This window comes from Podarcis melisellensis (genome assembly GCF_964234715.1).
Source record: "Podarcis melisellensis genome assembly, chromosome: 2".
NCBI classification, from domain to species: domain Eukaryota; kingdom Metazoa; phylum Chordata; class Lepidosauria; order Squamata; family Lacertidae; genus Podarcis; species Podarcis melisellensis.
The window spans coordinates 82,298,900-82,441,125 of record NC_138529.1 but is presented as its reverse complement, the minus strand read 5'-3'; the positions used below and the strand labels follow the sequence as shown (position 1 = coordinate 82,441,125).

At 46.0% G+C, this 142,226-nt stretch overlaps 3 protein-coding genes and 2 long non-coding RNA genes across 10 annotated transcripts in view; 2 read left to right on the top strand and 3 right to left on the bottom strand.

Moving 5' to 3' along the window:
- COL7A1 (collagen type VII alpha 1 chain) overlaps positions 1-39,514 on the bottom strand; it is a 103,140-nt gene extending 63,626 nt beyond the window's left edge. For 3 of the 5 annotated variants that reach the window (XM_081900925.1, XM_081900928.1, XM_081900926.1), the window contains exons 1-32: positions 39,424-39,514; positions 36,619-36,799; positions 35,238-35,397; positions 34,723-34,816; positions 33,443-33,601; positions 32,816-32,979; positions 31,169-31,298; positions 29,317-29,436; positions 26,829-26,978; positions 25,476-25,595; positions 22,696-22,842; positions 21,891-22,007; positions 18,957-19,106; positions 16,303-16,431; positions 15,292-15,438; positions 14,244-14,369; positions 13,205-13,348; positions 12,982-13,107; positions 12,183-12,329; positions 11,507-11,632; positions 11,005-11,151; positions 9,908-10,027; positions 9,132-9,278; positions 7,977-8,113; positions 7,093-7,219; positions 6,275-6,418; positions 5,600-5,772; positions 4,660-4,695; positions 2,626-2,652; positions 2,464-2,508; positions 2,097-2,189; positions 1,427-1,498 (exon numbers count right to left, since the gene is read on the bottom strand). In XM_081900925.1, coding sequence (XP_081757051.1) covers positions 1,427-1,498; positions 2,097-2,189; positions 2,464-2,508; positions 2,626-2,652; positions 4,660-4,695; positions 5,600-5,772; positions 6,275-6,418; positions 7,093-7,219; positions 7,977-8,113; positions 9,132-9,278; positions 9,908-10,027; positions 11,005-11,151; positions 11,507-11,632; positions 12,183-12,329; positions 12,982-13,107; positions 13,205-13,348; positions 14,244-14,369; positions 15,292-15,438; positions 16,303-16,431; positions 18,957-19,106; positions 21,891-22,007; positions 22,696-22,842; positions 25,476-25,595; positions 26,829-26,978; positions 29,317-29,436; positions 31,169-31,298; positions 32,816-32,979; positions 33,443-33,601; positions 34,723-34,816; positions 35,238-35,397; positions 36,619-36,799; positions 39,424-39,508 — 3,990 coding nt within the window. In that variant the 5' untranslated portion in view covers positions 39,509-39,514. Of the gene's footprint in view, positions 1-1,426; positions 1,499-2,096; positions 2,190-2,463; positions 2,509-2,625; positions 2,653-4,659; positions 4,696-5,599; positions 5,773-6,274; positions 6,419-7,092; positions 7,220-7,976; positions 8,114-9,131; positions 9,279-9,907; positions 10,028-11,004; positions 11,152-11,506; positions 11,633-12,182; positions 12,330-12,981; positions 13,108-13,204; positions 13,349-14,243; positions 14,370-15,291; positions 15,439-16,302; positions 16,432-18,956; positions 19,107-21,890; positions 22,008-22,695; positions 22,843-25,475; positions 25,596-26,828; positions 26,979-29,316; positions 29,437-31,168; positions 31,299-32,815; positions 32,980-33,213; positions 33,339-33,442; positions 33,602-34,722; positions 34,817-35,237; positions 35,398-36,618; positions 36,800-39,423 lie in introns of those variants that run through there. The other 2 variants (XM_081900927.1, XM_081900929.1) reach the window with 2 other exon arrangements.
- LOC309364157 lies at positions 39,424-53,582 on the top strand. Of its 2 annotated transcripts, none has more exons than XR_014165758.1 (3): positions 39,424-39,509; positions 45,620-51,382; positions 51,635-53,582. It is a non-coding gene; the product is annotated as an uncharacterized lncRNA (long non-coding RNA). The 2 variants fall into 2 exon arrangements; XR_014165759.1 differs by having other exon boundaries at positions 39,424-39,519; positions 45,627-51,382.
- Positions 53,583-69,870: 16,288 nt separating this feature from the next.
- Positions 69,871-78,561, top strand: LOC309364158. The gene is made up of 3 exons (XR_014165760.1): positions 69,871-69,959; positions 75,273-75,553; positions 78,285-78,561. It is a non-coding gene; the product is annotated as an uncharacterized lncRNA (long non-coding RNA).
- Positions 78,562-84,912: 6,351 nt separating this feature from the next.
- Positions 84,913-100,377, bottom strand: UQCRC1 (ubiquinol-cytochrome c reductase core protein 1). Its single transcript, XM_081900559.1, has 13 exons — positions 100,222-100,377; positions 97,819-97,959; positions 94,095-94,181; positions 92,804-92,933; positions 91,039-91,237; positions 90,068-90,147; positions 89,373-89,488; positions 88,784-88,927; positions 88,309-88,469; positions 87,746-87,831; positions 86,815-86,903; positions 86,019-86,094; positions 84,913-85,166 (listed from the first exon to the last, which is right to left on the bottom strand). The coding sequence occupies exons 1-13, from the start codon at positions 100,294-100,296 to the stop codon at positions 85,102-85,104; spliced, it is 1,449 nt and encodes a 482-aa protein (XP_081756685.1). The 5' UTR covers positions 100,297-100,377; the 3' UTR covers positions 84,913-85,101.
- Positions 100,378-107,784: 7,407 nt separating this feature from the next.
- On the bottom strand, positions 107,785-141,526 carry SLC26A6 (solute carrier family 26 member 6). The gene is made up of 21 exons (XM_081900930.1): positions 141,431-141,526; positions 135,047-135,221; positions 132,960-133,099; positions 132,027-132,137; positions 130,866-131,041; positions 129,889-130,053; positions 126,907-127,059; positions 125,264-125,346; positions 124,178-124,325; positions 122,404-122,517; positions 121,310-121,387; positions 120,823-120,918; positions 119,217-119,323; positions 118,575-118,644; positions 117,484-117,576; positions 116,038-116,130; positions 115,181-115,267; positions 113,325-113,525; positions 112,412-112,466; positions 110,560-110,696; positions 107,785-109,383 (listed from the first exon to the last, which is right to left on the bottom strand). Exons 2-21 carry the CDS (start codon positions 135,175-135,177, stop codon positions 109,360-109,362), a joined length of 2,262 nt encoding a protein of 753 aa, XP_081757056.1. The 5' UTR covers positions 135,178-135,221; positions 141,431-141,526; the 3' UTR covers positions 107,785-109,359.
- Positions 141,527-142,226: the final 700 nt, after the last annotated feature.

Here is a 142,226-nt window from a genome sequence, read left to right as displayed (position 1 = left end):
TCGCCCCAGGGTAGGAATCATAAATTGAGCAGGGGGGATGGGAAGATGACACATGTACAGCCACATAGTGCTGCAGTGAGATTTGCGCTGGGCTGAATGGGCCCTTCGGGTACCTGCCGACTTAGCGTTCTTTTAGAGCTGGGTTTTCTATTAGTGAAGGTTGCATGAGGCACAATCTGGCTAGAGATTTGCACTTGTAAGTAGTCCTAGCATAAGATCCCTAGGACTGGGGTCCTGCTTTTGGTCCTGTTTTTCAGAGTGGCCAACCAGTGGCCAGTCTGTGGGAAACCCACAAAGTGGATTTGACCACAAGAGCACTCTCCCTTCCTGTAGTTTGCAGCAACTGGTATTCAGCAAAATAGCTCAGTTTCATCTTTTTTATGAGGAAATTAAAAGACCTTAAGAGTGGCCAATGTCTGTTTTGGAAGGAGGACATTTCTTGCTTCCCCCATCTACTGCCCCCTTCCTTGGCTGGGGGTGATGTCCTCAAGCTATGTGTGGGTGTGAATGGATTTAAGAGCTGTTCAACAGGGGAACGGACTCCCTCGGGAGGTGGTGAACTCTCCTTCCTTAGAGGTTGTTGTTGGATCTGCCATGTATGATTTAGATGAGCTTCCAGCATTGGAGAGGGTTGGACTCGATGACCCTTGGGGTCCCTTCCAGCTCTTCAATTTTATTATTCTAAGATCAGGGATGGGGAAGATTTTGGCCCTCCCAGATGTTGTTGGACTCCATCATCCAGTTAGGAATAATAGGAACTGCAGTCCAGCAACATCTGGAAAGTCATAGGTTCCTCACTTATGGTATAAATGGACAGCACAGGCTGGGGCAGATTGAATTTGCAGGTAGCTAAGTTGGAGCTCTGGGTGATTAGTGGGTAACTGTTGGGAGCACTAAGCTGTGAACTCCCACCTATGTTCAACCTGTATTTCTGTAAATAAAAGCAGTGCTTTTTTTCTAAAAAGAATGTTTAGGGGTACTCTCATTTTCCTACTCATATTGAAATACTGCCCCTCAGTGAGGCCAAACAAAATGTTTAGGGGTATGCATACCCCTGCATCCCCCCACAGAAAAAAACCACTGAATAAAAGCAAATATTAGAAAATGCCAGTAAGTCCCAAAGTGACCTCATTCCAAAGGAACTCAGGCTAAGTACTGGAATCCCTGAAGCCTCTCATAGTTCAGATAACTAGGTGAGCACATTTGCAATTAGTCAGGTCAGGTTAACATCAGTCATGGCAATACTACAAACTTAGTGCAAGGAGAAGATAGCTCTCTTTGCTCAAGGGGGACGCATCATTCCTAAGTTCAAACTGATGGATGAAGACAAATAAATGTCTCAGTACAGCAAGGCATCATGGGAAATGGGAATGCCCCAGTGCGCAATGACAGATGGCAAGATGTTAAAAAGAAAAAAGCTGTTTACTGGTTGGCCAGAAGAACCAGGGTCACCAGGGCGGCCAGGATTCCCTGGCAATCCATCAGCTCCCGGGAATCCCTGGAAGAAAACAGAGCGATTAAGAACATGCCATTTTGAAAATGCCTTTTACGCTTAAGAATAAGAAGCACGTGCACGAGAACATACACACAGGCATAAGTCGTTCTTTACCATGGGCATCTGCTTGTTAGGGTTTCAATCTTAATTATATTACTCAGAGGTAAATCCCACTTATTCCAGTAGGAAGCATGTCTAGGATTTCAGTCCTAGAAGACTAGAAATGAAAGGGATCACAGATCATCTAATTTGTTCTTTACTTGAAAGGAAGGGCCTGTTACTCGCCAGGCCCTCAGTGAGATCCAAATAACAAAAGCAAAAGGACTGCAGAGCAGATAGCTCCAGGTATCCCAAGCAGGCAATTTATTGCAACAAGCTCCCATAGTCTATTCATCTTGCAGGAAAGGGAGTTCATCAGTAGAGGCACCATAAAGCTAAATTCTCTAATTTAAGATGAACCCAGAGGGATTCTCTGATCTTGAGCAGATTGATGAGGAGGAACAAGGAAGGCTTCCTGCCCATAAAAGCTCCATCATTCTTTGTGTTCTGCTCCCTCCTGAGTAAAATATTCAAGACTACATGAGATGCTGTGAGTACCTACCCTGTCTCCTTTCTCACCCCGCCGCTCAGTGACATCACCTGGAGGACCCCGAGGTCCTACTGGGCCTGGAGGACCTGGGATCCCATTGCGCCCCTGAAAAAAACCGAAGACAAATAATAGGATTTGTTTTATTTACAAACTGCCTGGTTGCTGTTGTGGCTTTCTCCCCCAAATGCTTTTAGTGGTGGGAGCTATAACCTGCCTGAAATACAGGCTGGGAGGCTGCCAAGGTGTCCCCCCCCCCGCCTCGCCCCCAATAGTCTGAAAAGGAAAGGGCTCTAGTCAAACCAACAGCACCCTAACAAACAAGATGAGCTCTACTCCATGCCATACAGCCCAGGGACCCACACAAAAGAGCAGACATTACCGGATCTCCAGAAGGCCCAGGAAGTCCCATGCGTCCTTTCCGTCCCTGCAAAAATGATCAGAGAGATTAACTGCAGTTTCCACCCCCAGGGACCAACCCTCTTTAGGCCCTAAAAGGACTTCAGTGTGAGATCACCTTCCTTGGGAAATCTCAGATACTCACAATCTCACCAGGCTCGCCCTTCTCACCCTGCAGGAAAAGAAAAGAGAAGCCCCAGTTTGCACGCAAGAAGAAACACCTCAAAACATTTCCCTGCTTCTCTCTGGGCAACTTCTAAGGAAAAAACTCTTGGGAAGTGGTCAAATGGTGCGGAGATCTCAAAGTATAGGGTGGTATATAAATTCAATAAATAATAATAGCTTTGGGATTGGCCTACAGCTACAGTGGGAAACAGTGCAGAGCCATTTCCATGCCTGCCAAAGTCCCTCCGATTCTCCACCTGCCTTAGTCACCTAGAAAACCACATGGCATCACTGGTCTGACTCCACCATTGCCGACTCCCTCCATCCTGTCTCTGAGGAGAACTGAACACACTTCCACATGCTGTGCCAGCCTAGCACAGAGCTGGCTAAAGCATGGCACTGCAAATACTGCTGGACTACTCTTTCTTTCTGTCTTTCTTACCTGCCCTTCACACTAAGGTCCAAGGCCAGGTTACATTGAGATCCAGTGCCGAGGGCGTTCTGGCGGCTCCCTCATTGCGAGAAGTGAGGTTACAGAGAACCAGAGGGCCTTCTCAGTAGTGGCACCTGCCCTATGGAATGCCCTCCCATCAGATGTCAAGGAAATAAGCAGCTATCTTATCTTTAAAAGACATCTGAAGGCAGCCCTGTTTAGGGAAGTTTTTGATATTTAATGCTGTATTGTTTTTAACACTTGATTGCGAGCCGCCCAGAGTGGCTGGGGAAACTCAGCCAGATGGGTGGGGTATAAATATATTATTATTATTAGTAGTAGTAGTAGTAGTAGTAGTAGTATTACAGCATTGGAACACAATAGAAAAACAATTTAAAATAACTTGCAAACATATAAATAAGGTGGGCCCTAAAAATGTGCCCTTCAAGTGTCAAAAGCTGACCACGGGCCACCCTGGCTGTGGCTGATGGAGCTGGAGTACAATAATATCTGGAAGGCCACAGGTTCCTCCCAGCCTTGGCCTATAAATTGTAGAACCCAGAGGCAAAGGAATGACCCCCAATATTTTTGGGGGGCAGGGGGTCGCAGGCAACACCACGCACATGTGTGACACTGTGCACACATGGCAGGAGACAGAGAGCTCTGGAGGAGCTGACCCCTGGGCCTGTGGTGCACAGGACCACCTAAAGATTGAGGGGGCCTGGTCCCCTTGAAAAAAATATTAAGGGGGCTGAGGTTGCCTTTGGCCCCCTAGAGTCGGCACACCTGGTAGAGTCCCTATCCAAGATCTGAAAGTCTTCTGGTGGCTCTCACCACATCTCTCACTTACTCCAGCTGATACTCCCACCCCCTCAAGCCATGGAAGGACACTCTGCCCTGTGTCCCCCGCCATTCCATCCACATATTTGACTGGTGGGAGAAATACTGATATGCACATCTAGAGTTCATTCCACGCAAGGAGAAGCTCTGATTAGGCCTAGCCTGGCCTGGCCCAGAGAAGCTCTTCTCATACAGCAGAGCATGCCCTAGAGCCCTTCCCCACCCTGCCCAAGCACATGGGTGGTTGTGGACACAGCACCCATTTCTCGCATGTGCAGAACTAGTCCCACAGTTCCCCCTCAGATATTCTATTAATGTGGGAGTGTGGGTGTGAATCTCCCCCCAGGCTCAGAAGCCCTTTTTTGGTGTCTGAAATACAGGTTGGAAATACTAATCTACAGCTTCACTGCCAATTCAATTTCTGACCAAGTCTCTATCTGCCAATGCCCAGTAAGGAACATAGGGAGTCAGGTCACTGGGTCAACCTAGCTCCATGCTGACTACACTAACTGGTTGCAGCTCTCCAAGGTTCGTGATCAGGGTCCTTTTCCCAGCTCTACCTGAAGACCTGGAGTCCTTCTGCATGCAGAGCATGTGTTCTACTGTGGAGGTACGGCCCTCGCCTCAAAAAAGCCACACCCCTGGTATCCATTTCCTGCTCTTATCTGGCCTGCTACAGGAAAGAACATCGGCTCCTTGTCCTGGTTTAGTCCTGCTGAACATGAGCTTCCTGTGACTTACCTTAGGACACTGCACCGTACAGGGCTCTGGTCTAGGCTGAGGGAGGGAGAAAGTGAGAAAACACAAAGGATAAAAAGACCAGTGTTAGAATAGTTATAATGCTGCTGCCGGAGCATGAAAACATTTTGTGCTGGACGTTGGATGAAATTTACCACAGTGCGCTTGTAACCAATCGGCACAACCAGTAGCCTGTGATGTCCTGCCAAGATGCAAAACATTTTAGCATGTAAAATCAGAGGTGAATTTCCTCCACCACTTGGCAGAGTGCTCCAGGGGATGGTCTTTACCAAGTGGTTATTTTTATTATTGATAATGATGGTGGTGATAATGATGTTATTTATACTCCCATTTTCCCCCTGACAGGGATTAAAGGTGGCTTACAGATAAAGTGAGAACAGCTAAAAAATTGGAGGTAATTAAAAAACAGTTAAACATTAATATGTGATTATATGCACGCCACAAGGCATTTCTACTTAAGACAGGGGTCAGCAAACATTTTCAGCAGGGTGCCGGTCCACTGTCCCTCAGACCTTGTGGGGCGGGTAGACTATATTTTTTGGGGCGAGGGAAATGAATGAATTCCTATGCCCCACAAATAACCCAGAGATGCATTTTAAATAAAAGCACAAATTCTACTCATGTAAAAAAAAGTTGATTCCTGGACCACCCACAGGCCGGATTTAGAAGGCGACTGGGCCGGATCCGGCCCTCGGGCCTTAGTTTATCTACCCATGACTTAAGACAAGGCCCTCGTGTGTGAGGAATCCAGGCCACATACAAACAGGAGGCACAGCTGTCCTTCTACGCTTCAAGACGTCTTGTGTTGCATGGGTGCTACCTGAACAGGCAGAGCAAACACTCTTCCATTCACCTCCCTCCATTCAGTGGCTTAGAAAACTGCAGGTAATCCCTCTCCTGCATTTTGTGAGTAATGTCTTACCCCTTCAGTGTCGGCTGCCCTGCAGAGGGCATTGGCAAGCCCCTCTTCCGCCTCTGGCAGAGTGCTCAAATCCCTCCTCACATAGAAAACATTGCGCCGGTCCTCATTGGTCACCAGGCGGCGCAGCTGCTCCCGGTCAGCCCCGTTCATGCCAACAGCCAGCACCTGGATTCCTGCAAGGTACAGAAAGAGAAAGTAAGCCCATCGAGGGGTTCTGTGGGCTGGCAATTCCCTGGGCAGGGCACATGAACAGTTCAGAAGAAGAGACTGGCAGCTTGACTAATTCTTTCCAAGAAAACCTTCAGTCAGGCCTGGAGGGATAGGGTTTTTTCTGGAAAAGTTTTTTTTCTAACTGCAAAGGAAAGGGGAAGCGAAACAATCAAGGGTCTGGAGCAACTTCCTTATGAGGAAAGGTTACAATATCTGGAGCTATCTTGTTCAGAAAATAGGTGACAGTGGTGGGGACACATACAACAGAGGTATATAAAATTAGGCAAGATGTGGGGGAAGTGAACAGAGATAAGTGTATTCTCCCTCTCTGATAGAACCCAGGCCACCCAATGAAGCTGAATGTTGGAAGATTCAGGACAGGCAAAAGATGCAAGGAACGTTTCCTGTGCTCCTGTGCTCTTATATTCCTGCCCCCCTCCACACTTTAAGGGCTGTGTGCCTTACCTGCGGCCTTGAGATCCCTGGCTGGCCCAATGGCATCATCGCTGGAGGGACCATCTGCCAGGATCACCAGGGTCCCAGGCACACCAGGTCTGCGCCCTGCAGCGAGGCTCAGCATGTCGCTCTTGGCAAAATTGATGGCAGCTCCTGCAGTGAAGAAAGCAAAGGACCCAAGATACATATACCCACAGAAAGCAAGCATGTGCGGGAGAGTTCATTGTCAAGAGAGATTTACAGGAGTGGAAGTGGCCACCTCTTATTTGGGATCTGGCCCACTACTTTGTTCAGGCTTTACAGCAGTAACTGGCCAACCCCATGGACAGATTTATTATCATCATTATTATTTAGAACATTTATACCCTGCCCTTTAGCTGAAAAGACTCACACAGCGGCTTGCAAAAATCAGTTTTAAGATTGTCCTCGTCCTTAGGGCTTACAAAGACATGGCACACAAGGGAAAAAAGGAATGTGAGGGAGGAGGGAGAAACAAGCTCAAACACATGTGCTTTAAGTTACAGTTTTTAAAGTTGCAGTCAACACCAGTGGCAGTTCTGGCTATCTTTCCCTTGATAAAGACCAGTCCCACACTGGAAGCAGCCCCACATTGCTCCAGATCAAATCCTGCAGAAGAGCAGGTGACAAGGTTCAGGCCCAGGGGACAGAGCAGCTCCTGACATGCAGCTCTGGATTTCAACAGGAATAAAGCCCTGTGTGTGTGTGTGTGTGTGTGTGTGTGTTTTGTCCTTACAGTGATGCCCTCCCCAGTCTCTGAACCGATGAAACTTGCACCACACGGCTCAGTCCCCCAGCCCTGCACTTACCAATGGCATTGCCACTGGGTTCATCATAGCGCAGCGAGCGGATAAACTGCAGGACTGTTGGCAAGTCACTAGAGCGGTTGAGCCGGAGTAAAGGGAGGCCTCGGTAGCTATAAAGCACGATGCCCACCTGGGGGAGAAAGGGAAAAAACAAAGTCAGAGCAGAGATAGGGAATCTCAAACCCAGGGTTGGATGTGGCCCTCCAGGCCTCTCCACCTGGCCCTTGGGACTCTCCCCAGGCCACACCCCCTCCTCAGCTTACTTCACATCCTCCTTGAGTATTTTTGCCAGGCTTGAATATGTGCTTGGACTTGGATATGGCCAAAGGCATGCACTGTATGTGTGTGAGAGAGAGTTTGTGTAGAAACAGGCATACTGCGCAAAGCTAAAAATTTACATCTATTGCTCCACCCTCTTTTGTTTCTGGTCCCGCCCACTACCACCAATAAGGGGTTGCAATGCTCAGGCTGAATGGGGTTCCCCACCCTTGAGGTAGAGCAAGAGAGTTGTATGGAAGAGGGCACTGCAGCCAAGACACTCCACAGCCAAGACAGGAAATGTCTAAGGGAAATGTACTTGATGACCAACTTTAGGGTACACGAAGGCCAGCAAGGCAGCCACTTGAAACACTGTGTGGCTAGCCACTCACGCCAGCCGCTTCCCATGCTGCTCCATCCACTTTTGCCTTACAGACACAAATGAGCAAATGAGGTTTCGCACTGAGAGAGGTGAAAGTCACCAGGACCGCAGTGGGAGCCTTGGCACCAGAATGGCTTGCCACACAGCAGAGGCTTGGCATGGGCGTTTTACCAAGTGGCCCAACACCCACAGCACATGCAAACTGAGCCAAAAGGAAGAGCTGCAGCCCCTTTATGTCAGTCATTACCTGGGTGGCACCAGGACCCAACGGGCCTAGTGCAGATACAGTGTTGGAGAGGATGTTCTGCACGGCCTCTGCGTTGTAGGCGTTGTCTCGAGTGGCATGCACGAGAAAAACGACGTCTCTGCGGGCGTCTCGGCAGACTGTAGAGGGGAACGTTTCAAAATGAGTAGGGTTGGCATCCAAGCAGAGGTCAGGGCACATAAAAACAGAGAGACTTTTCTCCACCCACCCACGTGAGAAGCTGCCCTTGTGCACAGCCAAATGGCTTTTGATTCAGAGCACAGAAGGGATCCAGGTGGCATGTCAAGGCCTGGCAGAAACAGCACAAGCACAAACGATCCAACCTAGCTCCACCTGTTTTCCTTGGGAGCATAACACATAACAGGGAGTGAGGACCTTGGGCACAACATGAGAACATGAGAAGATCTCTGCTGGATCAGGCCACTGGCCCATCGAGTCCGGCATCCTTGTTCTCACAGTGGCCAACCAGATAATAATAATAATAATAATAATAATAATAATAATAATAATAATAATAATAAATTTTATTTATATCCCGCCCTCCCCAGCCGAAGCCGGGCTCAGAGTGGCTAACAACAATAAAACGATAAAACATTCTAAAATCATTTCATTATAAAATTAATTCCAATCAAATTAATGGCAACCATTGGTCTAGAGTTCTGTGAGGATTGCCAGAGGAGGGTGTTAGGCTGTGCCTTGGCCAAAGGCCTGGTGGAACAGCTCTGTCTTGCAGGCCCTGTGGAAAGATGTCAAGTCCCTCAGGGCCCTAGTCTCTTGTGACAGAGCGTTCCACCAGATCGGGGCCACAGCTGAAAAAGCCCTGGCTCTGGTTGAGGCCAGCCTAACCTCCCTGTGGCCTGGGACCTCCAAAATGTTTTTGTTTGAAGACCGTAAGGTCCTCCTTGGGACATATCAGGAGATGCCTGTGGGAAACCTGCAAGCAGGATTCGAGCACAAGAGCGCTCTCCCCCCTTTGATTTCCAGAAACTGCCTCATGACTACTGAAGCAGAGGCAGAGCCATCATGGCTAATAGCTGTTAATGACAGCAACCTCCCTGGATTTGTCCAGTTCTCTTTGAAAGCCCTCCAACATAGGAGAGGTCCTGCATTTCCCTCCCAGGTGAAAGGAAACCTCACCTGTGCGGTCAGTCACAGAAGTCTCAGGACCTGTGACGCTCCCAAACAGTGGGCGGATGGTGAAGGTGTAGCTCCTGCCCAGGCGGAGGCCAGACACTTGGTGCGATGTGGCAGACCCAGGCAACGTTCTCTGTGCTTCCACTTCGTCTGGAAGAAAGCAAGAGCACGAAGGAGGTTAACAAGGGCAATTCCACAAGGGGATGACCCAGTATGGATGCCGTGGCCCCTCCTATGTAACAGGTCTCAAGCCTGCAGTGGGTCTTAGTGGCAGAAGGTATGCCATGGGGAGATTCAGCCTGTGCATGACCTCTGGACAAAGGAGAAAAGTGAGGGGTGGGGAGGGTGGGGGAACCAGCGACATCTGCCAAGGAAGGAATTCTCTTCCAGTCATTTTCACGCTTCCTAGGAGCCAGTGTGGGGGAGTACTTAAAAAGTATTGGATTATGGATTCCAGTTCAAATCTCAACTCAGCCACGAAGTTCCCTGGGTGGCCTTGATCCAATCAATGTTTTTCAGCCTCAGTCTACCTCACAAGATTGTTGGGGGGATAAAACGGGGGCGGAGAATTATGCACGCTGCCCTGAGGTCACTGGAGGAAGGCCAAGATATAACGAGATCTGTTCTTGCTAGCTAGCTGCAAGCTGCCTTTCCTCACCCAGTCTTCAGCTGTGCAAGAGCTGGAGGAGGTGATGGCACTAGGACACACTGCCCGTATTTCCTCTTTCATACCCACCCCTCAATGGCCCAGCAGTTTGGTCCTCAACCTCTGCCATTACCTCGTGGAGATTTCCAAGTGAGGAGATAGCCAGTGGCCCCAGGAACAGGAGTCCAGCTCAAAATCGCAGCATCCCTTTGAATCTCTGCCACCCGGAAGTTGGTCACACGACCCATTGCTGCTGGAAAAAGCAGAGGAAAAAAGGTGAGGCAGTTGTTTGGGGCCTTCAGACAATCTTTGCCTCCACCAAGAGAAGCAACTGAGCCTCCATAATCATGATCAATTACAGTAGTTACCACACTAGTGAAACATTCTCCCCAGTGCCATTGGCTCCTCATGGAAGCACTTACATCCCTGAGCTTTGCAGAAGTCCTTTGCAGTAGTTATAACTACCATGCACAAGCGAGAGTGTTTTCATCACAAAGATGTTTTCACAGCACAGCAGATGTGAGAACAGCGCCATATACACAACTAGCCACCAGTGGTTTGTTACAGTGATTCATTCAGCATTTTCAATGGAAAGGCAATACAAAAATATAATACATAAACACCACTGTAGATGTAAAAACAAAACAAAAAAACTCTTTCTTTAGAAGTTGAGGAAAAAACAGCAAGACGAGTTTAAAACATTTAACAGGGCAGAAACAGAAGAACCTATACATCACATTATTTTGGGGGACAACATACAAACACCTTAATACTGTCTGAAGTTATAAACCCTCCAATCCACTCCTCTGGCAGGGTATACACACCCAATAAATTTACTGTGAAATCACTTTGACATAGTTCATGGGAAAGGGTCCATAAATGGAATCAAATAAGTAAATAAATATCAAGACACACAACTCCCAACCACCATCGTTTATCAGGACACATATGTGAGACCTAGGAAAGAAGGGAGAGCACAGCGAACGAAGCCTTTTAGCTCTGATGAAATGCAATTTGAAGATGCCGCCATGAGATGGCTACCTTACTCCAAGCAGAGCCAGGCCTGAGGCAAAGCCCCACAGGGGACAAGAGGCAACCTAAGGGCACCTGCGAGAGTGAGGTACGTTTTGACTATCTCCCAAATTCATAAATAGGCAGAATGTGTCTTCTAGCTGATCTCTGTGCCTGCAGAAGCTGGCCAACTTAGTAGAGGACGGAAGGTGGATTTACCAGTGTTGGCAACAACAGCCACAGCTCTGCTCTCCTGGTTGCCCACCAGGCTGGTGATGCGGATTTCGTAACGCCCTCCTGGCTGCAGGTCTCTGATGTCATAGGTGTTGACATTGGCTGGAAGCAGCTGGCTCCTCTCTGGTCCACCTGCCCCGGGTGAGAGAGGGAGTTAATTTCTTGAGTGCTGGGCGGACGTAAGAGAGGTGTAGGTAGCACAACAGGGCTGGGTAACCTTTTCTGGGCCAAGGGCCACATTCCCTCCTAGGCAACCTTACAAGGGCCACATGCCAAAGGTGGGTGGGTCCAGAAACGAAAGTAGGTGGAGCAACAAATGTAAATTCACACACACCTTTCTACCCAGGCAGAGTTCTAGATAGGGAGGAAGGAAACATTTAAGAGGGTGCAAAGCAGGGGTGGCTGAGGAGAGTCCTAAGGGCAAGGAGGCCAGAGAGAGAGGCCCCCAGACCTGAGGTTCCCCATCTCTGGTGCAGACAATACTCACCATCTGCCGGCTGCCAGACAAGCCGATAGCCTGTGCTTCCTGGTGCTGGACTCCATTCGACCCGGATGTGCTTTTCAGAGGAGTCGGTCACACGCAGATTCCCAACTGGCTGAACTGAGACTGTCGCTGAGAGGAAAGGTTGGGAGGATTAGCAAAGGAAGAGGATCTAGGGAGGTCGATTGCTGCCATGGATAGGAGAAGGCACTGTAGTAGGAACTATTTGTCCTGGATGAAGGGAGTGAACCTTGCTGAGGGGAACTGAAGAATGCACCTGGACTCATCCAGGAGTCCATTTGGGTATTTAATGTGGGATGAATACAAGGCCTTTCACCTTTTGTTTAGGAACTGCAGCTGGCACCCTCCATAGATGCGCATTCCAAAGAGCTGGAAAACCCCTGTCCACACCCTGTTTCACAGCCTCTGCTTCCAGGGAGCTTCTGGGATGACAGCTACAAATGCAGCCGCTGCCTAATCCAGGGTGCCAAACCCCACCTAAAAGGAGTCAGTTGATGCTCACACCCCTCACTCACTTGCCCATGAAGCTCACCAGCAACCTTGGGCAAATCTCCATCTCCAGACCCACAGCCTAACTCTCAGAGTGGCCAGAGTAGTGCCCAAACCTCCTTGAAATGAGAAGTAGACAGAGATGTGGCACACAAATCCACTGAAATCTTACGTGTGGTGACAATGAGAGACACGGGGTCTCCTTCGCGGTTGCCAATCAGTGCAGTGACCTTCACAGTGTAGCTGACTCCGCCTTCCAGGTTCTGGATGTCAAAGGAATTGGTGCTTCCCGAGACCAGCTTGCTGTTTTCAGGGCCACCTTCGAAGCAGAGCAGAGTTTAAAAAGATGGGCAAAATCATTCCAGTCTATCCCAGTTCACAAGTGCAAATCTTTTCTTTTTTTAATCATTTTTATTGATTTTCCAATAAAAACAGCCAATCAACATATCCGCATCATAATCCAATTAAAAACAATAAACTAAAATAAAAAACCAACCAAATTGTAGTCCAAACTGTAATTATTAATTTTTCCAGGCTCCCCATGGTCTGGACCTCTGAAGCATATCTCCAAATCTTCATTCCTGCCTCTTCTCGTTGTTTTCATATTTTCCGCCTTCTGATCTTAACACTTTAATGCAAGTGCAAATCTTGATGCTATTCGCAGACAAAAGGTTATCCTTGTCCTACAACCAGGATGGGCAACCTGTAGCCATCCAAAGGTTGTTGGACTCCATCAGCCCCCAGTCAGCATGGCCAATGGTCGGAAAGATGAGAGTTGCAGTCTGGCAACATCTGGAAGGCTAGAGGTTTCTAAACCCTGTCTTAACCTGTTTCATACTTGGGAAAAACAAATGGGGCTTTGGATTCTGGGACTTGCAAAGGTTCTGCTATCTCACTTTCTGGGAGAAACATCAGCATCAGAAACAGCATCAATGCAGGCAGACAACTGATAAACTGAGCAGCTACTGTACCATCACTGCGGCCCCACACAATTCTGTAGGCTGTAACTCCGGGCACACCAACCCATGTGACTCGCACATCTGTGCTCCGAGACTCCAGGACCTGTAAGCTAGTGACCATTCCCACTTGATCAGGGGCTGCAAAACAAAAGAACAGGAAAGGATGATTGAGAGCAGTGCCATTGAGAGGGACTTGCTGTGGGCATCCCTGTTCTACAGCCAGAGTTGACCTCACCTGTTGTAGCTGTGGCGGTAACTGGACTCCCTTCTCTGTTGCCAACCAAGGCCGAGACCCCAATGAGGTAGAAAGACCCAGGCCTCAGGCCCTCAATAGTGTAGGAGTTTCTATTAGCTGGAAGGACTTGAGAGAACTCTTGACCTGGGGGAGAAGACGACATCAAGCTGGAGGAAGCGTATTCCATAAAGCAGGGTTGAAAACAGGGTGGACTATTACGGCAAGAAATCCCTCAGCTGAGAGCTACCAGACAGCAGCTCTGGGAATCTTTTTCTGCCACAATTGCCAAGTAAGAGTCCAGACAGAAATTTCCAACAGAAACAGCATATCTTAGCCCAAACAAGGTATCCTTCAACAGAACAGCTTCCAGGCATACCACAAAACCAGTCTACATCCTTCTGAGACAAATATTTCATAACAGCAACACTGAGTGTGTGTGTTTTAAAAAAGGAGAGACCAATTGAGAGAGATTTTGCTGCCCAAAGGAATACAAATTCCAACTGGAGTGGGGGTTTTTTATAAGCTGAACCCAAGCTAAGAATTCCTGGCTATTGTATTTCACCTTTGAAATACAAAACTGTTTCCCTGCTTGGTTATAAAAAACGAACTCAGAGATCTCTAGATTGCTGATTAAGCTAGACTCCTGTTGGTTGATTGTTTATTTATTTTCCACTTTTCACCCTAAGGTCCCAGGGCAGGTTACAACAATAAAATACGATTATAAAAAATGGTTCAAAACAGCTTCATTAAACTACCCTGTCCGAAATGGCATTGCATTTTAGAATTAACCTATGTGGACACTTTCCCTGAGTTAATCAGGCTAATTGAGTCTACAGAGTTCCAGTGGGCTGTCACTTTTGTAACTGGGCAGCAGTCCCAAACCAGTTCTCCTTCCTGCCCTATCCCACCCCTGATATATTTCATCTCTCTAGTTTTGACACTACACTTTAGTCCTTAAATACAGCAGACCCCCAAGTTCCAATTAAGCCTAATTCTGAAGCCAGAATATATTATTTTTGTCACACACAGAGCAACTCACCATCTCTCTGCCGCCACGTCACCTTATATCCGGTAACCCCGGCAACTGGATTCCACGTCACCCGCAATTGGCTGGGTCCAAGGGCAGCCACTTGTAGGTTGGTGATGCTGCCCACAGATGGGCGTTCTGCAAGTCCAAAGACAGAATTGAGCGTGTTGGCTGGGAAAAACTGGTCACGCACAAACACTTACATGCCACTTTGGAGCAGGGGTGGAGAACTTCAGGCCCAGAGGGTGTCTATATTGCCCCCAGACCATGCCCCTCCTCAGGTCACCCCTCCCCTCCTTAGGCCATGTCCCTCACCAGCCCTACTCCACACCTTCCTGAAGTGCTATTACCTGGTTGGAATGTGCCCTTGACATGTGATGATGCCCTTGGTTTGTCTGAATGGGATATGGGAGTGAGTGCATGTATGAAGAAACCCGACTTTTGCATGGCTGTGATGCAGCCTATGGTACCAAAGATTCACATCGAATGCTCCACCCATATTTCCCTCTGGCCCCATCCACCACTGATATGTGGCCCTCAGAAAGCTACCCATAAAGGCATGTGGTCCTCTGGCTGGAAAATGTTCTCCCCTCTTGCCTTGGGAGTTTTTGAAGTGCTTCCTGTCTCAGGGAGGAATTATTATCACCATACTGCAGATGGGGAGTGACCTGTTAAATCTTCTCACAAGAAGACCTGCTGGATCAGGCCAATGACCCATCTACTCCAGCATCCTTTTCTTACAGTGGGCAACCAGGAAACTCTCAAGAAGGACCCAAGCACAAGAGCACCCTCTCCTCCTGTGGTTTCCAGCAACTGATATTTAGAAGCATTATTGCCTCTGGCTATGGAAGCAGTGCATGGCTCTCAAGGCTAGGAGCTGGAGACCCACCTGAGTTCTACCTAATTGGCACAGGCTCTCCCTCCCATTGCACCAAGGTCTCAGGGTGGAGCTGGTGGCAATGGTGCTAGCATATGTGGCCCTACTCCCACTTCCATGCACATGGAGGCTAATTTCTGAAAAGGGCCTAGGACTAACTGGGATGAGTCGGTTGACACTTACGGAGTCGGATGTTGAGAGGAACAGCACTACCCTCACGGTTGCCAATAACTGCTGACACGCGTACCACATATACGACGTCCTCTTTCAGATCAGTCAGGTCCTCGGTGGTCTGGGTGCCTGGGATACGCCGTGTCTTCTCCGTGCCATCTGTAGCAGAGACCAAAGCAACCACGTGCTACACATTCACAATTTTCACTTGCAAATGAGGCACTCACATTGGTTTTCTAAGGCAGAAAAGTTCCTAGCCCTCTTGGTTGTGAAGTAAAACTGTGAGACATTTAAGACAGAATCGGGAGTTGGCTGAGGAACAATTTCTGGGCAGGGCATCCATCTGTCAACAAATGTTGTTGCATTGCACTGCACAACTCTGCCTCCTCTCCTATGGCTGCCTTTTGGGACTGGTAGGGTGGAAGGCAGAGAGGCTGACAGTAAGTGGGGCCAGGACAGGCCATGACAGGCAGAGCTATCTAATTTGGGTGGGTTTCACTGCCCTTCTCCGCTCTTCTGACTCTGACAGTGGCAACACTCACATTAAGAAGGAGTTACAGATAGGTAGCCATGTTGGTCTGCCATAGTCAAAACAAAAAAAATTCCTTCCAGTAGCACCTTAAAGACCAACTAAGTTAGTTCTTGGTATGAGCTTTCGTGTGCATGCACACTTCTTCAGATACCTGAAGTGTGCATGCACACGAAAGCTCATACCAAGAACTAACTTAGTTGGTCTTTAAGGTGCTACTGGAAGGAATTTTTTTTGTTTTGATTAAGAAGGAGGAAGATGACAGACAGTCCTCCTGGACTGAATGCAAGTAAGAAGGCAGGCAGGTGGGTGCTGGCTGAGCTCTGGCTGAGGCTGATGTGATATTGCCCCATTTTCCCCAAATGGACCAAATTCTTCTGCTTCCCCCCACATCCCTGCTCCTATTAGCTGAGAATGCAAACTGGATCTTCAATAGCACCAGGACCACCGTGAAGCAATCCCACCCCACAATTCAGCTTCTCCTAGATACTCACCCTGGGTATTGCGTAGCACAACTTTATAGGCTGTGGCCCCAGGGACACCCGTCCAGGCCAGTCTGACTCTGTTCCCCAAAGTCTCAATGACCCTCAAGTCAGAGATGCTGCCCACGGGTTGTGCCACCCCTGCAAGACAAATCACAGCTCAAATGCAAGGAAGCCAGTGAGGGGAGCCAAGGTGCCAGCATGACAAGCAGCGGACCAGCCATAGCAGATAGAGTGGTTGCACCAGGTCCTCATTACAGGGAAAGCCATAATTTATTTGCAGCAGAAGAGATGGGGAGGAGGATCCCCATATTGAACTTTGAACATCAGCAAAAACAAAAAAGCAGCATACAGCTTATTGCGTGGCGAGTTCCCGACCCCCCTCCCAGGTAGAAATAATGACACATGACACAGTTATAAGGTTAATGGGCTAGAAAAAGCCACAACTTTATTGGTACAGGTGGTGAGCGGTATTGGCTTAGGCATTGGACCTAACCGACTATATCTGACTCCAGCCCGTCTGCTTGAAGTCCAGGAAGGGCTAACCACCAGTAGGGGGAGTCCTGCTGATGCACATCAACTAGGAGCACCCTCAGGGTCACCAATAGGAGGCATGCCTTAGGCCCTAACCTCCCTAGGCTTCAGACAGGGCCATGCCCCCCGGAATCCTTTACTGGACTACCCTTCAAAATGTGGAGCAGGTGATGGCGTTACCTTCCCATTTTCCATCTACAGAACTATTCCAATGCCTAACCAGAAAGTTGTGACGATTTGATACGAGGTAGGCGAAAACCAAGTGGCTGGTGCCAATTTGCCAAGTGGAAAAATTCCTACCAGGCCCCTAAACGGCTACCAACCAAGGTCCATAGCAAGGTCAGAGAAAGCAAACCTTAGAGGGCGGGTGGGTGGGAAAAACAGGAGCAGCTGGGGGGCGGACAAGGAGATCCCCTGCTGTGTCCTGCTTTTAAGGGGCAGGCCACACCCCCTGCGCAACCCGACTGGCCGGCCAGGGGGTGATGCAGCCGGGAATCCCCCAATCGTGCGGAGGCTGGTCTCCCACCCCCTGGGCACATGGAGGGGCTGTGAAGCCCGCAACCCCACCTCCTGCTTAGGTTGGAAGTGGCTATAACATACAGATCTGATCAACATGGAAGAGATGCATGTAGGAGGCCAACCAGGGGCCTAGAGCTGTGCCACAGAAAAATAGGGATTTTTCAGAACGTTATGCAACCAACTTGGCTTATGAGCTGTGGCTGCTGGTGTGGAAGGTTCAAGTCCACAATTCTAGTACTTGGTTGGCTGGAGGAAACCATGGGGATTAGTTCTCAAAGAGAAAGGGAAACAAAGGCAGGACATGTGAACACCCCAAACCTGCAGAGATCTTCCCTGCCCACCTGCAGGTCTCCTGCCCCTGCTTGAAATAAACATGTATTGCAGTCAAAGGAACAGGTTGGCGGCCCAGTGCAAAGAGGACTCCTGCCACTTGCATCGTCCCTGGCTTTCCAAGCTACAGCCATTCAGCATTTGGAAGCCTAGTAGAGGAAGGCTTGGGCTCTTCCAAGGACCTTAAGCTCCCTGCTCTCTCTCACACCTGACACCCATGGCGAATGAAAGAAACACCCATAAAACATGCTCAGAAGCTTTCCTCCAGCATTCCTTAATGTGGTGCCCTCCTCTGGGTGTTGTTAGACTACAACTCCCATTCATCCCTGACCACTGGCAATGTTGGATGGGGCTGATGGGAGATTTAGTCCAAAACATATGGAGGGCACCAGGTTGAGGAAGGCATCTTTAATGTTTATATTCATTCACATCCAGTTCGCTAAAGGTATGTTGAAAGCAAAAGCATTGCAACACATCTGGGGTAGAAATGCCTACATAAATTTTTGAAAAATTACATTACAGGGGAGAACTGTTGATTTAAGATTGGTTTTCTGCAATGTTTGATTTCTAATCTTAATTGCAAAGTAACCTCCTGTGAGCAAAGGTTTTTGGTGACAAAAATGAGGGTTTGGTTTCCCAAAGATTCCCCAGGATTTTATTGTACTTTGCATTATTTTATTCCCATTCAATACCCCTCTGCATCGGTATATTCTTAAAGGGGGATCTCGCCCTCTTTTTAAAAAAGAGGTGGGGACATATTTTCAATGTTTTGTGGTCCAGCCAGTCAGGGGTCATGCAGCCACCAAAATAACATTTTGGCAGCACAGGGCCATTCTGTTTTGTTTACATGACACCACCACACACAGAGCAAATGAATTCATTTCCCCTGCTTTTGAAGCCTTGCCCCCTCATATCTAAAGTGGGAGGTGCATTTTGGCTTAGTTCTACTTAATTTAAATTAACTTGCATATTCAGAATTCCACCATCTAACCACCCAGCTTCTGAAAGGACATTTTCCTTATTTTGATCATAAAAAACAGCTTCTTCTTCTTCTGTATAAAGGTATAAACACTTCCCGGCACTTTAAACAAAACTGACCCAAAGACAAACATCTCATCAATATGTAGAGCAAGGTTCAGAAGAGGCAGCTTTATCCTAATATCAGCCTACTGCTCAGAGAGATAAACTTGGCAGCTCTACTGCAAGGGCCCTTCCTTCTCTCCAGATGTGAAAGCAAGGTGGCAAGGGCTAAACATGCTGCAAGTCATAAATCACTTACTCACCAGTCTGCAAGATGGTAACTGGGGTGGCCACTTCCTTGCCGTCATACAAGGTGAAGAGAGTGATTTGGTATTCAGTGCCTGGCTGCAACCCTGTCAGAGTGTAGCTGTTTTCATTGGTGGGCAGTGTCACAGTCCTGGGGGGCTCCAAACCTGGAGATCAGCACAAAATCACATTTAAGGATGCTAGGGAATTTATGAGCTCTGGTCTGGCTGACCTGATCTGCACCTCCTGGACTAATGTCTGGATTGAAACTTTGTTCTCTACAAGCACTTGCATTTCCCTGACACAGGTTTTCCTTCCTTAATGTAGTCAAATGCATTTTTAAAACACACATATGGGGGGGGGAGTTTATGACCTCCCCGCCATGACCTCCCTGCCAATTTGGATACAATAAAGGAACTGGAGGCCCCTCGACTGTCCTCGGGTCCAGTATTGGACCACTTTGACCGGATATCCCCAGCCGATGTGGACAGACTCCTCCAAGCTGGAAAGCCCACCACCTGTCCCCTTGACCCGTGCCCGTCTTGGCTGATTAGAGCGTGTCCAGACGAGGTGCGGGCCCCCCTGGGGGATATCATCAATTTGTCCCTTGGCACCGGGATATTCCCAGGGGAACTGAAGGAGGCAGTGGTGCGTCCGCTCTTAAAGAAAACATCATTAGACCCTTTAGATCTATCCAATTACCGCCCGGTTTCGAATCTCCCATTCCTGGGTAAGGTGATTGAGAGAGCGGTTGCTGAACAGCTTGGTAGGTTTCTGGATGAAACATCGGCTCTCGATCCATTCCAGTCCGGCTTCCGTGCTGGTCATGGGACCGAGACGGCTCTGGTCGCCCTAACAGACGATCTCCGCAGGCAGCTGGATCGAGGCGGGTCGGGGCTGCTGATTCTTCTGGACCTGTCAGCAGCCTTCAACATGGTCGATCATGAACTCCTGGACCACCGCCTTGCCGACGTGGGAATCCAGGGCACAGTCCTTCAATGGCTGCGCTCGTTTCTCTCTGGTCGGGGACAGAGGGTGGCACTTGGGGGGGAATTGTCATCGCGCCACTCCTTGGTGTGTGGAGTGCCTCAGGGTGCGATTCTCTCCCCGATGCTTTTTAACATCTTTATGCGCCCCCTCGCCCAGCTTGTCCGGAGTTTTGGGCTGGGTTGCCATCAGTATGCCGATGACACCCAACTCTATCTGTTGATGGACGGCCATCCTGACTCGGCCCCAGATACACTGACCAGATGTCTGGAAGCTGTGGCTGGATGGTTACGTGGGAGCCGGTTGAAGTTAAATCCTTCTAAGACAGAGGTCCTCTGGCTGGGACGGAGCGATATGGGACTGAGGGGGCAACTCCCATCTCTTGCGGGGTGCAATTAGTGCCAACATCGTCCGTTAAGAGTTTGGGTGTAATCTTCGATACCTCCCTCTCTATGGAGGCGCAGATTACAGCTATAACAAAGGCGGCATTTTTCCATCTCCGCCAAGCTAAGCAGTTGGCTCCTTATCTCTCTCGCCCTGACCTAGCCACTGTGATCCACGCGACGGTCACCTCCAGACTGGATTATTGTAACTCGCTCTACGTGGGGCTGCCCTTGAGACTGACCCAGAAACTCCAGCGGGTGCAGAATGCCGCGGCGAGACTCCTTACGGGGTCTTCGCTGCGAGATCATATCCATCCGGTATTATACCAGCTGCACTGGCTCCCGGTGGAGTACAGGATCAGGTTTAAGGTGCTGGTTCTCACCTTTAAAGCCCTATACGGCCTAGGACCCTCGTACCTACGGGACCGCCTCTCCTGGTATGTCCCACAGAGAAATTTACGGTCTGCAAATAAAAACATCCTAAAGATCCCAGGCCACAGAGAGGTTAGGCTGGCCTCAACCAGAGCCAGGGCCTTCTCGGCCGCGGCTCCAATCTGGTGGAACGCTCTGTCACAAGAGACTAGGGCCCTGCAGGACCTGACATCCTTCCGCAGGGCCTGCAAGACAGAGCTGTTCCACCAGGCCTTCGGTCAGGGCGCAGCCTGACCCCCCTCCTCTGGCAATCGGCAATCTACACAGAATTTGCTTGATGGTTGCCATTAATTTGATTTTAATTTGATTTAATTAATTTTTATAATGAATGTTTTTAGAATGTCGGATTATTTTGATTGTTAGCCGCCCTGAGCCCAGCTCCGGCTGGGGAGGGCGGGATATAAATAAAATTTATTATTATTTATTATTATTATTATAAGTGTGTTTTTTGATAAAAAATATACAGTGGTACCTCGGGTTAAGTACTTAATTCATTTCGGAGGTCCGTACTTAACCTGAAACTGTTCTTAACCTGAAGCACCACTTTAGCTAATGGGGCCTCCCGCTGCTGCCGTGCCGCCGGAGCACAATTTCTGTTCTCATCCTGAAGCAAAGTTCTTAACCCAATGTACTATTTCTGGTTTAGCGGAGTCTGTAACCTGAAGCGTATGTAACCTGAAGCATATGTAACCCGAGGTACCACTGTATACATAAAAGTGTGTACATAAATATTTACATGTGAATTTTCATGTAGCTTTAACAAAATAAATAAATTAGAGATTAATGCAAAGATGGAATGGAACAGATTTATAAGACAACACTTGCGGAAATGGCATGGAGCAGAAATAAATTTGTCAATTCTTAGCCACAGCAATTGTTTGCACATCCAGCCCACCAACTTCATCAGATCTTCCCGTTTTGTCCAGGCTTTGCAGCAACAACCCTATACTCTTTCTCTTAAGCCTTGTTCGATAGAGAGGAGCCTCATGCCTATGGAGGACCCTCAGAGATCACGTCTTAGGAAAATCTGGAAGTGGCTGGAAAAGAATCAGCTTTCACACTCCTTCCCATAAGGAGTGTGTGAGAGACAGCCTCCCCAGTTTACCCACAACCTCCCTTCCACTCATTGTTGAAATCAGGCTGGGTTACCTGTTGCTTTTCTCCATTCCAGCCGATAACCTCGGGCGTTAGGGATGATGTTCCAGGCCAACTGGATAGACGTTGGATCAATAGTGACAATTCTCAGAGTCTGGAGTATAATGGCTTCTAAACATAGCAAAGAGAAACTGGACTCAGTAGGATTGAGACTCTTAGAATGGCTTGAGAACCACTCAGTAGCCAGTACTTCACTTCCCACATATGCCTGTGACTATGGGAGAAGTTCATTTGTGGAGGTGGGTAGGGAGCCAATCTGAATCAAAACACCCACTATGACAAGATCTGTCACTCTTTAAAAAGGAGGGGCCCAGCTGGGCTTTGCCTTTGAGATAAACAATGGGATCATTGCCGTACACACACACAAACCAATCTTCACTGCAGTGTCTCACTCTCAGAGTTGCAACACTGCACTGTATTTTGCATTCCCCTCCCCCTTTTGAATACAGTCGTACATTTCCAAAAAATGTTTGCAGACTGGAACACTGACTTTGGCGTTCGGAAGCCAAAATGGATGAGTACCAAGGTGTTCAACAACCAAGATATGACTGGATTGGGGTGAGGGGATGGGGTGAGCTGGTAATCAAACTTGTACCACAGAACTGTGCCCTGAACAATTCTGGTACCTCTGTGTAAAGCTAGTTTAAACTTGAGTCATCGCATTATAAACGGAATGCTGAACAGACCAATAATGATTAAACCACAGGCCTCACTTTGCCTGGCCAATACTAGCATGATTTACTGCTAATAACAACAATAAAACAAACCACAAATACTCCCTCGGGCACACAACACACACCAGTTCTTCTCCTGATGGAGGCTTTTGGCCCTTCCACCTGCCCAAAGACTGGAGCAACAGTCACCAGGTAATCACTATCAGGCTGCAGTCCAGTCAACAAGAAGGAGTTTTTGCTGGGATCCACATCAGCTCTCTGCACATCCTGACCTGAGAAAGCACAGAACAAACAAACAAAAGTTGACAGCAGAGTATTTAATGCATGTGGAGATTTTCACTGCGTGCAGAGATGAACTTTAGAGTGGTCTGCATTCAAAAGACCTGCAGACTTCTCACACTTGGCTTAATTGGGAGGAGGGAGAAGACTATCTACTAAGTTAATCTTCACAGGGACATAGAAAACTCTAAGAAAACAGAAATGAGAGGATGGTCCCTAGCAGAGAGGATTTCATTAGCGGTCTCCCTGAAAGTGACCAATGTCCCACCTAAACAAATACAGCTGTCTTCATGGACACACATCAATACTGAGTATCGACAATAACAAGGAAAAAAGTTCCCCTGGAACAAACTGATTATTTTACAATATATATCATGTCTGGATCCTGTTAAGTGTGGTGGCAGATAAAAAAAGAAGAAACTTAAAAATATTTTACACAGAAGTACAAAGGACTAACCTGCTTGCTAAACGAACTCAGAGGCTGTTAAAAATAAATGAAGGATGAACATCGGAAATGTTTTATTGGGACTACTGGGACTAATTAAGAAATGCAGCATAATATTAGATCATCACTCCCTGAACTTCAGGGCATGGGAAGATTTATAAATTGGCATAAAATTTGGCTTTTTTATTGTATTAATTTGGAATGTTTTAATGTGGTTTTTATTGGATTGTTAAAATGGAAAACTTAATAATTTTTTTTTTAAGTGTGGTGGCCTAGGTGAGCAGTGGAGCAGAGCTCTGGACTCCGGCCTCTTTGGTCCAAGTGCAACACTCTCCATCAACTATCTCACAAGGGCTCCCAGCAATGCATGGAATGGCTACAGTCAATAGGTGGAATGAGTTAACAATAGAACTGGAACCCAACAGTGATGCAACAGATCCTGCGAATTGGTTCTGGGTTATCAACTTTACTAAGTATGACCACACAGGCAGATGTGGTACCATATTTCATGATAAAGTTTCAGATAAAAACAGCATTTGAATGCTGCTTTAAATGGAAGATAATTATATAAAGATGAAGTTATGAATTATGTAATTCATTATATAATATAGCCATGATGTAATTAAGATATTAATTATATAATTTATTAGAAGGGATGTAATGTAATACTTTTGATAGCTGGCATTCTTTTTTAAAAGCAGAGATTTTGACAGCTTGTTGGAACAGTTAACACTGCCGGTTATCGTTTTCAAGTTCTACAGCTGTGGAGAATGAGACCCTTCATTTCAGGGTTGTGGATGAAAGATCCCCACATTGCAGGGGGTTGAACTAAATGACCCTTGTGGCCTTTTCCAACTCTACAATTCTATGATTCCACGATCCAGAGTAATTTCTGGTTCCTCATGGGATTTTCTTAACACACATGAAAATTTACCCGTTAAAAGAGTTGAGGAGACTGGCTTCCAATAAAGGCAAGATCAGCTGCTAATAAGCTAAAAAAAACCCCAGACTAAAACACATGTGAAAGACAACTTGGTTAACGTTTATCTGACTGTTTTAATTTAAATTTTATGTAATTGTTGCATCCCATATGCTCTTTTGTAAACAAAGATATATATCAATGCAACCATGTTAAACAGTTTAAAGATGAACATGAATAAAACTATGTTACCAAAACACACACACCACATGTCTGCATTTTATATGTCTGAATAGGCTTGACTAAACTAAAATGTTTTTAATAGGCACCAAAAACAGTACAGTGAAGGTGCATGCCTGATGCCAATAGGCAGGGAATTCCAAAGTATAGGTGCTGCCACACTGTGCAAGGAAAGTCCCACATAGTCTTATTATGCAAGTGCATTCTATCACATATCTAGAATAAATTTTATAGTCATATATCCTACACTGAGTGAGTCTTCATGCACAGTTTAAGCTCGCAACTTAAACGGGGGTCACGTTCCGGGGATCGTGCCTTAAGCCAAAATTGCATATAGTCAAAACAAACTAGGTGCGACGATTGGTGAGAATGTTAAAGTCTTTTTCCCCCCTGGATGTCTACCCGCTTTAAATTTTTTATTTATTTTTTGCCATGCACATAAAACTGAATGTGCACAAGTTGAATGAGCTTAAGTTGTGGGCTTAATGTTTATGTTTAGTATCATATTAGTTTTTGATAAATGATAGACATACTTTTTACACGGACAGTGATGCTTCTTTTTGTGTGTGTATAAGGAGTTGTTTGGAGCAGTCACTTGCTTCTTTTTTAGCCAGCCATCTGATTAGGCCCTAGGCCAAGCCACTTTGAAGTCTTGTTCTGAACAACTACAATCAACACGTTTGCTACCCAAAACACCACCTCCCGCACTTTCTATATTCATCCACAAAAACCTTCAAATATACCTATTGAATTAAATAATTGCATCCCTCTTTTCTGGCAGCTGAAACACCATCATCTCACAAATAGTGCTATTTGCAAAGTGAAAACACCCCTGTATTTTCATAAGGAATCATTTCAGTTGATTAGGTCCCACTGGGCATGTAAAAAAGTGTATTTTCGTAGCATTCTGGGACAGTCAATTCATCTGTGGAGTCACAGTGACAGATCTGACTGATCATGCTGTGCTCTAGCATCCTGATATTGGAGCACAGGAAGAAAATGGATCAGCTGAACAGACATACCTGAGAGGAGGCCCCAGGTAACACGGTATCCCGTTGCTCCACTCACGCCCCGCCAGGTCACCAGCATGCCCTGGGAGGAGATGTTCAGGGCAGACAGTTGTTGCACTCCTGACAAACCCACTGAGGATAGAGAAGGGGTAAAAAAACAACAACTTTGAAAAATGTGAAGACATGCCATGTCCATTAAAGGTAAAGGACCCCTGACAGTTAAGTCCAATCGCAGACGACTCTGGGGTTGCGGCGCTCATCTCGCTTTACAGGCCGAGGGAGCCGGCGTTTGTTCAAAGACAGTTTTTCTGGGTCATGTGGCCAGCATGACTAAGCCGCTTCTGGCACAATGGAACACCGAAACCAGAGCAGTGCACGGAAACGCCGTTTACCTTCCTACCAGAGCAGTACCTACTTATCTACTTGCACTTTTTGACATGCTTTCAAACTGCTAGGTTGGCAGGAGCTGGGACCGTGCAACAGGAGCTCACCTCATCGCGGGGAATTGAACTGCCAACCTTCTGATCGGCAAGCACAAGAGGCTCAGTGGTTTAGACCACAGTGCCTCCCGCATCCTGTTACCATGTCCATTAGATGTGCCATTTACCAGTATCCTACAGTCTAGATGCTGGTGCACCACAACCTCACAGAATAAATTCTTAATTAACTGCAGCACAAACTGTATGAAGGGAATGGTTCCCAATATTTACAACTGTATTTTAAACATGGTGCATGAATATTGATGTTTCAAGCATGCACCAAATACTATCTAAAATGGGATGCCTCCTCTGAACTAAAATATCTATTTAAAACCCTCAGCTAAAGATAAATAGGCAGTCAATTGAAAAGTGCTACAGCACTGCCAGCCTACATCTCTCAAAATCTACAAACGCGTGCAAAACATGGGAGAGACTGCAATTCCTTAGGAACTCATTGGGGCTAGGTTTACGGACAAGCAACTTTGGTGATTGTCTGGGACAACTCGGGGTTGCCTGTCCATGCACTGGCCACTCAACTGTTTAAATAAATAACGCAAACAATTCATATAGCACAAATAAGTACAGGTTTACAGATCCCAACATGCAGATTTATCATCTTAGGAAACAAGGATGAATCATGGCTGTGGGTCATGCATCCAAAATCATGAAATGGGCAACAGGTGCAATAAAAATTAAAGTGTTTCATAAGTACAATAAGAATATTAACGTATTAAAAACACAGCGATTGTCAGAATCACTGGCCGAGGAAATTATTTCTACCTGAAGGGGGGAAATGTAAAAATCAAAGCATGAATACAATCTTCGTTTGCCATCTCTCTCTTCCCAGTTCTCCAAGTCTGATGGTCTTAACTGAGATGGGACTTACACGTTCGGCCATTGATCACGGCAGGTGCCACTGTCTGACGGGGGTAGATCGGGTAGAGTGTGATCATATAGTCAGTGTTGGGGCGAAGATTGCTGAGCAAGGCTGAAGTAGCACTGGGCCCAAGACTGATCTCCTCGGGCTGAGTTTCACCTTTGATTGGAAATGAACAAGGAGAACTTCAGGGACACAAATAACAGAAGTTTGAAGGCACACAGCACTACCAGAGATCCCACACATAAATGACATCATTGGTTATGTGAGCTGCTTCTTATTTCAAAACACTGCTGGCAAACAAGTCCTCACTGGTTCTTTTATTTTTGAAATTTTAAGCTAATGGCCTGCATATAGTCAAGAACATGACCAAGTCTAATGACTGAAAGGTGAGGAGATTCACAGCTCTAAGTCAAAGCACCCACATTGACCTGAGGGGCACATACATACTGAAGCCACCGCAGGGTGCAAGCACTTCTCCTTCTTTCAGAATATTCCTCCATCTTCAATACATAATAGAATATGCATCACAGTTTCATTATGTAACCCCAACTTTTAATTTGGTGGCCATGTCAGCTTCTGTGTGATATTATGGAGGTTAAGGCTATACATGGTTATGTTTCACCTCCGCATACCCATGTGAATTACAAGTAGGGAGTATGCTGCAGCACTTGGGTCCTGAGGGCTGGACTAGATGGGTTCCTGGTCTGATCCAGCAATACTGCTCCTATTCTCTTATGATCTTCCTTCCATTTCCTGGAGGAATCTATAGCCTATTTGAGAATCCAATCAATCCACATGTGGACAACCAAGGAGACACACTGGAGGGCTGTGCAGGTTCAGAGAGGGTCTTTGCCTATGGTAAATACTCCCTAGTCTTACAGGTTCATGGTGGAGGGTCAAACTGTCCCCTCCAAGTCTCACCTAGGCAGCACTTCCTGAGCAACAGAAGGTATGCACATGAGAGAGAAAATGTCTGTGTGCATGGCTGATGGCAGCAGGTAGAGGGGGTCCATCTACTTGGGGTCCATCCCTGCCCCACCATGAATTCTTGTATGTCCCCACTTGTTTATGTAGGCATCTCTCAAATTAGCAGCAGATACACACATCTTTGAGTTTCTGGATCACTGCAGCCAACTGCAGGAGTCTACACCACTGGCCAGGGACCTGAGCATGGGGGCTGAAAATGGGTGCCAGGGGTGACCTCTCCAACAATGATAGACAAAGGACTTGGGGAGGGACATGGGTAAACATGGTTTGGTTCCACTGTTGCTGACACGGCAGCCATTTGGCTCCTGCATGCAGAGCCAAACAGCAGCCCAAGCGGTGGCTGCTTTTGCTGAGCTCAGCAGCATGTTGGTGCCCACAGGGGCAGCATTCTCTGCATTGCCATGGCAACAGGTGTGGCCACCCAGTGGGTGAGGCTCTGGGAGATCTGCCAGGGCTCTGAGGACTGGGATGGCTGCAGGCTGGGGAGGAGCAGCTCCAGGTGCAGCTTCCAACAGGCACAAAACACAGGAAATGGTAGAGGGAATCTTCCAAACAGCCTCTACTCCCCCAAGCCTGGACTCTCTCTCGCAGCACAACCTAAAGTGTGGCAACAACGCGCATGTATTGCGACACTCAGGCACACGAGGAGATGCTCAGGCAGCACGTTCACAGCTGCACAGAGGGACTCCACGCACTGGCACAAGCTGTTCCTCCACCCCACGCTGTCTCAAGGCTTTGTTTTCAAACTGTGCTATTACACAGAGCGTAAGCCTCGTCAACAAGAACTCCTGCCACAAGAGTGGGGCTGAGCTGTGCTTCTGCAAACTCCAGTGTGGCTGAGCTTCTCTCTTGCGCTCAACAGCCTGCCTTCTACCAAAGAGCACCGCTTGCTGCAGCTGGAGCCTTGAAAGGCACGGAAAACATGACAACAGCACCCAACCAACAGCCACAATGGCTATGTTCTATCTCCACTGTCAGAGGCAAGATGTCTTTGAACTCTAGTTTCTGGGAATCACAGGTGGGCAGAGCGCTACTGCACTCGGGTCCTGCTTGCAAGATTTCTGCAGCCATCTGGTTGGCCATTGTGAGAACTGCACTAGATGGGCCATGGGCCTAATCCAGCAGACTCTTCTTACATTCTTATCCCAGATATAAAACCAGGAGGCATTCTAAAGATTATCCAGAGTTGCTTCTCAGTATCCTCTTAGGACCAAATTAGCTTATAACCTATGACCGCTGCCCAGAGCCCATGTTGCCTCCTTGTACTTCTTGGCAACAATTTCAGGCACAACATTTACTCTGCTTAAGGGGTGGGAGCTGCTTAAGGGGTGGGTGGAAAATGCTGTGTCCAATGATGGTTTACAATGCAGGTGAAAGCAGCAGCCTTTCAGCTCTTGAAAGAGTTCAGAGTCAGTCTTACAGTTGTTCTGCAGTGCTTCCACCTAACAACAGGACTGATTGGTATTTCTGATCCGTAAGTGCCAACCCTGCCCTGATCTTCACTCACCTCTGCCCAGATACGTGAGCCTGTAGCCCTGTAGGGTACCCAGACCAGGGGCCCATGACAGCCTAAGGAAGGTGGGTCCTGCATCCAACACTTGGAAATTTGCCACTCCAGACACAGCCTCTGTAAGAGAAAGAAGATATGTCTGTGTGCCCTTCATGTGGGACTGAGGCACACAGTGGGTGGGAGATGAAACGAAGGCAGTTGCCTCAGTTACCAGCAGGTGTCGAGAGGAGAAAAACAATAGGAGTTTGCTAAGTTAAGAGTAAGAGTGAGCAACTGAGTAACACCAAAAGCCAACATACAACTGTTGTCATAAGCTAACTTAGGTGAGTTCTGCTCCCTGCATTTAAGATCGTCTCAATCTGTGCTGCTATATCCACCACAACCTGGAGTTAAGAGCTATGTGTGATGCACAAATGAGGATATAACATATTCTGCCAATAGCCTCCCCATTGCTACCATCAGTTACAAGATCCAAGATGGCAGCAGCAATATATAATATACAGTGGGACCTTGGTTTAAGAACAGCTTAGTTTATGAACAACTTGGATTAAGAATGCTGCCAACCCAAAAGTAGGTGTTTTGGTTTATGAACTTTGCCTTGGAAGTAGAACATGTTTCACTTCCTGTTGAGCGTGTTCCACTTGTAAATTGAGTCCCCCCCCCCGCTGCTATGGGAAATCATGCCTTGGTTTAAGAACGCTTTGGTTTAAGAACACACTTCTGGAAGGGATTAAGTTCGTAAAACAAGGTACCACTGCACGCACGCACACACACATGACAACATTCAGTAATAGACCCTGAGCACAGTCAAGTCAATAGAAACAAATGATAGAATCATAGAACTGTAGAGTTGGGAGGGACCGCAAGGTTCATCTAGTCCAACCCCCTGCACTACAGGAATCTGTACTTTATAACCTGTCCTTCCTTCCCAAAGCAAGTCCTAACAGCAATAAAACTACTGTACATAAAAACCATTTAAGACATCACTGGTAATGACACAGCTGGTATCTGCAGTGTAAATATAACACAACAATGGCAACTTGCTTTTAATAGCAGCAGTTAAAAGAACAACTCATAAGCATCACAAAAGCAGTGCAAAACCAGATTCAACTAGTATTTAAGGAGGCCCAGGTAAATACAAAGGTCTTTGCCAAAGGGACATGTAAGCAGGAGCTAGGTAAGTCTATCTGGGGAGAATATTCTAAGCATGGGGTGCCACAGCCAAAAAGACACAGCCATCAGCTGCCAAGTACCTAACTTCAGAAGGTGCGGGCACCCATAGAAAGGTCTCCAATGATGAACTCAGCGTACATACAAGGTGCATGTGAGCTCTAAAAAGGAGGGAAGCAGCAGGTGGATCTGGAGCCTGACACCAAAGACCCAAGGTTTCTGTATTAATGGTGATGCCAAGATCAAAAGTCATGTCAGCCTCAATAACTGTGGGTTGCATACACATATAGTCCAACTCAGAGTAGGCCCATTAAAATAAATGGACACTTAATGGGTTTCCTCTGAGTGAAATTTAGTTGGATACAACTCCTTACATTTTTCCTCCCTGAGCCTCCTCAAAAATAGGCTACAACTGCACAGACTAAGCACCATTCATTGAACCTCCTACTGCTGCAATTGTCCCAACTGTGGCCACTTCACACACTAACTCACATACCAACTACCATGTTCCTACACAGAAAGCAATCCTCACATAGGAAAATGCACAAAGCCCACATGCACACAAGGAAACCCAAACGAATCACACTCTTGTGAAGAGTCACCACAAAGAGGCATAAACAGAAAGTCTCCAAGTAGTTGTGGAAATGTGGGACTATCGGAGGCAGAAGTCGTTACTCACGAGTACGTCCTTTGCCGGACACGGATTCTCCAATGCTGTTGGCATATTGAGCAATCACAGTCACCAGGTAATCTGTGCCTCCCCTCAAACCACGTAGCACGGTACTCGTCTCACCAGGTCCCAAACTAACCTGTCCAACAGCATGAATGAATGGAAAAAAACAGCTTCAGATAGTATGACGAATGCATCAGTCCCTAGTCATGTGTGACAAAAACACTTGTATCCATTTTAACTCCGAGCACATGAGGGAGGAAGCCATTACTTCCAGTGGCCTCCCATAACATGGTGAACTATGTGTGGGACTTCTTAAACTAAATTAGCCCCTGGACAGTTAAGCCTGGGTGAAGCAGCCAAAGGGCTACAACAGAAGACAGGTAGAGGGAGAACCTTGAGTTTCAACTGAGCAACGGCGCTGAGGGAGGAGTGTCTAACCCAGCCTTTGCCAACCTGGTGCCCTCCAGGTCTTTCAGACCCAAACTCCCACTGGCTAGCCCCAAACATCTGGAAGGCACCAAGCCCAGGTTAACCCATTCCTCTTTGCTGGTTTCCTTATCTCTATCCAATCACACAAACTCCCCAAAGTTGTGGGGGGAAACACAGGCAAGATCCATGGGCCTCTCTATTTTCTCTCTCTGTGGAGTTAAGAAGAGGAGGAGTTTGGATTTGATATCCTGCTTTATCACCACCCGAAGGAGTCTCAAAGCGGCTAACATTCTCCTTTCCCTTCCTCCCCCACAACAAACACTCTGTGAGGTGAGAGGGACTGAGAGACTTCAGAGAAGTGTGACAGGCCCAAGGTCACCCAGCAGCTGCATGTGGAGGAGCGGAGACGCGAACCCGGTTCCCCAGATTACGAGACTACCACTCTTAACCACTACACCAAACTGCAGCTTGTAAGGGAAGGCATCTAAACTGGGTAAATAGTGCAAAAGTAAAATGTAAACGAACACACACAGCTCTGGTCAAGTTTATTCCTGGGTGCTTAAAAAAGTAAATTTTCTGAAGCCATTTCACCCCCCCCCCAAGGAAAGATGGCAATATGTAGGGATGGCTGGACTAAAATATCTGCAATATTTACTTCCTTATCAACCCTAAGTTTAAACCTCCGGAGGGCAGGGGTAACAACATAAAATGCATCGTTTATGTTTTAAGCTACAATCTAAGCCTTCCTTACACTGGGCTTGGGGAGGGCGGCTAGGACTGAGCAGAGATGTTGTTCGGCTCGCTTCTGCCAGCTGAGCTGGCCTCTTTCTGGTTGCTGCCGGTGGGCTGACTGACACCAGTGTCACTCTGCCAGTGCAGATTTCCCCGCTTCTGCCTGCCAAGCATGCAGCCAGGCGGAAAAACTTGCTGGCAGTATCCAGAAAGCGCTAAAACAGGGTGTTCCAAGAGAAGGGCCGACCTGGTCCAGGATCTGCTGGCTCCCAAGCTGCTCTCAAAGCACTGGGTTGAAGTTGAGCCCATTCCCTGCATCCACTCCAGGCTTTCCCCGCCCCTTCCCCGCCATGAGTGGCCAGGCTGTGGATACGGTGCTGGTTTCCACCACTCCACAGGGTCCCCATCAGTGGGGAGTTAGGATTAGCCTGCCTTTTGTGACTTACAGCTAGGTAAAGACACCTAGGACTGCACTGAAAGGGGAAGCCTCACCTCCTGCCTCTCAGCTGTTATTTGCTGCCCCAAGCCTGTGAGAGGCACATACTGGACTTTGTAGCCTATTACAGGACCACCAGCTGCCGTCCAGCGGATCCTCAGCATATCTGTTCCCTGCTCCAGGAAGACCAAATTCGAGGGGCCACCGTATGTCTCTGTACCTTAAAGTGGAGGGGAGGAAACAGAGAGAATAAATCAAGATCCTTGCTGGCACATGCAGCTCACCACAGGCCCAGAAGGTAAGGTGAGCAAAGGCCAAGAATTTCAGAAAAGCAGTTCCTCCCCACCCCCCAACCTCCCCACACACAAAAAAGCTGGAAGGATTTCTAGAATGATGAGCAACTTATGTTGACACCAGCAAGCACTGGAGGGTAAGAAGATTGAATGCTACCCACCCGCAGGGTGAGGTTAAACCAACACTGAGCTTAGGTCAGGGTTCCTGGTGGAGTATCACATTGATTAGATCAGGAGCTTCCTCCAGGATTTGCTGATGCATTTCCATGGAAACAGGGCAGGCTGGGAATTAACCCCTTGCAACCCTTGCCAGAGAAAGAGAGAGAGAATCAGGACCGAAGCAGCACTTCAAAGCTGAGCGGCACCTGCACCCCACCCCGAACCTTTTACCTGCTGGCTGTAGGATGCCCCCGGTGCTGGTGCACACCCTCCGCGACACCAGCGGCAAGAGAGTTGAGAGGATTTTAAAGTCAGTGACAAAGAAGAAGTAATCCTCCGTGGGGGTGGAAGCCACTTTGGTCAGCTCGCTGCTGTCCGCGTTCTTGATGCCTGAGTGGGAAACAGAGGACTCTGGTAACAATCGTCTTCAACCACCTTCAGACCCACATTTCCCCCTTCTTTGGGGTTTCCTAATCTTCTGTCAATCCTCTAACACTCCCAACTGGAGTGTTGGGTCCTCTCTGTGCATAGTCCTGGATACATAATGGCCCTTGATTACAGGCTAAGGCAAGAACATAGGAAATCTGACCATTGGTCACTCTAGCTTAGTATTGTTTACAGTGAAGGGCAGATGCCTATTGCCTACAATGAGCAGTCAGCTACTATCTAGTCTGAGACAGAGGAGATTCTCATTCCTCAATTCCTCACATTCCAGGAGTTAAAACTTGGACCTTCTGCATTCAAAGCAGATGTTCTACCACCAAGCTACAGCCCTCCCCTTGCCACCATGTGAGCACTTTAAGTAGAGGGCTGCTGTAAGTGACAGGTACAGGCAGTGCCTGCAACCCACACAAGGACTGTGCCCATTTCTCTCCTAATTGTAACGGACCCAAACAGGCTAGCATTGTACCCTCATGCGATGCTGCAGCCAACACTGCAACACAAGATATTTCATGGCTTGTTGAAGAAGGGACAATTGCATGTGTTCAACATTCAAAATCATATGTTAGTTATTAATTCACCACCGTGGAGATATAACATTTGGGGTTTATAAAAAAAAGGGCTTCTTATTAGGTTTTTTAAAAAATGTTAAAAGCATAATATGAGCCCTGATGGATCAGACCAATGGCCCATCTAATCCAGCATCCTGCTCTCACAATAGCCAACCACTTCCACATGTTCACCCCAGGTACATGTGCCATCTGTGAGAGGGAAGATTGCCAGGGATAACAAAACTAGGAGGCTCATCACCTGCTTGCAAAGTCCTTGTTCCCTGCCTAGGCCTCCTCATGTGGCAAGTAGGAACTGGTATAGATGTTAACCAGCATCACCCACCGAGTTCTACTTTTTCATACAGAGAACCAGCGGCAGGGTGAGGGAGCAGATGGCAGGAGCCAGAGATTACAGGAAGATACGACTGTATGGGGGGTGGAGGAAGGGAGAAGTTCTCGCAAATGTTGACCTTCCTGGATCCCGATCTCTCACGGGACCTGAATGCAGTAGCCACTCACCCACAGCAAAGACTTTAATGCCTTGATCCTTCAGCTTTGCAGATGCCCCCTCAACTTCATCCTGAGACTTTCCATCTGTGATGAGGATGCAGATCTGATGCAGAGAAGGGAAAGCTATAAGCCATGGAGGTACCCTCAACAAGGGGTTGTAGCAAAGTGCCTCTTTCTGAATTTACATTGGTGCAAACTTTTTGAATCCTTCACCTAAGCTGGGTAGCTCAGATGCAGGGGGAATGGTGAGGGGTTGCCGCATGCAACCTATTTTAAAGGAATGTGCATCATCACAGCCTGGGGGTAGCCCACCCTTCTGTCTCTCTCAACCTTCCCAAAGAGAGTGATAGCTAATTATTCAGCTTCATAACACGCATGCTCCAACACTGCCAGAACCCAAAAGAGAGGCCACCAGGAGGCTAAGAAGTCCCATCAGCATATTACCCTGCTGCTTTGGCTACTGACTTCCCACCCATCCAGCCACCCTTCTCTCTGATCTAGCAGAAGACATTCTCCCGTGGTACCTTTGGAACATTAGGCCGGATCTGACTGGCTCCAAAGAAGTTATCTGCCACATGGCGAAAGCCTGCCCCTGTCCGCGTGTTCCCAGACTTGTAGGCCATCTCTCGGACAGCTCTCATCACCGCTGTCCCATTGCGGTATGTGGAGAACGTGAACTCGGTCCTGGGATCAAAACAAAAGGAAAGGTCAGGGGAGGAGGCAGGAGGCAGGAGCAGAAGTCACAGGACCTGCCAGCCCATCTCTTGAGTGGAGTCCGCCGTATGAGCCACCATTTCTTTATGGGCAGCCTTGTGCATCACCAAAAAGTTTTTCAGAAATTCCCAGTGGTGCTCTTAAGGAGTTTCTCCCGGTGTAAGTGGAGTGGTTGGCTCTTCAGAAAAGGAAAATGAGACCATGCTGTGAATCCAGGTGTCTTTTATATTTGAAAAAAGAGCTAAAGTCTCAAGTTGAAAGTAAAAAAAAAAAAAAAGACACCCTAGCCATTTTTATAGCCAGCTTAAGCTATTACTATTATCATCATTAGTTACTGAATTTGTACAACGCCTTTCATCCAAAAACCACAAGGCAGTTCACAACATAAACATGCAAAATGAAAACACAAAATGCATAATAAAACAAAGGCAAAACAAACAAATATCCCACAGACACATTTAAAAGGCCATATAATGTTAATCAGCCAAATGCCTATTTGAAAAGAAGCTCTGTACAGAAGTTCTATTAAATTAGTCAGCTCTGTGAATAAGAAGCACCTTCTCTCCCTTGGGCATTGTGAGGATAATACTGCAGGAATGCAGAGATCTTTGAGCACAAATTTACATTACGACAATGGAAAGCTCTAGAACACTTCCCCCAACATGGTGGACTCAAGATGTTGTTGGTCTGAAACTCCCATCATCCTCAACAATTGGCCATTGGCTGGCTAGGTCTGAGGTGAGCTGGAGTCCAACAACATCCAACAGGTTGGAGGAAGGCTATTGTATAGTAGCCTATAAGACAGGGGTGCCAGATGTTGATGGACTCAACTTCCATCATCCCAGACTATTGGGCCATATAGATTAGGGCTGGTAGGAGTCCAACTACAAGGACCTGAAGGGTCACAAGTTAGCCACCTACACTATGAGAAAGGCCCTGCTGGATCAGGCTGAGGGCCAGTCTAGTCCAGCTCACACACTCTTTTTAACAGTCATCCATCAGGCACCTCTGGAAAGCCTATGGGCAGGGCACAAAGGCAAAGATCCTCCCTTGTTGTTTTTCCTCCTCAGCACCTGGTATTCAGCGATACACTGCCTCTGATCAGACAGCTGCAGCCATTGGATAGACCCATCTACCATGAATTTGCAGCTCCTGCAAATACTGCTGGAGGACAGAGAGACTGGGACTCACCTGGGTTCGTCACTGTACTGCACAGCTCCAAAGCGCACCCCTCTCTCACCCACCACATTGACAAAAGGGGCAACCAGCCCCTCCATGAAGTTCCGGACCATTTGGAAGTTGGCTCTTCCAATGCTAGAGGATCCGTCCACCAGGAACACAATGTCGGCCGTGTAGACGTTGGAGCAGACCACTGTAAAACAACAACCCATGGCTCAGATGGTTCACTATCACATGAAATACAGAAACATGATAGGCATCCCATTTTGGGGTCAGAGGCTGGCTATGGCCAGCCTTGCACCCTGCTTCTATACAGGCCGAAAGCCCGTACCAGAAGCCTTTTGGAGAAAGGGCTGTGTATTCTCAGGTTGGCGTTGCATTCACTGCTGCCATTCACAGCCACTCACAAAGCAGGCAGAAACATATCTGCACACCAATCAGGTGTCCTTTACACTGGGAGTTACTTCAGTGCCTCATACACACCACATTCCTTTAGAGTTAAGTCATCAGAAAGAGATAGCTTGGGGCTCCAGCTCCCACAGGGGCAGACAGAACCATTCCTATTCCAAGAGGGTGACAGACTCGTTCCCTCTTTGTGCATCAAGTCCATAACTGGCCCTCTAAATTCCCAAGTCCCCATCCTATGGAAGGATTGGAGGGGAAAGAGGAGACAGCAAGTCCTGGCTTAATAACTGGCACACCTGAAATGGGGAAATAAATACTATCTAGAATCATGATTTTTGATTTAGGAGGTGAATAGAGAAGGAGTGTCTTTTTCTGTAACAAAGGGACCATGGTAAATTCCTTTGCTTCATCCCAGACACACAGTTAGGGAGTGGAGCCCAACATTTTTGAAGATGATTTTTTTTCTCCTGCTGCCAGGTGCTATGGGAAAGTGCAAGCCTATCTGCAAACACTTGCAGAGAAGCCAGTCCTTGACACCTCAGTGGAGCTATAAGATGCTCAGTTTCCACTCAACAGAGCCACAATATGCTCCTCAAAGGGAAAATCAGTTTTTAAAATTATGAACTCCTTCTCCTTGGATATCAAGAGGAAGTGAGTGTATTGGTACCAATGGGACACTGAATGGAACATGAATGAGAACAGAGAAACTTTAGATAGGTAGCCAAGAACATTTGCATGTTTATCTTTGATCTGGAAGCTCTCAGGTAAGAGAGAAGGATGAGAAAAGGTGGAAGTGGAAAGGTCACTAAGTGCAATAGACCTTTCTCAGCAAAATAAACACTCCAACATGAATCAAAACCTTTGGCAAACTATCTCGAAGCAAAGCCAGAGCAATTATCAGTGTTAAGTTGTGGTTAGGGTAGGTGGAACCATCAAACCGCTTGTCATGCTGTAGCATGGGTGGGAAACCTCTGGACCAGAGATTTTGATGTTTAAAATGGGAGTGAAGGGAGACTTGCAAAGTCACGCATTTGACAGGTGGGTAGCTCTGGGTAGTGCAAGCAGTGTGCACCCTGCATGACAGGTTCATGACATGAACATATCTTTCTGTTACACATGAGCTGGTAACTATGGTTGAATGCTTCTAAAGAAGTGAGAGCCAGAAGCCAGCATTAAACCATGGTTTAAAGTTGCCTAACAAATCCCAGCTTATTTCAAAGCCAGGGTGTTAAATGCCTGGAGACTGTAAGTAGGTCAGGAAGGGGTCAGGAGAGATGGGTGAGAAGGAACACCTTTGCACCCAACTTCCTGCCAACGGCCTCACTGCTGCTTACACCAGGTATCCTGGTTCACCCTAGCTAAAGTCCACAAACTCAGGTGCTGATTCTTTCCAAAAGTTTTAATGCTCAAATCAGTATGATACATATGCAAATGATACAAAGGCAGAGGCACAGCAGGCAATACACAGCTCCCCTCAAGGCATAAATAAATGAAGGCACAGCAGGCAGTACGGTTACCCTGTCCCTTGCATTCCCATGATAAAGGAATGGGGAAGGCACAACTTAGCATGGCAAGCAGTTCTATTCTGTTCACAGCTTCCCTGGTGTCTAAGGGACCTATTGCATTGCAAGTAGCCATCTTTGTCATCTTCCAAAGGTTGCAATGCAGAGATAATGCTTCACCAGGAAAAAGAAATCAGAAAACAGGGACTGTCTCTGGTAAACAGAGAGAGTCAGAGCTATGCATACACCACCTCCATCTTCATTCCAGCAGGGCAATGCAGCCAGACCAAGTTCACCCTTAGCATGAGTCTCCGAGTGGCGCTGGAAGCATCACCTCTCCTCTTCCATTCCTTCACCCTCCCCCCCTTTTTTTGCTATCCTCTCCTCTCCCTTCACTCTCTCTTGCTGGTATGCAGACTAAGGTCCTTGGGACAGGACTCTGGCAGGTGTTGTATTCAAAGTAGTGCTAAGGAGAACATTCCATCAGAACAAAAAATTCTCTTTGCACAACAGAACATTCTCCTACTTTTCCCTCTCTCAAATCTATTCTGAGGGTTCCTCCAACCTTCTGCAGTAGATTTGGGTATGGGGCACAGTGCACAGGGTTGGAGGAGAGGTGGGGGAACCATTGTGCTACTGCTAACCCTTGTGCTTGTGCAACCATTTAGTTGCATAGCACCTGTGCGGTTTTTTTTTTAAATGTTCTTAGCATGCACAGATGAAGACACAAAGCTGCCTTACATTGAGGTAGACCAGCCCTGGTCTTCTGACTGACAGTGGCCCTAAAGGTCTCCACTGGAGGATTCCCACCCCCACCCCCCCGGCCCAGCCCCAGCTCTTTCAGATGCTGAGCACGTACTCTGAGCTATGGAACCATTCCATAGTGTTACACATGTCACAATCCACCTACCTCTCTCCCTTTTCTGAGCCATAACTTGCGCTGAAGCAAAGAGCGTGGCATGGAGCGCAGTGAGGAACAGCATCTCCCCTCTCATTGTGGGAGTCTGTAAAAGAGAACAAGAGAAAAGATGATGGCTCAGGAGGCAGGAACGTAACATGAGCAGTTGCAAGTTGCTTCAAAATCACGGCAACACCTCACAGTCCTAGTTCTAGTCATCCACACTGGTATTGGCGACTGCAAGCATGATAAAGACATGAACAGTGCTCAGGGATGATGGGAGCTATAGTACAGCAACACCTAGAGCAGTAGTTCTCAACCTGTAGTTCCCCAGATGCTGTTGGACTACAACTCCCATCATCCCTGAGCTCTGTCCTTGCTAGCTGGGGGTGATGGGAGTTCAACATCTGGGGACCCTCAGGTTGAGAAAGGCTGACCTAGAGGAAGTATGTAGTACCTCAACAAGAGATGACCAAAGAACAGAATGAAAATCCTGGTAAGACATAAAGTGGTACCTCGGGTTACAGACGCTTCAGGTTACAGACTCAGCTAACCCAGAAATAGTACCTCAGGTTAAGAACTTTGCTTCAGGATGAGAACAGAAATCGGGGGGCGGCGGCGCTACAGCAGCAAGAGGCCCCATTAGCTAAAGTGGTAACTCAGGTTAAGAGCAGTTTCAGGTTAAGAACGGACCTCCAGAATGAATTAAGTTCTTAACCCGAGGTACCACTGTATAAATAGGAAAGGGCTGGCACTCTGGAGGTGTCAGTTGCACAGAGAATTATCATAACACTGCATTCAGCTCCTGCAGTACAATTGCAGCTTGGAAATCCCTAGAAGATTTTGGATTTGATATCCCGCTTTATCACTACCCGAAGGAGTCTCAAAGTGGCTAACATTCTCCTTTCCCTTCCTCCCCAACAACAAACACACTGTGAGGTGAGTGGGGCTGAGAGAGGTGAGTGGGGCTGAGAGAGTGTGACTAGCCCATGGTCACCCAGCAGCTGCATGTGGAGGAGCGGAGACGCGAACCCGGTTCCCCAGATTACGAGACTACCGCTCTTAACCACTACACCACACTGGCCCCCTACCACCCTACCTCCCGGAAGCCTGTCTCAATTCCAAGACCATCAATTTCCTGGCCAGCCATGTGCTACTTTGCAGCAATCAAGTACTCCTGGAAGAGTCAGACAAGAGACCTCCTTGTACTTTGTTTTTGCATAGCTAATATTATTAATTGTAAGTGGGATGCCTATGGCAATCCAAGCTCTGCAGCTGAGCTATAACAGGCATAAGACCAATGAATTAAGATGCCTATTGACATTCTTCAGTGTTGTGGATTATGTCCCATAAACCCTGTCTGCACTATAAATTGATGTAGCATCATACCACTTTCAACTGTGATGGCTTCCCCCAAAGAATCCTGGGAAGTGTAGTTCATTAAGGGTGCTGAGAGTCATTAGGAGACTCCCCATTCCTGCCGCAGAGTTACAATTCCCAGGGTTCCATGGGAAAAGGGACTAACTGCAAAACCACTCCGGCAATTGTAGTCCTATGAGGGGAACAGGGAATCTCCTAAGAACTCTCAGCACTGTTAATGAACCACTCTTCCCAGGATTCGGGGGGCTGTTTAAAGTGGCATAATGCTGCTTTAACTGTACTGTGCAGATGAGGCCACAGTCGTCATCAGCCTTCAGGCCCAAGATCTGCAAACACACACCTACTATACTGGATTGGATCATTCAAAGAATGTTGCACAAAAGATATCAATCCTCTCTTTTTTTGCAACAGGGTCAATGCATCATAGCTGTTCAGCTGGTTTGGAGCACACCTTGATAGGTCTTCCCTGTCAAAAAAGAAAGGTAAGCAGCAGAGTCGAATACTTTTCCCTCTCTGAACTACCCTAAGTCTCCTATGTGCCAAGGCAGAACCACGCCTGCTGCTGAGAGCTTTACTCAGTGCTGTGCCTACTCTGTGGTTTTACAAGACTGCAGAAAAATGTAACTTTGGCTGAACGTGCTGACAGTCTTAGCTTTCCTTTTAAAAACTGCAAGTTCCCAGCCCTTTTGACTGTAAAGATGCTCAAGGGAATGTGGGAAACGCTTACTGAAATATCAAAAGGTGGCTGGACAAAAGCTGCAGTGCTCAGAGGTCAGGGCTTCCATCAAAACCATATTTTTTTTTCGCAAGAGGGGAAAAAACAACAGAACAAATTAAGGAGAATAGGATAGATTATGAAAATGTTCATAATTCATACTAGTCACAGAATTCAGCTTTTCTTAACACAGAATTTGGTTGCTCAGAATTTAGATGGTCTAATTTTTTTTTAAGCCCTGGCTTTACTGCTCTCGTCCTACAGAAGCACCAGAAGGCTAAACTAGTGTCAACGTGAGAGATTCAGGCTGCAATCCTGTACACATATTCCTGAAAATAAATCTTCCTGAACTCAATAGAACTTACTTCTGCATAGGATTACACTGTCAGTCACAGAAGTCCCAATGCAATTTTCCTCTTCTAAAAAACAGCCATGCCCAAATTTGGAATGGAGCTGTGGCAGGAGGAGGAGAGGGAAAGAGATACAGGTACAGTTTGTGTGTCTGTATGTTTTTCCCCTCTGATGCTAACAGCAGCTTTAGGAAGGCGATACATTTGCATTGCATGGTTGGTGCAGGGGCAAAGAGTTAAAACTCCCTCTGCCCCATAGTCCTACTCCAAACTACATGCATCCCAAGCCACTTTTTTTGGGGGGGGGGGAAGGGAAGGAAATAACGCCCGGTGATCCATTCATGTAACTGCTCGCTCTCGTGCCAAGGGATTAAGCTCCCAAGTATCACACATTTACACATTTGGGGATTCTTTCCATTTTAATACCAGGCATACTCATCAAAGAGGAAGCACCGTTGTACACAATGACATATGCATGACTCAAGTAGAGTGCCAGGACTATGTTGTTCTCCTGAGTAATTTTGGGGCCAGCCTCACAGCAAGTTGCACACACATCACTGTCCACATGCAATTCTAACTGTGACGGAGATCGCAGTGCCTGCAGTGTCAGGAGATTCACTGCATGCAAACGGCGTATATTACTATCTAAGATGCTTCATGCGCACACAGAACAGACTGAGCACATACATCTGTGTAGGTGTGACAGAACAGACACAGGCATAAGTGTAAAAACTGTGCTTTTCTATGTCTCCCACCCCTTTCATGTCCTGCTCATCCAGAGGAGTCTGTGTTCACCACACATCTTCAGACTAATCCCCTGCAGCCCTTGTGAAAGGCAAACAAAGCTCACAAATGAGTGTCTTTGAATAGCTTTGCAGGAGCTGAGAAAAGATCTTAGCCTTGGGGCAAAAGGTGTGTACAGTACAGACAGTAAAACCTGCCACCCTAGGCACAGCTGCCCAGCCCTTCACAGCACCTCTCTCCTCCAGCTGCTTTTTGCTCCCTGTTTTGTGCTTCTACTCCTAAGTTCCCGGGTTTTCTAGTGCCTTGGATTTTCCTTTCCTTTTGCCTCCAAGCTCCCCCTGGGCACATATTTCATCTGACACTTTACTGTTAAAACAGGTGCCAAGGTATACTTCACTGGAGCAGCTCTGGGTTTTGTGCAAGTCTTTCTGGACCTTGAAAGATGCAAGATCAGTAACCGAAGTGAGCAGAGACTCAGGAATGGGACCCATCCTCTAGATGGAATATGGGGATTCCCCTTTCCACATTGAGCAAAACCATGCCAGAAAGTTATTTCAAATCATCAGTGTCACTCTGGAGTCCTTCCACTTTCTTTGCCTAACTAACTGCTACTTACTCCAGTCTTCCACTGGAGTCCTGAAAGCAATATGCATGAACAGGTGGGTCACCTTGGCCTAATATCCATAGCCTCAGGAAACCACTTTTGACTTGGTAAGAGCAAGTGCATTCAGTGGACAGCATTACCATATGATGTCGGACTGAAGTTCCAGCTCAGCCACAAACCACAAGATAAGTCTTGGAAAGTTGCTAACTTTCAGGGTCCTTTCCACAGTAAATGCAAGATTGTTTCTGCATGATTGTTCCTTATGTGTTGCAGAGTTATTGCATTTCTGCAGCTTGGATTCTGTTGTTTTTGTTTTTGGTCACACCACAGGAAAAAATGTAATTTCCATACCACCACCTAAAAAAGTTATTGCCTTCATTCTAATTATAGTGAACAAAGCTTCCCTCTACCCTGCAGCATTGGTGTATGGGATGGAGGGTGGAGCCACAGCTCACGGGTGGAGCATGTGGTTGGCATGCAGAAGGTCCCAGGCTCAACCCCTGGCATCTCCAGCTGGTATTACACGATGGGGAAAGACCTCTGCATGCAGAGGTGAAGCAACCTGCTCCAGTACCCGGAGTGGCACGCGTCCCAGGGGGCATGGCACGCGTCCCGGGGGTGCCACCAATTGGGGGTCAGCATTTCGTCACCCCCCCGGAATGGTAACCGGGGTGCCCCCCCTCTGAACGCCCTTGTCTGCATGAGACCCTGTGCCTGTAGACAGTACCGGACAACAAATAATCTGGCCTAGCAGAAGTCAGCCTCCTGTGTTCCTCTTTCACTTCATGTACTTTTTGCTTTAAAAATGAGGATTTCCTTAGTTCTTTGAAGGCTGTTCCCTCTGTTTCCATAGCCAGATGGTACATCTGCACAGATGTTAAAATATGGCTCCCACACCTCTACATCTTATTCATGGATTGGCTATCACTTCATTGCCTTTAATGTGAGGCTTGTAGCAGGAGAATCCCACAAAGGCTGAAATGTGGGTAGCATGTGTTTTGATTGGCCAGCTGGGTAAGGCCTCAGCCTCAGCCTCAGTTTCCAATCTGTAAAAGGAGAATAAATGGTGACAGTGAGCCTCAAGCCTTAAAAGGTGTTATACAAATTATGGGCCATAATACAATTATAGAATTGGAAGGGACCCCCAAGGGTCATCTAGGACAACCCCCTGCAATCATCGCACAAAGTACAGCAGCTAGAATGTTGGATCAGGGGGACCTGATGCGAATCCATGTTCAGCTCAGTAAATCTCCCTAGATTACCAATCTAATCTACTTTGTAGGGTTGCTGTGATGATATCCCCAATCCGAAGATGCCACCCTGACACGATATTATTTGGGATTCCAGTGCAAAGATTCCATCCTTTTCCATTTACTCTGCCCTTCCTGCTCCATGGGGGCGAGCTGTCAAAAGGACAGGCCCAGGGGGCTGAACAGCTGGTTGACAATGCAACGTATTATAGAATTCAGAAGGGACTCCCTGCCTGGAGTGGCCTGAGGGCTGACATTCCTTTGACTGCATGAGAACATCTGCGAGAAGAACAATTATTATTATTATTATTATTATTATTAAAAAACTATTAACAGCTGGTGTACAGGTGAGGACAAAAACCAGATGAGAAGTAGAAGCAGACTGGAAAGAAAATGGATGAAGAGAGGGCTTCTTCTGAGCTGCCACCACTTATCCTGGGAAGCATTTCAGCCAGAATGCAGAGGGTGAAGTGCCTCTGAACACATGCAGAGTGCCTTTTCCTTCCTACTAAATAACTACCATCAAACCAGCTCCAAACATGTAGGATTTCAGAGAAGTTGCAAAGATGCCAGTCTCTTCAGACCCAGCACCTCCTATTATAGACAGTGGACGTCACTCACTAGCAAAACTGAACCTTTCCGTTCAAGGGGACGCACTTTCCAGTAAGTGCAATTAGGCTGCAATCGTAAACACTCTTACCGAACTCCGCGGGACTTACTGCCCAGTAAACGCGCTGAGCAAGGAACCTGCGGCCCTCCAGATGTTGACAGACGTCACCTCAGCTCCCATCGGCACCGCCAACGCTCAGGCAAGTGATGGGAGTTTGCAGTCCAGCCACCATCTGGAGGGCCGCGGGATCCTCAGCGCGGGAAGACGGAGGAGGAGGAGGAGGCCCGGCTGGCGCAACACGTGGGAGGAGGAGCGCGCGGACGAAGCCCAGGCAACGCGCGCGCGCACCCCCTAACCAAACCCCGGCGGAGAGGGGCAGCAGGACACCCCGCCGGCACGAGGCAGGGAGAGCGCCCGCACGCGGCGGCATCACTTCGCTCCGGAGCCAAAGCTGCACCGGCCACCACCTGGCTTGCAGAAAGGAAGGAAGAAAAAGCAGCAGCAGCGGCTGCTCTCCCTGCACCGCTTGCTGGGGAATCCGCTCCCCCTCGAAAGGCGGGAGTTACCTGCTGCTGGTGGTGGTGCCGCCGCCGCCGCTTGTGAGCATAATCTGCCAACTCCCGTTGCAAGGCTGCAGTTCCTCCTTCTCCTCAGCGGGAGCCCGCCTGAGCGCTTTCCGCGATGCACATCGGAGAGACAAGGAAACCAAGCGGCTCTCCACAGGCAGCCGAAAGGAAATCTGGACGGAGTCCCAGCGGCGCTGTTGCCAAGGGGGGCGGGAAGGGGCTGTATGTGCGGAGGGTCCGCCCCTCCTTCTGGCTGCTGCCGCCGCCGCTCCGGCCTTCTTGCTCCCCCGGAGTCCCTTAAGTTCAAGCACTCCCCGGCTGGCTGTCGGAAAATGGGGAGCGGGCGAAGAGCCGGCGGGCCGCACCTCCCGTCAGCCCCTCCTCCGACCCTCTCAGGTGGAAGAGGCGGCTTCTCTTCTCGCGTGTCAGGCGGCTGGGAGTGGAGCTGGCGAGGCCACACCCAAGAGCTTCCCCCTTGATGTGGGGCTGCCTTCTCTTCTTTGGTAAGCGTTTGGTTTATTGATTTATTTTCATCGCCTCTTAAGTTTTTCCTCTTGCTCCAAGAGCAAATCGAATCGGGAAGGGACAGCAACTTGTAAGATGTACTGCTACACACACAATACTTCCCAAAGTTCTATTACGAAATTAAAAGACGCCTGCTTCTTGGGAGAAAAGCAATGACAAACCTACACAGCATCTTAAAAAGCAGAGACATCGCCTTGCCAACAAAGGACCGTATAGTTAAAGCTATGGTTTTCCCAGCAGTGAAGTATGGAAGTGAGAGCTGGACCATAAAGAAGGCTGATCGCCGAAGAATTGATGCTTTTGAATTATGGTGCTGGAGGAGACTCTTGAGAGTCCCATGGACTGCAAGATCAAACACATCCATTCTTAAGGAAATCAGCCCTGAGTGCTCACTGGAAGGACAGATCGAGAAGCTGAGGCTCCAGTTCTTTGGCCACCTCATGAGAAGAGAAGACTCTCTGGAAAAGACCCTGATGTTGGGAAAGATGGAGGGCACAAGGAGAAGGGGATGACAGAGGATGAGATGGTTGGACAGTGTTCTCGAAGCTACCAGCATGAGTTTGACCAAACTGCGGGAGGCAGTGGAAGACAGGAGTGCCTGGCGTGCTCTGGTCCATGGAATCACAAAGAGTCGGACACGACTAAAGGACTAAACAACAACAACAAGTACAGATATCAACAATCCAGGGGAATAGGCTATAATTATTTCAGTTTCACAAAGGAGGGGAATAACGGTAGTGAGCTGCTTTGGAAGGCCATGCATGCAGGTCCCAGCAAAGGCAAGACTAACACTCGGGTCCTTGAGATGCACACCTAGCTCTTTGCATATCAGACCACTCTGCCTTTCTGTGTACAAGTCAGGTTTAACTTTGCAGTGTGGAAACTCAGGTGTAGGATAAACCCCTTGTTCCCAGCCACAACACGAGACCTTTGGACCAGGCTTTCTGCAACAAGCAAAGTATGTGCTTCTGGAAATCTTGATTATTGTCATGAAAGTTATTTTTCCCTATGTGCCAAAGGAGCAAATCATCACAACAGTGCATTAGTACCTTATTAGTAGCCAACATGCAAATCAAATTGGATGACCGGCAACAAGGGGATTTCCTTTTGGCTTTCACCCCTGAACCTTTGACACGGGATAGAGATCATTGAATGGGTTCTGATGCAGATAGTGGCTTCAGCATCCAACCTAGTTTTTCTCCTTCCTTTGCTGGTTTCCATCTGCTGCTTTTAACATCAACCTGGTGCTCTCAGAGCATTTAGGACTAGAAGTCTTATCAGCCCAGTGAAGAGTTCTGGAGAATTTGAATGCTGGTGCTGCGGAACCAAAGGAAAGTATTGCTCAACTGGGGATTTGAGAGTGTTGTGCTTAATTCACAGGCTTCTAGATTTTGGGATCCAGTGTTGTAAAACGACTGAAGAGGTGTGATCTCTTTCAAATCATAAATGAGCAACAAGTGTTATCTGTAACTTGATGTTTGCATTGCTTTGATGGGTTCCCTTAATAAACTGTGTAGAAAATGTAATGAATTCTTTTGAGTTGGACAGTGGAGAGAATCGCCCAACCCCTTCAGAGTCTTTTTAAGGGATTCTCTCCTTTTTCTAAAACAGCAGAAAGATCTTTATCACATTCTAGTGGTTTTTACCTAAGCAAATTCAATGAATAGAATGACCTTATTTCTGGTCATGTATGCAAAATCACTTTCATGTTATTCATTCATCTGAAATAACTATCTCCTGGTTCCATGCACATGCTCACTTTCGTGTATGAAGACCCTCATTTTACCTATAATGCAAATGCACTTACCTAGATGTGCAGTTCTAGCCCCATCCCCACCCCTTTAAGCATGAAGCAACCCTACTTTGGGCCAACATCACTCCCACTCCCACTTTTGATTTTCACAGGTCAAGCTTAGAACAGCAAGAGCTCTTTTAAGTCTTACTGGGACACAACACAAATATTTAAGGTTTGTTGATTCTATAGAGGCAGGGCACCCCAAACTGTTTATCTCATCTCCATTCATCATCCCTTCAACAACAGTTTAAGGTACAGACTGGGGTGGGTCAGGGTAAAGGAAAACATCTGCACAGAAGTAAAAATCACAAAATGTACTCTCTAATTTTCACTTGGATTTTTAATCTAAGCACTTTTTGGCATGCTAGGAAAATGTCTCAGAATTGTCTAAACATCTTTATCACATACACAGCCCAACAAGACAACGACAAGAATCCACCAACAGCATACGAATCAACATGGCTAACCTGATACAAAAACACCCACCCACCCCCACTCACACATGTATAAGACGCCCCCTATTTTGGGGGACTCACGAATCGCCAACCCACCCTTGGCACTATTGGTGTATAAGATGCCCCCTAATCTTTGACATTGTTTTTTAGGGGGGAAACTTAGTCTTATACATGGAAAAATACAGTATCTTAGTTCCAGCAAAGAATGTGTCCATTGCTCCTTGGCTGGCAATTGCAAGTTAATGCACATGGTTATAATCTTTTTTTTGCTAATTTACCCCTTATCCTTTCCTCTGGCATCTCTTTGCTTATCACAAACAGGTTCACCATGAGTGAAAGTGAGATTCATAATTTCCCCCAGTGGGTGAGAGAGTGAGTGACTAAGCAGAACCTGAGAGGCTACAATGGGTTTAGAAATATTTATTTTGAACGCATCATCAGAAGACCTCTGAATGTATTTTGGTTTATAAACGACATAATCATACTAATATCAAAGAGAAATAAACAGCACACTATACATAAATAAATCTTGGCAGAAGGAAAAAAAAATCTAAGAAATAATAAAGTACCAATTACGGTACATGTAAAGATTACCATATGCAAGATTAAAATTAACTAAGCCTGTCTCAATGTAAAAATATTATAAGAAGCAATGGAATGTTAAAATAAAGTTTTCTTCTCTGTGTGTGTTCCAAAGAAGATGTGAGTTGACATCAGAAAAAAACTGCTTTTGTGAAATAGAGCTGAATCTAAGATTGAGCCCAGAGAAGAAATGTAAACTTCCTGTTCCCTAACACCTCAAAAATATTTTACTGATTGCTGATTGCTTCCTTTGCTCACAACTAAATTTTGTTTTGTATTTGTAAATGAGTAAAACCTGCTGAAACAGTTTTCAATTGTTTTAGGTACCGACATGATCCCAAGTCTTCCTGGGCTCCAGGAAGACTCACAAAATTCACTTAGTGTTGCTAGCCACATGGAGTAACATACCGGTATCTTGCATCTTATTCACATCGGTGTATTGTCTTAGCTCGCCTAAGACCTTGTCAGCATTTCCATTTTTTGCACTTCAGACAGAAAAAAACCTCATTTGTGCCCTCAAGGCAGACATTCAAGCCTACTTCAGATAATGCAAAGAACCGTCCAAACTTAGATAATGGTGCAGTCTTCTAGAGTCAATAGTACACCAGGATTGTGACCAGCTAATATCTCGAGCTGCAGCTTCCTAGGGAACAGGCAGTTCCATTAGGTCCTTTTGACCTTGTATCATAGCCAAATTTGGCAGGGGGGAAGGATCTGTTTTTGAAAGAGCCATTGCTTGCACTGAAAATGGTCATATAAATCGTCATGTTGTGTGACTCATCGCCACTGCTCACATTGGCATCAGTTATGCAAACCAGCCATGCAGAACTCTGGCAGGCCTGCACAACTTCTGATCTTGCAAGTCGAACACAAGCCCCCAACCAGCACCCCAAGCAGCAGCTTATCAAGCACATGGCCTGCCATCATGCGTGGCTGGTGGGCTCCATTCAGTTTGGTGGAACAGAAGTCAAGGGACATATCCAGGGTGACAACCCATGCAGGTCTCTGCTCTAAGGTGTCAACACTTAGCTCCCATAGGAGAACAGAGCATTTGCTTTGCATGCCAAAGGTCTCAGATTCAATCTCTAGCATCTCCAGGTAGGGCTGGGACTGGAACTGGGAGAGAACACTGCCTGAAACACTGGAGAGTTGCTGCTAATCAGTATAGGCCAGGCATCCTCAACCTTCGTCCCTCCAGATGTTTTGGACTACAATTCCCATCATCCCTCACCACTGGTCCTGTTACCTAGGGATCATGGGAGTTGTAGGCCAAAACATCAGGAGGGCCGCAGGTTGGGGGTGCCTGGTATAGACAATACTGAGATAGATGGGATGATGCTCTGACAGCTTCCTATGATCCCAGCAGGTCAGATGTTTGTCCTGGAAGCCATGGGGAGGAGGAACATTTCAGCTCATGGTGGTGGGGGACAGCACTCCTCCCTCCTTTCCTCTACCTATAGGCAAGCCTGACACAGTACAACCAGCAGAGGGTGTAAGGGCTTGCACTCAGTAGCCAGACCTTAACCTTCATTAGGCTTAACCTTAGCCTTCATTGTAAAGAAGGCAACCTTAATACTGCTACTTCCTGCCACAGAGAACTATCATTCAGAGTCTGTCTAAAGAATCCCCTCTTTTTGTGTATGATAGCTGCATAGCTTTAATGCATTTGCTACATAATCCAGGCATTCCCCCTCCCAATATGTGAATATGCATATTTGTTTTTATCTGGAGAAGGGGATTATTCCACCATTTAGTGTTTTCACCAGTCAGCAGAATATTGAAAGATCTGTAATGATAAAACAGAAATTGGGGCTGCTTAGTGATCCAGGTGTGTGTGGGAGAGAGAGTGGGGAGAGAGAAACAGAAAGAAAGAAGCTTTCTGAAAATGTTTCACAAAGGCAAAATGGTGGCTTGGGCTTAGGAAGGGAGGAGGAAATATCCATGTCACTTTGGCTTTTTAATAAAAACAACCCTAAAGTCAGAAACCTGTCCACTTGCAATGTGCCATGTGTATTGATGGTGCTTTATTAATAACAGTGAGAAACCATCCTTTTAACTTTCTTGGCCATGCACACAAAAGGTTAAGATGTGTTAAGAAGTTGTGCTGCATTGGTGGTCATTTAAAGTGGATTAATGGTAAGCTCCTTAACATTATCTGGAATCCACTACCAGACTTGCAAAAGTATTTACATTTTCAACTAGTTCAGAATTTATTATGAATGAAATGTGGACTCCAATACACTTTAGTGACTTTGAATATGAAAGCAAGAGATGGTAGAATTTTTCCAAATGCACCACCATGCAGCATAAATAATGTTATCCTATGGGTGTGCTTATCGCTTTTCCAAGAGTGGCATTTCACCAGACAGATCTGTTCCATCATGGATACTGTTATGTATTGAAGTTCTCACCCTGGGCCAGCAGGGGGATACTGTAGATAGTTATGCAAATGAAGGATCGAAAGTGACGTTCAGTGATTGGATAGTTTTAGAAAGTTGCTACAGTAACGTTGTGCTGGAGCTCTATATAAGCAGGCTGACTGAGCCCTTCAGCTCAGTTCTGTTCTGGCCTCTGAATAAACAAGAGCTGTTTGAAGAATCGCTGTGTCGTCTGATATGTTCACCCACAACTTAACAGATACCCAAAGTATAAACGAAATTGGTTGTGAACATAGATATAGCTGAACTAATGAAAGTTCTTTCTTCCATCATTTGCTGTTGTCTGGATAAGTATGAGAATAGAATGCACACCCGGGGTGTGGAATCTATGGTTCTCCAGGTGATGTTAAGTTCGCAGCATGATCAATGCTAAGGGAAGACAGGAGTTGGAATCCAACAATATCCGGGGGGGGGGGGCACGGGTTCTCCATCCCTGTTCTAAAGAAGCAAGATGATATGGACAAAAGAGAACTGAGCTCAGTTGTTTTGCCACATCCTGGTTCCCATGCATTTTGCAAGGGTATCTGGGGAACTTTAGCATGCCCAGCTTAAAGTGTGGCAAAGGTTGAGACACCAGAGACAAAGAAAATGTCCTTAGTCAACGAATGCTGGGGGAAATGGCTCCAGAGTTGAATTAAGAGGTTGTCCAAGGGCTAACCACAAGAAAGAAAACAAACATGAAGACATGGAGATTTGAAGACTGCTCCATTTCCAGCGTGGCCTGAGAGAAGAGAATGTTCACAAAGAGAAGGAAACAAGAAGTTGGCCTTCCTCTCCATTTTCCTCTAATGCAAGAATGAAGAAAAACTTGGTTGCACAATAATAACAGGGCAGAGAGAAGTTCTTGCAAGACTGGCAAATTGGAATGCATTGCAGTGAATAAGCTATGGTAAAAACCAACCATTAAAGCATCAGTACCATTGGGGTGTCGAGAACCCTATGCTATTAATTATCTCAAATTCTGCATCTAGGAAACCCAACCTATGTTCTTAGAATGCATCGTGTTAAGGCAGGCAATTTTGTCAAAGTGTGTCTAAATGGCATGCTCATACTTTATTATTTTTATTTATTAAAGGGTGAGGTGGATCAAGATATTTCACTGGGGAAAGAGGCCTGTACCATGAAAGGGGGACAATAGTGCAACATCCCATCCACCCTTAAGGCATACCCTGGTAACTCATTAGTTTTTGCTTGCATAGGACTATCATCATCTTTTTTTTTCCTCTGGAGGAGGATAATGTTCCATAGGCTCACACACTTACAATAACTTTCAGCTTCCTTCACATAAATTGCCAACCTGCATACACAGTACACACACACTTCTGAGTTCTGTAATGGAAACAACCTCCTCGCCTTCCTCTGACCGGTCATCCAAACTGAAACAGCCTCCTGCTTAGAAGTGTAATTAACAAAGGAAGGGCAGCCTGTCCCAATTAAATGAGGGAAGTTCATTAAAAAAAAGAATGGATGGGACTGCCAAGAGTTTAGGATCTGGCCTCAGGCCTAGAGTGTACGGAGTGGCTGGAGTGTACGGTTCTTTGAGAGCAAATTTATCTGAAGGCATCAGCTGGGATCTTGACACAAATGAGTTTTCTTCATATCTGCCTCTCTCGTCAGACCAACTCTGCTTTTTTCAGATGGCTACCACTACAATAAATTGAGAAGCAAGCAACAGGGACTTATCCCAACAACACAACGCTGGACTGAGGACCCCCCCTGGCCCAGATGTCCTTTTTATTAGGCATGCATGATTACAGTAGTACCTCTGGTTATGTACTTAATTCGTTCTGGAGGTCTGTTCTTAACCTGAAACTGTTCTTAACCTGAAGCACCACTTTGGCTAATGGGGCCTCCTGCTGCTGCTGCGCCGCCGCCGCCGCCGCCCGATTTCTGTTCTCATCCTGAAGCAAAGTTCTTAACCCAAGGTACTATTTCTGGGTTAGCGGAGTCTGTAACCTGAAGCGTATGTAACCCGAGGTACCACTGTATTTGTGCTCACGATGCTATCAGGGCAGTTATATTATTATTATTATATGAGATCCTGCTTTCAATACTGCTTGGAGCTGCAAAAGTTTTGGTGCTGTCACGCTGCTTCTTTTCCCATTGGTGTTATGTCCTATAATGCTGCTTAATTCCTACTACTTTTTAATGTGACAAATGTTCTGATTTAGTTTTATCTCACTTTTGTTTAGCTATAGATCCTCCAGACAACAATAATGTGGCAGCACTGGGGAAGCATTGCAGAACAACTAATAACACAGAATAAACCCGCCACAAATGCACCATTTGTGTGTCCTGAACATCTTACAGAATACACCCACAATAAGACACCAGTCTGGGGGTCCCCTAAATGTGGATGTGTTGCTTTGATAGTCTTCAAGTATAGCTGTTGGGGAAATGCAGTAGGAGAAGTCTTGAATCTTGTTGTGGAATTAGATATACCTAGATCCTGGGTGGAATGTATTCCATATCCATGTTCTATTTCAGAAAAAAGAATCAGAACAGAGCTTCGCTCAATTAGGGCTCAGATCCAAGGCTGTCTATGGCAGGCAATGTACTCTGATATGTGTGTCTATGATTACAGCCTTCACTTGTCTTGTAGACTTGAACCCAGGACTTTGCTACTAGGAAATAATACAACTGAATAAAATAATGAAAACATGGCTAGTTGTGAATGGTTCACTATGCACATTCCACACAACAGTCTGGTCTAACCTTTTAAAAGTGGTTTTTATTGTAAAAAAAAAAAAATAGTTGTACTGTGGTCAGGAGAAACACCCAAAATAATACCTGTTGTGCTGCTACCTGAGCACCACCTTGTTCTGGAAATTAGTAGAGCACAGAATTAAAATTGTCCTGGATACATTTGTATGCCTTACTGCCAGTCATCTCCTACCATGATTTCTTCAAACACTTGTGGTTTTTGAGGGCCATAATTGTGGGCAGAAGACTGCTGTTTCAACATTGGAGAGCTGCTTATGCCTTGCATATGGAGGCTTGGACTGAGAATCTTGATTTAGTAAAGGAATAGACCATATAACTTCTGAGAGGCAGGAAGCAAGGGCCAAATTTCATAGTATCTGGTCAGATTTCCTGGAACTTTGTGAAACGTGTGTGTAACACATACTGTAGATGTGCCCTCTTCCTTATCTCCCCTCTTAAGTATGGTTATCTTTTAAAGGACTGCAGTGTTTAATTAGTAAATTACTTTTTAAAAAACTTTTAATTACTAAAGAGGCACCTTCAATTAATAAAGCAACAGATCTTTTAAAACATACCTCATTTAATGCAAGTACTCATAAAAATTTAGACGGCACCATCTTAAAGGAACTGGTCTTGCTTTTCTCTCGCATTTTGTCTCTTCTAAGATGATGACATTTGCACAGCATCTAAAAACAAATTATGCTTCTTACTTCAGAATAATTGGTGTGTTTTTTTAATGCACATGACAATTTATGCAAATTTAATTGATAGGTAATAAATCAACCAAAAGCCGCACAATTAAAAACTCATGAACTCGTTGTTCTGGCTTTTCTAGTTGTCACACTTTAATTATGTGGGAAACAATGGACGGAAGCTTAATTTTTTTTGGGGGGGGGGTTGGAAAGACTTCTGTATTTTTCTTATGTGCACAAACACTTTCATGTACCAAAACTTAGAAGTAATCCTATTGCATTCCATGAAAGCACTGCCATTTTTGAACAGATAGTGCCCTCCAACTGGGGCACTAGAAGCTCAGAAATGACACATTCCCACTCCACATCTCTGGGGGAAATGTGCAATATTGTGAGAAAACCCTGCCAGTTTCAACATGCTAACATAATAATACTTTTTTTTTTTTTTAAAAAAAAAGGGGGGGCATTGTGAAATTGGTAAAGTTATTAGCTTAGTTTTTCACTGGACCAAAAAGAGAGGCAGAAGGATGCATCATTGGCATTTGCGAAACTGAAAGGACTTCCCTTCCACCTTGTCAGTTTCAAGATTAGAGAAAGGGTTGGTGGTGAGGAAAATTGCAGTGGTATAGGTGGGTGGGCGGGCAGGTAAAAGAGGAGGTCCACACTGTCAGACGTTGACTAGCCACATCATGATAGGGTTGCCCCTGAGCCCAGTCACAGAGCAGTATGGGTCAGCACCATCCAGAGTCAGCAATGGTGCTCATGTACCATATTTCAATGAGTATTGGCGGTGGTGGCATTTAATTTTTTTTAAAAGATATTTATTAAAATTTTTTATAAGAATACATAAAAACATATAATAAACAAAACAATACAAAACATTACAAAACATTATAGAATATAAAGAGTACATAAAAAGAAAGAAAAAACATTTTTCTTTTGAATTTCTAAGTTCTTAACCCTGTTTCCTGGCTTCCCTTCCCTGTATTCCTGTTTACTATCAAATTCAGCAAATCCCTGTCCTCTTTTAAATCCCATTATCTGTTAAAATATTTAAATAAGTCTTATTTCCGTATTTTCATCCCTATTAGACTCCTTATTACATAATCATCACTTATTCACTAATGCCATATTATTTTATACAGTATCTCACATCCTTTTAGCACTCATAGATTTTATAATGTGTCTGCAGATAGTCTTTAAATTTCCTCCAGTCCTTTTCCACCAGATCTTCTCCCTGGTCTCGGATTCTGCCAGTCATTTCTGCCATCTCCATATAGTCAATTACTTGCATCTGCCATTCTTCCACAGTGGGTAGATCTTGTGTCTTCCAATGCTTTGCGATAAGCATTCTTGGCAGTGGTGGCATTTAAAGAGACAAAACGTGAATGGTGAATGGTGGTCATGAACACTTGAGTGCACAGTGGGGTTTCCTAAAGTGACATGCAATTTTGGCTTTAAGTTGAGGGGAGGTAGAGGGAAAGGCTGGGCTTTCAAGGTAAGAAAAATGAAAGTGACCTCACTATTGCAAATTTCCTTTAAAAAAAAAAAGGAACAGCAAACAATTCCTTCAATCCTGGCTGTTTTCAATCCATCAAATGCTTCATCTCTCACATACCTGTGCTTAGAAAGGAATCCTCCATCCCAGCCCCAGGCAGAATGACTGCCTTCTATTGAGAGAGCTCACCAGGTGTGAATAAGATACAAACCCTTCACCTCCCATTCTAATTAATACATAAGCCAGGAAGAAAAGATCGGGGTTGGGGGTGGTGAGTGGGTGTCATTCTAAAGAAGCCCTCCAGTCATCCCCCCACCAAGAGGAAATGCATTTTCTCTCAGGAACCTCTTTAAGAGAGGAACTTCAGGAATCTGAGGCTGCAGGCACCTCACAGACATCACTTTGTTGTCTCTATGGGCACAGCAGTGATGTGGAGACACAGACAGCAGCATAACTCAAGAAAGGGGATGCTGAGGATCACAGGTGGTGACCACCTGTCCCAGTGGAAACCCAAATGCCTAGGGACACATTTCAAGGCCATCCCGTTGCCAATTCTACCCTTAAATCAGCTCCATGCTAGGCAAAGGACATGTGTCCAGCATATTCTTTTATTACTTACCCCACATGGGTGGTCTCTATTATATTTTCATTCTGACAGAGGAAACACCAAGAGAGTCTTGGCAGGAATCCTCTTTGGGGAAGGGCTCAGTGGCAGAGCATCTCTTTTGCTCACAGAAGGTCCCAGGTTGAATTCCTGGCATCTCCAGGGACGGCTGAGGAAGTCTCAAACACTGGAGAGCCACTGTTTAGACAAGATGGTCCATTGGTCTGACCTGGCAGCTTCCTATGTTCCTATATTTCTAACCTTGTGGATAGGGTGGTCTAATTGCCATGGCTGCATTAAAATGGCGTTGAAATATATTGGTTTAGAGTTATGAACAATCCTTTATTCTTGCATTCCTCTTCTTCCTCTCCTAAGAATACTGGATGAGCTGCAAGCTGTGACTCTCCTTGTTGAGCCTGCCTTTGACAGTTAGCCATGCATTTCAGTCTCCTTTGTCCTTGTCCTGGCTAAGCAGTGCTGAAACTGGAGCAGAGCCAATGATGGAAAGGAGGAATTAAACATCTAATATCAAAATTGCACTCATGATAATGCTGTGGCTGGAGAAGAAGAGGCAAGGAGAGAGATAAGAGAAAGCAGTTTAAGAGAAAAGAAGGGCAGGGTCAAGCAAATAAGAGGAGATGGAGATGGGAGAGTGGAAAGAAATTGGAAGCAGGATTCATTTTCTGCAAAACTAATCTGGTGGTTGAGCCAAGAAGGAAATTAATTTCCCTGTGGAAGTGCCAGATGAGAAGGATACCGGATCATTTCAGTTTTGAGCTGGACAGTCACCAGATAATAGGGGAGAATAACTATTCTCCATCTCGACTGGCCACTTACTTGCCCCTTCCCACTGCCTAAGGCTCACAGTTGTAGAACAGGTGTTTTCCAGAGGAAGGAAAGGTGTTTGGTGACCTTTCTTCTGTGATAGTGGTAGGGAGAAGTTCTGCCAAAAAAAGCCTTCATTACTTAATCTTCAGCTTTAGGGACTCAAGCAGTAGGCTGTATTCCCCACACAACCAAACGGGGAGGGGGTGGAGCTTCAGAACTTGGAAGCTCCACTGCAGATAGTTGTCCAGAGTGATTCACATGCTGTGCATCTTACTAGTTAGCACTCCATACCCAGAGCCTACAGTGCTACTGGGTCTTAGGGAAGTTTTTAATGTTTGAAGTTTTATTCTCTTTTTAATGTTCTGCTGAAAACCGCCCAGAGGAGCTGGAGAAACCCAGCCAATGGGCGAGGTAGAAATAAATTATTATTATTATTATTATTATTATTATTATTATTATTATTATTATTACTATTATTATTATTACTATCATTATTGTTATTATGAGCCCACGTGCTAAATCCCTTTCCCCAGAGCCCTCCCCAGAAATGAGACGTTTCTGTGGCTAACCAGTTCTCTCAGGTTGCTTCAGTGCTGTTTCCCCCAGAATGGGCATATTTCATTCACTCATGTTTATTTTTCCAGAGAATCTAGGAAACATTGGAGGCGTAGCTGGGGTGGCGGGGTACACGGGGCGCCACACCGTGGGGGGTGGCACTTACTGTGGGGCCTGCAGCACACCCAAGCCAAGCGTCTCTCCTGGGAGTGACGTGGTGGCTCGGGCACCTGCAGGTTCCACGCTGCTCAAAAATGACAGTGTAGGGCTTTCGACTGCCTGCTACCTCTCCCTCAGCCACCCTACAGCTGATGGGTTTACTCCAAGTAAAACTTAACAGAATGCCACCCAAAGTCTTCTGTGTTTCCCTCTCTTCCCCCTTCAGATTTGATTTGTGGTGATTCTTAAAATGTAGCTGCACTTTCTGTCTGCAGTGCCTAGTGTGGACTGGAAAAACATTAGTGAAACATCTCCCCTAGCCCTTTGGTTAGTTGCTTCCCTCGTGGTTGCTTTCTTTTTAAGATGACTTCTGCTTTTTGGCTTTTGCCCCTTTAATTAGTACCCTAACCCTTTTCTTCCATGAAATTCCTTAATTGGAACTTACTTACTGCCTAGGGCAAGGGTGCTTTAATTGTTGGTTTCCTTCTTTTGCAGCCATAATTGCTCATTCGTTTTTAAAGATCACACTTACACAATTATATTATTAATTATTATTAATTATTATTAATTATTAAATTATTGTGAGCAGCTAATCTGGCATTCCTACTGCTGGTTTGGGAAGTGGGATACTCATGATGTTAACCACAATCCATCTATCCTGTATCTATCTTGTCATTTCTTATGAAATACATGCAGGTCACACATACTAAACACAATGCATTCCCTGAAAATGGTACGTTAGGCATGTGTTCACATAACAAGTCAATGATTTCCATTGATTCTTATGGGGAAATTTCTAATATGTTCCCAACCATGGAATTTTGCCCCCCTCCACTCAAAAAACACTGGCAAAACCAGTAGAAAAATGCTCTCTGGTTTGTCCAATCGCTCCCGACCACCCTCCATTCCTCAGCCAACCGGCAAGAGGTAATCAAGGCATGGGTATAGCCAAGGGGGGCATTGAGGGGCAGCTTCCCACCCCAAATCAATAAAAATCAATAAAAATACATTGCAGACTGAGGTTCTGCCCCCCCAACAAAAATCCTGGCTACGCCCATGAATCAAAGAAGTAAAAAATGCTCTCTGTTAGGATATCTGAATCTGCAGTGTGCATAGCAAGGTACTAATTCCTCATGTTCTGCTTATTGAATTTTTGCATAGCGAATGTTTGTAAAACAGGACCTGCACGTACTGATGTGTTTCCCCCCAGATCAGCTTCTATCTGAATTGAGAAAAGGACTGACCTAGCTGCATTTTAAGCTGGCAGTGTGTACACAGCCTTTGTACCAAGCCAAGAGAATGGTATATGTTTTCCAGTGGCTCTTCTCAAGGCAACGTTAAGGCCTTTTTGCTCTCAGGCTGAGACTGGGTGGCTCTGTGCTAATCCTTTAAACGCAAAGAACTCCACAGCAGTGAGCAAATCCCTCGTGAAGACAGGCAATATGGCCCAGTGTGGGAGATTGTGTTTGCCGAATGCAAGGGGAGAAGGCGTCCTCCTAAGCAAGGCTCCATGGTGGTGCCACACGCAAAGCCTCAGCAGTGCTAATTAGGTTAAAGGCAGAGCGGGTCTGGGAAATTAAAGGGAGCTCCAGAGACAGACACTGGCGTCCTGTTTGCAAATCTGGATCCCCTAATTACATCCCTGCTGAGCATCAACAGCAGCCACACCTCACTGTCCTTCTGCCCCCTGTCTTTTCCCAGCAGACATAATGGCAGGTGGAGCCCCTCATCCCATGATAAAGATCCTTGCACTATATGTATGTGTGCAAGATTCAGGCAAGCCACAGGATATGAGGCAGGAACAAGAGACTGACATTGATTGTTGAATTGGTTTATTAATTCCCGCCCAGTCCTCAGGGCTCGTAGCAGGTTGCAGTGTGATCAAAACAGAAGAAATAAACATGTGCACTTGAAATGTGATCTAATGAAGAATATCACTGCCCAGCAAAATCCAGCTCATATTGAATGCAGAGGGAATGCAGAGGCAAAAGTGAGCAGAGCAATGAATGTCATTTTGTTCCTTTGTACACAGCAATGTAGTTTCTAAACATCCTCGCCCCCCCTCCCCTGTTTCCCTTCCAGAAATGCAAGAGGCATCATCAGAGTTCAAGGACACATTCCACCCATGGATAAACATTCAAGGAGGGTGTGAAGCAATGCAAAGGAAGGGTGTAGCCTAGAGAAAGTATTGAGGGCCACATATAGAGGCCTGGAGGGCCACAGTTGACCTCGGGGGGGGGTGAGGTTCTCCACGCTTGGGATATTGTGATGAGATAGGGGAAGAAGCAAGTACTGTGCGTAGGAGCCAGATCTCTTTATCTTGATAGCCATCTCTTCTTAAAAGTTGCTGCTTATCTTGAAATATTACAGCTGGGCCCAACAAGACAGATGTTCTGTATTTCAGGCACTGCAGCTCTGACATGTTGAACTGTTTATCTGACACCCATGGATTGGGGCACTGACATCTTATGGCATAATTTTCTGCAATGTTGCAGGAAGAAAGCCAGTCTTGGCTATTCATCTCTGCTTCCCCCTCTAGGTCTGTCATTCTTTTTTTTCCTGCAAGGCTTCTGCGACTTTAGCAGCTGTATAACTGAAAGCATTAAAGCAGGCAAAAGAGGCAAAATCAGCCTGCCTCTGGGCCCAGGGTTCAAAGCTAGCTAAAAGCCATCATTACCAAGACAGGTACCAATACATAACAAGCAATTTGGAACTCCCTGCTTGGCAGTGCTTCAGTTTCCCCATCATCCCTTTCTCTACCAGTAAATAAAACAGTCATCAAAACCTCTCTGTGGTTTTCAGTAGTCCTTTGGAACAAACTGTAAGAATAAAGCAGATTGTCCGCAATGTGAACTGGTGGTGGTCTATCATTCTTAGTATTACTACTTGTATATCATTTATCATCATCATTTCCCCCCTCTTCTGTAATTTTGTATCGTCTTTTTCTCTTTTCTCTTGTTAAATTTGCAAACAAAAACAAAAAACTTTTTTGAACAAGCAGATTTTCCTTTTAGCGGCTGGGTGTTTGGGGGGGTGGGAGGGAAATGAGAGGCATAGCCTAGTGTGCACAGACTCACTGTGCAATTGCACACCTTGGTGGGCTAAGCATTCCTATCTTCTGCGCACAGGCGCATCTCTGCTGTATGCAGACACAGATCATATGTTTCAGGCTGGTGCTGTTCGGAAGGTTGTCCAGTGAGGTACCAACAATGCTCCATTGCATCATTTTTGTTATCCAATAAGAACATAGGAAAGGTCTGCTGCATCAGTCCAGTGGCCCATCTAGTCCAACATCCTGTTCTCGCGATGGGCCACTTGATGCCTTTGGGAAACCTGTAGGCAAGACCTGAGCGAAACAGCACTTTCCCCTCCTGCTGTTGCCAGCAACTGGTATTCAGAAACATGCTGCGTCTTACTGTAAAAGCAGAGCATAGCCATCATAGATAGTAGTCACAGAGAGTAGTAGTAGCTAGTAGTCACAGAGAGCCCTTTTCTCCATGAATTTCTCCAGTCCTTTTTAAAAGCCACTCAAGTTGGTAGCGATCACTACCACCAATTGTGGGAGCAATTTCCATAGTTTTAACTGTGCACCGTCTTTTATTGGTTCTGCCTCTGTTTCTGATTCTTTGGTTCTGGCTGGTGTACAGAAATACCATTTACCTTCCCGCTGCAGCAGTACCTATTTATCTACTTGCACTGGTGTGCTCTCAAACTGCTAGATTGGCAGAAGCTGAGACAGAGCAACAGGAGCTCACCCCGTCGCGTGGATTCAAACCACCAAGCTTCTGATCGGCAAGCGCAAGAGGCTCAGTGGTTTAGACCACAGTGCCGCTCGCGTCCCCCATAAGGACACTGGCAAATCCTGCGTAGGAGAGAAGTGACGTGCTAATGCATTTTAAGGGTTTCCCCCTGTGGTTTCCATAGTTACACACAAGTGGAAGGCACTGGCTGCTTATGAATGCAGACAGCTGAGGGTCAATGAACCTGCCCTGCTTTGGAAACTCTTTATGTTCTCATCATTCTTGGTGAGAGCGAGTCTGCCAGCCAGCTAACTCCTTTCATAGGGGAAGAGAATGACCTTGTGCAGAGGTCAGCAATCTGAGGAAGTAAGGAGTGCCTCAGTGCCCTGGATGGAGATAGGCAGAAAAGAGCTGTGGAATCTCTGCCCTGCCCCAGGCCTGCTGGGACATGCTCCAGGAATGTTACTGGAGTGCCAGGCCAGCAACTGACAGGATCTCAGTTCCCCCACAATGCTGGGATTGTTCCCGTTAGCTCCTGTTGGTCTCAAACTGGGCCCTGTAGGAGACAAGCAGCCAAAGGGTGACAGCTAAAGCAATAAATAATGTGGGTGCTTGAAGGAAGTAGCAGTCTCTGATACGCCAGGCTGCTGCCTTGAGTCCATACAGACTCAGAGCAGATTATCCTAGGAAGAAGAAGAGTTCTCTCACCCTGGGCAAGCTTGATCCTGCCAAGCGTCAAGGGGAATTTTTGCCCCACGCCCCTGTGCAAGTGATAAGTGTGGCAAGCGCTGCAGTGAAATGATAGTCTGCACCCACTCCTTGCAGCACATGTAGGGGAAAGAGCGAAAATAAATGCAAGGTAGGCAGCCAGGGAGGGTAATAGCACAACACACACCGGGGTTGCCTCCAGAATGTCAGTACAGTGGTACCTTGGTACTCGAACAGCTTGGCTCCCGAATAAATTGACTCCCGAATGCCACAAACCCAGAAGTGTTCCAGTTTGCAAATGTTTTTCGGAAGCCGAGCTTCTGACGTGGCTTCCACTTGAGTGCAGGAAGCTCCTGCAGCCAATTGGAAGCCACGCCTTGGTTTTTGAATGGTTTCGGGAGTTGAACGGACTCCCGGAACGGATTAAGTTCAAGAACCAAGGTACCACTGTACTTTGCAAGAGTAATACTATCCTTAATATCATCTCTTGGGAATGATACATTACGTTTGAAACATTAGGGCTATTCTGCACTTATTCATGTTATGTTTCTATGGTGTTAGCTTAGGTGAACTCTTTAATAATCAGTGAAGACACATAATTTTTACTAGTTCTTAACATTAGGTCATTGTACACAATTTCCAGTTGTGACTGTCTTTTCCATCTGTGGCTGCCTTTTTAAAAAAATTGTTTATTCGTATTTTCCAGAGTAGCAAACAATAAAATTGAATATTGCCAGACAAAACAAAAGAAGGTCATGAACAACATAGACATTACATTTCCACCCCCTGCATCCTTTTGTGGGTGGTGATCCTCCTTCATAAAGCTGAGTAAGAGAGCAATGACATATTGCTACTATCATAGAAAGAAAAGGGTTTATATCAAGGTGCCTTTCTGCTGAAATTCCTGCATTGATGGGGGTTGGACTAGATGACCCTTGGGTCCCTTCCAAATCTATTATTCTATAATCAAGGTGTCTTTCGATAATGATTCTTGTAGGAAGCCAAATACTCTGCAAGCCTGTATTTACAAGAGATAGAGTAAAATGCAGCTTGGTACAAAGGCTGTCAGCTTAAAATGCTAAACCCCTTAAAACTCTGTTATTATGTGTCAATTCTTCAGCCAGTGCAAAGTGTCATACTTGTGAATACCAGCTTTGCAATGATAGTGCAGAAGCAAATTACAAGGTCTTTGTATGGTTGTTTGGAAAGCTCTGCTGTAGGGAATGAAAGGAGTCCATTTCAGAAATTGTGAGGTGGCCCTTTCCTGGTAGTTTCAAAGAGGGAAGCATCATAACTCAGTGACAGTGCACCTGCTTGTCATGTAGAAGGTCCCAGATTCAACCCAATCCCCCAGCTTCTTCTTTGTTTGAAAGCCTGGAGAGCTGATGCCAGTCAGTGTAGACAATATTGGGCTAGATGGACCAGGATGAGGCCGCTTTCTATGTTCCTACAAAGGCCTCAGAGCAGCTGGGATGAAGTTTGTGCTTCTGAACTCTGCAGTAGGTTAGATGTTTCCATGACACAGTATTTTCCTTCCCCATAGGCTCTTGTGCCTGAGGCCAAACCACTATCCCAGACACAGTGAAAAAACAGGCCTACAACAATTCCAGGCCCACTCAACCCCTTGACAGCTAAACAAAAATATTCCGATTGTCACTGCCTGGATCCTCCTTCTCCACTCCTCCACAACAGATGTAACTGTATCTGAGACTACTTTGTAGAGTTAAGAAAGATTTTAGCTGAGTGACAGAAATCATAAAGCATTAAAAACCACCTAACTTTTCAGACATGCCTTTGAGCCTGGTTTGGCCAAGAATATGGGGTGCCAGAGTGGCCCTCTTTGAGGGGAACAACAAAGAAATGGCAACAAGCCACAGGTCTGTTTTCTGAGATGGTGGCTTTGCCCCCCGAGGCCTAGTGGAGCCAGGAACTAGAGCTGGCTCTTCACATGGAAAACAAAAACAAGGATTGATAACCACAGATTGGTTTCACCATCGCTTCTGTCAAATAGCGCAGAACGGGTGCTGAACATCGCAATTCCAGTTGGGCAGAGTCCTGACGTGGTGTAGAGATCTTGGCTGAAGTTACAGCTTCTGCTGCTTTCCAGCGAGTTTCAGGCCCTTTTTGGAAATACCCTGGAAAGGAAGGCATGCATAGCTTCATCTAGGATAGCTATGAGCTAGAGCTGTGCAGGCGTCCCATGAATGGGAGACCCCCCAGCACATCAAGGAGACAGGTATTTTACTGCCCGCTTGGCTCTCCAAAGGGTTCAGATCAATCTAGAGTGGCTCAGGAGATGTTTTGCTGTGGTTTCTGATACTAGCTTTGAGGCCTCTTATGCTCCAAAGAGGCAAACATATCACAGTCTGTTTGGAGCATAAAAGCCTAGCCTGGTGTAGACTGCAACAATCCACTCTGGATAGGGCCAGCCCTACCATTAGACAAAGTGAGGCAGCTTCCTGAAACAGCAGGTGCTTGTGGTGGCAAATGGCAGCAAAGTGATAAGGTTTGTGAGTGTGCCACTGTTACCCTATAAAGGGAGTCTGGTCCTCTTTAGCCAAATGAAAACAGCAGTGTCATGGAAAGAGATCATATTTATTTCAGGCTGCAGCAAGAATAAATGATCCAGAGGAATTCTCCAAATTTTGGACCCTGAATACAAAATTCAAGACACTTTCATAGCATTTGCATGCATGATCACCTTGTGCATGATCCTTTTCAGTAATATGATTGGATAATAGAATGCATGGATAGCTTGTGAACACCTAAAACAAATTTCATTGGTCAGAACAGCCTGCCCATAATTACCATGACAACAGGTATCTTTAAGCAAAGTGTTGCTTTTCTACTATCTGCTGCATGAAGACTTGTCTGGGTCCGGAGAATTTACTGTTTCTCTTCTTTGAAGATCTCCTAGTATTTCTTCTGCTCAAGGTTAGCTTGCTCTTCTCTGCTTTGGAAGCTGATAAGAAAGGCCGTCAATGGGTGCTATGCCCGCAAAATGCAGAAATACACCTTCTTATTCACAGGTAAGGGGTGCAGGGAGAAGTAGCAAACAGTTAGAGCTGCAAGGCAGCGCTGAATTCCTTGCAAAATAAACAGGCAGGAGAGAGATTATTATATTTCCAATACATTACCAATACAGGGCAATGGCACAGATACCTTTTGGTTGTGGCTGTGATAACATGTTTATGCAGACTCAGCACTTAGCAGGCTGAGGTCACGTATTCTGTGACAGAGCGTATGAACCTAGGTGTGTGTCCTGTAGGTTCTGACATACGTCCTGGGCCATGACATCCACCTGGGTCCTGGGTCATGACACCCACGTATCACCACTGCACAACATACCCTCAGCCCCCTGATGTAATCCAACAGCTTGTTTCTCACACTGGGTGACTAAATGCTCCTGAGAAGCTAACAAACAGGAGACAAGGGCAATGACCCTCTCCGTTTGCTGGTATTCAGAGGTGTTCTGCCTCTAATCCTGAATGTTACATTTGTTAGTATAGTCCCCTAAATAAAGTCCAATGCCACTTTCCTAAGGAATCTGAAGGGGGGAAATAAAGCCTAGTCTATATTTTGAGGAGAAATAAAAACAGAGATTTTGTTTTTCTTAGTTCAGGCCTTGTACATAGCAGAAAGACGTTTAACCAAGCATTCAGAGATAAAAACTCCATCAGAACTAGATAGCCAATCAGGATATGTGCTGCCTCAGTGAATATCTTGCTAATAAGCTTCATTGCTAAGCAGTCCTCCCCTCTCTTTGTTAGCTGACTTTAACACTAACACGATTAACGCTTAAATTACAAATGGAATGATTCCCACTGCTCAGCTTCCCACACAAGATAGACATCATGACTAGCTGAAAAAGCACAGTGTATGCATAAATTCATTTGGCATTTCACCTGGTTAACATAGGTAGAAAATAAAAATGGTAAGACAGACCTCTTTGGTAGGAAAAGAAAAAATGGATGCTATAGCACTGTTTGCCAAAATCACTAGCGAATTTATACCCCAGAGCCTCGCAAAAGCTTCAGGTTGGGCCCCAGGCTATGAATGTTTGGGCTGTTCTCTGCCATTGTACAAATCCTTCAGAACCTCTGCCAGCCAGTGTATGAAGGAGACAAGCCAGCACTTGGCATGGGCTTGGAAGGATACATCACAAATAGACACTGTGATTGTTGAGGCAGAGCCTCGTTCCAAAGAGATGTCAGCTGTGATGGCAGTCTCCTTCACACACTGCACTGGGCAGCATTGGATTCAGGCATCATGTGCAATAAGAATATAAGAGGTGCCTTGCTGAATTGGGTCTGCTTAGCTGCCCAGCATGCTTTTTCCAGCTTTGGCCAACCAGATGCATCCGAGATGCATTCACAGAAGGGGAGAGTGCTCTTGTGCCCAAGTGCTCCTGCTTGCAGGCTTCCCATAGGTATCTGATTGGTCACTGTGAGAACATTGGCCTCATCCATTAAGGCTTTTCTTATGTTTTCAAAGGCAGCAGCTTTGCCCTGTTCTCCAGTATCTGGAATTCATGGAGGTGGCACTTAGCTCTCATACAGGACAGATGTACTTCATTCCTTTGTTTGACCTCATTTTAATGCCATTTAATCTAGTGGCTCTCATGACACCAGGAAATCCCAGAAGTTCATCAGGCATTAGGCGAGGAAGCATTTTCTTTTGTCTGTCTCAAACCTACTGCCAATCAATTCCACTGGGCAAAATTATGGAATCATTACAGTGTTTTTGGAGCTGCGTCATCTGGGATGTTGAGAGGAGATGCGGATATAGGAAAACCAGAAGCCTCCTTAAATTGAGCATTAGTTCATCTAGCTCAGTCTTGTCTACATTGAATGACAGTGGCCCTTCAGGGTTTCAGAGACGGGAGATTCTCAGCCCTATCTTGGGGGTGCCAGGGAGCAAACCTGGACCTTCCTGCATGCAAAGTACAGTAGCTGCTCTTCCACTGAATGACATGGAATAGGAACCTGGAACTCTACCAGCAGAAAAGCCTAGCATGGACTCACCCATGCCTTTGTTAAAAATCTTCCTTTGGCTTTATCATCAAGAGCACAACAGTAACTTGAAACCAGAACAAGAATTGGGGCAGCATTTGTGAGACTGGTGTGTACACCATTTTGCTGCATTTATTGGTGCATACTCATATTTTTGCACAGGAGCGATGATGTGCATCAGTTTCTTTGATAGTTCCACTCTTACACCATATGACAGATGCTCTGTGACAGATGTTGCCAACAGAATAAAATGAAAGGTGTGGTTGAAATCAGAGGCCAGGCCAGCCAGAAATGAGGGGGTACCATCTCTGCCTCAGGCAGCAAACTGTCCTGAGCACATACCAATGCTAAAATGAAACAAAAAACTGATGAGGTGCAAGTCTTCTGTCACTATGCCACTACTTCCTTCATATAGGCCATCACTGCACAGCAACTGCACAATTTTCAATTCCCCCAAAAGCAGACACCCCTCCTGAGGGAGAATTTTGATTCGGTTCACACTTAAAAGTGAACCAACCTAAGTAATTGCTGGAAGAAATACACAAACTGAAACGGTGTTATTCTTTGAAACTGTACTTCTCAGAATTTTGCAGTGTAGTCCTCCAGCCATGTCATGTGTACAAAAAAATGCATAGATCGGTGAAAATAGGATGTAAAATGCATTATATTACGGGAGACTGCTTTGCAAAAAAAATAAATAAATACATATATTAGGTAAAACTGCAGATAAAAGGTGCGAATTGCAAGAGAATTGCACTAAAATGCTGAGGAGTTTCTTTAAAAGAAAAAAAGTGGAAATGTGGAGAAGTAAGAGTGGGAACATGTGAAACTGATAGAACCCAACACTGACAATCACCCACCCCAACTTGGGGGGTTTCTTGGGTACGATGCATGGGCACGCCCTACGTGAAATCTCTCTGTGCTGAAGCATGCCAGTCCTTTTAAATTCCTCTTCTGATCTCCCTCCTGGCGGAGGCTGCATGATGTCACCCTTGCTCAACAGGGGCTCAGCTCCCATCCTGCCTGCTGAAAAGAAGCGGGAGGCTGAGATTCCACAAGGGACTGAAAGTGGGAGGGAGGGGGAGAGAGAGAGAGGCAATTGCTGGGGACTGACCAGAGCAGGTTCCCATTTAGAGCTCTCCTACATCTGGACCAGGCTTTCCCCGTCTTCCTGCTGAGAGGAAGATGCAAAGTGAGCGACCACCCACATGGCCGAGCAGAGCCAGCCTCATCCCCAAGGAATCCAATGTATATTAACAAAGAGAGCCAGAGAGCTGCCTCCTGCTACACACACACACACACACACACACACACACACACACACCCCTCCCTGCCTCTCCTCCTTTGCCCTGCTCCCCTCCTCCACTGCTACCTCGAAGAAGGAACAGGCCAAGGCGTGCTCACCGTTTTGTTTCCAGCTGCTCTTTGGGGTGAGGGTGGGAGGCGTCTGCAGCAACAAAGACGAAGTAGAAAGGAGAGGCACAGTTAGAAAGAAAAGGCTCCAGTTTGACATCGCCAAGGCCAGGTTGCCTGGGCACTCGCAGCATAGCAAGCAGTGCCTTTGTCTGTTTCTGACCAGGCTAAAAATGCCAAGAGTAGCACAAGGGAGCAGGAGGCAAGGTTGTATGTATGGTTCTGCTCTGGTCATAGGCAGGTGCAACAGCAATTATTCTGGGTCTCAAGATGCCTCCTGTGGCAGCACACAGAAGACCTACCTAGCAGGCCAGCAGCTCCCTTTTTAGGCACCAGCCCTCAGCCACCGGACTCACCATCTTAAGAGTGAAAATGCTTTGACAACTCAGGGTTTATGATGTCATTCTGTCCCTGAGACAGCCTAGGCTCACACAATGAATTATACATTTCTGTGCCATGACAGAGGTACCGTACATCAGGAGAAGATGTTCCATCACTAAATCTATGCCAACAAAATGCAGGTGACCTGGCTGGCAAATCCTGGGGGCCAAAGGGGTGTCTGGACTCTTGAGTTTGAAGGATCAAGGACCAATTCGCACAACCAAACTAATGTCCTAAGAAGGTGGGCTGAGTGTGTATTTGTTCAGAATTTAGCCCAGGGATAGCCAACCTGCTATGCCCCAGAGGCTGATGGACTCCAACTCCTATCATCCCTGATCATGCTGGCTGGGGCTGATGGGAGCTGGAGTTCAACGACAACTGGAAGGCACCACATTGACTCCTTCTGATTTAGCCTATGATGGTGTGGTAATGCAGTTGCTTCATTACCTACTCGGTGTATGTGTGAGCCTGCATGTACAGCAAGTCGGCAAAAAATGAACCGGGGGATTGCACAGGAAATGCGGGTTGTATTTTGAGCCAGGTGAACACTGAAGTAACCCCACAATGGCTTCAGGGTGTTCAAGGGTCCTCTCAGCCCTCTGAATGGATCCTCTGAACCATGGCTTCTCAAATTCCAACAGCGCCCTGAGCGGTGCCAAAATTTGGTGCCCCCATCTCTCACACCCCATTCTAAATTGCAGTTGCGGCGCTCCCTGTGTTTGATTCTGACACTGGCTGCACTCCCCCCAAAACTGCCTCTGCTCGGAAATGGACTCTGGGGACTGATCCTCTGCCAAAGAGTCTTTGACAGAAGAGGGGGGAGAACGAGCTGCTTTGACTACCCGTGCTCACGCCAGTCTGGAAAAGTGGAGAAACCGCAATGCACCACCTCTGACTAACATTGTGCCCTGGGAGGGCTACGTGATGTACCAGACAGGGGCGGCTCAGCCTCACCAGGTGGGGTCAGATCTGCAGTAGGAGGCAGGCAGGCAACTCTGCAGCTCAGTGGCTGGAGGGCAGGAGCAGCTGGGCTCCTCAACCGCAGCGGATCCCACTTGGCCCAGATCGAAATATGACTAATGCAGCATTTATCAGACCGTAACAAGGAAGCTTCATGCCTCTTCAGAAAGGCAGCTTAATTGCCAGTCCCTTGAGGGCATGTTGGCACACTTTGAATTAGAAGGACTGCAGACAAACCCTGTCTCTCAAGGCGGGCATACTCCACAGAGCTGTGTCATAGGCAGCCAAAGGGGCCAGGACTCTGCCTCCAAGGCCAGGCGCAAGTGGTGCAGATAGGCAACTCTAGGCTCTGGACTGAATGATCTTAGAGGATAGTGTGTGTCACCCACTTCATTCAACATGTGGTGAACCAGCCCTATTCCCTGTGCTGAGTGGGACCCCCGACTCCTGCCCTGATGGTACCATGCAGCATAGGCAGTGCACGACATCCCAAATCTCCTGTCCTAAGTTATGGCTGCCTCTTGGATTTCGGCAGCCCAGGATGTGATGCAAAGCCTCCTAAAGTAAACTGCTTGAGAGGCAGTCAGTGGGTTAATAAAATATGGGATCAAATATCTATGGCATATTCCTTTTAAAAATTATTTGAAAATGTAACATATTTGGAAGGAATGGCTGACATGGGGGTGCCTTTTGCAATTGACATGATATGTGCATGTTGTGTTCTCAGAAACAGATTCCAAGGACAAAATGTGCTTTGGGAAGCGGCCCTGAGTGGCCGGTACAGGATGGAATGGGATCTGCGGCATTGCCCTGAAATGCTTTGAAGAGGAAGATGCATGTTGACGGTGCAGCCTTCTAATCTAAAATAAATGGCTTGGGAGTGGCTGATGAGGCTGGGAGAGTATACTGCACAAAATTTGCTCCCTTGCTCTGAATCCCCACCCCACCCCGGCCTGACTCTCATTTCAGAAGGATTCCCATGTGGGGCATCAGCCAGTGTCCATCTACCCTCACCGTACTGTCACCTTTCCACAGGAAAAGCAGCAGAGAGTGGGGCTAGCAATAAAATTGGTCAGAGGTACAGAAAAAGATATTATCTCTGAATCTCTCTGAAATTGACTGCATCCGGCTTCTTTAATCTTTTCCCAGACTGAATCCCTGAAGGGTTCACTCAGGTTTGGGTGGGCTGTGGTTGAGCATCTGCAATACATGACTCAACAGCCTCCTCGGTTCTGAGTCACAGCACCCTGGTCTCATCCAGCAGCTGGCCCACAGAGCTGACATAGCAAAGTCCTGAGATCCAAGTCCACATCTTTGTAGTGGCTCATTCTTTGCGATCCATCACTCAGCTTCCTTGCTCTAGGAAACTTTGTCTGGAACAAAGAGCTTAAGTGCATGTTGAAACTTTTGCAAGGCATGAGCTCAAGGAGTGCTGCATCTTCAGTGTAATCAACGGCTTTCCGATTCAGCACCTTTTGCAAAGGTCAAGGCATAAGCATGTGCAAAGGAAAGGAAAACAGCTGCTTCACAAACCACAGTGAAAGAATTAAAGATATGCAAGACTGATGAGAGCTGGCTCTTCCATTAGACAAGAGGGAGACAGCTGCCTCAGGGGACTGAAGCTGGAGGGCAGGTAGCAGTGTCCAGGTGTCCAGAGGACTAAATTGTGTGTACCATTCAGTCAACCTGCTGCCCTCAAGTGCAGTGATGGATACAACTCCATTTCCAACTTAAGAATGGGAAGTGTAATGCCGGTGGACAACAAAAGAGGTTTAAAGACACTTTTAAGGCACATCTTTTAAAATGTAGTATAAACACCAACAACGGGGAAACACTGGCTTGCGAGTGCTCCAGTTGGAAAACAGCCTTTACCAAAGGTGTCATGGACTTCAAAGAAGCACAAACTCAGGACAAAAGGGAGAAACAAGCTAAGAGGAAGGCACTTTTGGCAAATCCTCATTGTGATCAACTCCCGCCCAGAAACCTATGTCCCCACTGTGGAAGGATGTGCGGATCCAGAATTAGCCTCCACAGTCACCTACAGACTCACAATTAAGACCGTATTCACGGAAGACAATCTTACTCGGCTACGAGTGACTGCCAAAGAACTGCTCACATCCACACCTTATATTTAAAGCAGGCTGCCTCCCCCAAAGAACCCTGCAAATAGTAGTGTACCCCTCCCAGAGTTACAATTCCCAGCTCCCTTAACAAACGACCATTCCCCGGGTTCTTTGGGAAGGCCATGCACTTTAAATATATGGTGTGGATGTGGCCACTGTCTCATCACCAGTGTTGAAGTAAAATTCAGCAGCCAGATGCTCCAGCTTCACCTCTGGCAGCAAAATGTCCTGTGCAGGCCCTGGGAGCTGGCATTATTTACCCAACTCCCATTGACTGAATGTAGGTGATGGAACTCCATCATGTTTTGTTAGTAAGTTATACCCATTACCGTGGCCCAGATTCAACCCTCTCTGACCACCAAATGCAAGGACTGTTGCCCTAGCAGAAGGCTGAGAATAATATGAAAGTCCAGTGGAACAGTTGCGTTAGAGGAAGCTACAGCAACCAGCCACGAGAGCCATGCTGACTTCCAGCTCCTTCTCTTCCACAACCCATTTCACTAGCACCACTTGTAGTCTGCTAAGGAACTTCAACTTAGTGCGGTGTTGAATTCCACCCATTATTGCTAGATGGGATCCAGTGGTCAATCTATTCCCAGGCATCCCATTGACAAAAACCTTCAATCAACTCTCAGGATGGATTAGCCTGCATTATCACCACCAGCAAGCTGAGAGGACAAGTGAGCCTCATGCATTGTGCCAGAGATGTCTATTAAAGGCAAGTCATACATCTTGTAAAGCAAATCCAGATGGCGGCAACAAAGAGGATTGTGCCAAGTGCTGCAGGGGAAGGAAACAAACAAGAGGCAGGCTTACCAACCAGTTGAACTTGTGCACGTTTGCTTTCTGACCATCAGTGTGACATCCCCCATCAAGCTATTGCTCCATTCTCCTTTTCAGCCTCAAAGATGCCCACAAGCCAGAGTTCTCTCTCCCCCTGGCGCCAAATAAGACACTGTTCTCAGGCAGACCGGTAGCTAAAGCAGGCCAAACTGGATGTTGCACTTGGCCAGCTGTATATACAAAAAAAATGAGTATCATAAGTGCATTTAATAGAGAAAGCAGCTAGGCTGCGTGAGCCAAGAAGGGGGGGGGGTTTCTCCCTTTGCAGCACACGAATCTAGCTGAGGGGGTTGGTGGGTTAAGGAGACCTTGGCAAAAGTTCTGCAGGGATCTCTTTGAACAGAGGGGATCTGCATCTGGCTGCCGACAACTTCAGACTTCTCTGCCTTTGAAAAGTTACGAACAGCAGGTCAGCTCATATTTATGCTGCGCAAGCCAAATCGTCCTCCCACTGCCTCCAGGAACACTTAGCCATATGGTTATGCTAAAAACCCAGCCGCAGCTAAAATCAAACAGAATAGGACTGCCCAGAGTGGAGACACTCTCTCACATACACACTCCTGGATGGGCTGCTTCATGCTCTGCCTTCCCCTGTATCCTGCTTCTCTAGCAGAGAGTCCGTCCATCCCTGGAGCAGGGGTGGAGAGCCTGCTGTGGTCCTCCAGCTGTTGCTGGACTCCAACTCCCATCAGCCTCGGGCTTCATGGTGAATGGTCAGGGATGAGGGGAGCTGTAGTCCTGCAACATCTGGAAGGTCATAAGTTCATTTTCTCTGCTCTGGAGTCTCCAGCAGACCCTTCCCAAGTTCACTACAGGCAATCTGAGAAGCAAGTGGGTCGGGGCAGCCAGTCACACATTTTTCCTGTTACAGATAGGTAGCCGTGTTGGTCTGCCATAGTCAAAACAAAAAAAATTCCTTCCAGTAGCACCTTAAAGACCAACTAAGTTAGTTCTTGGTATGAGCTTTCGTGTGCATGCACACTTCTTCAGATACACTGAAGTATCTGAAGAAGTGTGCATGCACACAAAAGCTCATACCAAGAACTAACTTAGTTGGTCTTTAAGGTGCTACTGGAAGGAAATTTTTTTGTTTTGACATTTTTCCTGGGCAAAGTAGAAATCCCATGACTGGTTTGGAATCCACTGTAAAGACAAGAGAATTCACCAGGTCTGTGTGCATACACTCCTGTTTTGTGCAGTAACATGGGGTTATTTTATGGATGGATTGGATCAGGAGTGATACTTCCTATCTCTGTTGCCATAGGATTATGGGATAGAAGTTGGTGGCAAGGAGACGCAGGCAGGCTTCATGCCATGATGTACAGGCTGGGGCAGGTTAGGAGTTTCTCAGTCTACCAAGGCTTCCCTATAGCTTAACATTAAAAGTTCTAAGACCACCTTTTACCCAGGGAAACAGAGGAACCCGCCTTATACCAAGTCAGCCCCTAGGTCTATCTAGCTCAGAACTGTTGACACCAAATGGCAGCAGCTCTCTAAGGTTTCAGATGAAGGTCTCTCCTTTGGTGTGCAAATCATGCACTCAGCCACAGCCCTTCCAGGTTTGAAGCAATGGCTGTTGGCTTGTGCAACAATGTTAGCGTTATATTTTTATTTTTGTGTGTTCTCAGACTTTGGAAACCATGTTCTTCCACCCACCCTCCAAAAGAACACCCACTGTAGGAATGCATGTGGGTCCTCTTGAAAGTTGGAGATGTTTTAACCAGGGAAGTGCACCTTCAATCACATTGATGTGCCGTCTACTGGCAGGCTTTTGAACTGGTGAAGTGAGCATCGATTTATCTGCAGCTCCACGCTTCACTTCCAGAATGGGTGAAGATGCACAATGTGCTGCGAGAGCGGTGAGGAAAGAGAGTAGACAGAATGGGTGAAGCAATGAGGACTTGACGAGGTGGGAGAAAGAAGGAAAGAGCACTCTGGGAGGAAGACAGTGGGATGCATTCAAAGTGGAAGCGGGGAGAGAAGAAGAAGATGTACTTCAATGTACATCTTTTCAATGTACTTCATTGCATAAGAAGAGCTCAATCAGGCCAAAGGTCCTTCAGGTTCAGCACCCTGTTCTCACAGTGCCTGTGTTGAACCTGCAAGATGCCATCTTGGCATTATATGACATATTAATAATATATGCTGCCTCTGTCACTGGAGGAAGAACATAGCCATCATGACTTACTGGTTAGGAGCCTGGGAATCTGGAGCTTTTCCCTGGGTCCTGCTCTGTGTGAGTCGATTGCCTTATTTGATCAAAACAACCCCTGGCTATTCATGTCTGGTGCCATGACACCAGCCTGCTTTTCAGATGCCACAACCAAGCCCTGGCATAGCCCCATGTTTTCACTGGAGGCTAGCTGCTAAGAGGCATATTTATAGCTTTTCGGGAGCCAGCACCCATGCCCTCTGTGTCCTCAGCCCTGCTGTGGGAAAGCAGATTTCAGGAAGGCTCCAAAAATCACTAGGCCCTAAACCTGGTCCTTTCTTCTTCTTCTTCTTCTTCTTCTTCTTCTTCTTCTTCTTCTTCTTCTTCTTCTTCTTCTTCTTCTTCTTCTTCTTCTTCTTCCTCCTCCTCCTCCTCCTCCTCCTCCTCCTCCTCCTCCTCCTCCTCTCCCTGCACTCACAATCCTCTTTTAAAGATGCTCCATCTGGGTTTGTGCTCTATAAACACAGTAAAGATCACATCTGGTGAGGGAGAGCATTCCATTTAACAGTCATCCCTGCCCTAAGACCAGCAGAATGGATTCTTTGCATCTTTCTTCACTGGGTAGATTCCACTGCCTGAACTGACTTTTGTAGGATGGGAGTTGGAGGAAAAAGAAGAAGAGGAGGAGTTTGGATTTGATATCCTGCTTTATCACTACCCTAAGGAGTCTCAAAGCGGCTAACATTCTCCTTTCCCTTCCTCCCTCACAACAAACACTCTGTGAGGTGAGTGGGGCTGAGAGACTTCAAAGAAGTGTGACTGGCCCAAGGTCACCCAGCAGCTGCATGTGGAGGAGCAGGGAAGCGAACCCGGTTCCCCAGATTACGAGTCTACCGCTCTTAACCACTACACCACACTGGCACTCAGCCTAATAGGCAAAATAGAAATGGACAAATTGCTGGAATTGGATGGCATCCCCTTGAGAGTTCTCAAACTCCCCTATGAGGAAAGGTTGCAGCTTTTGGTACTGTGTAGTTTAGAGAGGCTTACCAATCATGAAACTCACTGCATGGCTTGGGATCAGTCACCTTTTCTCAACCTATCCTGCATCACAGGGTCGTTGGATAAAGTGGGGAGGGGGAGTGTTATCTCCTTGCAGGGAAGGTGAAATATAAAATTAATGATACATGCATACATTTGAGAAGGCTGTTTTCGGAGGTACATGAAGAATAGCATCATCAGCTTCCTTTAGGGGTTAAGCTTGTGTGCTGCTGTGGGAGAGACCCCAGCCTCCTCTCGCCTCTGTTTCTTGAACAAGGAGGAGGAAGTGGGGAAGGCCATCATAGGGCTGGCTGGAGGAGGCTGCACAGAGAGATCGGGAGCTATGACTGACTGCTGCTCTAGACCCAAGCTTCCTGAAGCTATGAGAGTGGCAAGGAGAAACACTCTTGGAACATAATGGTCTACACCCCCTCCACTGAAACCTCCAGGTGTAAATATGTGTACAAGAAACCATATTTTTTAAAGAAACTAGGCTCCACTGTCCCTCAATTTTGCCAATGGAAATACAATCCTGGAACCCCCTGGAATCTTGCTACTGCTTGGCAGAGATTAGGAGTGGCATGCAACCTTTGTAAACAGTCTTATAACTTTCAGAAGAACTCTCTCTCTGCTAGAGATTTCCTGCATCCTGCCCTTTCGCACATCACTGGCACATGCTCCTTTGCAGCACGGCGACAGCACCCAGCCAAAATTACAGCTCCTTCACTGGCTCCACATTTTTTACACTGATTGTTTGCTTTGCAGGTCATGGGAGTCTGCCATTTCCCAGTGGCCATCAGTGAGAAGCCCAGTTGACTTGCAGTGCTGCTGCTATCACAATTTTTCACATCAGCAAACAGCCTGTTGACTTCAGCCCTCTAATGGAAGACCTCTCTGCCCAACAGCAGCCGAGCCTTCCCTGCAAATCCAGCCCAGTTTATTCTACAAGGGATCAGGCTTGCAACCGGGGGGGGGGGGGGGGAGAGACACACACAATCTGTGCACAGCCCCTGGAGCCCAGCACCCATACGCTTGTGCTGGGACCAGGGAGCATTTCTTTGTGCAGCTGGCATGATGCAGCTTGCCCTGGGTGTTCTTCCCTTGAAGGCTGGTTCTGTTGATTTTTGCAGTGTTTTGGATGAATGCCTGCTCCAGAGAAATGGAAAAATGAGAACTTTACCCACCCTACCCCTAACTAAGGTGAACCTCTGTCTGTCACCATGGGAACCCCTCCCATATAAAGCCCCATCCGAGATGACCTCATATCTCCTCCCAAATAGGCAACTGTGCCACCCAGCTCAGCTGTTTCAAGGGCAGCACATCTGGTTGCACAGCCAGGGGGTGGGCACTGCTTGGGGTTTTCCAGGCCTGCTGAAAAGGTCTGGCACCTGTCATTGCCAAGTATTCATTAACATCTTTCTCGTTCTGTTTCTCTCCCCCACCCCAGATCTGTTTTAGGATCTTTTCCCATTAATGCCCAAGTGCTGGTCGAAGCAAGGAAAATGTCTGGGTGCATAAGCTACAAATGTACGGTGGTTAGATCAGATCTCACAGCCGTTAACTGTGAGGTCACTGACACAACCGCGCACGAGGTCATGCTGGGAAATGTTTGCATCCAATAAATGTTGCTGCCAAACCCTGCACATCTGGAGTCTACATACACAAAGGAAGCAATGACCCTGCCTGCCAGGACAGAGAAATATTTTGATATTAAGAAGCCCAGATGCTCCCTCTTCTGCCATTTGTTAATGTTGCGGATCAGAGCAGGGGAAGAATGCTAGTGGTAGTAAGTGCTTTAGTACCAACAAAAGGGGGAAAGGTTGGAAGAGAAAGAGAGCACTAGAGTGATTGGTATTGATCTAGAGATACATAGCAAAAGGCCTTTGATTCATCCTGAATATTAGTGTACACCAGATCCTACAAAATCATCTTCCACTTGTAACAGTCACATCCATGCCACACATTTAAAGCAGTGGATTCCTGAATCCTTGCTGAAATGGGGTTCATAGGCACCATTTCCTACATTCTTTCCCATATTTACAAACAAAACAGATCTTTACCACTCACCAAGGCACTGTTCCCAGCACCCTTTACAGTTCCTGAGATTCTTTAGGGAAAGCAATGACTGTTCAGGTGGCGTGGCTTTAAATGTGGGTGTGGCCAAAGGGAACAGCAAGCAAAGACAGTGTGGGATTTGGTTCAGGGAAAGATACTTGCCAGATAGATGCTTATTGGCATCAGCGCCAGTTACATTTCAGGGGGGAGGACATTCAATAGCTGAGGTGCCGCTGCAGAACAGGCCCTTCCCTTGGTTCATAGAGAGTTGGATGGGAATCTGAGGGTCATCTAGTCCAGGGTTTCCCAACCTTGGGTCTCCAGCTGTTTTTGGACTACAGCTCCCATGATCCCTAGCTAGCAGGACCAGCGGTCAGGACTGATGGGGATTGTAGTCCAAAACCAGCTGGAGACCCAAGGTTGGAAAACCTTGTCCAGCCCCCACAATGTCACAAATATAAGTAACTACACAGGCAGCAAAGTCCATCTGTCCACCCGCACGATGCCCACAAACTTGGGGGGCGCAATTATTTCGCCAGGCACTGCCAATACACACTGAGCCACTGTGCGCATGCTAATGTGTTTCAGGTTTGTGCTGCATTCTACCCCCTGCTATCTGAGGCAGGGGCAGCTCTCCCCTGTACCAATCAAATTAAGAATACGGGCAGGTGGAGTAGATCCAACGCAGCCGGAAGGGTGCTGAGCGACAGCCCTTCTTGTTCAATCTCAGGCAGCTCTTTGTGGTGGAAGGGTTCCTTGAGGACAAGCAGTGCTTTGTAGCCATGATCAGCATCAACAGCCATTCCCAAGTGGGGAGGGGGTGGTAATTTAATTCAGGTGAGGCAATTACAGACAATTGGCTGCTATGGAGTGTCACTTGGCAAGAGATGAGAATTCCAAGCAGGTACTTCTCACATATCAAAGGAGCAGCTTGTTCTAAAGGGGAAAGACTCCCTGCACATCCTACCTTACAACTTCCATTGTAGACCTGGGAGCTGAAAGAACTTCAATTACAACCCCTGTAAAACCATTCACCCTGAAAACAAGTCGAAACAATGAGCTAAACCCAAGATTGGGAGTTCCCCCAGCAAGCAGTTGGAGGAATGCTTTTCCTGATCTCCCGTTTTCCAGCTTGTGTGTTCTTGACTGCTCTAAAGAGGAGGTTTTTATTTATTTTATTTACTTGCTATTAAATTTATAGCCCACCCTTCCTCCCAAAGGAGACCAGGGTGGCAAACAAGGGATAAACTCTAAAAACTGCTTATAACAATCCCAGTGCAGATACAGATTTCAACTTAAAAGGCTTGCTGGGAGAGGAAGGTCTTCAGCATCTGTCTAATATTCAAGGGGAGTTCGAAAGGGGAAACACCACAACACTAAATGCCCAATTCCTAATTTGTGCAGAATGGACCTCCTGATAAAATGGTGTCTGCGGGAGACCCTCACCTGCAAAGTGTAGTGATCAGTTGGGTACATAAGGGATATGATCTTTCAGGCATCTCAGCCTTGGGCTTTATATGAGTTTATACCCCAAACCAGCACAATGAACCTATCCTGGGATACGTCAGCCAATGCCATTCTTTCAATAGCAGGATAACACATTAGTGATATCTTGCCACCACATTTTGCACCAGCTGCAGCTTCTGAACCAACTTCAAGGGCAGCTCCACATAGAGCGCAATGCAGTAATCCAGAAATGACTGTAGCTGTCTTACCAGCTGAAGCTAGTAGAAGGGACTCCTAGGGAGAGGTCACTTGGACCTCCAGCAACAAAGATGGATCCAGGAGCATGCCTAAACTATGAACCTGCTGTTCCAAGGAGAGCACGGCCCCATCTAAAGTAGACAACTGGCCAATTATCCGGGCTCAGGAAGTTCAGCACCATCTGGAGGACAACAGATTGGCTGTTCTTTCCCACCGTGCTATAAGCACACAAGTGTTTAAGGAGCAGCAAACTAAGAAGCTGAAGGGATACAATGAATGGATCGGTCGAAAGGTATCACTTGATGTACCTGCACAATTTTCAGAGTACAGTGGGAGGCTTGCTAGGTTTGAATCAAAGAACCAGTTTAGCTTGTGTTAATATACTGTTAGAAAACCATTGTTTGGAGAAAACACCTGATGGTAGAAAACTACCTAGGTTCAAAGCTTCACAGATTTCATCGCAGGAACAATCCCACATTGTCTGCAGGAGGGATCAAATAGGTCACTCAAGCAGCCATTTATAATTTTTGTGAAAAAGTCCCCTCCAGTCCCATAGAGCATTTCTTCCCCTCTTTTGTCCCCTGTTCCAAACAAGAGGCATGAAAAGAAAAGGTGTGCAGGAGAAAGCAGGTGGCCTCATGTTTTTCAAGAAGCAGGGGAAGAAAAGTATGCAAGGTAGAGTAGTTATGCAGGGGTTTGAACGTGCTCTTTTCCAAATCTGAGATTCATTCAGATAAAAGCTGTCCCTGAATGAACGGAAGAGCTGAATTGGGTGGCTCATTTAGCAGAAGCAGTGTGCCAGCCAGTTTAAAGTTTCGTCTCCTCCGGGCACTGAATTCTTGAACCAGCAAGAGCAAGTGCTTGGAGACCCAGTGACTCAGCAATCCACTAGGGGATGATCAAAATGCAAGCCCCCAATAGGGCTCCAGGCAAGATTCCATTGCAAACTGAGAGAAGGAAGCAAGCCTGCATTTCTATGTCAGCATGTCCCCAGTAGCAATCCTTCTGCACCCCTAATTCAGATTTATGCAGTTGCTAGCTGGTGAATTCAAGCAATGTTACTTGCATTAGGCTGGTGAGCAGTATAAGGCCACAAAATTCAAGCTAGTATGCGTTGGAAATTATGCAAACCTTGGCTGGTTAAAGCTGAACAGGGTGTTTTGTGTGCTACATTCCTCCAATCCAATATAAAATGTTACCTCTGTACGGTGTTCTGAAGACAAAGAGCAATACAGTGGTACCTCTGGATATGGACAGGATCCATTCTGGAGCCCCGTTCGCATCCTGAAGTGCACGCAATCCGCGTCTGTGTGTGTCACAATTTGCCACTTCTGCACATGCGCGTGACGTCATTTTGACTGCGCATGCGGCGAAACCCAGAAGTAATGTGTTCCGTTACTTCCGGGTCACTGCGGAGCGCAACCCGAAAACGCTCAACCTGAAGCAACTTCAACCCAAGGTATGACTGTAGTTCAAGTCAGCTTCTTTAAAATGGCATGCATCTCCTTATCTGAAAAATGCAACCAGCTGCTGTCACTGGACACCAGTTAGCATTCTGAGAATGGCAACTAGCAATTGGCTGCCTTCTGGCAACTCAGTTCTGTTAGATCATCTAAAATGAAGCAGCTATAAGCGTATGAAACCTTTATTTCCAAAGTCAAACAGATGGGCAAGATTTACGAACAGAAGTCGCTGGCTTGGATTTTAGGGCAAGTTGGGGTGTGTGTGTGGCTTGGCGGCAGCCAAGATGGACACACAATCCTATTTTGCTCCAGTTCCCAAGACTTCCTGGATCAGAGGAGAGCTAAAATCATTACTTGTATTTGCTCCTAAAGTGGAACTGAAGTGAGAGGATGCAACAAAAGGTTCAAACATGGCAAGAAGATAAAAAGTAAGTTGGCTTCCCATCCATGCAGGAAAGAGGTCTCATTTGACACTGCAGATAAAACTGACGAGGCAATAATGATTGCATGTAAACTCTTTCTCTCACACCAGGGATGGTTAAGGAGGACTCAGGTCTCATTTTAAAAACTCACTCCTAGTTAAATACATTATCTGAGGCAGTCAGAGACCTACAGATTCAGCTGGAAGGTCAGCAAGATCATAACAGGTGGCTGAATATTTTATTGAGGGGTGCCCCACAGAAAGAGACGAAGTTACCCATGGTCCATGGGCTGAACTCAGCACCCTCCAACTTGTCATTAAATAAAATTAATTTTGACTGCTTCAATAGTCTCCTGCTGTAGTGCCAAAAGGTTTCTTGTGGCCAAAAAAAATCATCCATTTTTAATTATTTTTTTAAAAAATGATTACCAACCACACTTGCTAGTCTCCTGCCGTAATGCCAAAAGGTTTGTACTATTGGGTTTGTACTATTGGGTGAGGACCCAATTTCCCCCCAAATGTTCCTTTTTTTATAAAAAAAGTCACACCTACTTTAACATGCGGCCCTTAATCATGAGCTAATGGGCCTTTTGACCCCTCCAACACCCCCCAAATTAACCTTCCCTGTCATGTCAGGAGGCCTAAGGGAAGGTAGGAGATATCCTGACAGCTGTAAAATGACCGGTCCACTCCTCCAGCTCAGCTCTGAGACCATTTGTATGGCCATGCATTTTGTTCACCTAGTGCTGTACAAGAAAGATGCTGTAATGGAACATGCCAACCGGGAGAAAAAGGATTAAGGCAAAATTATACCCATAAACTAAGGTGGAATGGTTTATTGGCCCTGGAAGTTAGTTTTTAGATGTTTAGCAGCAGATTCAACGAGCCAGAGCTTGCAATGACAGTTTCAGTACAAATTACAGCAAGAACACTTTAACAATTTCAAACTTGCCTAATAAACCGAAGGTTCAGACACCGATTGTAAATAAACACCCAGATTCGGCACAAATGGTTTATTTCTTGGATTAGTCTCAAGTCCTATGACTAACTCCTGGAAGCTCTGACATTATTCCTAAACCCACTTGTCAGGGCAATGTCTAGAAATGAAATGGAACTTCCAAGGATACGTAACCCAAGAATAAAACATTAACAGTGACTGAGCTGCAAGCGTTTAAAAGTAATAAACTACTGCCACCTTGTGGAGAAACTTTGCTGGATTCACTGTGGGATTTAAAAGGCACAAGAGAAGCTGGGCTTTTAGAAATACATGTTCTGCATATTCCTAGCATATGAAAGATACTGAATTTGGAGGTTTGCACCTTCTGATCCACATAATCAATATATGAATAACCCCCTCTCCCAACATGTGGACTGCCATCTAGTCGAAACAAACCACTAAATGCAAAGCCACTGAATAAGTCCACTGTGAGGGTAAAAATGATTGATGATTAGATAGTGGCAAATTCCTAAGTGAACTATCCCAATCTGTGTACTGCTAAAACTAATGTATGGCTTGCTGCTTCATCACCCACTAGATTCCATACTGCTCTGAATGTTGTGACAATTCTTAGTAGTTTGTCTCAAAATGTGTATCTAAATTTAAGTTCTTGAGCAAATGCATATTTCAATATATACTATGGGAGGATTTTAAAAAAAACCTTTTAAATGTGGAAATGGAACAATCTTATTATTTGTGTAAACTGCTCTAGGAACACGGCTGAGGGCTATGTAACAATATTTATTTTAAAAAGCATTGGAGAAAAACATCACACCACCACTCTGCTCTCTAGGTAAAAGGAAAGAAGTGCTTCCTTTCCTCTAGTAGCAGGGAAAGGGGCAGCGGCAGTAGAAATCCATGTGCAGTGCTACCTCGGGTTACAGACGCTTCAGGTTACATACACTTCAGGTTACAGATGCCGCTAACCCAGAAATAGTACCTCGGTTTAAGAACTTTGCTTCAGGATGAGAACAGAAATCGTGCTCTGGTGGCGCGGCGGCAGCAGGAGGCCCCATTAGCTAAGGTGGTGCTTCAGGTTAAGAACAGATTCAGGTTAAGAACAGACCTCCAGAACGAATTAAGTATTTAACCCGAGGTGCCACTGTATCCACATGCCACCTTCTCCTTCTTCCTGCCTATTTGGTGCAAAAAACCGGAATGAAGCCTCACAGTTTCCCACTAGGGCAAAAACACTAATTCCTGCTTGCTTAAGGCCCCCCCCTCCCTTCCCTGTGAACGCCTTTCAAAGGCTAAAGCAAAGCGCAGGTCACAACGTTTTTAAAGAGGTTGTTGCAAGGGTTAAACGATACTGGAGACAAGTGTAAGCAAGATTTGAACGGTAAAAGTGCTCCCTCCTTGGAAAGATGAAGAAAAATGCCCTCAGCCCCCATGAGTCACTTCCAATGCAATTTAGCCATAAACACTGGATGCCAAATCCATTTAAATTTAATTTATTTAGCTCTCTGGGACGCACCTCTTACACAACGATAAAGAAGAATGTTTGTACAGCAGTCATGGAGCCCATCTTGCCGCTGGCACACAAGAAACCCACAAGAACAGACCCAGAGGGGAGGGCCCTTCATTACCCTCGCTGCCTCGCTTCCATTCTGCATACTACATAAGCCTAGAAACGGAGCCAGTACATGGCGCTGCGGATACGGTTGTAGTCCGGAAGTTGTTCGATGGGACCTGAGAGAGAAAGAGAGTTGGTCATTAGAAAACACAGTCAAGAAAACATCTGGCATCATTGCTGTCCCGCTCCTCTCTAATCCACACTAAAACTATTATGGTCTTAAATCAGCTAAAGCAGAGCTAGTCTTACCCGACGGCTATGAAAGACTTAAGATCAATTGTAACAATGTGTCTCTCTGTCCTCGGCTCCTCAGAGCCCAAATCCCCATAGTAGATGTTTGATTCAACAACAGGGCAAAATCCAAGTCTCAGACAATATGGTGTTTGAGGGGATTTTATAGACTCCCAGTTTTGTCTGGAAAGCCCCTTCCAAAGAGCTTTGCTTTGAAGACTTAGATGGAAGCTTTAATGACTGCAGTGTGCGATGGAGGAATCACCAGCTCGTTTAAGTAACCAAGCTGTTCAGGCAGGTTTTCCAAGGGAAGCGTTTCCTTGGCTGGCAGTCAAAGATGCAGGAATGCTGCTACAACGAGCCAGCCCACCTGCTAGTGTTGCATAAATGAAACTGACCCCAAATGAAACATTTTACAAATGTTGCCAGAGCCCTTCTCAGTTAAAATCGTAGCTCCCTCCTAACGGGAGATGTAAAAAGGGTGGAGTGCAGACTTGCTACTGCCTCAAGTGCTCAGATCAAACCTGATTCGCCAAATGCAGCAGGTGACTAATTTGGCATGGCTAATCTGAAGCAGCTCAAACAGAGATGAAGCCAAATATAGGCCAAAATAGGTAAGTGGTGTTATGAAACACCCTCCACTCCCCAGAAACCAAGGTTTCTAATGAAAGCAGCTACCATTTATGTCCTTTTTCATCTCCCAAGAAGAGGAAAACATACAAGGCATAACCACTTACCAACTGCTGCAACAGCTGGGCATCTGTCATAGAGATATTTGCTGCAGACTTCCCGAATTGTTGCTGCATCAACCGCCTAGAAGTGTCAGAGAAAAGCAGAGGATTACACTTCAATCAATAAAGTTGGAGGTATTACTTTGCCACTACCCAGCAGACTGCTAGCCAAGGACTTTGTCATGGCTGGCAGAACTCTCAAGCTGGAAGGATCTCACATGCTTCAGTGATTTCTAAGATCATCTACAATGTCTTTCCCTCAAGATACATAGGAAAGCTTTACAATTTTCTGCAGCGCCTGTACACTTAGCCTCAAACATGCCAGCACTGCACTTCAAGAATCACAACATGCTTTACTAAACATTTTTGTATGTTGTGACCAGGGTTCCAGATCTAGGCTTGATTTCCTGAGTTCTCCAAGTTCACTGCTGATGAGCAGGTGGTTACATATGCTGTACAGATACTTAAGTTGAACATAACCACCTACCCTGTTTTCCCGAAAATAAGACAGTGTCTTATATTAATTCTTGCTCCCAAAGATGCGCTAGGTCTTATTTTCAGGGGATGTCTTATTTTTCCATGAAGAAGAATACGGTACACATATTCCGGGGAGGCCTTATGTTCAGGAGGAGGCCTTATTATCGGGGAGGTCTTATTTTGGGGGGATGTCTTACTTTTGGGGAAACAGGGTAGTTGTTGTTAAAAAGGAACTATGCAGAAGGTCCAGCTTCCAATGACAAGCATTATGTTTCAGAAATGCAACTATATTTAACTTCTCCTTCCATTTAATAAAGATACCTACAGAAATTCTGGAATCCCATTCTGCCAGAGGTATCCGGCGTCCGTAGTTCAGCAGATGGCTTCCAATATTCTCACATGCAGGAGTGGTACCTGGAATATATGAATTAGTCAATTGTCAGTGGAAACCTTAAGCTGTGTTTTAAGATGTAAAGAACATTACGTAAGACTATGCAAGCAGCACCTGTTGCAAACTTACATTTAACAGGCCCTGTTATATGGTCTTTTTAGAAATTCATTTCAGAAAGCTACAATAGAATAGACTTGTTTCTGGCCAGAGGCAAGAATGAGGTGAAGCCACAGATAGGACTATAGTTCAGCTATACTTAAATTAAAGGTTTACACACACACACACACACACACACACACACACACACAAATCCAGGCAAACAAGTGGCATTATCAAGGGTCAGATAGAAGTATCTGGAGTGCCATATTGAGTCCCAGGACTATCTTAAGAGACACTCCCCGTTTTTCTCCTAGGAAGGACTGGTTCTTCAAAGATGATGATTCCTATAACATATTTGTGCTTCATCCAAGCTAATGATCTTAACCATATGCAAGCGGACTAAAATTCATATAGTTGAGACTTATTTTAATCTCATGTCAGCTCCACTTATTTTCTATCATGGAGACAAATGGGTCTCATCTAGGAAGCTCCGAATCTGAACCAAGTGATAAAGACAAGAGGGAGCAGAAGAAAGACTGTGTTGTTTCTGATGGGCACAGATAATTGCGTTACCAACAGTAGCCTTCCTGCTCCAGAGGTTGCACACAATGGACAGGTAACAGGAAAAAGCTTACTAGAATTTATAGATGTCAAATAGCTTGGGCTTTACGTCCAAGTGAGAGTCAGGGCCTGGAGGAACATTCAAAGATCCACTCAGAAAGTGCAAAGCAGGAACTACCCAACTTATTTTTTAAAAAAATCATACCATCCAGCTGAGCCATCAGTGTGTTACGAACAATGTTTTTGGCTCTCTTCACCTCGCTGTCAGTCACACTGGTACAGAGGCGCATCCTGCACAGGAAGCGGAGGGGAAATGTTAATCAAATGCCAACCACTTTTAGGCGACTCTGCCTTTCATGTTTTCATAGGCTCAATATTAAATCTTTACTATGATTACTAATCAGTAGACAAAACCTGAGAGGTGCAAGCCATATAAGAAGTGATCAAAAGGCAGCACAAACATGGACAAATGAGTCGATATCCTGAATGAGGTGATGTCTATATATCAGTCCTCAATGTTATTCATAATCTTTTCTATATAACACATGTAATGGATGTTTCTTCCTCAATAGACTTAATTGACATTTTCAATACCTATGGCCCCAAGAGATTTGCACGTGTCATAGATAGGCTGCAGTGAGATACATTGTGAAGCCTTATACAGTACTGTTCTGTCTACACCTAGTCTTTGTAAAGCTAACTCAATGTACTGACTCCCCTGCAGTGCAAGTTTTGTAGGAACAGAGCTGGCAATGAGTTCATACTCACCATTCACCCTGGGCAAAGTGCAGTGTGTCTTCAACATTCATAGCATCAGTAACAAAATAGAAACCGAACAGACCTGTGTCAGAGTAGCAAGTGTTGAAGGATTGGAAACTTTGACACAGCTTGTTTTCCACAGCAATTCTAGCCAGCCTGCTCGACTGATTCTGTAGGTAAAATAATTATGACCAGTTATGGCCATCTGGTTTGCCCACCAAACCCACCAAGAAGTTAAAATTAAGGAAGCAGAAATAATAGATGATGATGATGATTATAGCCTACCTGAACTTTGCTATTTTAACTCATGTGCAACTAACTCAAACACATCATCAAATTAAGGCCACATTTTCATACTATGGGTTCATCTACCTAAAACTGCAAAATGCTGTATAATTTTGCTAGCATACAAAATGGAAATGCATGTGGGAGGAGACTGTTACAAGTAATGCAAAATAGATATCCCAGTCCCATAGGAACTTACCTTGCCACCACCAAAAGTAATATCGTATCGCCCAATGACTGCATTAGCTACCAGAAGAGGAATATTGTCTGGATTGGCCCAGCCTGGTCCCTCCACTGCAATAGCAACATGAGCCAAAGGCAAATCATCATCTCTGACTCTGATCTGGAAAAACACACACATGAGAAATGAGTTCAGGTTTCAGGAGTAGACTGTGAGATCACGTGCACTATTCTCTCTCACCACATATTGCTGATAGATGGCACAGAAGAGGGCAGAGCACGTTTAAACAATAGGGAGGCAAAGGAATCTGTGTACAGGATCTTTGTGCCTGCACACTCCCAATCCTATACTTGGGTTTTCATCTTCAAAATATGTATAAATACAGAGCAGCCTCTTACAATAGTTTGTCCAAAAAGAGGGCTTTGACAAAAAAAGGAGCGAGGGAGGCTATATTCTGGGGAGGTGAATTCAAGACTAGAATACAATTTTGCTAAACTAAAGGAGTCGGCAAACTATTTTATCACTATTAAGAACTGCCTAAGTGAAATTGACACTGTCTGAGATTCACTCTCTGCTTGTTGAGGATGCCAAGTATTTAAGACTCTACCTCACTCCCAGTGAAGCGGCAGTACGGAGGAATGGGAATTGTGTCTTCCTTGTATTCATAGGGAACGTTGCCAAAATGCTGCTTGGCAAGGTCCACGACTTCTTTGTGGCTGACCCCTGGTCAAGAAAGCAAAAGGAGTGACAACAATACTTTGCATTCGAGAAAGAATACAAAAAATAATTTTTTGTTGTTTGGCAGCTGCATAACATGCTAAAATCTTATTCTCTGATAGCTCTTTGGGCAAAAGTAGTTTAGCAGAAGTTTACGCAGTGCATATTGTCACAGGAAAGTTAATTCTCCCACCCCAATGAAAATTTATTCACCAAGTCTATCTATTCAAACGTCTTTTACTACATAAAAACATTTTATCTGATTTCATGTGAAACTGGAAAAGAGTAAACAAGCCTATCTGTTAGTTTAGGTCCTATTGATTTCATTTTCGCTATGCTGCCCTAGCAGGAACAAAACTGGGAATGTGGTCCATTCAATCATAACATGGACTCAAAAGACATGGAATATGATTTAGCCATGATTCTAAGCTTCCCAGGGGAAGTTGATGGGCTGATCTGACTTGAGATATTTTGCCATCTGCTCTATGCTGGCCCCTACTGTAATCCTACTGACAATGGCATATAATTGTACATCAGGCCAATCTAAGAAAGATGAGCTATTCCTAACAGTAAACTAGTACCAACCTCCAGCAGCTGCCAGGACCATGCGAGGGGCTTTGTAGTGAGTCTCAACATATTCTGTTAGATTTGCACGGGACAAATGCCTAATGAAAATACAAAAAATACATTAAATATGCAAAGATGAGTTTCTTGTGCAGTTTTTACACCACTGCAATTCAAGCACTCCTATGTTAAGCACTCTGGAGACCCTACCTTTCCTTCCTGACAGATAGCACCTGCAATCAAACTTGCTTAGGATACTTAATTCCTGTGGTTTTTTTATTAAAAAAAAATGGTTCTCAAATATGTATAAGTGTGCACAGGATTGTAATCAATGTCTGAGTCACATGGATATTAGCATGAGAATCATTTCATTGGACTTGGACCTGAAGAGATGCCAATCTGGATCTCTGCTCAGAAGGAAGTATTAGACAAGCCACTCTTCCTCACCCAGAGTACTTTATTTGGAAAACAGGAACAACAGTGATCAATTCTTAATAAAAGTTGTAAAAATACAGACTGTCAAGTCCTTGGCAACATCTTGCACTACTGATTTGCTTTCAATTGCAACTTCTTTCTAAAGTTTAGTATGGTAAGCTTTTAGTCCTGTTGTTGAAAAGATGTTATCCCTCTTCTTTTCAACATCTGTTAAAATAATGCAGGAAGTCCCAGGTTCAGTCTCCAGCATCTCCATGTAGGACAAAGAATGTCACCTGCATGAAACCCTGGAGAGCTGTTGTCAATCAGTGTCAACAATATTGAGCCAGGTAGACCAATGTTCTAACCTGGTACAAAGTATCCTATGCTCACCATGTAAATACACACCTTCTCTTTGCTTTTGTTAAGGCCCTTGCTACCTTATGTATTGTATGATACACCTTACCATTTATTTCAGTTATTTACTTCAAACAAGAACCTCTATAAAATATAACCTAGCAGTGGAAGGGAAATGATTTCAGATGTGCTTTATTAGCCAGGAAATAAGCTCTCCTTACTTTGCATTTGCTGTTGTTCCTTCAACAGTCCGACTCAAAGCAGTGCCTTGATAAGCTGTAGCGTGCAGGTAATCAAAGACGACATGGGACAAGCTGCCATCAAGCTCTTGCATTTCTTGAAGGATGACATTCCGCTCCTTTTCAATCTGGGAATCCTCATAGCTGCTGTTCTGCACTACATCAGCCAGAATCTCAATTGCTAAAAAAAAGAAAAGAAAAAGGGGTGGGGGGTAGGAAGAGACATGCTACTTAAGACCTATTTTCTTGCCAAACTGAATGAAGAAGACAACTAGACATTCTTGGGCAAGAAAGGAACTTGCACACAGATAAGCAGCAGTGGTTCCCAATTAGCTAATAATTGCAACTCTCCTGTTTTTCAAAAGCCAAGCCATGGACCTTACTTTTGAAAATGCGGATATCTCTGCTGTAGTTTCTGGTATGTGAATGGTGCCACCATACCCCTCCCCCTGCCAACATCTCCCAGTGCAAAACTGGGGCGTGCATCTTCTGGGCTGCGCTCCTACATGAGTCACATGACCTGTGCGAGAGCATGATGCCAGAAGCGTGTGTTTTGGGGCACTGCAATCTCACATGTTTTCGGGTGCTGTGCTCTTCAAATGAGAGCACGGCCCCCAAAATGGGATGTTCTGGACATTTGACGGGTGTGTGCCAAAGGCACCCTGGGATCCACAGACCATCAAGTGGAAACCACTGGCCAGTGTTCGGAACTCCCATTGTTCTAGGAGCATTTTGCGACAGGAAATTTCATTAGATCAAGCAGTTTCTGAGCTCTAAGCATAGTACTGTGCCAAAATTTCAGATTAAAACTGTGGAATGGAAGGAAAGGAGTACCTTTTTTCTGCCTCCCCACTTCCAGCTACTCTCTTAAGACTGGAGAAAAAACCCTCTTAAGAGTACTAGGGGGGTGGGCAGGGGAAGGACTAGACTATGGGAAAAATGAACATAATATTTTAGCTGCAGTTCATTCATTTTCAGCTTTGTATTTTTGTTATTAAAAAGCATGCCTAGACATTCTGTTGTTGTGCCCATAACTTTGTTTAAGGTGCCATTTAGCTCCTAGATTTCATATCTCAGTTTCTAACACTGCTGCCGGCATATAGCATTTATGGCATCATAAAGCTACCCCACAGCCAACACCCTAGTGATGACAAATAGAACACATCCTCCATCTTATTTCCTGCCTGTCATTCTTCTCCATCCTGCTGGTTTTATACTTCCCCTGCTTCTATTATTCTCCATCCCTACACCCCCCAAAATCCAACATCTCATTTGGGTTTACATCTCAGTTGCTGTTATATGGACCTGTAGTGCTTAAACTACAAAGCTTTTGCTAGCATATAGGGTAGGTGGTCTATGCAACTAGCATTTCATGAAATAATCAAAGAGTGAAATTTCTGCCAAGGCAGCACAATTTTACATCTTTTGATAATTGCTGGGATTATTGTGGCCCATTTTGGCCATCTGAAAGCAATTGCTTCTTGACAGCAATAAAGTAACCATTTGTCCAGCCCTGGGCAACTTCCTTTAGGAAACCACAACACACAGGCTGCGGTGTGGAAAATTGCTTCCTGCTGACTAAAATTGGCTTAAATCAAAAGCCATTATTTTGTGTGGAAGTGCAATTAAAATATAGCCTTCTACAAAAACCCTGTGGATTTGTTTTGTCCTTGGAAAGCTAATTAAACACAAATGCAAAGAAAGCAATATCCCTGCCTGCCAAAATAACACAACCGAATGGCACTACCTTTGGGCAAATCTTTGGCTAACGCTTTCATGAAGAAGGCAGTCTGCTCACGAGAGGTGTAACTATTGAGATGTGCACCCATGCTCTCAACTTCCTTTTCAAATTCAGGACCAGGGCGTTTCTTTGTACCCTAAAGAAATACAGATAGACAAACAATTGGATATCTGGGGGCATAATGAGTAAGTATCAGTAGCTAAAGCACCAGAATTTTTAACATATGTGGAAACTCTCAAATTGCACAACAGAACACAAATTCAACTCAACAGTCACAAAATACTGCCACAGAGCACTTAAGTCCATTAAAAAAAATTCTTTAAAAAATAGTCTCTTTCAGAATGCCTTAAAAATGCTAAGCATTTGAAGAATTTACTCTGATGTGGTGAGCACAAGCTCTCCCTGCATGAGGATACGTACAAATAATGTTCACCACATAAAGAACATGGTAATCACTTTATTACATTTTTATTCTTTCTCCTCAACGAAGTGGAATATGAGAATTTGATTTCAGCCACAGAGAATAATGGGAGAAACAATAATTAAGAACAGGCTGATTAAATTTACAGACACACATCATGGTGGATCAGAGAAGAATCAGTGCAGCGTTATAAAGGTTATTCATGCTGTTCTCAAATATACTGAAACTATCAGATAGGTATGATCCAATCAATCTGATTTTTCTAGAAGTCCTTGCCAGAGATCACAGCAAAATCATGCACTCATTGCAAATGCTGGTGTTTCTTTTTTCTGTTAACTTGTATTGTCCTGATTATCTTTATGTGGGTTGTAAAGAAATCAGACTGTGTAAAAGAAATTGGGAGGGAATATGTGCTTAATTTGGTTCCTAGAGCTAACCTTGGCTGGCTGGTAAATATTTCATGAGATACTAAAAAACAAACAAGGTAAAGTGTGAATTCCAGTTATACTTGGTCTGTAAAAGGCATTAAAGCAAAAGTATGTATCTTTGATGTTGGTTTGTTTGTGGACTGGGATATAAAGGATCAGAGGTAATATCAAGCTTAGGGAAGGAGGAAGGAGAGCAGGCTGCTAAGATCCTAAGTATTCTGACTGAAAGATCCTTGCTTAACAGAACTCTAGATGATGGGGCTAGCAGGATTCAAAATGCCAATCAACTGTATCTAAACAAGACAAAAGCCTGCTCCATGATCTAAGGAAATATCATGCAAAATTAGGTTACAATAGCCTTAGAGGTCTCCAAATGCATAGTGAACAGACAAACAACTCTCCAAAAATATATAGAAGATATTGAGAAGAGAATAACTTGTCACCTCACCTTGAAAGCCAGGTGTTCCACAAAGTTGCCAACTCCATTGTTCTTCTCAGTTTCATAGCGGCTTCCCACTCTGATCCACACCCCAACCTGACAAAAAAGAAACAGTGAGTAAATACGTTACATTTAGACCAATTTTCCAGACATTTGTCTGCTATTAAGACAGAGTGCACAGAAAGCAGTAGCTTAGCTACAATTTCCACTACGCAGAGAATGACAATTACACTCTTAAATCCGTATTTCTCCCTGTATTTTGTAGTTTACAGAGGCTTTTCTTACTGAGGCACAGCCTTTCTACTAATTGAATTTGTTCAAAGCATAATTGGAACTGAAAGTACAACAGGGGTTTGGTTCTAAAGCCTCCTCAGTGATGGCACCCCTGGTGTGGAATAGCCACCACAAAGATGCTTGCCTGGCACCTTCCTTATGGCTGTTTTCATGCTAGATTAAGACCTTTTCATTATCAGGCTCTTAAAATCTCAATTTGTATCCCACTGATTATATGCAGCAATGGCTTTTAAAATATTGTCATATATTGAATTTTATTATTTTATGCCTAGGAATGGCTTGAGTGTGGGTACAGCTTATTAGAACTATAAAGGTGTCTCTATTTCTAGCAATCTGGTTGAAGTTATTTATTCTACTCCATGGCCTTAAGGTACTCCAAGTGAGCCAGATTTACATTACAGTGGTACCCCGCAAGACGAACGCCTCGCGAGACGAAAAACTCGCAAAACGAAAGGTTTTTTCGTTTTCGAGTTGCCTCGCAAGACGAATTTCCCTATGGGCTTGCTTCGCAAAACGAAGCTTGCCCAGGGGACAGCGGGTCTTCTCTTTTGAAGCAAGGGGCAGCGGGGAGATCGCTTCTCCCCACCGCCCCTTGCTTCAAAAGAGGTCCGGGGACAGCGGGAAGCGCTTCGCGCTGCCCCCGGACCTCTTTTGAAGCAAGGGTTTGCGGGGAAAAGCGATCTCCCCGCAGCCCCTTGCTTCAAAAGAGGTCCGGGGGCAGCGGGAAGCGCAGCGCTTCTTCCCCGATGCCCCCGGACCTCTTTTGAAGCAAGGGGCTGCGGGGAGATCGCTTCTCCCGGTGCTCCGAAGCCGGGCGGGGGGGAGGGAACACCTGCCCCCACCGCCCGGCTTCGGAACGCTGCTCCGAAGCGGGGCGGGGGGGCGGGAACACCTGCCCCAGCCACCCCGCTTCGGAACGCTGCTCCGAAGCGGGGCGGGGGGGCGGGAACACCTGCCCCAGCCGCCCGGCTTCGGAACGCTGCTCCGAAGCGGGGCGGGGGGGCGGGAACACCTGCCCCAGCCGCCCCGCTTCGGAACGCTGCTCCGAAGCGGAGCGGGGGGGCGGGAACACCTGCCCCAGCCGCCCGGCTTCGGAAAGCTGCTCCGAAGCGGGGCGGGGGGGGCGGGAACACCTGCCCCAGCCGCCCCGCTTCGGAACGCTGCTCCGAAGCGGGGCGGGGGGGCGGGAACACCTGCCCCAGCCGCCCGGCTTCGGAACGCTGCTCCGAAGCGGGGCGGGGGGGCGGGAACACCTGCCCCAGCCGCCCCGCTTCGGAACGCTGCTCCGAAGCGGAGCGGGGGGGCGGGAACACCTGCCCCAGCCGCCCCGCTTCGGAACGCTGCTCCGAAGCGGGGCGGGGGGGCGGGAACACCTGCCCCAGCCGCCCGGCTTCGGAACGCTGCTCCGAAGCGGGGCGGGGGGGCGGGAACACCTGCCCCAGCCGCCCCGCTTCGGAACGCTGCTCCGAAGCGGAGCGGGGGGGCGGGAACACCTGCCCCAGCCGCCCCGCTTCGGAACGCTGCTCCGAAGCGGGGCGGGGGGGCGGGAACACCTGCCCAGCCGCCCCGCTTCGGAACGCTGCTCCGAAGCGGGGCGGGGGGGCGGGAACACCTGCCCCAGCCGCCCCGCTTCGGAACGCTGCTCCGAAGCGGGGCGGGGGGGCGGGAACACCTGCCCCAGCCGCCCGGCTTCGGAACGCTGCTCCGAAGCGGGGCGGGGGGGCAAGAACACCTGCCCCAGCCGCCCCGCTTCGGAACGCTGCTCCGAAGCGGGGCGGGGGGGCGGGAACACCTGCCCCAGCCGCCCGGCTTCGGAACGCTGCTCCGAAGCGGGGCGGGGGGGGCGGGAACCTCGCACCCCGCCGCCGGGCATCGGAACGATGCCCCGATGCCGGGCGGTGGGGCGGGAACCTCGCACCCTGCCGCCGGGCATCGGAACGAGGTCCTGGACCTCTTCTGAAGGCAGGCGGGGGCAAAAGTCTTTGCTCCCCCCGCCTGCCTTCCCGGGACAGCGGAGACTTCTCCGCTGCCCCGGGCGATCTTAAAATGCTGGCGGGCGGGAGCGAAGCGTTCGCTGCCGACCCCCAGCATTTTAAAATCTCCTCGGGGCAGCGGAGACTTCGCTCCCGCCCGCCAGCATTTTAAAATCGCCCCGGGACAGCAGGGGCTTTTAAAATGCTGGCGGTCGGCAGCAAAGCCCTCCTGTCCCCGGAGCTTGCGGGGCGGGAGGTGGGAAGAAGGGCTTTTCTTCCCACCGCCAGCCTTCAGAACAGCCTTCTGAAGGCTGGCAGTGGGAAGAAAAGCCCTTGTCCCCCCCCCCCAGCCTTCAGAAGAGGTCGGGGGACAGACTGTCCCCGGACCTGGTCTGAAGGCGGTTTCCCTAGGAACGCATTAATTGATTTTCAATGCATTCCTATGGGAAACCGTGCATCGCAAGACGAAAAAACCGCAAGACGAAGAGACTTGCGGAACGAATTAATTTCGTCTTGCGAGGCACCACTGTATAGAAGAGTGTTTTAGTAAGAAGAGCAATTCTTTCCTTTAGCAGCAAACTGCCTTTAAAACTATGAAGTGGCCATTATAATAAGTCCTAAAAACAGGGCTGCTGTAGAAGAATATTTGAGGGCTATAATGGGCAGAAACCAGTAAATATGCCAATGGGATGTCAAAAGCATAATACACTCCAGAATTTCACTAGCCTTTCATACACTTTTCAGAGCCATTCAAACCTCATATGACCAAGATATGTTCTTCCTGTATCTTCTTACAATGTCTATCACCACTCTAGGTAAGTTGTTTTTAGACATTAACCTTGAGAGAAATCTTTCCACGTTGACTTTACTGAGGTCAGAGGTCCTGTGCGCCTTGTAGAAGATTCTGAAGCATATTTTAGGGAATGGCTCAGCCAGCTGGTCCTCACTGTTGCCCTGCCTGAACTGAAACTGAACCCAAGAAAACACTCAACGGCTATACGCTGAAGAGTAGATCAGTTGCGCTGGTTATGTTTCAGGAACATTTGCCTGTCATTCTGGCCTTCTCACGGAGAAGCCGCAGATAAGTTTCCACAGGAACCTTAGGATTCTTCAGAATAAAGCCTGAGAATCACTGCCATTGATCAGTAACAAGCAAAGAACAAGCAAGCAAAGTCCGAAGAGATGCACAGTTGCTGCTTCATAGCTGTGAATTCCTTTTCCTGGAGAGTCACTGAACATTTTTTGAATCATTGAGAGGAATTATTTAGCGTTGGCTCCTCATTTAGTTTGATATTTATCTTTTAGAATTATCTTTTCTGTTTTTCAAAAATAGTACTTTTTAACTTGAAACTCAGAAAGATGGCAGGTTATGCGCTTCAATAAAAATTAGCAAACTTTAACTGAAGATAGGCCCAAGTGAAACAACAGAGACTCTAATAATTTTCAGAACCCCATATTATGCTTACCGTACAAGTAGGCTGGCCAGATTGTTCAGAAGCCACATGTAAGCCATTGTCTAGAGTGGTGACATGCGTCTCAGGAATATTATGCAGCACCTGAGCATAAGATGCAGTGCTTCCTCTTCTTGTCAAGCTCCATAAAGCTGGCTATAGAAAAGTTTATTGTCAAAAGCACAATTCATATAACAAGATAAATACATGAAGAGTCATATAAAGACATCATGTGAAAAATTACTTGTATGCAATTTTATGTTGTTACAGAAACCACCTGATGAAATGTGACCACCACCAAAAAAAATCCCAGCATTAATACAAAAAATAACTTCTGATCAGAAAGCGGACACTATGGGATCTGCATACATCATATACCTGAATGGAGTTTTCAGTACAGTCATACCTTGGGTTACAGACGCTTCAGGTTACATGTTTCCGGGTTGCGCACTGTGCTGAACCCAGAAGTACCGGAACGGGTTACTTCCGGGTTTTGGTCTCACGCATGTGCTCAAGTGCTAAATTGCGCTTTGCGCATGAGTGCTGAATCGCGACTCGCACGTGTGCAGATGCAGCGCTGCGGGTTGTGAACATGCCTCCCACATGGATTACGTTCGCAACCCAAGTGTCTGCTGTATTACATCACCAGTATCTCACTGACCTAACCAATTCCTTCCTATAAGGGTCCAACACAGCAGAAAACCAATTTTTGTTCAATCATTCTCAATTTTAAATATAAAGAAGCACTACAGAGAGATGGCTTTGCAACTTTCCACTGACTGAGCTGAATGTAGCACACTTTTATTGCATTTTGTCTCTAAGATCTGAAATATCCCATCTACAACATTTCAACAAACATTTATAAACAACTATTTAAAATTTAGCTTTCTGCAAAAACCCAGTTATTTGCCCCAGCAATAAAGGAGAGTCCAAGGCACTCAAAGCCAAGGATCTATAAATAGTCACTAAAAGATGCTGCTATTAAAGATACTGCCATTTGGCAGTAGCAGGTAAGTGGTATCTAAATTACAAAACTGAAAATGACAAATTCTCCATCCAGTCCCATTTAATGTTCTAATGTATAAATCTCACTATAACCTACATCTTTCATAAATAGGACAGCCTCAGATTACTGCCCACCAGTTAGCTTATAGCATGTGCATCCGTCAAAGTGTAATGATGAGTAATTCTATGCCATGCCTTCCTAGCCACTGAAACTGCAAGTGGAAGCAAGCATTTCATAGACCTCAATGCCATCCATCCATAGAGTGGTGCCAAATAAATCAACTCCAAAATTACCTGTTCATGAGGATTTGCAGAAAAAAACTTTACAATTATTGTTCTATTAACTAAAAAGACTGCTTTATGAAATCTTCCTTCCAGTACTGAAAACTACATCTTTTAAAGTGAAAAATGAGGTGCAGAGGTTCCCCCAAATAAACTTGTGAATTCCTACATTAAATCTTTGCAAATGCACTTGGGGAAATACACAAATGAACACCACAAAGCATATAAATTAGCTGTAGCAGAACATTAAACTTAAAGGTATTAAACGTGTCCCAAATACTAAGTCAAAATAATGATTATCTTTCTAGCTAGATTGATAACAGAGACAGCTCATTATTTAAATTCAATATAATCATTTGGGAAACGTCTCTAACAATTAAAACATCCCCAAATTTCATTAAATGACCTGAACTTCTAATTCCATTATCCCATGAATCAAATCTGACGTGCGCACATCAGAAGCTTATTTTGCAACACAAAAACGGAGAAATTTTTACATCTGCATAAAGGGGGCAAGTTGTCAACTTCTGCCCAATCTCACTTTAGCTCAACGATGAACTTAAGAGCTCTGGGACTACCACCACAAACGTTTCGTAAAACATATTTCCTCCTCTTTTTTGGACTGTGTTCCCAGAATGCTACCCAGCAAATGTGGTCCTAAAAAGAACTGCACCGCTTGACTTCAGTAAGAAACCCTGCCCCTTCTTATGAAGTCTTAGAAAGGCTGCTCGGCGCGCAGGAAAAACACTCTGCAGGTGCTCAGAGGCACGTTTTATTTTTGCACGGCCAATGTGGGGATATGGGTGGGTAAGTGGCGATGCTGTCAAAATGAGCACCGCCCCAGCAACAGCAGCAGCGGGGGGGGGGCGTGAAGGTTGGTAGGGGGGCCTGCAACCCACGATATCTGTAAAATGTCACGATTTGCCCTTCCATCGCCGGCAGCTCTCAGCCACGAGGCCTCGCCCGGCTGGTGAAATGGGTGGCCTGGACGGGCGCCGTGACCTTCGCGGGCGGCTTCCCCACGGGCTCCGTACACTCTCCCCGCTTCGTCCGCTCCCCTTCTACCCACCACCGCCGCCCCTTCCTCCTCCTCTTCCACCCCGTCAGAGGCCCACCCGGTCAGGCACTCACCGGAGCGTGAGGACCCCGAAGAAGGGCCCGGCTGGCTACACAACCCGCGGCCCGGCACACAGAGGACGCCGCCATCTTGCCACCTTAACCCCGGCAGCTCGGCAGGAGAAGAGAGAAGAGCGCGTGCGCGGGAGGAGGACTGGGTGGGGGGTGGAATCAGAGATGGGGCAAGACATCCGCATGCGCAGGAGAAAGATAGTAGGGCCCGTAGACGTCGTAAAGGGACTGTCTGTATTAAGAGGGAGTCACCAGAGAGAGATAAGAAAGAGTTAAGAGTCACACACACAGGCTAAACTTACGGTAAAAGATTGAAGGCCGCCGTTGGTCAGGGGCCTCTCCATGGGCGTCGCTCGCTTGCGTCATTAGAGGGAAGAGGCATACACCTCGCAAGGGAAGCCTGAGTGGAGAATTTGGTCCATTTTAGACCGGAAGTGTGTCAAGAGGAGCTAGCAGTGCTTTTGACGAATCTTCTACCTCTATGAGGGCAGAAGCCCGTGCTGTTTCTTTCAAAGTTAGCCCAGAATCTGGCCCACTACTTGTGTGTTTTAATTCTTTCACTTAAACATAAAAGTCAGAGATAGGGAGGCTGAAGAAAAGATGAACCCATCTCATTAAATGGACAGGCCATTGGTAAAATCTTCCGCCGTCCTGGAAGAGAGGATTTATAATGAGGGGGTTCCAAATTGGGTCTTTGACCAGGGTGAAATAAAGCCTAGTTTCGCCTCTGCCTTTTCCCCTGACAGGGGCTCTAAGCGGCTTACCGCTAAAATAAAAGCAGCTAAAAACGGGGAAAGCAACCATTAAAAACACACACACAATCAAACATTAATAGAATCAAACTTCTAAAAATTCATCTCTTTATCCTCATTTTAATCCAAACGGGAAAATATTAAAACAATTATTAAAACGTCCCCCCTCCACCTGTTGCACAAAAGGTTCTTCAAGGCAGTGGGACCTGCAACCTGATGTTTCAGTGTGGAGCATTGATGTTCAGGGTTCGGTAGTGGCTGTGTTTAGTGAGATGGAGCTATGAAGCCACCATCCTGACACTTGTGCTGCTCCTGCTTTCCTGCATGGGGCTGGGGGCAGAGCAATGGTGAGGTTGGGGCAATATGGCACTTCTGTCAGTTCAACCACACAGCCCTGATCTCGCTGCCACCTTGCCCCAGACCTGTTCAAAAAAAGTGTCAGGAGGGTGGCTCCATCCCAGCCATAGCTGTCAAGAATCCCTTATTTGGAGGGACAGTCCCTTATCCCAGCGCCGTGTCCCGCTGCTGTCCCTTATTGATGGATGTCCCTTAAATTTCCCGGGTTTCAAAGGAAGCAGCTCCTCTCCCTCCCTCCCTCCCTCCCTGCCAGCCTCCCTGCCCGGTCCGACCCCCTCCGGCCTCCTCTCACCAGCCTCAGCCCCTGGGAGCCCCTTCCCGCCGGGACTGTTGGGAGCCTTGGGCCCTTCCGCCACCATCCTCCTCCTGAGCGTCTCTGCCTGGGGCCTCCCCTCTGCCCGTCACCGCTGCTCCTGCTAGGCCGTAGTGCGGCTGTGATTCCGAAGGACCCGGATGAGATGGGCAGCCTGGCATGGCCTATGAATTGCTGAGGAGCCTTGAGAGGAGAGCAAGGGCAACCATAGAGAAAGCAGTTCAAAGAGAGGAGGAAGAGAAGGAGGCGGAGGCGTGGGCAAGTGTTCCAAGGGCTACAAGGGAAGGACCGCAAGCGCTTCTCCCATAGATTTGTAGTGGTAGACTAGCATAGATGGTCTGATCTGCAGGTTTACTTCAGGCGCTAATTCCCCCCCCCCCCTTCCTCCTGCCCCACCTGATGGAACTGAGAGCTGCAGATGGAGCACAAGAGAAAAGATACAGAACTGCAGCAGCATCTTCGTAGCTTGGATTTTGTTTTGTGCGAAAAGCGGTTGCTGCTTGTAGTTATTTAATTGCAGTGGTTTCATCGGCTGGTGTCTTGAGCAGCAACCTCTGGAAACGAAGGGCTAAAAACTGGCGCTGCTCTCCAAAATTATCTGGTCCCTTTTAACTGGGTGACTAAAATCCCTTATTTTGGCTGCTGGTCCCTTATTTTCAAGGCTGCTGGTCCCTTATTTTCAAATCTGTAAGTTGACAGTTATGATCCCAACACATGCACTGCTCCTCTCAGTGTTTTATGCCCTCTTCTGGGATATTCCATTCCATTCCCTCTGGCCCCTCTCCTGATTTTCCGTTCCCTCCCACAACAGCCAGGCCACATTCTGTGGTTGCTGAGCACTTTTGGTCCTCTTTGGGCTGCTTATTGTTACAGAAGTCTGGAAACCTCTTTTTGCTATGTGAGCAGGGTTATTTGGAGACAAGAAATCTGTTTTTGTCCATTTTAAACATTGTTCTTATTTATAGCATTTATATCTTACCTTTTTCTCCAAGGAGCTGAAGGTGGCATATGTGATTCTCCCCTTCCTCATTTAATCCCCCCAACAACCCTGTGAGGTAGGTTAGGCCGAGAGGCAGTGACTGGCCCAAGGTCGCCCAGAGAGCTTCTCGGCCCTGTGCAGATTTGAACTCTGGCCTCCCAGACCCTTGTCCAACACTCTAACCACCATACTATACCAGCTTGCAAAACTATTTACCAGGGGAGAGCCCCTATTTCTGGTATCCATCATCAGCAAACCCTTGACCTTACTTTGCCTCTTGGGGCAGTTTTGGAGACACCCCTTTGAAAATGGTTGTCATGTGTGCCACTGTGCGCTAGAGGCCACTATCTTCCTTTCAGCCACCGCTACAACTGCTTATTGAGATGAGTTGCAACTATTCTATAATAAGCACAAATAGATTCAGAGTAAGACTAAACATTCTCAAACTTTTTTTTTTTAAAGGAAACAGTGGTGGTTTACGCTTTGCTTCAGAAGCCGTTTCGGTAAAAAAATAAAACAAAAACTGGACAGGCGATTTCTCGGAAAACCTATAGAGTTTACAGTAGACAGGAAATAGCCTTCACCAGTGTTGCAGCCGTTGGGGGGGGGGGTGTTAGCAAAGTCACTTAAAGCAGATGGAGTCCAGAGAGAAAAGAAATCTTGATATCGCTTTACTGAGGGAAAAAACAGGATAATTGAGAAAGGAACAGAGAGGTTTTGCCTTGCTTTACTTCAGACCTTGTACAGAGCAGGGGGACATTCAGCTAAACATGCAGAGGAAAACTCCCTCAGAACTACCCAACCAATTATGGCACGTAATACCTCCTCAAATATCACACCACTGTGCACGGTTACTAAGCAATACCTCCAACTGTCCACCTCTTGGCTAGTTGACTTTAACACTTACCGTTAGACTTCTCATGGAATGATCTCTGCTGTTGCACTTTGCACAGGGGGTGAAGCTATAGACCCACCCCCTTGACACTGGTGGTGTTGCTGCTTACTTGGACAGGGTAGGATAGGTGCTGGGGAGATCAAGACTGCATGGGTGGCACCAGCAAGAGAGCCAAATTGGTCCCAATGGGGCACCTCTGTAGCCTGAACCTCACGACCAACTTAGCATCAGTGTCACTGGTGTCAGGGGGATGGCACTGTGGTCTAAACCACTGAGCCTCTTGGGCATGCCAATTGGAAAGTCGGCTGTTCAAATCCCCATGACGGGGTGAGCTCCTGTTCCTCTGTCTCAGCTTCTGCCAGCCTAGCAGTTTGAAAGCATGCCAGTGCAAGTAGATAAATAGGTATCACTGTGGTGGGAAGCTAAATGGCATTTCCGTGCACTCTGGTTTCTGCCACGTTGTTGCATTGTGCCAGAAGTGGTTTAGTCATGCTGGCCACATGACCCGGAAAGCTGTCTGTGGACAAATGCCAGCTCCCTCAGCCTGCAAGCAAGATGTGCCCCGCAACCCCATAGTCACCTTTGACTGCACTTAACCGTCCAGAGGTCCTTTACCTTTTACCTTTCTTCCCCATCATCAGTGCTGCTACTGCCAATGTGTAAAGTGGGATATTAGCATACCTTCCAACACCTCAACAGCAAAATCCTGGGACACAATCTTCCTTGACACCATCTTCCCGTTTTCTTCTCATGAGAAGATGGCAGCTGTTTTGGACATAATGATCTCGCACAATTTCACGCCCTGATTTCTCCCCCTAAAAAGCACTTTGGGGTGCTGAGCGAGATCATTGCCCCAGGAAATATCATGGTGAGAAAATGCTCAAGATCACTGCTTCCAAAATGTCAGCCATTCTCTCACGAGAAAAAAACGGGATGTCCTGTTTTTTCTGGGACACTTGCGGGGTAGGGGATAGAGGACTCAGGCAATGACCCTTGCTTTAAGAACCAGTTTGTAGTGCATGTGCGCACCCAAAAAACTTGCCTGGGCAGGCCTGAGACATAGCTTAGTGCAGTCACAGTGGCCAAGGGTGATCAGCTACGACTAATCATTGGCAGGGATACCTTGCCCACAGTGTTTCATGTGCTGGTAACCTCGTGTTTGTATTACTGCAATGTGTTCTAAGTGGGGCTGCTTTGGGGCTTGGTTTGGAAGTTTCAGTTATTGCAGAACACTGTGGCTGGGCCAGGGGAGAGGAACCTTTTTCAACCTGAGGGCAGAGGCAGTTTTAGGGTAGCACAACCAGTGTGGTTGTACTGGGTGCTGCACTGCAGGGGATGCCACAAGAATACTGTAAAACAGAGCTCAAGAGGTGGGGTGTGTGTGTGAATTTTAGCATAGCAAAGAGCACCACCGAAATTTCAGAGCCCAAAGTTCACCACTGCTTGGGGCCACATTTCCTCCCGAGCAACCTTCTCAAATCTCTGCTGCTGTCAATGTTTTAAAATGTTATATTATTTTGCATAACTTACATTTTATTATGTGCTTTGTCAGTTATTTTGTGCCCTACTCTGGGATATTTTTTAAAAAAATAAAGAGCAGGTTAGAAATCTTCTAAATAAATAAATTATATTTTAGCCTCCTCACTCCCAGCACCACCACTCAATTGAGCAATGAAGCCGAAAATTCCTGGTGAATTAATTATGAAGGCCTTTTATGTATTATTTAAGTTGTATTCATTTTTTTTGTCTCAGCAGTCAAATGTAATGTCATTTGGGCCTTTGGGTAAAATTCTGAGTCACTGGAGGGGACTTAAATGGAGGTGGGAGGATTCTCAAAGGAGCACATCAATCATCCAAATTAAAACCATGTAAGGCTTGTTTAAGAAAAGATGGGGTGAGCTAGTAAAAACAAAGCAGGACAATGTTTAATAAAACCCAGGATTAGATTTATAGCAATTTACCATCCCTGATTTATCTGAAAAGAAGTTATCTTCTAGCAGCTTTGAGGCGGAAATCAAAAGGTCGCTTGCCAGAATGTATAGAGATTATTATTATTTCTGCATTAGCAACTGCTAACACTGAAACATTGAAAGTACAGTTACATTGTTTATCTGCAATCCCATATAGCCACAAAAGTTATATTGAACTAAATCAGGCTCTCTTCTGCATAGCAGAAGCATGGAGCCTTTTTTAGCCTGAGGTCCACATTCCCTTGTTGGCAACCTGCTTGGGGCCACTTGTAAGTTGTGGGCGGGGCAAGAAGCAAAAATGGGCGGAGCAATAGGTGTGAACGTTACCATTGTCCAGTCGGCTAGTTTTTACTTGCCTGTTGTGTGTACACCTCCGCACGCCCCTCTCTGTCTTCCTTCCAGGGCAACCAAGGGTTATCCTTCAAGCTGTGAGATACAAGGCGTGAGTGAGCCATGAAGCAGCCTCGCTTCCTCTTCCATGGCCATGGTACAACCAGAAGGAAAACTCTGATCCTAAATCCCCACTGCCTTGCAGGATATCTTCAGGAGAAGAAAAGGCTAAGGAGTAAACCCTACATGAATCTGGTGGGATGGCACCTCGTACACCTCCTTCTGGCAACTCCTGCAGACAAGCTGGTGCCAAATGTTTTGCTCTGCCATAAGAAGGGGGAAAGGAGGGGCCTTGAAGTTGCCCATCGACAGCAAGCTCATGGACAGCAGATTGAGCTGCCACACAGCTCACAGCCTTCCCCATTATGCTGAGATGGATTTATTGTTATTTGAGTTACAGTCATTCTAAATTTGCATATATATTGGGACGCAGGTGGCGCTGTGGGTTAAAGCCTCAGGGCCTAGGACTTGCTGATCGAAAGGTCAGCGGTTCGAATCCCTGCGGCGGGGTGCGCTCCCGCTGCTCGGTCCCAGCGCCTGCCAACCTAGCAGTTCGAAAGCACCTCCGGGTGAAAGTAGATAAATAGGGACCGCTTTCTAGCGGGAAGGTAAACGGCGTTTCCGTGTGCAGCTCTGGCTCGCCAGAGCAGCGATGTCACGCTGGCCACGTGACCCGGAAGTGTCTCCGGACAGCGCTGGCCCCTGGCCTCTTAAGTGAGATGGGCGCACAACCCCAGAGTCTGTCAAGATTGGCCCGTACGGGCAGGGGTACCTTTACCTTTACCTTTTAAATTTGCATATATACATATTCATTAGCATTTCGTGCAAATCCCTGTCTTGTTTAGTCCTTTCTGAGGTGATGTGTAAACCCTAGCAGGGCAGCCCAGCTTTTCATACCAAGATGGCCGCAAGGGTACTTCAACACGGAACCTGCAGGCTGCTCACAGCCTTGTCACGTGGAGGTGGCGGCGGGGGTGGGGCGAAGCAAGCCCAAAGTTTGACGGCCCCCCCCCAACCCTTGTGCTGTCTTCCCAAAGCTGGCTAAGTGAAGTTCTGGGCTTTGGGAAGGAGGTTCTAGGCTCAGGCAGGGTCCTAGAGCCCTCCCAGCTCCTCCCCAAAGCTGGGAAAGTGCTAACCAGGCATTGGAAAACAGGCAGGAGAACTCTAGGACTCTGTCAAAGCCCTCATGCCTCCTTCCCAAAGCCCAGTGCCTCCATATCCGGCTTTGGAAAGGCAGCACAAGGGTGTGTGTGTCAAATGTTACTGAGGGCCACCAGAAAAGGCATTGAGGGCTGCAAATAACAACAACAACAACAACAACAACAACAACAACAACAACAACAACAACAACAACAACGTATTATTTCTACCCCGCCCATCTGGCTGGGTTTCCCCAACCACTCTGGGCGGCTTCCAACAAAAGGTTAAAAATACATTAAAACATCAGTCTTTAAAAACTTCCCTAAACAGGGCTGCATGTCGCCTTTGGGCTGTGTATTGGACCACTCTGTGCCTAGACCATAGAGACTTGTGTGTGACTCGGCCATTATGGTAATTAGCAGCTTTTGGATAATAATTCATTTCATTATTTAGATTTGAAATGTTAACTTATTTTACACGCGATGTCTAAAATTCTCATTAGTTGTTGACCATGCTCTGAATGCATCTAAGAATGAACTGCTGTTCCATTCCACCCTAATACTTGGGCAGATTATTCTGGAAATAATCTGGTATGATGGGAACCATAAATTGCATAAGTGATAAATAATGTTACAAAAGTTGTGTGCCTCTGTGTGTGTGTGTGTGTGTGTGTGTGTGTGTGTCAGTTGGTGGCAAGTGTCCATGGGATTCCAGGCAGTCACCCAGGGTCTGTGGTCCTTTGGAGAATTGAGACACGGCAGAAACAATCATAGCCTTCAGAAATACAGTTTATTCACCTATTTACATCTTCAGTCTGCATGGTGGGAGTCCAGATCTTGGTCATTTCAAGCATGGTCATTTCAAGAGAATGCAGCCCTGGAGTCTAAGGCATCTCTCCCATCCAGCCTGCAGCCAGCCTCCCCCAAAATGGATCCCAGCCTTTCTTCCTCTTTTTCCTTCCCAGAACCCCTTTGCTACCAGACTCCCTTTTCCTGTCACCTCAGACACACACACCCCATGACCTTGGTAGCATCTGTCTCCTCAAGTCAATGGATTCCTCTCAGATGGCCCATCAACCCCTTTTGTCATGTTAACAGATTTACTCTGCACTAGGCCAGCTAGGCTGGTTTGCATAAGCCAGCCCAGGGATTCCTGGTCTGGCACAGTCCTGCAGCTTGTACTTTCATCCATTAATCAAAAACCTAACATTTATTAATTTTTAGGGTTTTGGGGGGTCCCCCACAAATTTATAACAACAATAATAAAGGACATGGTATCTCATTTCTTAAAAGAGTTTTCATAAGTAAAATCTGTACATATTTACATTTTTCTTGACCTTGGGGTTTGGGGTTCGCATTCATTGATTTCTTCTGAAGTGAATGGAGTTTAGCAAAGCTTAGGAAAACTGGAACAGCACTCAGGCAGAACAAAAATGTACGTCCGGAATATTTTCTGCAATTACATCAGTTGTTAGTCGCACTCTGCTAAATGTATACCTCACACAAAATGGGCAGGGACATTTGATATATAAGATTCCACATATCTAAAACAAATTAAGAGGTGGGCGCCAGCACATTCCACTCATTCCAGTGGGGCTCTTTCACATGAAATCTTTCTCAGGTCAGACTTCCATTCATTTATTATTTCAATACATATATAATTTTCCAGAAGCAGTAATATTCCTTTTGACCTTGCCTCCTGTACGTTGTCTCAGCAAGCTGTAGTTAGGGTCTATTGAAATGGGGCAAGTTTAAAGATATAAAGCTGCTTTATAGAGAGTCCGTCTAGACCCACCTTTTCTGCTCTGGATGATGGCGGCTCTCCAACAGGTCCTTTTTATCACTGATTACTTGATCCTTGTAACTGGAGATTCCATGGACATGGTTTTAAAATTGCAATCCAGGAGAGAAGGAATAAGTTGGGACCCAAGGCCCCCAGAGGGAATATGTTAGTATTCTGCCTCTCCAGCTTGATAGGCACTTTGACACAGGTAGAGAATGCTGCAGATGACCCTGTGCTTCACCAAATTAATTGGCAGGATTCAGTGGAAAAATCCAAAAGTAGCCATAGCAACAAGTGAGGCACTTCCAATGTCTGAAAGGGGTCTCCCCCACCCACCCCGGCAGGAATTGTGGAGTTTTGAAGTAGGTGGGCAGGAAGGCCCTCAACCGAGTCTCAGTTTCTTGAAGGTCCCAATAAGTCTCACAAAAAAAAAGCCAAAGCAGGTTCCCACCACCCGGTGGTGGAGAATCCCACATAACTATTTTGAAAAGGGCAATTCATACAGTCATCTGAAAAGGTGCTGGCTCCTCTGTGAGAACTGGAGGAGCAGATGATTCTGCTGGTTACATTTTAGTAGCGTTGTTATCCTGTGAAGATGAAGAATAAAGTTGCTAGCCTTGATTTCTGAGAGAACCTCAAATTAACTCAACATTTCTCTTCCGTTTACTTGTTCACTATTTGAGGTATCCATATCTCTGATAGAGATGTATATAGATTCCTCTAGCGCAGTGTTTCCCAACCTTGTGCCTCCAGCTGTTTGTGGACTACAATTCCCATCATCCCTTGCCACTGGTCTTGCTAGTCAGGGATGATGGGAGTTGTAGTTCAAAAACAGCTGGAGGCACAAGGTTGGGAAACACTGCTCTAGCGCCTGTTCAGTCATAGACTTTACTTGTCCATCAAAGAAGCCGTCAAGATCTGCCTAAGGAATAACTCTTGTACAAACTGGATGGAAAATAGCTTTTTGTTTTCACAACATCCCCTCTAAGGGAGCTTCCAGGCCAGCAGTTTACTGAACATTTACAAGTAACTTGCACAGATGTTATACAATGTCACTGGCTTATTGAGCGATCATCCTGACATGTCTGCACGAATGTTACACAACACTGCCAGTTAGAGGCTGTTATCCTGCAATTTCTACTGCAATTTCCCATCACTTTTCTTGTCAGACTCTTTGCAACAATAAAAGTGATGGGATAATTTTACCAGAACATGCAGATCAACAACCAACATTTGTGCAAACAGACTTGCCTGCAATTAAAACACATATGTTGGGGGTTTGCATGACTGCTCAGGTATGGCAATTCCTACAAGATAAGTCCCATGTTACAGTTGTAGAAGCAAGGTCAAGGCGAAGAAGTAATGACTTGCCTCAGGCAAACTAGTAGTCCATGGTAAAGAAGGCATTTGATCAAGCCACTTCCTGGTTAGTATATTGGCTGTGTCTTAGTTAAAGCAATGTACATTTGATGGGCAGAGCACACAATGCATGGGGAGAGTCTTCCTAGCACACTAGAGATATGGTACACCCATTCTACAGATCTGGCTGTGGAGTGTGCACTGGCCTTTCAATGTAGGGAGGCCTAATGACATCTATGATGGAAGACTGAGCTGAGCAAGGTAGAGGACTAGATCCATCATTGTGGTCTGAATGCCTGGCTTGGAAGTAGCAATGCGATATTGCCCTGTGAGATTTCTAGGACTAAAGTTTCCAGCCAGAAAAGGAAAGGAAAGGAAAGGAAAGGAAAAGGCTAACTACGTACTGTGACAGTTTGTGGCAAGCTCTCTCCCCGGTTCCTGGTAACATAGACAACAGCATCATGTACAGATGGGAAAAGGTGCTGCTTGGTGATGGTCTGGCTGAAGAAATTGCCTCTTTCCAGCTGGGTAATGACAGAAGCTACAAGGGGAAAGACAAGGAAAAGTCATGTGAGGGTGCCATTTCAGCCCACTGATGCTAGCCACACTAACCATGAATGCCGTTTCAATCCACTTCCGCCAAATTCTGCCAGCCACACTAACCATGAATGCTCAGATCTACCTATCACCTGTTTTCCCCTCTAAGCTAAAAACATAGGGATTTGCTGGCTGGATCAGAATAAAGGTTTGTCTCCAATGGTGGCCACCCAGATACCCCTGGGAGCTCACAAGTTGGGCATGACGTAAGAGCCAGGGCACAGGGCAGTTTCTTCACTTAGGGCCAAACCAGGGATAATGCTGATGTGGGAGATCTACGATTAGGACCTCCCACTGAGTGTGAGGAGTCTGTCTGCTTAGCTAACTAGCCGCCCCCTGCAGTTGCTCTGGGAACTGATGCTCTGGAAAAGAGTCTTTCACCTTTTCATCCCTTTCCCTGATCTAAATCATTCCCGGATGCTATTACCACCACAGGGGAGATGGGAGACACTTTTGCCCTTGAAGTTGCTGATCTAATGGGGGGGGGGGAGGCAGAGGAAGATTTAGACTGCGCAGAGGTCGGCTGCTGTGATGCCTTCCAGATGTTGTGGGACCCCCAACCAGTAGCAGCTGAAGCAAATGTAGTGAATTCTCAGCGTTATACAAGGACTTTTGTGCCACATATCCTGAATCGTTAACAAGAGTCAGGTTCAAACTGTCATATAACACAAATTATAGTCACTTATGTCCTGGGCCCTCTGCCACAGCATCTGAATCACTGGCTCCTTCTGCCTTTCAGTAGTACATTTTTAACCAATTCAAAGGCTTGATGGAATAATGTGACTATGAAACAGAAGAAGTCCAAAGGGCAGGAGGAACAAGGACAAGGCCGAGAATGGAGGAATCACCAGCGATAGAAGATGCACACACTCTCAGGTTATGTTCGGCTTTGGGGAATCGGATCTCTCCCCAGGTGGCAGTGAAGAAGCAGATCAAATGAAAGGAGTGTTCTTACCAGTTAGTTTCTTTAATAATCACAGTGAGAGACAAAGGAATGCATATCTCTTATAGAAATGGCATTGTTCCCAGTACAGTGGTACCTCAGGTTAAGTACTTAATTCATTCCGGAGGTCCGTTCTTAACCTGAAACTGTTCTTAACCTGAAGCACCACTTTAGCTAATGGGGCCTCCTGCTGCTGCCGCGCCGCCGGAACACAATTTCTGTTCTCATCCTGAAGCAAAGTTCTTAACCTGAGATACTATTTCTGCATTAGTGGAGTCTGTAACCTGAAGCGTATGTAACCCGAGGTAACACTGTACAGGCTCACCCTCTCCTCCCCCATTAATCTACGTCACTCCTACGTCAGGTAATCTGAGCTTGTTGCCTCTGCTTTATGTGTTCTATCACTCTCAGAACCCACCTAGTCTTAGGCAAAGGGGGGGTCAGGAATGCTGTCCAAAGATACTGAACCTGCTAGCCGTCTCTCTCCTGGTGTTTCCTCTTCTAGCTGTTCCTCACCCAGTATTTCCCAGCTTTTCCCCTCTGGACTATGCCCCTCTGCAAACCACTGTTCTAAATCAATACTGTCCTCCTGCCCTTGGGAAGGTTCAGGAGAAGGGTGTGTGTGGCTCCCACCATTCCTCCCCAGTCCAGCCCTTGACAGGCTATGACTTGCTTACTGCAGTGTGGCTGACCTGTGACTTCCTAGAATTCCTTACCATGGCAACCGACGAGAAACACGTCCACTTCAATCTCTTGGAAATCTTTAAATATCTGCCAAGGAGAACAAGAAAAAACAACTGAGACAAGATGCTTTGCAGGAACCTGAGGGGTTGCATTTGCCTATCCTGCCATGGCAGGGCAGCTTCAGATACTAGGAAGTTATTCCGCAAAGCCCACATATTATCTGCATGGACCTCCCTGTGCAATTTTTTGCTGAAATCAATGAATTTTATGTGGGTAGTAATGGCCATTGGGCAGTGGTTAAGATGTCTGCCAAAGAAAAACTGAGAAAATAAAATGCCTTCCTCACATTTTTGACTGATTTGGATTATTTGGTGTCTTAAATGCCAGTAATTTCTGTGGCAGATGTGATTGGCAGAGAGAGAGAAGCAATTAACAGATGAAAGCCGGTGATGAGCAAGGTTCAGAAGCACAGATTAGCCATCACAATGTAATCGAAGCCACAGTTTGTTGGAAACCCCTTTTGAAGGGCCAACGAGACACAATGTTAAATCTCTCCTTTAAAGTTAGTATTAGCACCAGTGGGGAATGCAAAAAACAAAAACCCCAAACAAACACCAGCTTCAGAGGAGGGATTTTCCTCAGGACTCCAGCAGGGGAGGAAAGGGCTTAATTCCTTCTGCTACATATCAATCCTCTCTTCACAGCACCTTTAGCTGTTGCTGTCTGCATTTTAAGAAACCTACAGGTTTAGATGCAAAGCTGCATTTAACCTCAAATGGAGTTTGGCTCTCAGTCATCTAGCTGGCAGTCAAACAGCTCAGGCCATCTGAAAACCCTCCCTTTCCAGAGGTCTTCCTCATGAGGCAGATTTGCCTTTTAGATTTGGCTGCACATAGAACAACTCTCTCATGACGGGTGTCCCTCTTCTGATGGTTGACCCCTCACGTTTTTAAAGGTCTTTATGCAGACGGTGTCCACAAAGTTGACAGGGGTGAGGTCCAGGATGAGCGAGTGAAGAGGAGGCTTCTTCAGTCCCAGGGAATGCAAAGTGGGTTTGCCAGAAGGTTGTGGCTGACTCTGGTTTTGTGAGGCCAAATCAGTCACACTTCCATTAGCAGCAGTGGCTGCTGTGTCATCTCCCTGCTCCTGTGAGGAAAGAAAAATCACAGTATTTTCCCCCAACATGAAACAGTGTTCTGGCCATCGGGTTTTCTCAGGTTGGCTCTGCTCATAGGGTGTCTCAGCACCCACTAAGGGTGGGTGAGAAATTCAATTCACTTCACATTTAATTTGCACGTTCCAAAACACTACATGAAACAAAACACAACCACCCTTGGAAATTCACACTTCTGCAAATTTCGCAGTGCAGTTCTTTAGTCAAGCAACATGCACAAGAATGCACATACCGCAGTAAAGCGTGCCTAAAAATGCATAAGCTAGTGGACTTATATTAATATGACAAAAGTGATTCATATGAAGGGAAAATATCATAAAATCTGCATATATGGCAAAATTTCATACAAAATGTGTGTATTAGAAGTTCGAACTGAAATGCTGCCGAATTTTCATAAGGACTTTAAAAATGACCACAAACCGATGTGGAAACGTGGAGAATTGAAGTTAAGATTGGGAAAATGAGGAACTAAGAGAAACCAAAACTGGCAGATTCACCTATCTCTATTCAGAAGATGTACAGAGAGCTGCAGCCGCATGCACAGCCCTTTTGGAAAAGGAGCAGGGGTGGGCTTTGCTAATCTTTTGTAATATGGCCAAAATTTGGCACGCCCAAAAGGATCTTCTCAATTATGGATCATCTCAATTTTGCTCCCCCTTGGCTTGGAGCCCTGTGCAAGGGAACGGCCCACAGTGCCCTAAATCTGGCACTGAAAGGTGGTTTCCATCTCCCTCATAATATGCTGGACTCAGACATCTTTGGGATGTTTCTTTGCACAGGTAGGCAGCCTATCGGGTATTTTGTATCTCATATTGTTTTGGGTTTATTCCATTTATTACAATCAATTTATGAGTTGTCTAAAAGAAAAAATCCTTTAGGCAACAGGTTCTGTTCTCATTGGCCTGGTTCACATGTCATGCCAAGCCAAGTCATGGCATTGCAGGATCTCGTGGGCTCCCGGGAGGAAACTGCAGCTGCTGGGCTCCTCAGCGATTGTTCTGTTGCTGTGCTGAGTGAAGCCATGATCTCACTTAACATGTTGTCAGAACCCAGGCTTGTAGTTCAGGACAAACCTTGGTTATAACTTGTGGTCAGCCTGGAGTGACACATTAAGCCTGGAGAGCTGACACATTAAGCCAAATCAGGGCATAGCAGAGCAGCAGAGTTACAGGAAAGGAGCAAAAAAGCCACAGCCTCTTCTCTGGGAGCCAGCACATTTCCACTAAGCCATGGTTTGACTTTGAATGACATGTGAACCAGGCCAGTGGGAAGGTGTGCGTGCAGTCCTTGCAGTGGGGAAGCTCCTCAGTGAAGAAGAGGCATAGAACTGATTGCAAACAGAAAGCCCAGGTCACTTTGAGTTTTGCAACCTTCTCTTTGTGCCACAGCATTTCTAGCAGCTCTGGTGGGGAGTCACTTTATCAACAGTATGAAGGGTTTGCGGCAAGTCTACTCAGAGACAGACCAACACATTTTGGTGCCTGAGACAACAAATCCAGATTGTTTCCCATGGTACCAAACATCATCATCATCGTCAAAATATGGGTTTTACTCATATGATCATGTTAAATGCCTGCTCCTGGAAATGTTGACCGCAACTTTCTTTCATGCCCAGATTGATAAATACCTGTGGCCTTGCCTCCATATCTATATCCACAAACGCCAGGTTGTTGCTCCCAGAGTCACACACTGTTTTGATCTGAGAAGCCATTTTCTGTTACCAAAACAAGAGCAGAACAGAAGTCTGAGTAAACTCAAATAAATTGTGTCTCCATGTGACATTTTGAGAACCTCCATAAATTACTTCTGGGACAAAGAACAGCAGGGCAGAAGGAACAGAGAAGTTACATCTTCTGGCTTGAGTTTCTATAGAAAGCTTCAAACCCTGTGCCCTTGTGGCTGGAAGATGTCCTTGAACTATGACTTACACGATAGAGCAAGATGTGTGAGCATGTGTAGAAACTAGACCCACTCTACTGTTCATTGCTCTGGCCACTTTTGCCTCTGGCCCTGCTGACCTCTGGTTTGTGGCCACTGTGAAGTTGCCGAAATGGAATATGGCCCTTGTGCTGAAAAAGATTCCCCACCTAAATGGATCTCACTTCAGGTTGAAAATGGGGTAACTGTCCTGTGAACCTCCAGATGCTGGAGGACTCCAGTCCTCATCAGCTCCAACCAGCATGGCCAGTGGTTGGGAATGATGGGAGTTGTAGTCCAACAGCATCTGAAGGGCTACAGGTTAACTATCCCTGAGTTAAAACATGGCTGGCTTAGGGCTGTATTAACAAAATCTGCAAGTATTTACAAAACACCAAAGGTCCTTTTAGCAAAAGTGTGCTTAGTGCCATGTGTGAACAGGTCCCCACATGAAAACAATGATTTAGCCGCCTTTCCTTCTTGCCTCAAATTATTTATGAATTAACTACACACACAATAAACTTCATGGAAACACACTAATTAGTAATTAAGAAGAAAATGGTCCACCTTTGCCTTCTTGGCTTCCTTCTTGTCTTTCTTCTGCTTCTTCTTTAGGGCTTTTTTCTTCTTTTCAACAAGACGGTCCACATCAAAGCCACACTGAAAAAGAGACATATATTTATGTACCAGTTTTAGCAAGGTATTGGTTTTAGCAAGGTATAGATCACTCTAGCCTATTTGCTTGCTTCCTATGTGCTCCTTGTATGTGTTATATAGTGATACCCACAGCCATGGTCTATGAGCCTCTTTCATACTATGAATTCTGTTTGGCTTCTGCAAATGAGGCCCAAGTGGCCTCAGGTAATGGATCAGGTGAGTAATTTAGGTGCTGCCAATTCATCCTGCTCTATTGTTAGAGGACCAAGCATTGACAGTGGCATGAAGAATCTTGCTAAGACCAGTGCAACTGTTGTGCCACTTCCAAGATAGAGAGAAGCAGACTACAGCTATTTACACTCTGATAACCTCCAGTGTGATGTGTTGTACATAGGGCTGGCTTTGAAGACTGCCTGGAATCTGCATTAGGTCAAAAGATGGCTGCTAAGCTACTGGTTGGGACCAAAACCTTGGGAAACATGTATTGCCAGTTCTTAAACGACTCCACTGGCTTCCAATCTGTTTCCAAGCACAATTCAAAGCACTGGTGCTTACCTTTAAAGCCCATCCTGGTTGAGGATTCAGATGTCTGAGAGAACTTCTTTTCTCCTGTATCAACCTCCCCAAACACTAAGATCTTCCTCCAGTGCCCTCCATCAGCTATTGGCAGAGGGGGTCTATTTGGCTCAGGCATCTCACTTGTGGAATTCCCTCCCCAGGATAGTTTGTCTGCTAACTATGCTAATATCTTTTAGGCACCATCGCTGTGAGTTTAATTGTATGCCCCTTTTCCATGGCAAACGATGCTCAAAGCAGATCACAATATTGGAAAAGCGTACATAATAAAACAGTGAATTATCTTGAAATGTTGCTCGAGCAACTACAATGTCTAACAAAAATGAAACTGCCACACAAATATTAATAGGCTAATCAAAATGGGCTCATGCTAGTGAATATATATTAAGATTAAAGAACCTGCAAATAGTTAATACAAAGGTCCAACAACAGGAATATAAGAACATAATCCCAACAGCAACAAAACAAAATGGAAAAAACCCACACCCTGTTCTCCAAAGCAAAAATCTTACAGCTGTCCCACCCAGCAGCAACCCTTCAATCACACACACACACACACACACACACACACACACACACACACACACACACCATCCTGATGGCCTTTGCATGCTGATTATGGTGGGGCTGAAGAATAACTAAACAAGGCTTCAGTCTATGCCTCAGTCCCTTTCCTTTCTATATCAAATCTGAGCAGAGAGGACTAAGAATACTGGGGGAATAGAGACTCTGCCCCCCCCCCCCAAGAAATATGAGGGACATCTTCTGAACCCTCCTCACCTTCTTCTTTAGGGCTTCTGCATACAGGTCAGCATTAGCAAAATAGATCGTAGCAGAGGAGCGGAAAATCTTTACACCTGGGATCTCCTCAGCCTAGAAACAGAACAAAACAAGGAGTTATTATGGTGTCACAGTAGCTTGAACCCAAGGAGACTTTTGTTCAGATCCCCGCTCAGCCACAAAGCTGACCAGCTCACTGTGGACAAATTACAATCTAACATCCCTCAAAGTGGTGTTGTGAAAATAAAACAGAAAGTAAATCCATGGTTGATCTCCTGTGCTTCTTGTTAGGATTCTTGCCCCGTGTTGCAGTTATGGGATTGGTTTTATCACATGATGGTGTATGTTTTCATTCCACATAGTGGGAAGTGACGGAGACAGGCTGTTTGTATTACTGTGTTTCCGTGATGTAGGACATTTGTTCCTTTGTCTCTTTCTCTTTGCTGTTTGATGCTGATGAAGAAGGAGCTGAGTTAGAATGCTCCGAATGTATTATATGTAAATAAAGTAGTTTAGCCAAAATGCTGTCCTACTGAGTCTGTTACGCTGACTGCCAAGACTCTGCTGATCCTGAAGTGTGCTGATGTCTGCAAGGCATCAGTCGCTGTGATGTTCAGGCTGGAGCTGGAGAAAGCTTTTGAAGCTCCAGAACGACCGACCAGGAGGGAGAGAACATGCCAGTTGGGCATGTGTCTCTGCTGGATGCCTACTCATGTGTAGGACCTCCTAACAGGTGGGATAAGTATTTGATAAACAAACAAAAAAAGACTAGGCTTTTGTACAGGGCATGTGATTTCTGTGGCTAGAAATCTGGATTCGAGACAGCACTTGGTGAAATGCTTTGTGGTTGAACAGAGGTTGCTCCTAGTAAGATGTGAGCAAAAGGGCTTGAGAAGGAGAAACCCTTCTGCATCTTGGGTTTGTCTCATCCCAGTCCTCCATTAGGCATGCACACCTTCTTGGCTCTTTCCGCTCAAGTTTGCTTTGGTCCAAGAGGAAGCACAGTGCTTTGTATTTCAAAGCACACATGCCATTTTCTACATAGCCACTCCATAGTCATCTCCCCGAGTCATTTTCCAAATGTACTTTACCTTTTGATATTCAGCTACATCTCTGTAAACATCAGTTGTGGGCACTTGTCCTAAAATGGAATAATGGGGCCTTAGAGAAGATGGAAAAAGAGGGATTAGCAAAGACTCTGTTCAGTCTACTTAGCAACAACTTCATGACACCTGAATTTTATGTTGATGGAGAAGTTGCAAAATTCATATGGCTGAAAGTTGGAACTTGTTCAATACACCAGTCTGAGATTATGATAAGTGTCAGTTCTGGCGAGAAGTATCTCCTGGGAGGTGAGCACATTGGTTGGACATCACCACACTTTCATCATTATAGACTTCTGCATTGATGAATGGCAAAGATCTAACACAGTTCCTTTAATATTTATTTCTTCCCAAATGTCTGGCCACTGGCTGTCCTTAAGAAGAAGGGCTATGAAGTGCTTCTGTTCAGGCTAAAACTACTGGTAATGATACATCTTTCCTGGCTATGGCTTGCTCTCAGCTTTGGCTCTGATTCCTGGCTTGATCTTCTGGGTTCCTGGCTCAGCTCTGACATTTTAACTGAGTGGCACCAGGAGGTGGTACCAGAATGCTACCATTTTCCTGCTACCTGGCAAAGGGCCATTCCTAAGCCCACTTCCCCCTCTTCTCTGCAGGTCAAGGAATACTCACATCTGGGTCCGGAAGATTACGGTGAGAAGTGAAAAGGCCACAGCAACCCCCAGCCCCATGTCAAGATTCAACACAATAGTAGCTATAAAGGTTACAACCCAGATCAGCTGCAGAGCGTGGGAGGGGAGAGAGAGAGAGAAACAATAGAGAACGTGTAAATACAATTGCCCCCAAATATCAACAGAAGACTTAAGGAAAACTTGCTGAATTATGCAACTGTCTGTTCTGATCTGCAACTGTTCCCTGTTGCACCAAGCCATTGGGACTGTTCAGAAGCTTCAAGGCAATGACACAGAGGTCTATTGCCTCCATGGCAACTGCAGAGTTATCCGGTGGGTGGCGGAGGGTGGCTAATATACATTGTGCAGGCTACTGTGGAGCCCCTGGATGCTCCTATGCATTATTATAATATTTATACCCCTGTCTCTTTACTGAAGGGACATGGGTGGCGCTGTGGGTTAAACCACCTAGGACTTGCCGATCAGAATGTCGGTGGTTCAAATCCCCACAATGGGGTGAGTTCCCGTTGCTCGGTCCCTGCTCCTGCCAACCTAGCAGTTCGAAAGCACGTCAAAGTGCAGGTAGATAAATAGGTACTGCTCCGGCAGGAAGGTAAACGGCATTTCCGTGTGCTGCTCTGGTTCACCAGAAGTGGCTTAGTCATACTGGCCACATGACCCGGAAGCTGTACGCCACCTCCCTCGGCCAATAAAGCGAGATGAGCGCCCCAACCCTAGAGTCGGCCACGACTGGACCTAATGGTCAGGGCTCTCGTTACTGAAGTACACAAGGCAGCATAAAATAGTGCAATGCAAACAAAATATGAAAGATAGCCTAAAAACTAAAGCAGAGCTAAAACAATAGCTTTAAGCCAGCAATTTTAAAGAGCATGCATGGAATCATCCAGGGATGTGTTGTTCCTGCATGTACCAGGAGGTGCAAGGAAGCATGGATCCTGGATGCACCGCGGGACGCATGGTAGCCTTTGTGAAGGCTGTCGCTTTGATCATGTAAGCTGAGCTTTCTGCACTTCACTACAAAGTTTGCAACAAGCCCAAGCCTCTCGGCTGCAGTTGCCAACATTTATGCCACTGCCATGTGCCAGGAGCAGCAGGCAAAACAGTCGCTGGGGTAACGAAGCCAGACACACAGCAGGGGTCTGGAAAATACTTCAATAAATATAAATTATTTGCAAGTGAGATCTGCGGGAAATACATATTTGAATGCTGCCCCTACTTTTCATTTTTGGGTAAAACAACAACAACAGCAACAACATTCTGGCACATAGAAAACTAGAATGTTTGGGATAAAAATTCTAGCACTGAGATTTCTTCATGACTCAAGGGTTCTATGTGCAGGAATTCCCCAAACCCCCACTCCTGAGGGGAAGCATTCAAACATGCAATCCTGTGCGTTTTAGTTAGGGAGGACCAGTTTGGTTTCACATATTTTTCCAGGTGTCTGCTAGACAGACCTCTGGTTTGCGGTTCTGGAGTTCAGCAAGAACTGCACTGCGTGATCGTGCTGTGTCAAAGCAGGGCCACAGCAGGCTAGCAGATGAACAGACTTCCCCTTATTTCTATGGAGCTCCTCTTTTCTTCCTTACCAGGTCAGTAACGTTGGATCTCCAAAGCATACGGATATCTCTAAACTGCTTGAACATGCCCTTCAGGTTGACAATAATGATGGAAGCTAAAATGGCCTGAGGAACAAGGAAATTGCAAAGATATAATAGAGAATCGGCAGTATCGTAACACCCACAACACAGAAAAGTCTCAGTTTAAAGAGACTTTTATTGCATGGTTGTGAAGTCTTCAAAGGGAGATGTAGCTGTTTAGTCTTGCGCTTAAATGATAGTTTTCTTCAATATTCTATGTGCCTCTCTGATGCTGTTGTCTTTCACAAGCTAGATACTATGGCGCTGGCACATATAAAGACACCCCCTGCCCCAATAGTAAATCCCACCAACAGGTAAAATGAAACAAACAGTATACTCCTATGCGTGTTTACACAGAAATAAGTCCTGTTGAGCTTATTCCCGCGTGTTTAGGATTGTAGCCAAAAACTGAGAGCACTAAGTTTGTTTAACGTACCTTGGGCAGCTGTTCAAAAAGTGCCCCAATCTTCAAAATGGTCACTAGGAGGATGAGACAGGAGACCAGGGCAGCCACCTGCAGAGGAGAGCATAGAGATGAGTAAGTGCAAGGCTGGTTGGAGTAGAAAAGGGCAAGGAACACCCCTCCAATGCACACACATACACCCTCCCTTTTTTAAACTACTGACGACATTCCATTCGTTTTCCTTGAGCTCCTCCAGACTTATCGGACATTCCTCCTGTTTGGATTGCACAAAGCTGACATGGAGGTTAGACTATGCCTGGTCTTTACTGAGCATTCATCCTGATTTGCTTGCAGGGTGCTTATACCCCGTTCCCATGAATCATTCATCCAGTGCATTTCCCCCTTGCTTTTCCAATCTGGAAAAAGACTGCTTCTTCTTTTTTTTTTAAAGGGGGGCATTGTTGTACTGGAGTGAGAGAGCACTTTAACCCACTTTAATTGTGCAAAGCCATGTTTCTCAGAAGGTGCTCGAATCCCTCCTGAAAAACACTTGACAGTCTGGAGCAGGGGTCAGCAAACCTTTTCAGTAGGGGGCCAGTTCACTGTCCCTTAGACCTTGTGGGGGGCCGGACTATATGAACAAATTCCTATGCCCCACAAATAACCCAGAGATGCATTTTAAATGAAAGCACACATTCTGCTCATGTAAAAACACGCTGATTCCCAGACCATCCGCGGGCCAGATTTAGAAGGTGATTGGGCCGCATCTGGCCCCCGGGCCTTAGTTTGCCTAACCATGGTCTGGAGGCACCCCTAGGCTCATGCCCCTAGGCTCATGCCGTATCTGACTGGATATGGTTCCCTGTGAATGGATAGCCAAACCATCCTCAAGTCATTTGTGTTCTATGTTCTGTGAAAATAATGGCAGGGAGAGGGAGATTTGAACTAGGCATTTGATGCAAGAGAGGGACGGCAAATCCTAGTTACCTAACTTAGCCCAGGATGCTGTTCCATTAGCTCCAAGTAAGCTCTCTCTGCAACCCGGGCTCCAGTGCTCATCAGCTAGATTTAGAAACTGCTACCTGCTCCTACCAGAAAAAAGATGACATCTTACATTGGGGACGTACCTGGCTGTTGCCTCCAGTGCTCTCCTGCACAAGGGAGCGGGACATGGAGCAGCTGATGCTGTAACATTGGAAAAAACTGCCCACGAAGTTACTGAGCCCCAAGGCTATCAGCTCCTGCAAGAGACATACCATGGAAAAGGGCTGAGAGTCTGCGTGGCTCTGTGGTCCAGTTTCACATTACACAGGGAAACTCATAAGGATTGACTAGGATGTTCCTATTGTGCAGCCTGCTCCTTTAAGGGCTGCCTGGCCCAAAGCCAAACACAGGCCTTGAAGATGCCCGTCAACAGCACCTGGACCGGAGACTGAGCAGGCACACAGGTCAAGGGATATGCTGCATTTCTGTCCATAATTAATACAATCATTACTAAGTGTGCATTTATGCATATAGTTTAAGATCTGCAAATTTTATGCACACCTGAGGCCTGTTTGGTCTTTTCTTTGGTTTCCTCATCTTTGGTGGTGTATAAATGGCCAATCTGGGACTGACAGGCAGAATATCTGGATGCTCCCCAAACTGAAGACCCACTTGTCTCATAAGTACTCAACTATCCAACAGTAAATTAAAACAGATGATAAGATGGGTCAGGGAGCCCAACTTCTTGCAGAAGTAAACACCTACAGATCAATCCACATCTGACACAAAGAAAATGTGTCATGCAAATGCAGTAACAATATTATAGCACAACAGTAGTTTTCAAGCTCAGTGAGACTCAGGCCTCACTTTCAACCCAAACTCGCATTAGGAGACCCATTTCTTAATCATTTGCCATATATTTGCATGGTGGTTTGTCTCCTGCTGCAGCCCACCTAGGATCAGGCTGCGACCCATTAGCGGGTCCTAACCTGCCAGTTAGGGGACGCAGGTGGCGCTGTGGGTTAAAGCCTCAGCGCCTAGGACTTGCCGATCGAAAGGTCGGCGGTTCGAATCCCTGCGGCGGGGTGCGCTCCCGCTGCTCGGTCCCAGCGCCTGCCAACCTAGCAGTTCGAAAGCACCTCCGGGTGCAAGTAGATAAATAGGGACCGCTTACCAGCGGGAAGGTAAACAGCGTTTCCGTGTGCAGCTCTGGCTCGCCAGATGCAGCTTTGTCACGCTGGCCACGTGACCCGGAAGTGTCTCTGGACAGCGCTGGCCCCTGGCCTCTTAAGTGAGATGGGCGCACAACCCCAGAGTCTGTCAAGACTGGCCCGTACGGGCAGGCGTACCTTTACCTTTACCTTTAACCTGCCAGTTGAAGACCAGTGTAGGACAAGACAGAAAGAAAAGCCAGTCCATAATAAATGAAGGTTTGTGTCTGAAGCAAGTCATGTAAGCAACAACCTAAGTCTGAAGTAAGTAAAGTAAGCAATGCAAGTAAGTAATGCAATAATCCTAGCCAACACAAAGGGAAGTCCAATGATCCAATCACTCAAAACCGCATTACTTCACTGGCTGAACTTATCAGTTGTACTGACTCATACTGACTCAGCAGAATGCTGGTCATAAATCAGTTTCAGCTTAGTCATGAATTCCTGATAATCATATCCTGAAAATGCAAGATAAGCCACATGTGAAGCAACACCTGTACTCAGCAAACCCTCAGGAAGAAGGTTCTCCTGAAGCGCTCTCACCACCGAGTCTGCACCGTTCTTCACAGCTCTACAGTGCCCGCTTCCTCCACCCCTCTCCAGGAAATATATAACAGAAGCAAAGGCAGAGAACACAAAGCAGCGACAGGGTAAAGGTGAAAGTAATGAAAACCAGGGAGCCAGATAACGGCCAGAGCCTCCTTACCTGGTTGCTGTCCACTTTGTAGCCATGCTTGAGAGCAAAGATCTTGCCGAGCGAGATAGCAATAACGTAGCTAACCATTGCGATGGCAAAGGCATTTCCTACCACCTTCTCAAAATAGTGTACTTTGGGGGCCTGAGGGGCTCTCATCCTGCAATAAGGAAACACAGACGCAGTGAGGCACTTCTGGTCCACAGACAACACAAGGCAAGGTGAGTGAGGAAAAGCTTAATGCCTCCCTGAGCAATTATTCTCTACCTGCAGATGGGTGTGGGTTGAGGGAGCAGGAAAGGGAGTTCAGTTTAGTTTCCTGGGGCCCAGGGGTGAGGAACCTCTGCATCATGGGCTAACAGGCCTCTCCCATCTGGCCCGAGAGGTCGTTTTGGTCAAGCCATACCCTTGCATCTAATGTCATATATTTGGCGTCAGGAGTGGGGCAGGAAAAGGTTTAGCTCAGCCAAATTGTGTTTTGCAGGTGCCACTGATCAGTTGATGGGAAGTGCCTGCAAAGCCCATTGCACAGGGCTTCACAAGACCTGCCAGTTGTCACATCTTGTGAAGCCCCTTCCAAAGCACTTTGAGGCCCATGTCTGTGCCTGCATGGTTTGATTTCAAACTATGTGAGCCAAAATGGGTAATAACAGCTTTTTGCAAGCTCTCCGACCCAGATAAATTAACCAGTGCACAACATGATCAAGTGAAAGTCTGGATGAACCCTTATTATACATTTTCACCATGAGGTCCCAGAGTGGGTTACAAAATTAATATCCTCTTAAAACAAACAAGAAAGCCAACAAATATTTAAAACAACAGCACCATAAATTACAGTATTGGAGTAGGTCTAAAAAATATTTTCCAGCTGTCAAAGGCCAGGGAAAACAGGTGCATCTTTAGCAATCAATTGTAGCTATAAAGTAAAGATGCATCTCTCTGTCAGGAGAGACTCCAAATTCCCTCTCCCAGGACACTACCACCTAAACTTCTGAAAACAGCAGAGCTAGCAAGAGAGCTTCATCTCCCCATCAACACCCAGGAAGAGAAAAATTGCATGTCCTAAGGTGGTTATGTGAAGCAGCCAGAGTGACTCACCCGCTGGGGATTTCACCCACGATGCTAATCCCAAAATTGTCATTCAGTTTGGCAAAGTAGGAGATCACTGTGGATATAATAATCTGAAAACAGGTGGCAGGGTGAGAGGAAGGACTTGGCCACATCTGAGCATTGTTTATATGTTCATCCACTTTCCCCCCCATTCAAATTCGACCAGAGTACTCCACACTCACATGCATTTGAATTCAAATTCAAATCAAAGGATTCAAAGGATCAACTTTGATCTTTCTCATTCATGCTGGTAGCCATTCCCTTTTGTGTTTGTCCTTGCCTTCTAATTTGTTGATTCTATTATGCCTAGTAGGGACCAACAGGACATTTGTGCAGGCAGCTTTGTGCATGCCTTAAAAAAAAATCCCACCCAATAAGTGTGCAAAATCACAGTCGGGCAGTGGTAAATTTGCCTGTGCATTCTTCTGAGTTTGTGCAAATGTGAGGAATCAGAAGAAATATATGTATATACTGTATATATAAGGCCAGTGTGATTTGACTATGCAGTATTCTGGTTTTGTACAAATATGAATGATCTTAAGAACTGTCATCTCTTCTGCTTCTCGTTTCTGATATCCAAAGGTCACAAGTCAACTCCTGTTGGCAGATCCATGAGTAAAGATGAGCAATTCCCACCCAGAGGTAGATGGGATGCTCTGGTCTAGTGAAAGCTAAATGTTTGTAGCATATTTGTTGGGGGAGGCAGGACTTTTGTTAAGGGGGTCAGATTAGTTGGTTGGTCCGTTAGTTAGTTAAGTATTTCCATTGTTTTACTTGATCAAGGGGGGCAGCTGCCCCCCTGCCCCCTCCAGCTGCACCCATGTTTGTAGAATGAAGATGATCCAGTCTAGACTAGTCTGCCTTGACTTTCCATAATGGATAATTGCTGGCTATGCAAACATAATCAAAACTACTGAGTAGAGCCTCCCAAAATATGGGGGAGATCAAGACAATTTTGCCCATTTAACTAACCTGCACTGTGCTATATAAAGGAGAGAAAGCACTGCAGAGTCAATTCCAGAGAAGAACTCCATGTTAAAGGTCCAGTAGCATGGCTTTCAGGTGGTCATCTTCCATTACAGATGATTCCCTGGGTTGCTCAACCACTGGATGCAGAGCAGGTAGGTACTTTGGACCCCCCCAAACCTGGTACCCTCCAGATGTTTTGGACTCCCACTCTCATCAGCAGGCTGAGGCTGTTGGGAGTTGTAGTCCAAAACATCTGGATGGCACCAGGTTAGGTGCAGCTACTTCAGACACAGCCTTTTTGGTTGCAGCCCCCAAACCTAGAGCCACCTCCGAAGAGAGATATGCCTGGCCCTTTTGTTACTCACTTCTGGCTAAGCAGCAAAAAGTGCTTTCATTTCAGTGGTCCTTATTAAAATACTGCTTTTTAATAAGAACTTAGCTCCTGCCATTTTGTTGTTTTAGTTTGTTAGTCTTCCTTATAATTGTTAAACATGATTAAATAAATCCCATTCATTTTTCCGGAAAGTTCTAAGGATTATTTAATAGCTACTACAATGTTGTTTCTTGCTAATTTACTGTTTGTGAGCCCGCCATGCTATTTTTATTTTTCTAAAAAAAAGAGGGACAGGGTAGAAATCCTAGAAATACAGAGAATAAATTACCGTGAGCAGCTCGATGGGGATTGGGATTGGAAGCTTCTTGCCAATTTTGTCATTGAGCAGCTTCACAAGCAGGATCGAAACCATGGCGACCAGAGAAGTGACCAAGGTGCCCACATTGGTATTTGGCAATTTTGAGCAAACTTCCAAAAAGGTCTGTATGGGAGGCACAAAGCAGGGGAAGTGATTGTGAAAGAATGAGCATGGAGGAAACATGAGAGGAACAACCAGAGACCCCAATGCAGTGTAATGTTCTGCACTCCCTTCACCTAAACTCGGGGATAAATATGTGTAAACAAACCATATTTCTTAAAGATACCACCATTTCTGCTGTGCCTCAAACCATGGCTTAGTGTCAAGACCCCTGGAATTTTAATGACCCTCCTTTGACACACACATGCTGATCTCTCTTATTGTGGGGGTTTCCATTTTTTATGCTGCTTTCTTGGTTTGTCCTCCTTATATTTCAATTGATTTGAATAATTGCTTATTGTTTAGATCCCATCTTTAAAGAATAAAAATATATATTTGCAAGGAAAAACACCAAGCAACAGCAATAAAAAGAGCCACGCCTGCGATCAATGGCGGTTATTCTTCGTAGCGGGGCATGCATAAAAGCCAACAGAGGAACAGTTTTAGTATTCCAAAATCTTTCATATGCCTTGCTGTGGGTCCATTGGGGCGGAAAGGAGGAGTATTAAAGGACTGCAGACAAAAGAAAACAAAGGAGCCGACACTTGTCCCTTAAAGTGAAGTGATTCTCCTCAATCCCCAGTTGATCTTTGCTGTAAATTACGTTTCCATGAGACTTTCTCTGCTGTGGGCACACTTTGCAACCATTGTCAGTGGCAATCTGCTGACAGCATCACATTCCGCAGGAGAAAATAGGGATGTTTCATGTTTTACCCCCATTCCGATACCAAGGCCTTGTCCACACCTCACCTCCTTACTGCCGCTTCCCCCCAAGAAAACCTGCGGTTTACTGCTGAATCAGACCAATCCATAGATTGCCATTTGTTTCGATTCAGCAGTAAAGATCATGTTTCTCAGGGGAAAGCTGTGGGGCAAAGCAAAACTGCTCACACCAGTGCCAAGGAAGCTCAGGACAAGCGGAAAATCGCTTGGACCTGAACTTTCTGGGTGCTGGACAAGCAGAATTGTGGAGGAGCCCTCTCTGTCTGACCCCTCTCTGGCCTTCCTTGGTTCTTCTCTGACTGTAGTATTCATTTTCTAAGAAATAGGCTGTCCTGCCCTGACTATGGAAGCAAAGCTATTTATTAGTAAACAGACCACAACAGCTTCCTTCCTTCAAGGCTTAAGAATTTTTAATCTCACAGTGAATCTAAGTGTGCTTTTTATAGAACCACTGCGCCACAAACGTTTTCAGAAACATTTACAGTCTTTATAGGGAGTTATGGGGAGCTGGTGGTGTGGGGAGAGCTCTTCTACAGTATGCATGCTCGCACCAATAACGTTTTCAAAAAGTAAAATAAAATCAAGCATCCAAAATCCTCCTAAAAGAGGCAAAGTGGAGATATAACTGGGGTAGTGATTTACCAAAGCTGCGTACCAGAAAATGGGAAACAGGTGCATTTGGCATGTGTGGATTTGTGCATGCTTAAAATAGCATGGGATCTTTATATTGGGATTTATTACACCTGCCAGACATAGCTAGTGATTCAGAAAACATGATCTGAATCCCTGGAAGTCACACAAGGGAAGGCACTGGCATCTTCCTGGAAGCTGTGGCACTGCGCTTGCCATGATGGGATGGGCAGAGCAAGGTGGCTCTGAGGTTGGGGTAGCTCCAGGGCAGTGGAGGCCAACCTGCTGCTCTCCTCCCTTGCCCTGCTCCATCCTTGTCCCAGCAAACGCAGCCCTACAACATCAGGAGGAGGCCACTCCCTTCCCTCGTGTGGCTTTCAGGGGTTTAGATTGTGTTTTCTGAACCTCTCTGTGGCATGAGAGGATGAGGTCCTTCGCAGAAGCCAGAGGAACAAGCATGTATAAAAATGTCATGTGGAACATGGTTAAGAAAGCGCAGGAGTCATTGGCACCCTTGGGGGTTTCCCTCCCAATGCAAGTAGCAGCCTCAGGGAGACGATCAGTGCTTTTTTTCTAAAAAAATGTTTAAGGGTACTCTCATTTTGACTCAAGAAAATCACCATTTTATAGTTCAAATTGGGAAAAATAAATATAGTAAATGAAAAAAAGTACAAAGATTCACAAAAGGTTTAGGAGTATGCGTACCCTTGCGTCCCCCCCCCCCAGAAAAAAAGCAGTGGAGACTATTATTCTTTGGACCTCACAGCAAATGGGGAGGAGGGTTTAACTCTCCTTTTCTACATGCTACAGTCTGGCTGCTGTTTGGTAAACCTGCCCAACAAACAACAACAAACAAACAAACATGCATATTAATAGCCTCCGTAATGTTGACTTGATGTATGGAAGTGAGAGCTGGACCATAAAGAAGGCTGATCGCCGAAGAAGTGATGCTTTTGAATTATGGTTCTGGAGGAGACTCTTGAGAGTCCCATGGACTGCAAGAAGAGCAAACCTCTCCATTCTTAAGGAAATCAACCCTGAGTGCTCACTGGAAGGACAGATCGTGAAGCTGAGGCTACAATACTTTGGCCACCTCAAGAGAAGAGAAGACTCCCTGGAAAAGACCTTGATGTTGGGAAAGATTGAGGGCACAAGGAGAAGGGGGCGACAGAGGACAAGATGGTTGGACAGTGTTCTCGAAGCTACCAGCATGAGTTTGACCAAACTGCGGGAGGCAGTGGAAGGCAGGAGTGCCTGGCGTGCTCTGGTCCAGGGGGTCACAAAGAGTCGGACACGACTAAAGGACTAAACAACAACAACAACGTTGACTTTACATCTAGCAGGTTGCTAAGATAGCTTCCAGCTCCAAAAGATTTCAAACTCCTCCACCGACTCCTCTCCAGCCTAAACCTGCCCTTTCCCGGGCCCAACTGTACTTACATAGATTATTGACAATGGCCCTGCATACTCCTCCACAGTCACCCCAAAGACGTACTTCAGCTGGGAGATCAGCACTTGGATAGAGGCCGCTGTGGTGTAGCCCCGCACCAAGGGCTCAGAAAGGTAGGTGGCCACAAACCCAAACTGAAGCAGACCAAGGGCAATCTAAAAAAAAAGAAAGCAGAGGGAATAAGATCCTCATGTTGTCTCTCACACACAACTCCCTTCCAGAAATCTCCCTGTGGGACACAGTAGATCTGGGAGTGTATTGCAGAGGTATCTTGCTATGAAGCCTGCTGCGACTTGCCAGAGACCCAGGACAGAAAACAGAACATAAGATCAACCAGTTCTGTCGCTGTGAGATGGGGCCAAACATAAAGGCTTATTTAAAAGCCTGTCAGGTTGCAGGAGAAAAACCTGAGACTTTAGAACAGGGGTAGAAAATGAGCTAGACAATGTTGCTGGACTAGAAAAAGTGCATTATATTAGGGAAAATTACAAACAAAACCAAACATATTAAAAGAAATATGCATGGAAATGTACACAACCTTGTGTGTGAACTTTTAAAATATATTTACAGTGGTACCTTGGGTCACATATGCTTCAGGTTAAATACGCTTCAGGTTACAGACGCCACTAACCCAGAAATATTACCTCGGGTTAAGAACTTTGCTTCAGGATGAGAACAGAAGTCGTGGTCTGGAGGCGCAGCAGCAGCAGCAGCAGGAGGCCCCCTTAGCTAAAGTGGTACCTCAGGTTAAGAACAGCTTCAGGTTAAGAATGGACCTCCGGAACGAATTAAGTACTTAACCCGAGGTACCACTGCACAATAATCACAATCTAATGGGGAAATGGGCTGGACTGAGCTTAAAGCTGTAAAAATGATGAACTGAGACATAATTGACAGATTCATTCATTCCTGCCTCCTTTGTTATTGCTGAGAGAGAACATGCACACTTTGGGGTCCCACCACTCACCTGAAATATGCCGACCAAGAAGGCGAGTGCACCCACCAGTTCCACTCTGGCAGCATCCCTCAGAGTCTCATTGACAGTGGTGACATTCGTACCGTTAACCGCCTCCATGTACTTTCCGCTTGGTTCCAGTGAATCTGTCACACTCCCGATCATCACAGAGATGATAGCAAATGGGCCTGTGAGGAGGAGACAGAGGCTTGGGCCAAGAGATCAGCTACCTGTCCAAGCTTGCATCCCACAAGGATCCAGTCCTCTTTTGTCACAAGCTCAGTTGGCTTTGCTTAGCCATCCACATCACCAAGACGGCAGGATTTGCATTGGGTGCCAAAGGATCACAATTTAGGGCCAGAAGAAGAAGATCCCAGCTTCCTGCCTTTAAGGGTATTTTGATGATGATAAAATAATAATAATAATAATAGTAATAGTAATGTGATAAACCATCAAACATTAAAAACCTCCCAAAACAGGGCTGCCTTCAGATGTCTTCTGAAAGTCAGATAGTTGTTTATTTCCTTGACATCTGATGGGAGGGTGTTCCACAGGGCAGGCGCCACTACCGAGAAGGCCCTTTTTGAACAAAGAGGGCTTGTTCCCTTACACCTCACCAGTCACCTGGTTCAAGATAGCAAATGAGTCTTGTGAAGCAGGGCAAGAGGCAGTTAAGCCAACTTAAATTAATTTGAAGATGCGTATACAAAGCTGCCAAGTGGAAAATCAGAAGTCATTATTTCCTTTAAAAAAAATTCTCTTCTTATCTCTTTTAAAAATCTTTTTTTTGCTATGATTTTTAAACTCTGTTCTTTTTCGTTAACTCTTATCTATATTTATGTTCTGTGATGGATGGAAGATGAGAGGCAGGGCAGAGAGGATCTCCCAAGTTAGGAGGCTGGGGAAGAGGAGGAAGCCCCCAGGTGAGATGTAGGGATGGCTTACCTCCTTTGGTGTGGATGAAGAATAAAGCTATAACCTAGATAGAGGGTTTTGTATTTTCCTATATTTTCCTATTCTCTTCCATCTTCTTCTTCTTACTCCTTTTTTTTACGCTTTCCCTTTTCTGTTTTCCCTCTCTGCTTTGCTTTTATTGTAATCTAAAACTTTCAATAAAAACTGAACTCCTACGCAGATCCCAGAAGGCCTCTTCTCCCAGCATCCCCTGCTCACCCACAGAGATGTGCCTGGAGGTCCCAAAGAAGAAATACAGCAGGACGGGATAGAAGGCGGAATACAAGCCGATGACGGGAGGCAGCCCTGCTAGAAGCGCATAGGCCAAACCTAGGCAAAATAAAGGCGGGTGTTAATACGCAGCCACTGCTTGGTACCTTTGCTTAGAACACAGGCTCCATTGTATCCTAGGCACCCCACTCAGACGTGCTGTAGTTTTATCCACCCACCAAGCCTATGTATGCAGGCAACTTACATGGCCTCCTGCTATTTCCCAGCATGGTTTAGTGGTTACAGTGTCAGACTAGGAGAAGCAGGGTTCAAATCCCCCATTCAGCCATGAAGTTCACTGGGTGGCCTTGGGCCAGTCTCTGACCCTCACCCGCACCTACCTCACAAGATTGTGGTGGGGTTTAAATGAGGAGTGGCGCCCATACACACCACCATGGAGAAAAAGGTGGGATAGAAATGCAATAAGGTTGATAAATAAATACGAGTCTGTCTCAGAAATTCCAGACTGCACCCTTCACCTACATCCCCTTCTCCTCATCTAGATTTTTTAGCCAAAGCTTTGTTTTCCCCAAGGTCCTCAAGGCCGTATTTCCAACAGTAACTTAAATCGGAAGCATGTTTTCATTTGGGTTCCCTGTCCAGTTGTGTTTTGGTATCTGGCAGCTCCTCCAATATTCGTGAAAGTTCAGCACAGTATAGCAGAAAGGCATGGCCTCTTGAAAATCTGGTGTCAATGGCACACCCAACGCCAGGTACACAGACAAGGACCTGTCCACTTAAGAATGAAGCACAGAAGGGCCACAAAACCTCGAGGAGGCTCTTTGCTCTCCAAGAACAGGGGAAGAAATGGATGACAGTCAGGACTGTCATCAATGGCCTTGTGGGGTACAAGGGTTGAGGACTGGCTCCCTGAAAGCTTACCCTGAGGGAGATGCATGATTCCTACACTGAATCCTGAGATGATGTCCCCTAGCAGCCAATCCTTGACTGGGTACCGCGGTAGCCATTTCAGTATGGGGAAGAACTTGAACAGCAAGGACTTTGCAGTCGAACCTGAGCATCTGTGAGGGAAAAGTGCAAAAAGGGATGTCTGAGAGGGAAGTTTGGACTTCAAATTGCACTGTGGACCAGCAATGGAAGAACTGGGAGGTCAAAAATACCCCGTTCTATCTTGGGCATGCCTCTTCTTGCAAGAACATGACTGTCAGGGAACTGCCATTGGAACAGGGGAGGGAGGCAGGGGGATACAGAGATCCTCCGACTCTTCTCCAGTGGTAGGGAAAGCCACACCTCCAGTGGAGCAGAGGCGGAAGGGGCCAGCCAAGCGAGGAGAGGGCTCGGAGATGATACTGAGAGCCCAAGCACCTCATCTAGCCCTGCTGCCCAGCTTGCGCAGATGGGTGAAATGTAAGGAGGGGAGGTGGAGATTTGGGGTGTCTAAGTTCTTATGTTGGGAGAGAAACCAGAAGGGGCCACTCCTGGAATCTGCAAGTGACTAAGACAGACATGAACTCTGTGGTTCTGCACTGTAAATAGTTTGCACCAATAAACCTGTAAAAGACAGGTCAGAGTCCTGCCTGGTTACTCACGAGTAACCACCACCAGCGCCTAACAATGACTGTTAGCCAGCAGGTGTCTCCTTCAGAGACAGAAGGGACCAAATTCCACATCTGTAACATTTGGGCAGATGTGGAGATTAAAGGAGGCAATGAAGGAGGTGGGACTGCCCCACCTACCGCTAAACTACTCATGTGCAAAGCACAGTCTCTAGCTGTTCCTGCCTCTTTTGGTTCAGGGACTTGGCCAGGAGTTCAGCAGGGCTTGGGAGGGGAGGCTCCGGACTTGAAGCCCTCCCACAGGCCTTCTGACTGGTAATTGGTGGAAGGAACTGGCTAAAACCCAAAGATTAAAATCTTTAAAGTGGTAGAAGCAGAAACGCACAGCACCCTCCATTTTCAGGGTTGGTGTGCATGACTGTGAGCCACTTCAAAGGTACAGTTCATATGCACATAATATAGTCCTTTGAGGTCTGTATCACTTGTGACTGCAGAAGAGAGTCTCACATCTTTGCCCACGGAAAAAGTCGTTGCATAAGGAAAGCGGCATATCAAGGAGATGGTCCGTCTAAAGCCCCTTCTCACAAAATGCCATTATTCCATGGGAAAGAAGGTTTATTTTTACAAAGGGAACATGCAATGCCCTCCACTACCAGCACCACACATTCACTGCAGCCCTAAGTGGAATGACATTAGAAGGGCAATATCTTGTCTGATGCATGTTCTCTGTGACAAGAACATGCACTGAGGTTTTTTTTTCTTTTAAGGGAGACTAGTGGGATCCATGACAAAATGTTGCAGCATGGAGTGCTGTTGTTCATTGTGTCAGCCAGCCAGCCAGCCAGCCAGTCATACCCTCCTCCATGATGCTCTATTCCATACCTCCTCCACCGAGTTTTCAATCTATTGCCCCCACCCAACAGTCAGCATTCTGTAACCACCATACTTAGCTGTCATTAGCCCTCTGGGTGGTTTCCTGCCCCTTAAGGCTTTTTCTTTTAAAAAGCTTTTAGTAAATCTTGGGTAAACCCTCAAATAACTCCTTTTTGTGTGATGGTGGCATTTTTGGCTCTATAAGCAACAGCACACATTTTTTGGGGTCACATATTGTCACACAAGCATCAGAAGTAGAAAGAGCAAGAAGGATAAACCAATGGAAGTGACTGGAGCACTGGTCTATCGTCATCCTGGTTTCTAGTCAAGTCATTCTTCTTTTCAGGCTGTGTAGATCCCATACATTTAAAGCACATAACTTACCCCAAAGAATCCTGGGAACTGTAGTGTTTGGAGTTGTGGCTCTGTTAGGCTGAACTACTGTTCCCATAATTCTTTGGGGGAAGTCATGTGCTTTAAATGTATTGGTATGTATACAAATTCAGGGCTTGCAAGTTCCACAAGGTGCTCTACAACCTTCCCAAAAAGTCCCTTTAGTGAGCTATAGAAACATCATACCTTATCTTCTGGATCTTGGTGGAGAGAGAGGTTGAAGGAGCCTCATTTCTCAGGCCAATTGTCTCTAGCTCAGCCTCAGTCAATGTATGATGCTCGGCCCTGGAGCGGCATGACACTTCGTTTTCTTTCATCTCCTTGGCAATAATGCCACCTGGTTTATGGACTCACTCTGAGGCTAGGAAGAGGGGAAGGAAGCAAGAGGACCACTAAGACCACCTGCCACTCTGAGAACTTTGCAACCTTGGATTCTGTCACACATTTTCTTTTAAATGAGCCTGGGAATAGAGCATTTAAAATAAATACAGTATAGGCCAAGGATGTGGAACCTGTGGCCCATCTGTGGTGGTGACGGCACTGGGCTGTTTCACCTAATGTGCCACAACACTTGGGCCATTAATACCCAAAGGCTCCAGCCAACATGGTCAATGGTCAGGATGATAGGAATTGTAGAATCATAGAATAGTAGAGTATGGAAGGGACCCAAGGGTCATTTAGTCCAGGAACAACATAAACGGAATGTAAAGGTTCCCGTTATATGAAATTGTCGGTAACTCATGTCATGCAAGAATGAAATAACACAACCTCTTTAAAATAAAGATAATACAGTGGTACCTCAGGTTACAGACGCTTCAGGTTACAGACTCCGCTAACCCAGAAATAGTACCTTGGGTTAAGAACTTTGCTTCAGTATGAGAACAGAAATCACACAGCGGCAGCAGGAGGCCCCATTAGCTAAAGTGGTACCCCAGGTTAAGAACAATTTCAGGTTAAGAACGGACCTCCGGAATGAATTAAGTTCTTAACCCGAGGTACCACTGTAACCAGTTATCTGATGCTGAGCAAAATGTTGGGCCTCTGGCCTATAACTCCGAGAAGTCAAATGAGGTTTCCCCGGCAGATCAGGACAAATATATTACCATTTTAGTAGCTTCCTTTTTAGTTACAATTTTACCCAAAAGGGTTCCCAATGAACCATTTTTTCAGGGAACAGACAGGGCGAAGCAGAATATCTAAGTGCACATGATCACAGTGTGACCTTATGACCCTCGACAGCTTCACTCTTGTCCTCTTAATTATCCCAGTGACCTGAAGTGTTTTAAAATGCGATGCCAATAAAGGTATTTGATTTGCAAATATTGTTCAACAATAGTCCTAATATACATTTTTAATTCATTTTGATATTATTATCCAATAATATTTGTAAATGAATATAGACAGACAACAATAATTGTATATATAGAAAGATTTATTTGTTTACAGACATTTTATGGAAAAAATTGAAGAAGAACAATTATATATAAAATGGACAAAGACAATGCAAAAAGTTAAAGACGACATAAAAAAGCCGGAAGGAGGAAGGAGGAAAGTTCGCTTGGGAGACCAAGAACAAATGTGAAACATAATGTATGTGTATGTATAGTATGTAACTAAAAATTCAATAAAGATCATCAATAAAAAAAAGGTATTTGATTTGATTTGATAATCAATTATCTGAAGGCTACCGAAGGCCTGACCATTTCCTGAGCTGGCATGCTTGCGAAACAGAGCAGGTGCATGACCCCATATAGTTCAGCACAAGTGTTAAGGGAGGAAGCAGCAACTGAAGTTTGAGGAGGGAAGGGAAAGGATTGGGGAAACAACTCCAGATGTTGCTGAACCACAACTCTCATCATCCAGATCTTTGGCCAGGCTGGCTTGGACTTACTGGAGCCATAGTCAAAGAGGTTCCCCGTGCCAGAATGAAGTGAAAGTCTTCCTCTGGGCAGATTTAAGGCCCCCGGCCCCCAGAAAGATCATAGGCTGGCAGCAATGCCCAAACATCAGGCATCTAGAATGCCTAGCTGCCTACTGTTATATGAATTATATTAATTCATTCATATACAATTGCTGTGTGGGCACTCAGTGTTTGGATGGTAAGTCTGTGGCAGCAAAGCCCACCCTTGTTTTAACCATATTGTACAAAACATCTTGAAGGAATAAAACATATACAACCAATTATATATATGAAAACAGTTTTATATCCAATACATATACAAAGTCAAGTATCTTCAGAAGATGAAGATGGTGCTGCTGTAGGAGAAGGGCTGTAGCTCAATGGCAGAAGATCAGGTCCCACGTTCAAAGCCTGGCATCTCCAGCTAGAGTTAGGGTCAGAAACCCAGAGACCTGCTACCAGTCAGAGTAGACAATACTGACCTAGATGGATGACTGGTCTGACTCAGTATAGGGCAGTTTCTTATATACTTCTATGTAAGAGGCTGAGGTGTTGTTTTCTCTTCAGAACTGTTGTGCAGTTCTTTAGGTACAGCACAGCTAAGAACATATTTATGGCTCTCCAGTTTGCGAGTACAAATAGTATTCCCTGTCGTGCACATTTTTTATAATGTTTTTAATTAACAGCACAAAGTTCAGTAACTTGTTATATGCCTTTATCATTTCATGCATAGGCTGACTTGGAACAGCCTGCTCTGCTGAATATCTATAACCATCTGAGGTTTACTTTATGGGAACTATAAAATGACGATGCACATTTCCAATATGAAATTGAATGCATATTTTAAAAGCATTGTTTATATTTACAAAGGAATCGGGCTCTCTTAAGAGTGGAAGATTTGACACTAGAGTTGTCTTTTTAAGAGACTGCTTTTTCCTCACACGATGGAGAATTCATAAGGGTATTCTGTTAATTGTGGGACTCAGATCGGTGCACAGAAGCTAACACCTTCATCTTTCGGCCTATGGGCTAGTTTTATGATTTAACAGTGTTATAACTTAAGAAGACTCTGATAGCATATATGACTTGTTATGCCGAAATTTTTATTGCTCGTAAAAGTATTGTGAAATGATTGTTTGTAATGAGACTTAGTAGTGATCCTAGGGCTGTGTACACACCATACATTTAAAGCACCTCTCCCTAAGAGTCCTGGGAACTCCTTTTCAAGAGGAAATGTGCTTTAGATGTATGCTGTGAATAAGATCATCATCATCATCAACAACAACAACGTATTTATATCCCGCCCATCTGGCTGGGTTTCCCCAGCCACTCTGGGCAGCTCCCAACAGAATATTAAAAACACGATAAAACATCAAACATTAAAAACTTCCCTTAAAAGGGCTGCCTTCAGAAAATAATAATAATAATAATAATAATAATAATAATAATAATAATAATAATAATAATAATTTATTATTTATACCCTGCCCACCATCTGGCTGAGTTCCCCCAGCCACTCTGGGTGGCTCCCAATCGAGTGTTAAAAACAATACAGCATTAAATATCAAAAACTTCCCTAAACAGGGCTGCCTTCAGATGTCTTTTGAAGATAGGATAGCTGCTTATTTCCTTTACATCTGAAGGGAGGGTGGGTGCCACTACCGAGAAAGCCCTGCAGCCTATCTGTTTCATTGGGAGTAAACAAAGCAAAACTAAAACTTAAACCAAGTCAGCCATATAGCCATTGTACTACCTTGCAGAGAAACTCATGAGAAAATGATATCAGTTGATGCCCTAGCTTGCCCCTGCCCCCTCCCTCTAACAACTCCTTGTCCCTCCAAGCTGAGCTCTATAATTGGGTATAAAGGTGGCATTAAGTAAGATTTTATTTTCTCCTCAAGAGGATGCAATTAAGGACATACCTCCCTGGCCAACGAGATGCCATTTAAGGACAGTTCTAGGTGTTGACTAAAAGAGGAAGTGAAAAGGTATAACTTGAAATGCCCTAAAGTTAGACTGTGGACTGCAGGCATTAGCTATTTTGGAAACCTCCCTGGGCACTTGAGGGCACAGGCAAGTGGAACTGCACTACATAAAGGCAGGCGTGCATGGATATGTGTGATGACTCCCCACTAGATACTATTACAAGGAGATTAAATGCATCTTTCCATCCCATGTGCCGGGTCTGAATAATGAAAAAAGCACCAGCTAGAGTGGGAGGGAGGAGACTGGTAATGAATGAGATTTGGTGATTTACTCCCATTGCAAATATCAGCTTCAGAAGAGGGGTTTTCTCAAGAGCCCAGCAGTGGAGAAAGTGGCTAAATCCCCTCCTTGTGTCTGCTCTGAGCCTGTTAATTATTAGCACCCTCAAAGGAAGATATTCCCTTTTTAAAAAAACATGCAGATTAGGGCTTATCCACACTTCCTCTTGTCATGTTGCGTTCCCCTGGGGAAACTGCTCTTCAGTGCTCAGTCAGGAAAAATGGCAATTTGGGTTTCCTTCAGATTGATGATTGTTCTAATTTATCGCTAAAGAGCAGGTTTTCCCTGGGAAAGGAGTGGGGAAAGGGGAAAACTGCTCATCCCTGTGGTTTTAAGGCATGGGACAAGCAGAAGTGTGGACAAGCCCTCTGACGCAAAGGAGTATTTGACTCCATATCTAGTTTGGCCCTGATAAATGTAGCAAAAAAATTACACTGAAGGATTCCTCTGACAACAGAGAAAGGTTCTGATACCACAAAATGCAATATAGGACTATGACAATGTGGGGAATATTTGGCGGTCTCAGGCACCCCATCTACCCCATTTGGATTTGGACCCCAAAGACCACAGGAACTTGTGGGTGCACGGAAGGTAAGCTGTAAGCAAGCACAATTTGTGACAGTGCGCAACACCATTGCTCGTCTTTTATGGCATCATCCTTAGCTTCCAATTCCCCAAGCTTAAGCCAACATGAGATAGGCTTACATTGCTCTTAAGCCTGCAGGTCTTTTAGTCACCAAACGTTATAGAATTCACAGCCATCTGGATCAAATCACAATTCACAGAGGTACTTGTGGTCAGCCGTGACAATTCATCTGGCAAGTTTATATTTATACCATAGTTGTTTTTTTACTTGTCTACAAATACTGACATGGCGCTGTTGGAGAAAATTTTGGGGGGGGAGTAGGGTGCTGAAAGGGAGCACATTCAGTCATTATTTTAGGAGCCCACCTGTAAATCTCCATAAAAGGACACAACTTTGCATAAAATTTACATATGGTAATATTGTTATGCGCACCCCAATCTCTAAGCAGCGAGAGACATTGGGGTGCTAGCACTTTCCTTGGAATGAAGGTCAATGAAAACTGGTATATTGGTTTTATTTACACAGCTATGCAGGCTGTGCATAAGGTGGAAGAGCTCACAGCATTAACTCTCCAACAGATCTTGCTCCCTCATTAAGTTTCCAGGGAGGCTCCCAAAGCTATAGCTTTGGTTTCAGCACAGAGAGCAAGTCAGGTCTCTGTGCCTTTCTAGCCGAGACAAGAGAGACCTGGCCTATTGCTCTGGACTTGGCCTCCAGCCAGGTGAGGGTAGGGGATAGGGGAGGAAGAAGACCTAGCCCCTCCTTATGGAAGCATCACTAGATAGTTGTTTCTATGGCAACACATCTGTACTTAGCCTTAGGTACATAAGAAGATCCTGATAGATCAAGCCAAAGGCTCATCTAGTCCAGCATCCTGGTCTCGCAGTGGCCAGCCAGATGCTTGTGGGAAGGACCATCTCTTGTAAAAAGGATGCTCAACATGCTTGGTTAGGGCCATTAACATAACAAAAAACCTAGTCTGCCCATTTTCAGCAGTTCCTTCTATTACACATTCCCATCTTACAGATATAGAATCCCAGGTCTGGAGGGACCAAAACATATCATTCAAACCACACACCCCATCCTATAACACTACACACACATAGATGAACTATAATTTAAATAATAACCCGATGCACCTCACCCCAGCATAAAGACTGTGGTCTGTGCACCTGCTCAGTCTGCTTTGCAGGCGCTTACTGCTGATGGGCAACTTCAAGCAGTCGGGTTGAAGAATTACAACCCCTCCCCCCCCCAAAAAGGAGATGGGAGAGGAAGAACTAAGGGGGCAAACCCTCCCCAACAGATCAATGAGCAGGACTGAACATGCTCACTGGATTTTACACCAAGTGTTCAGCTTCAGCCAATCCCAATTTCCTGTTGAGTGTACCTCTATAAGGCTATATAAACACTGCACCTATAAAGCACATTTGAAGCACATTTTCCACCTCCTTCAAAGAATCCTGGGCACTGTAGTTTGTTCAGGGTTGCTAGGAATTGGAAACTACCATGAACAGTAAACTACAGTGTCCAGAATACTTTGAGGGGCGGAAACGTGCTCCAAATATACGTTAAAGATACCATGTATGCAGCCAAATTCAAATTTCCACACTAGTTATATTCACAGTTTGCATTTTGGGTGTATGATTGGTGAGGAGGACAGCACAGCTGTGGCATTCCGATGGCAGCTAATCTCTCTTTCACTCTCTCTCTCTCACACACTCACTCACTCACTCACTCCATTCTGTCTGTACCAGTGGCTCCTCCTTCCCTTCCCTGGGGAATGCTAGAAAGGGAATCCCAAGAATCGCCCTCTTACCTGATGTGTGATAAAAGGCAGCAGGATTGGCAATGTGTGCTGTGGCCGGACGGCTCTCTAACTGTGTGCTCCCCTTTGCTCACTATTAATACCTGACGGTGATCTTTGAGACACCACTCCCTCCTTGGCTCCCTTGCAGTTAAGTTGACTGCACTACGTCTTGGGTCACTGGGTTTCCGTTCGCCATAAGCGCGGCTCTTGGGCTTCCTGGATCTGAGCCATGGGGTGAGCAAGCTGATGGACTCATTGACCCAAGAAGAGAACCTAGATATAATGGACACATGAACATGCTGTAGAAGGAATTGAGGGGCAGGTGGGGCTCATCGACATGGGAATGTAACATCCACCTATATCTGTAATCAATAAAATGGTGGCCATTTCTGATCCAGATCATTGCCTGTTTGAAACAAGGCAAGACTCCATTTAGGATTGAATTGTTAGAATTGTTGAACATATCCATCTTGTAATAACACATAAATCTTAAAATCTAAAGCATCTAACACAGTAATAGTTCTTAAACAGCCAGTGTGGTGTAGTGGTTAAGAGCGGTAAACTCATAATCTGGAGAACCGGGTTCGATTCCCTACTCCTCCACATGCAGCTGCTGGGTGACCTTGGGCCAGTCACACTTCTCTGAAGTCTCTCAGCCCCACTCACCTCACAGAGTGTTTGTTGGGGGGGGGGGAGGAAGGGAAAGGAGAATGTTAGCCGCTTTGAGACTCCTTCGGGTAGTGATAAAGCGGGATATCAAATCCAAACTCTTCTTCTCTTCTTCTCTTCTATTGTTACAAATTTT

Bases quoted from the DNA above. Each gene is read 5' to 3' on its own strand.
- UQCRC1 (XM_081900559.1), bottom strand. From the start codon at position 100,296: ATGGCGGCGTCCTCTGTGTGCCGGGCCGCGGGTTGTGTAGCCAGCCGG. The intron at 97,960-100,221 runs GTGAGTGCCTGA...ACTTTTCTATAG, and splicing joins TTCGGGGTCCTCACGCTCCG to CCAGCTTTATGGAGCTTGAC. The intron at 86,095-86,814 runs GTAGGTATCTTT...TGACACTTCTAG, and splicing joins AATGGGATTCCAGAATTTCT to GCGGTTGATGCAGCAACAAT.
- SLC26A6 (XM_081900930.1), bottom strand. From the start codon at position 135,177: ATGAAAGAAAACGAAGTGTCATGCCGCTCCAGGGCCGAGCATCATACA. The intron at 122,518-124,177 runs GTAAGGAGGCTC...TGTCTCTTGCAG, and splicing joins ACAAAGTGGACAGCAACCAG to GAGCTGATAGCCTTGGGGCT. The intron at 110,697-112,411 runs GTAAGGAATTCT...TTCCCCTTGTAG, and splicing joins GTTTCTCGTCGGTTGCCATG to CTTCTGTCATTACCCAGCTG.